This window comes from Suillus plorans, assembly GCF_016647745.1.
Source record: "Suillus plorans strain S12 chromosome Unknown HD556scaffold_103, whole genome shotgun sequence".
Lineage (NCBI taxonomy): Eukaryota > Fungi > Basidiomycota > Agaricomycetes > Boletales > Suillaceae > Suillus > Suillus plorans.
In genome coordinates this window covers 2,377-108,433 of record NW_024537487.1, presented here as the reverse complement: position 1 = coordinate 108,433, position 106,057 = coordinate 2,377, and the positions used below count along the sequence as shown (strand labels likewise).

The 106,057-nt window shown below is 47.9% G+C and overlaps 31 protein-coding genes and 1 non-coding gene across 32 annotated transcripts; 17 read left to right on the top strand and 15 right to left on the bottom strand.

Moving 5' to 3' along the window:
• Positions 1-2,719: 2,719 nt before the first annotated feature.
• On the bottom strand, positions 2,720-4,573 carry HD556DRAFT_1456356 (uncharacterized protein; the record flags this gene model as incomplete). The annotated part of the gene is made up of 7 exons (XM_041308139.1): positions 2,720-2,902; positions 2,954-3,151; positions 3,210-3,227; positions 3,475-3,706; positions 3,761-4,365; positions 4,418-4,538; positions 4,560-4,573. 7 exons carry the CDS (start codon positions 4,571-4,573, stop codon positions 2,720-2,722), a joined length of 1,371 nt encoding a protein of 456 aa, XP_041153288.1.
• Positions 4,574-6,130: 1,557 nt separating this feature from the next.
• HD556DRAFT_1450357 (uncharacterized protein) lies at positions 6,131-7,324 on the bottom strand (the record flags this gene model as incomplete). Its single annotated transcript, XM_041307749.1, has 3 exons — positions 6,131-6,348; positions 6,395-6,443; positions 6,662-7,324. 3 exons carry the CDS (start codon positions 7,322-7,324, stop codon positions 6,131-6,133), a joined length of 930 nt encoding a protein of 309 aa, XP_041153287.1.
• A 2,552-nt stretch (positions 7,325-9,876) lies between these two features.
• Positions 9,877-10,524, bottom strand: HD556DRAFT_1313976 (uncharacterized protein; the record flags this gene model as incomplete). Its single annotated transcript, XM_041300868.1, has 3 exons — positions 9,877-10,119; positions 10,166-10,243; positions 10,300-10,524. 3 exons carry the CDS (start codon positions 10,522-10,524, stop codon positions 9,877-9,879), a joined length of 546 nt encoding a protein of 181 aa, XP_041153286.1.
• A 430-nt stretch (positions 10,525-10,954) lies between these two features.
• HD556DRAFT_1450355 (uncharacterized protein) lies at positions 10,955-11,943 on the top strand (the record flags this gene model as incomplete). The annotated part of the gene is made up of 3 exons (XM_041307748.1): positions 10,955-11,135; positions 11,189-11,499; positions 11,554-11,943. 3 exons carry the CDS (start codon positions 10,955-10,957, stop codon positions 11,941-11,943), a joined length of 882 nt encoding a protein of 293 aa, XP_041153285.1.
• A 5,689-nt stretch (positions 11,944-17,632) lies between these two features.
• On the bottom strand, positions 17,633-19,359 carry HD556DRAFT_1313975 (uncharacterized protein; the record flags this gene model as incomplete). Its single annotated transcript, XM_041300867.1, has 6 exons — positions 17,633-18,034; positions 18,092-18,285; positions 18,337-18,546; positions 18,601-18,848; positions 19,032-19,145; positions 19,337-19,359. 6 exons carry the CDS (start codon positions 19,357-19,359, stop codon positions 17,633-17,635), a joined length of 1,191 nt encoding a protein of 396 aa, XP_041153284.1.
• A 1,844-nt stretch (positions 19,360-21,203) lies between these two features.
• On the top strand, positions 21,204-22,001 carry HD556DRAFT_1249262 (uncharacterized protein; the record flags this gene model as incomplete). Its single annotated transcript, XM_041298828.1, has 4 exons — positions 21,204-21,443; positions 21,474-21,581; positions 21,629-21,823; positions 21,879-22,001. Coding segments are annotated over 4 exons (666 nt in total), but the record flags the coding sequence as incomplete, so codon positions are not given.
• A 2,857-nt stretch (positions 22,002-24,858) lies between these two features.
• HD556DRAFT_1249249 (uncharacterized protein) lies at positions 24,859-25,418 on the top strand (the record flags this gene model as incomplete). The annotated part of the gene is made up of 3 exons (XM_041298827.1): positions 24,859-24,909; positions 24,961-25,164; positions 25,215-25,418. Coding segments are annotated over 3 exons (459 nt in total), but the record flags the coding sequence as incomplete, so codon positions are not given.
• A 2,753-nt stretch (positions 25,419-28,171) lies between these two features.
• On the bottom strand, positions 28,172-29,078 carry HD556DRAFT_1201250 (uncharacterized protein; the record flags this gene model as incomplete). The annotated part of the gene is made up of 4 exons (XM_041296390.1): positions 28,172-28,275; positions 28,328-28,453; positions 28,702-28,920; positions 28,967-29,078. Coding segments are annotated over 4 exons (561 nt in total), but the record flags the coding sequence as incomplete, so codon positions are not given.
• Positions 29,079-31,285: 2,207 nt separating this feature from the next.
• On the bottom strand, positions 31,286-35,935 carry HD556DRAFT_1456348 (uncharacterized protein; the record flags this gene model as incomplete). Its single annotated transcript, XM_041308138.1, has 16 exons — positions 31,286-31,914; positions 31,962-32,299; positions 32,353-32,997; positions 33,048-33,079; positions 33,266-33,421; positions 33,471-33,626; positions 33,683-33,888; positions 33,938-34,140; positions 34,189-34,438; positions 34,493-34,662; positions 34,712-34,761; positions 34,805-34,851; positions 34,984-35,143; positions 35,216-35,316; positions 35,629-35,706; positions 35,836-35,935. The coding sequence occupies 16 exons, from the start codon at positions 35,933-35,935 to the stop codon at positions 31,286-31,288; spliced, it is 3,321 nt and encodes a 1,106-aa protein (XP_041153280.1).
• Positions 35,936-39,607: 3,672 nt separating this feature from the next.
• On the top strand, positions 39,608-41,356 carry HD556DRAFT_1456344 (uncharacterized protein; the record flags this gene model as incomplete). The annotated part of the gene is made up of 7 exons (XM_041308137.1): positions 39,608-40,246; positions 40,298-40,330; positions 40,381-40,553; positions 40,600-40,682; positions 40,736-40,945; positions 41,003-41,138; positions 41,194-41,356. Exons 1-7 carry the CDS (start codon positions 40,094-40,096, stop codon positions 41,354-41,356), a joined length of 951 nt encoding a protein of 316 aa, XP_041153279.1. The 5' UTR covers positions 39,608-40,093.
• A 2,827-nt stretch (positions 41,357-44,183) lies between these two features.
• HD556DRAFT_1450345 (uncharacterized protein) lies at positions 44,184-44,974 on the bottom strand (the record flags this gene model as incomplete). Its single annotated transcript, XM_041307747.1, has 3 exons — positions 44,184-44,372; positions 44,425-44,754; positions 44,807-44,974. The coding sequence occupies 3 exons, from the start codon at positions 44,972-44,974 to the stop codon at positions 44,184-44,186; spliced, it is 687 nt and encodes a 228-aa protein (XP_041153278.1).
• Positions 44,975-45,607: 633 nt separating this feature from the next.
• On the top strand, positions 45,608-46,042 carry HD556DRAFT_1456337 (uncharacterized protein; the record flags this gene model as incomplete). The annotated part of the gene is made up of 1 exon (XM_041308136.1): positions 45,608-46,042. One exon carries the CDS (start codon positions 45,608-45,610, stop codon positions 46,040-46,042), a length of 435 nt encoding a protein of 144 aa, XP_041153277.1.
• A 224-nt stretch (positions 46,043-46,266) lies between these two features.
• HD556DRAFT_1450343 (uncharacterized protein) lies at positions 46,267-46,644 on the top strand (the record flags this gene model as incomplete). The annotated part of the gene is made up of 3 exons (XM_041307746.1): positions 46,267-46,309; positions 46,359-46,562; positions 46,619-46,644. The coding sequence occupies 3 exons, from the start codon at positions 46,267-46,269 to the stop codon at positions 46,642-46,644; spliced, it is 273 nt and encodes a 90-aa protein (XP_041153276.1).
• Positions 46,645-47,195: 551 nt separating this feature from the next.
• On the top strand, positions 47,196-48,600 carry HD556DRAFT_1419950 (uncharacterized protein). Its single transcript, XM_041304445.1, has one exon. It carries the CDS (start codon positions 47,677-47,679, stop codon positions 48,538-48,540), a length of 864 nt encoding a protein of 287 aa, XP_041153275.1. The 5' UTR covers positions 47,196-47,676; the 3' UTR covers positions 48,541-48,600.
• A 67-nt stretch (positions 48,601-48,667) lies between these two features.
• Positions 48,668-50,235, top strand: HD556DRAFT_91687 (uncharacterized protein). Its single transcript, XM_041312031.1, has 2 exons — positions 48,668-48,804; positions 48,856-50,235. The coding sequence occupies exons 1-2, from the start codon at positions 48,795-48,797 to the stop codon at positions 50,136-50,138; spliced, it is 1,293 nt and encodes a 430-aa protein (XP_041153274.1). The 5' UTR covers positions 48,668-48,794; the 3' UTR covers positions 50,139-50,235.
• On the bottom strand, positions 50,235-51,522 carry HD556DRAFT_91994 (UbiE family methyltransferase). Its single transcript, XM_041312038.1, has one exon. It carries the CDS (start codon positions 51,166-51,168, stop codon positions 50,332-50,334), a length of 837 nt encoding a protein of 278 aa, XP_041153273.1. The 5' UTR covers positions 51,169-51,522; the 3' UTR covers positions 50,235-50,331.
• On the top strand, positions 51,284-53,756 carry HD556DRAFT_91737 (kinase-like domain-containing protein). The gene is made up of 14 exons (XM_041312033.1): positions 51,284-51,419; positions 51,478-51,708; positions 51,761-51,823; positions 51,884-52,063; positions 52,114-52,144; positions 52,209-52,246; positions 52,295-52,501; positions 52,549-52,890; positions 52,937-53,002; positions 53,059-53,244; positions 53,293-53,323; positions 53,373-53,408; positions 53,457-53,672; positions 53,722-53,756. Exons 1-13 carry the CDS (start codon positions 51,399-51,401, stop codon positions 53,459-53,461), a joined length of 1,437 nt encoding a protein of 478 aa, XP_041153272.1. The 5' UTR covers positions 51,284-51,398; the 3' UTR covers positions 53,462-53,672; positions 53,722-53,756.
• A 538-nt stretch (positions 53,757-54,294) lies between these two features.
• HD556DRAFT_1249285 (kinase-like protein) lies at positions 54,295-55,225 on the top strand (the record flags this gene model as incomplete). The annotated part of the gene is made up of 5 exons (XM_041298830.1): positions 54,295-54,483; positions 54,535-54,565; positions 54,619-54,656; positions 54,705-54,923; positions 55,007-55,225. Coding segments are annotated over 5 exons (696 nt in total), but the record flags the coding sequence as incomplete, so codon positions are not given.
• A 482-nt stretch (positions 55,226-55,707) lies between these two features.
• Positions 55,708-57,367, top strand: HD556DRAFT_1434973 (nucleoside phosphorylase domain-containing protein; the record flags this gene model as incomplete). The annotated part of the gene is made up of 5 exons (XM_041305380.1): positions 55,708-55,729; positions 56,292-56,349; positions 56,403-56,424; positions 56,486-57,021; positions 57,070-57,367. 5 exons carry the CDS (start codon positions 55,708-55,710, stop codon positions 57,365-57,367), a joined length of 936 nt encoding a protein of 311 aa, XP_041153270.1.
• A 483-nt stretch (positions 57,368-57,850) lies between these two features.
• HD556DRAFT_1434972 (uncharacterized protein) lies at positions 57,851-58,577 on the bottom strand (the record flags this gene model as incomplete). Its single annotated transcript, XM_041305379.1, has 4 exons — positions 57,851-57,903; positions 57,954-58,074; positions 58,129-58,210; positions 58,258-58,577. 4 exons carry the CDS (start codon positions 58,575-58,577, stop codon positions 57,851-57,853), a joined length of 576 nt encoding a protein of 191 aa, XP_041153269.1.
• Positions 58,578-60,053: 1,476 nt separating this feature from the next.
• On the bottom strand, positions 60,054-61,874 carry HD556DRAFT_1249297 (TIP49 C-terminus-domain-containing protein; the record flags this gene model as incomplete). The annotated part of the gene is made up of 7 exons (XM_041298832.1): positions 60,054-60,222; positions 60,272-60,412; positions 60,463-60,623; positions 60,675-60,980; positions 61,034-61,275; positions 61,410-61,629; positions 61,680-61,874. 7 exons carry the CDS (start codon positions 61,872-61,874, stop codon positions 60,054-60,056), a joined length of 1,434 nt encoding a protein of 477 aa, XP_041153268.1.
• Positions 61,875-62,213: 339 nt separating this feature from the next.
• On the bottom strand, positions 62,214-63,479 carry HD556DRAFT_1249221 (uncharacterized protein; the record flags this gene model as incomplete). Its single annotated transcript, XM_041298824.1, has 4 exons — positions 62,214-62,524; positions 62,581-63,214; positions 63,262-63,298; positions 63,346-63,479. 4 exons carry the CDS (start codon positions 63,477-63,479, stop codon positions 62,214-62,216), a joined length of 1,116 nt encoding a protein of 371 aa, XP_041153267.1.
• A 226-nt stretch (positions 63,480-63,705) lies between these two features.
• On the top strand, positions 63,706-63,810 carry HD556DRAFT_t122. Its single transcript has one exon. It is a non-coding gene; the product is annotated as a tRNA-Met (tRNA).
• Positions 63,811-64,026: 216 nt separating this feature from the next.
• Positions 64,027-65,089, top strand: HD556DRAFT_91529 (uncharacterized protein). The gene is made up of 5 exons (XM_041312026.1): positions 64,027-64,483; positions 64,535-64,664; positions 64,714-64,854; positions 64,910-64,999; positions 65,059-65,089. The coding sequence occupies exons 1-4, from the start codon at positions 64,176-64,178 to the stop codon at positions 64,925-64,927; spliced, it is 597 nt and encodes a 198-aa protein (XP_041153266.1). The 5' UTR covers positions 64,027-64,175; the 3' UTR covers positions 64,928-64,999; positions 65,059-65,089.
• Positions 65,090-71,762: 6,673 nt separating this feature from the next.
• On the bottom strand, positions 71,763-74,236 carry HD556DRAFT_91240 (cytochrome P450). The gene is made up of 14 exons (XM_041312012.1): positions 73,922-74,236; positions 73,735-73,870; positions 73,631-73,686; positions 73,445-73,577; positions 73,239-73,390; positions 73,075-73,190; positions 72,894-73,023; positions 72,821-72,834; positions 72,574-72,769; positions 72,460-72,516; positions 72,384-72,408; positions 72,195-72,326; positions 72,005-72,142; positions 71,763-71,954 (listed from the first exon to the last, which is right to left on the bottom strand). The coding sequence occupies exons 1-14, from the start codon at positions 74,124-74,126 to the stop codon at positions 71,876-71,878; spliced, it is 1,569 nt and encodes a 522-aa protein (XP_041153265.1). The 5' UTR covers positions 74,127-74,236; the 3' UTR covers positions 71,763-71,875.
• Positions 74,237-76,588: 2,352 nt separating this feature from the next.
• On the bottom strand, positions 76,589-80,495 carry HD556DRAFT_1456313 (uncharacterized protein; the record flags this gene model as incomplete). The annotated part of the gene is made up of 9 exons (XM_041308135.1): positions 76,589-78,252; positions 78,306-78,450; positions 78,503-78,680; positions 78,733-78,920; positions 78,975-79,109; positions 79,173-79,280; positions 79,334-79,489; positions 79,541-79,897; positions 79,974-80,495. The coding sequence occupies 9 exons, from the start codon at positions 80,493-80,495 to the stop codon at positions 76,589-76,591; spliced, it is 3,453 nt and encodes a 1,150-aa protein (XP_041153264.1).
• A 301-nt stretch (positions 80,496-80,796) lies between these two features.
• On the top strand, positions 80,797-83,503 carry HD556DRAFT_1456311 (uncharacterized protein; the record flags this gene model as incomplete). Its single annotated transcript, XM_041308134.1, has 5 exons — positions 80,797-82,056; positions 82,105-82,491; positions 82,777-82,975; positions 83,183-83,442; positions 83,471-83,503. Exons 1-5 carry the CDS (start codon positions 80,959-80,961, stop codon positions 83,501-83,503), a joined length of 1,977 nt encoding a protein of 658 aa, XP_041153263.1. The 5' UTR covers positions 80,797-80,958.
• Positions 83,504-88,158: 4,655 nt separating this feature from the next.
• Positions 88,159-88,863, top strand: HD556DRAFT_1313957 (uncharacterized protein; the record flags this gene model as incomplete). The annotated part of the gene is made up of 1 exon (XM_041300866.1): positions 88,159-88,863. The coding sequence occupies one exon, from the start codon at positions 88,159-88,161 to the stop codon at positions 88,861-88,863; it is 705 nt and encodes a 234-aa protein (XP_041153262.1).
• A 6,984-nt stretch (positions 88,864-95,847) lies between these two features.
• Positions 95,848-96,212, top strand: HD556DRAFT_1419703 (uncharacterized protein; the record flags this gene model as incomplete). The annotated part of the gene is made up of 2 exons (XM_041304444.1): positions 95,848-95,859; positions 95,886-96,212. 2 exons carry the CDS (start codon positions 95,848-95,850, stop codon positions 96,147-96,149), a joined length of 276 nt encoding a protein of 91 aa, XP_041153261.1. The 3' UTR covers positions 96,150-96,212.
• A 203-nt stretch (positions 96,213-96,415) lies between these two features.
• Positions 96,416-97,341, bottom strand: HD556DRAFT_1419697 (uncharacterized protein; the record flags this gene model as incomplete). Its single annotated transcript, XM_041304443.1, has 4 exons — positions 96,416-96,858; positions 96,915-96,968; positions 97,021-97,230; positions 97,288-97,341. 4 exons carry the CDS (start codon positions 97,339-97,341, stop codon positions 96,595-96,597), a joined length of 582 nt encoding a protein of 193 aa, XP_041153260.1. The 3' UTR covers positions 96,416-96,594.
• Positions 97,342-101,203: 3,862 nt separating this feature from the next.
• HD556DRAFT_1313954 (uncharacterized protein) lies at positions 101,204-102,226 on the bottom strand (the record flags this gene model as incomplete). Its single annotated transcript, XM_041300865.1, has 5 exons — positions 101,204-101,294; positions 101,325-101,687; positions 101,736-101,757; positions 101,791-101,869; positions 101,921-102,226. The coding sequence occupies 5 exons, from the start codon at positions 102,224-102,226 to the stop codon at positions 101,204-101,206; spliced, it is 861 nt and encodes a 286-aa protein (XP_041153259.1).
• Positions 102,227-102,416: 190 nt separating this feature from the next.
• On the top strand, positions 102,417-104,428 carry HD556DRAFT_1313953 (uncharacterized protein; the record flags this gene model as incomplete). The annotated part of the gene is made up of 14 exons (XM_041300864.1): positions 102,417-102,467; positions 102,521-102,614; positions 102,649-102,752; positions 102,873-103,041; positions 103,112-103,121; positions 103,171-103,242; positions 103,332-103,368; positions 103,418-103,494; positions 103,584-103,620; positions 103,670-103,746; positions 103,926-103,969; positions 104,077-104,277; positions 104,309-104,331; positions 104,381-104,428. The coding sequence occupies 14 exons, from the start codon at positions 102,417-102,419 to the stop codon at positions 104,426-104,428; spliced, it is 1,044 nt and encodes a 347-aa protein (XP_041153258.1).
• Between the last annotated feature and the right edge of the window lie 1,629 nt (positions 104,429-106,057).

The following is a 106,057-nucleotide window of genomic DNA, read 5'->3' as shown; positions in this document are numbered from 1 at the left end:
TTGTAGCCTACATAGGGAAAAGCGTGTCCCCCTTGCTAAGTGTTCTCTAATTTTTTGGGCATCACACGGCTATGCAAGGCTTTCTTGTGGAAAGCGACATTAGTATTGCTCATCTAATCTCGTTGATCATGGGGGTTCATGACAATATTGCAGCATTGCAACATGGCAGCCTAAATCATAATGTAATAGGGTAAAGCGGTCCCCCTTGCTGAGTGTTCTCATGCATCATTCTTCAGGTGTAAAATATGATAGTATTGATGATTTTTTTTTAAATAGAATGCATGAGCATCTCGAATGCGCCTTGTCTCCTCTCAAGTGAGGGCAGGAGGAATAAAGAACACATGATATCAGGAGATGATCGTGCGTCACGGTACTAGCCGAAGCTTTAGGATTCAACATGAACAAACAACCGTCGGCGTATATACTAACACTTACTTTCGATAAATTTAAATAATATACATTTAAAATCAACGAAAACCACGACAGAAATATCAAAGAAATATATTCTAAAGCTTACTAGGTTACTAGCTAGTACATACGACTCGGATACATGCACTGACTCAGATGTGGCGCGCCCTGGAAAATGCCGGGAATGCATACCTTGTCCAAATCAGGACATTTCTCTCATACCCGATGTAGAGACTCATGCCTCTCATTGCATGATATGGCAGTATTCACTAGGGAGTACATAGCACGAACTTGTAGCATCACTCTGTGTGCTATCCACAGCTATTCCCTTATGAGGCGCAGCTTTCCCGCGCAAGGCGCAGCAAGCGCGCACGACTTCCCGCGCTTTACGATGTATATACGCGCGCGCTTTCCCGCGCTTGAGCGCCCTATAGTGCCAGCCATCCGGAAGCATCCATCCACTGTCCACCAAGTTCTCTAGTGGGTATGTTTCCATTTCTCTTATCTGTGTATCGTTCCACCTTTATTTTGGACCCTTACTTACATATAGCTTTACATACCTTACTCGGTAGCGCTTCAGCTCCGCGTGACAGCGCTTAGGCGCCGTATATAAGCGCCAGCATTACATACTATTAAAAACTTTCGAACTTTGCACTCTACCTCCCACTTACCACCCACATACTACCTAGGAGAACATAGTAGAAATCTATTCTTTGACACCTCGCGCTCATATCTCTTGTCTAGTATCTAATCACCACTTAAGCAAACTCACTCTTACTCTCACTCATTACCGCTCACGCGCGCACCTTCGCTTTCCCGCGCCTCGCGCGTACCTTCGCTTTCCCGCGCCTCGCGCGCACCTGCGCGCTTTCTCACGCTTCGCATCAGCCGACCAGTAGCGCCTTCGGCGTGCACTACTAGATCCTTGCTGCACTCGCTTCCCCTTTAGGGTCGAACGCACTTGTCGTCTCAAGTATAGCAGACTAGGCAACGCGCGACCTTACAACATTTACAGATACAGTCAGGAGCTTTGTTTGTTCCTCTCTGTATTGTTGTTTCTACACCGATAATCAAGGACGAACTTGTGAGTACTATCGATTCACTCTGTATTTGTTTTCATTTGTGCGATTCTAACGCTATGAATAACTACATAAATGCGAACGGAGGAGGCGACAACCGAGATGCAGGAGGAAATCAAAATAACCAAGTGCGCTAACTATTTTCTAACATTTGGACTGCTCACAGACTCATCTGCAGATTCCTCAGCACCTACTCCAACACACTCCAAGGCCGTGAGAGGTGGTGTTCACGCTGACTGTGGGGCAACTGGTGAGTGAGTCGACCGCGCGAGTTACGGCGTTGATCTTGTCGAAGGAAATGCTATATGTCAGATGGGCCACCACGCGAATGCGCGTGCGTCAAGAGCTCTATGAGCCTGCCTTACCAATTCCACCCTATCCCCTGCCTCCGGCCTGGCCAGATGAGGTGCGCGCGATGATGGTCTTATGGATAGCAAGGGAGCGCAGGGTGTTCGAGATGGAGATGAGGGAGTTGGAGTATTTGCTGGGACTAAGAGGTGCGTGTTAGCATTGAGGTAAGCCACATATATATCACAAAAATTCGAAACTTACGAATATGTTGAGAACGAACGGGTGGGGAGAACGAACGGGACCGAACCAAGACTGGATATATTTGATGTACTTTTACCATATACCATGCATATAAAGGTTGTCCGCACTGTGCAAACCATCACCGGGTGGAGGAGGACAGCTGTTGGGTTGGAGGGCAGACATAATTATCGAATTGGGAACATTGGCCAAGTTGATCAGGACCTACGGCTGCGCAGCCGTCCAGTACTACCTGGAGACCAACCAGATGCAAATATTGATGGTGGTGGATGCTAGCAACAGTGACAGAACACAATTTTCTATGTTATCAGAAGAACTGGCTCCCAGCGTTGGACGAGTAGCAAAGACGAGACTGCCAGATGTTCGCATGGAGGACAACTTGGGCAGACTCGGAGTATTGATGGTCAGACAGCACCTTGAAACGGGTAAAGAATGGAACATCAGAAAATGCACTTGATGCTCACCTCCTGCATCCTATAAGTTTTATTGAGGCCGATTGTAAGTGGTCTAGCAAGCGACGATTTTAATGCATGCTTTGACTAGCACTGCACAGCCAAGCAATGACGCTTGGGCGCTAGGTTAAATATGATTAATTAGGCTTTCAACATCCTACACTTCGTCGACAAAGGAGGCATCGGTATCTCCCAGATAGGAGCTGTGATTGCAGTCGTGACTTGCTACCTTCAGAAGCTTGATCTCGATTGTTGCGTAGAGGGAAGCCGGTGGTGGTGTTTGTTAACCCTGGGGGGCTGAAGCACGTGTTGAAGCCATATGAGGGGGTTGTTACTAGGAGCAAAAGGGGGTGGTATGCGCCCATCACCATGGGCACGAAATCGGCCAGAATGGCTTCTGGGAGGTGTGCGATGCTGAGATGAACGTATCAGCAAAGAAGGGTTATGAGTAAGGAATAGACGTACACCTCTGTTGCTACATTCTGCATTGACGAAAGCTGAGTTGTAGATCTCGAGTCCTCCGTGCCAGATGTCCACTTTGAAATGTTCCCAGCGGGTGTATGAGGTGTTTGTGGTGGCGGGGGAGGTGTCTTTGATTGCGGATGTGAGTGCGTGGGGTGAGATGTCGAGGCCTATGATGTGGGTTGGGTGGAGGTCGAAGTGCTGTTGAAGTTGTATCAATGGGAGATGGTGATATGCTAGGGTCGGGAGAGGAGCTGACCCTCCCTACACCCGATATCTACAATCTGGAAAAGCGATGAGACTGAGTGCTGATTGCAGGCTCCAATGCATGACAGTCTTGCCATCAGAATGACATGCAAAGCAGTAAAACGTGGTGCTCGTGTCATCCACCGAAGCGGTATGTGGGCAAGACTATTGCGGGTACTGTTTTTGACCGAACCTAACCGCCGAGGTCTGCTTTGGGATCAGAATTGCACTCTGCCAAACTTGAGGTTCTTACCGCGATGACAGCCAGCAAACTAAACTTCTTCGACGTTCATTTCAACGATGGGCTCCGAGTCGGTGGTTGAGAGCTCTCGTCCCATCTTGTGATGGTGACGGGACGTCTTGGTTGCGTCACTGTCTGGGCTGCCTAAAATTTCAAGTTTCGGCTGGCTCGGGAGATGCCCCCCGATGCTGCGAGGCATGTGATGGGATTTAACACCACAATTCTTGTGAGCCTCAGTCGGGCGTGTCCAAAGACCAGGCTTGAAGCGCCTGAGAATTGCACATCAGATGATGAGTTATTGAAAAGGAATCTGAGACACATACACACGATGTTCGTCAAGAGAGATTGCATGACGGAAATCGTCCATGTGTGCAAGTGTAGCGGTCCGAGGATCCTGACAGCAACTATGGATGACATGAATGGCTAGTGCTGTAGAGGACCTGAACTTCGGAGACCATGGAGAAGAACCGAGCGAAAAATACTCGATGCGGGTCACCTGTTCCTTAAAAGAATCATTCTTTTCTTTGCTTGGACCCCTTGGAAAGTCAAGGCTGCACTTGTGCACAACAGCATCGGTCCAGAAGAAGAGCTGTTCGCATGCATTGCAGACAAAGACACCGGTTGCAAGTTGGCGGATGTCTCCAGCTGGTACAAATTCCTTTGGATACCCATTCGTGATGATTGCAGCAAATTGTTGATAAACCTGTCTCCGCCAGTTCCTCACCAGATTAGGAAGAGCAACAATAGCCGGTAAAAAGGTATCATGCTCTACTATGACACGGGCAGGTGATTTGATGATGTCGTCGAATGGTTTGGATCCATGCCTGGAGGAGAATCCCCCGTCGAGAATTATAAAGTGTTTCTTCCATGCGGATGTTTCGCATTTCCAACATATGTTTCCTGAGAATTGGGCGGACATGGCTCCAAACTGCGAGATCAAATCATTCACACAGAATTTCGAGAAAAATCGTTACACTAACTTCGAGCAGTAAGAGACCGCGAATCTTTGATGGCACGATGTTTGGATATTTTCCACCAAGTATGATAATCGATCTCAGGTTTCCACCCTTCTGTTTCTCCGAGTCAGAGCCAAAGACAAAACTTGAATAAGCAGAAACTCACCTTGCATCAGCCATGCAGGCTAAACTCCTTGTCATAAAGTTTCAACTACTCTCTCTTATCTGTTCATGCCTGTAGAACAAATGCGACGCCATTGAGCGAGGCCGCCGCCGTGGCATCATGATGTTCAAATTCAGGAAATCGTGGGAAGTCAGCACAATCATGATGCGGCTGTCGCCAAATACACAAGTTAGTTGTTATACAATTAAATCGCCAACCTTTGGATACGTACCTGGTTCAACAACATCAGAGAAAGCATGAGTCCTTGATTTTGTAACCTGTCTGATGTGCGGAATGCCGCAGAGAAAATCAGTGAGCTACTGACTCATTTGTTTGCTTCTAAAGGTCTTGCCAAACAACGTCTATGATTATGTAAGAGATTGCAATTCACTGAGGGGTTACATGATATATGGTACAATGGAAAGCTGCGGGTCAAATTGTGTACTGATGCTAAATTGAACATAGGAAAATCAAACACGGTACTTAGATATTTCTACCAATCTGGCATGGACCTGGTCCTTGTACTCCTTCCACCGTGTCGATAATTCTGGGTCAGTTTCGATGTGGTCTCGAATGTATTCCATGAACAAGGTGTACCGGGGTTTGGAATTAGATACTCCAAAGTCGATGAAAAATTCTAACTGCGCGCTTGCTAGCTCCTGTAGAGCACACTCTACGGCCGCTGCAGCTGTACAAAACAAAACATCGAGGTCTGAGATGTAAGGTACAAAGCCGAGCGTCAACATGGTGTTTAGAACAACGATCAATATGACGCGATGTTCAAATGGGTATAACTTGTGAGTTTGGTGATTCGAGTCATTCCCGAATAGGAATTTGAAAGGGAATGTGTCATATCCCGCATTCCGGACCCGGACCTATCACACACATCATTTCCGGAAGTCCGGATCCGGCCGATGTCTATCTATGTCCGGATCCGACCCGTGTCTAACTTCCGTGCCTTATCCCTTTGTACGTTCCTACTCCAGTTAGACTATATCATTTTCCGTACCTCATTTCATTTCCGCCTTTATTTTTCATCTGTTCTAATCTCCGGGTTCATTTACTATTTTCCGATAGACTAGCGTTTGACTTTTCTATACGCTCCGTCCACAGCTTTGTATAGCTTCGGACTGCGCATCTCTGTTCTCCGATAAGTCCTCAGTAGTATATAAACCCTGTAGAATCTATGTACATCCTTAGTTTGAATATCATCTTAGACTCTGCTCATTCTCTCCTCCGTCCGACTTGAGTTTCTCTCTCGTCGACCTCCGCTCGTCTTAGGATCGATTCCTATAGACTTGTCACCTCCGCCTCTACCTCTGGTAGTCCTCCGCTGTTTTCTTTCTAGTTTGGACTTCGTCCGGATTAGTCTTATCTCTTGTTCCCGAACGTCCGCCGGAATTCCCGCGCATCGGACATCGGACTCCGGACATTGCCCGATGCCCTCCGGACATTGTCCGGTAACCTTCAGACATTGTTCGACAGCCTTCGGAAGTTAGGGGCACGTACTCGGGTAAGGGGTGCAGCGCACGAGCTGAAGCCAAGCCCTTCGGATCCGACCCTTGAGCACGTTCTTAACAGAATGAAGGGTTGCCAATAAGGTCTTTTACTGTTTCAATCTGGTATTCTGGTGCGTAATCCTCCAACCAGATTGAGGGCTGAAGACTGTATCCAAATGGAACGACGTTACGGGCATGTTTCTTGGTAGTGGACATGATGACGGCAGATGGCGGCACTGTGAACGATTTATAGAAGGCAGTAAGATTTTCTGCGCTCCATTGACTGCCGTACTCTTGTGGAAGTTTCAGATACTTTCAAGATCAAGTACTCCGGCGTACCTTCATCCTTTGCATTCGCTGACGAAAGCAGTGCTTCATGAGCTGCTGTCTTCCTTTCATGTTCAGTCAAGAACGGACAGTTATTGACCGCGGATGTAATCAGTATCACATGTGCATCTTCGAAGATTTCTCAATGGATTCTGATTTTATCGTCATATCTTAAGGGCGCTATATGAGATGGTCGCAAGGGTGCTGTTGGAGCAGCATCCGAAGCAGCCTAAGAAACATTAGGAGTGCGATTTAGAAACAATTATAACGAATATCCACCTGAGCGCTGGTGATACCCCTCAGCTTAGGTCGCGCACGAGGGTACGGCCAAACCTTGAACTCATATGCCTTTTCCTTTTCTGGGGGCTGGCGAGTGCGTGATCCAGAAGGACCAGCTTGAGGAGGGAGAGGAGGTGGCGGAGGCTCTCTGATGTGGAATGGATCTCCGAGAGGCAATGGCTCTGATCCAGAAGGACCAGCCTGAGGAGGGAGAGGAGGTGGCGGAGGCGGAGGCTCTCTGACGTGGAATGAATCTCCGAGAGGCAATGGCTCGTTGAAACATGGCAGCTCTCCAAGAGGCCGGAGATCCTCTGAACCTGGCGCCAAAGTGGTTGTGCCGTCAATAGACATGATTGGCAGAGGGAATACAGGGAAGTACTGAGGGAGTGGGTATGGTGGCCCCGAATCCTGGTGAGCAGACAGATTATATATCGGGTGATACCCATTGGACTGAAAAATGTCGTTGAAGAACGACATTGATGAATCTCCGTCAGCGCCCGGGCCAGGCATCATGGTGGGATCATAGCGATTTTGAAGAAAATAGAGGAAGCGGGAGTCTGCCGCAGACTGGGCAGGGAAATCTGAGGATAAAAAAGGTGCATATTGAAAGGCATTGTCGTCTGGGGCATCCGAGTCAGCGGGTTGTCTGCCATATGAATACATTGGAACTGTGTAATGATAGAGTACCAAGGGCAGTGACACCGTCCTATAGTTTTATTGAGGCCACCCAAAACGGTCAGGATTACGAGTGGTCTAGCAAGCGACAATTTTGACGCATGCTTTAACTAATTAGCACTGCACAGCCAAGCAATGAGGCTTGGGCGCTAAGTTAGATATGCCTAATTAGGCTTTCAACATCGGCAAAATTAAATCGTGTGTACAATTCACCTTGCAATGCAGGCTAGGCCTGGAAAGTTCAGGCGAGGCTTTCAAATTACTGTAGGGCATAGGGTTACCGCGTACCAGATCGAGGCAGAAGCTCTGGAATATTGGGGTGATGTTCACATATCTCAGCGCCAAGGGGATGTAATAAGGCCACCAACAAGTTCCATAGCGAATATCGGACCGAATAACGATCAGGAAAACCCTTGCGGGTTCATCGAATATGATATTATGCTCAAGGGTAGCTTCGAAAGCGTGTGGAAGGATCCGGTGAGGGTCTGCTGTGCATCGATTGAATATATATGCCGGACGCAAAACTAAAGTAGAATACTGATCTTCAGCGGGCGTCAAAGATTTGAAACACCTGGTGAAGGCATGAGGCCTCGAGGCTCTGATCTATGATATTACCGTGACAAATTCAAGCGGAATAGTACCCCAGTCAGGCTGATGATCTCACCCGCCAGCCCTGGTATGCACAACTTGCAAGTTGGAACCCAAACGCAACTTGAAGTTAAGGTTTGAATCCGAGTCTCCGAGTCCATTCAACCACACAGAATCATCATGGTGAGAGACGAACTGGCCTGGCCTGGCTTGGACTAACTTCAAGTTGATTCGAATTCGCTGCAAAAAGTCACGGTTAAAGTAAGGAAGCAACATGACAGAACGCAGGGTACAAACTTCTGGAAAGCTTTGAGCGAGACGACCACGATATCGATCACCTCCATCAAAATATACGTGCATGAGGCTGGGCACACTAACTTGAAATCGTGTGGTGTCAAAGGAGCGGAAAGAAAGTACTCGAGGGTCCCATAATCGGCAAACAAGTTGACGGTAAGACCCTCCGAGTCGGTCAACAGGCAACTGCTTGCCAAGTTGCCAGTGAGCACGTTTCGACATGCTCCCGGGCCTCAAGTGAGATAAAAGCATCGGTGAACCATTAAAAAAATGTGCGCAGCAGCTGCGTCAAAACTGAGTGTGCATTTTAAGAAGGCCTCAAGTGAGGATCAAGCGTAAGCGAACCATTGAATAAAAACATGCGCGGCAGCTGCATGAAGATTAAGTGTGCATTTTGACATGTAACATCAAGATACATACGTCGACCAATCATCCATATCACACAGCGATTCCTCCAAACTTGAAACTGGTAGTGACTCAGATGTCTGAGTCAAAGGCAGCGGAACAACACGGATGTTTGGACAATTTGAATTGTTACAGGCTCCTGTTATAGCAAAAGTGTGCCCGGGTATAAGGGAAACAACATCATGATGAGTTCGCAGAAAGAGTATTTGGGACAAGATATGAACCTGCGCACTGATTGAGTGTGGCTTGTAACAATAGGAAGATGACATACCTTTGAATCAGAACGGGGTAGAAATGAATAGATCTTGACATGATAAATGTCTGAGGCCTGAGCGACGCCAGGGGAGGACGTTCAACGGAGGTTTGATCGCTGTTGTATCCGTCATCAAAATTTCTCCTCCACTGGCGATCGCCTCGAGTCTCCTATCCGAAGTTGCCATTTTGCATTCAATGTCGAATCATCCTGATTGTCCAGAGACAAACCTTTTCGAGGCTTACAATCTCTACTTTAAATCAACACTTTGTTGGAAGAAATTGCGCCACAATGCCTAGGTTGTGTGTTGGAGTTTCGCGCTGTCCGAGTCAGGGAGTCAGATCTGTTGATGTATCTCTGACAGTATCTGAATGATGCAGTGGAGGGAGCAATCAACATACCACGATGATGAGCCAGCCAATTGTACCGCCTGGCCTCCGCATTCAATGAATTTCAACTTCAATATGCAACAATCAGGAGAACAGGAGCCATTCGTAGACGAAATGTACGTGACACAGTTCTTATTTCAAGTTCTTCCAACAGGTAAATACCTTCTACGAGGCCGTCGGTTACCGTTTTCCACGCAGCCCAACAAACCTCAGCAGGAGAAGCTCATTGCTAAGCTGATGTAACTACCGAACAACGCTGCCAGTGCCTGTGTGTGTACCTTTCTATCAGCGAGAGAAGTCCCTTGCTCATAATTCCATCGAGTGGGATTCACTTATGGCTCAAGCGACGCAAATATGGATGTCCTAAGCGATCTTGATAATATCAAGATTTTATCCAATGTCCTCAAAACGAACGTGTCTGCTTGTACATCTGTTGGCAGCTTCTACCTGCCCCAGGTGGGACGGGTCTTTTTGGACATCTGAGCAATGCAAATGATATTGTGCTCGCTCGGACTTGGGACCAAGGCAGCGCGAGAGCATACATAGTAAAAAATTTCTCCCCATTACTTTTCCTCCACAGTACTAATTGCCATGTCTTGATCCCGCCTCTGTCATTGTTCTTCATTGTAAGCATTCACATCAAGGACTGTCTGCCAGTCGGTGCCAGTTTTCTCCCTGCAAATACACTTAATAGCTGGGGCGCTGTTCGGAAATAGTATGTTTTCCTTGTTGACGTTGTCGATACTTCCAACCTTCCTCTTGCGAGTCTGAAAAGTAGTATTACTGCCAGCTATACAAGAGTCTTCTTGATCTAGTATGACTCCCAAATGAAAGTTGGGACCAGTCTCAGCTTTCTGGTTTTCATCAGTACAATGAAAATGCACGGCTGCAGACACCTACTGCTATCCCCATTGCGGCTGCGGCTCCCTGGCTTTTTGATTCAGACATTTTCAAATTGTCCAAGCGTGTGCCAACCTTCTGCAACCAAGACACTCGTGAGCATGTTTCAATGCATTCGAATGAGCACTTCGTACTTTTTGATACTTCAGAAGCGCAGCCTGATCTTCGTTCTGGGTGCGAGCCTGACTCGGAGTCTTCTCCTTGTTGGTTGGAACACCGTGACTGACAGCGGTTGATGGATATGGTGACTTGGATTTAATCAGATCTCCCAACCCCTTACTAGTCACAGGATCAAGTACTCTGAGTATGGAGGGTTTACCACTGTCTCGTGCATCATCAGCATGGGCATGGTCAAGCATAGCGTCACTTGGGGAGTTGATATTCAGACCTCAAGGTGAGCTTTTTATATTACTTATGTGAGTGGTGACATATCACGGTAGGGCAGAGACTCCGACGCTGTACACACATACTCAAGTATGCATAGTCAAGAGATCGGCGGCTGAGTGCATTGTGGCAATGATTCTGGCTACCCTATTCCTGGACCTGACAGGCCTGAATTAAGGTTCAAATGCAGTTCCCCACCTTGGTATGTGCTAAACTAATCCCCATATTGAATACGTCTTCTGTTCCCATTTCTGGTTTGTGCTGTCAAATCGATAAGAGTTAATACTAATAATACCTTATAGAGCTCTGGACGTTTAAACTCCGATGGGCCTATTTACCAAACCCTTACGCACACAAATTGTGCTAGTACCACCTCCAACCTGAGACCCCACGAGCTGAAAAATTATGAACTTCAACTTGGCTCCATTCTTCAGCAATGACCTTCAAGATGAAGGACCATGTGCATACCCCTCCACACCTCTTCAACGCCCTTATTATCTCTCCAATGCTGGGACTCCCAGTACACCTAGCCACCATTCAGATTCTCCTCCACGCTCTCCATCATTAGTTTCTACAACAGGGTCAGGTATGAATGATTCATTTGTCATTGACATAGAGACTCAAATACGAAAACAACAGCAGCCAATGCATCAGATGCAGATGATGACGTATTACCTTTAACGCCTGACTCCAAGAGTTCATTTCGCATCGCTCACAACGGAGCTTGGCTGCACAAACTAGAATATTCTCCTAAGAGCACACACCACATTTTTTTTTATGGCAGTTCATCCAGCGGAGCTGGACCGCAGACTCAAAGTTGTCCTCCTGAGAGTGAACACAACAGTCTTCCTAATCACAGGCCCACGGTTTTTGAGGACCAAAGTCTTTTTGATCGATTGTCGGGCAGATATGTCGATCCAAAGGATACATCAGAAGCTCTCAGCGAGAGGGTATGAATTATTTCAAACATATCTCTTTGTTCTAATCATATGCGTCACATTTAGGCTAAGAAGTCATACATGAGAATTTTGCAAGACCTTAACGTAACCACTTTCCAATGCGCTATTCAATACCTGGAAGCCGTTCACGAACGCCACCGCATGCTCTATCACGCCGCATGTTGGGAAGTTTCTGAACACGCAAGACGGGAAGCTCTCGCTCGCTCCATGTGTGAAACTTTGAAACATAACTTCGTGACAGCGGAGCAAGAAGTCCGGCTTCTGCTGGAAATCTTCAGTCAACGCCTAGCACTATCCCATCATCCTGTCGCGAGCTGTTCTGTCGAAGCCTCTGAAATAAGCAGAGCTTCTGTCCGTCGGACTGACGCCGTACTCAGCATCGTAAATGGTGCCAAAGAGCTGCGTTCTGGGGATAGCTGGTATGTGCTACTTTAGGTATTATTTATGTTCACTTACATTCTTCCAGAGCTTCCCCAGATGACCATGTATGAAGAATACTTAGATTGTTTTTCATATACTGCCTGTTGTACTGTTACAATTTCGAGATTGCCCTCGCAAGACCAGTAGTATCACTCAATCATGTAACACTGGACACCTGATTTTGAAATAATGACCTGTCTGTCACTGCGGCACTCCTACACCTTTGACTCTATTCTTCTCAAGTCATGTGTAAACTACCATAAACGTCAGTGATGGGGGTGCTTGGCACTGCTTGCTGTTTTTCTCAAAGTACATCCATGCCACTAGCTGCAAGTTGAAAGGATTCCTTGCAAGTGCTAGTCAGCTTCAAAGTACCATGCACTTTCCCCAGACGCTTTGGATCAGTGTATTCGTCTTTCTTCAAATTCTGATGGTGTCTTGCAATGCTCCTGGCTGCTCCTGGGAGAAAACCATGGACAGTCGGGGACTTAGTAGGCATCGTGCATCCTGTTGTTTTTTCAAGAGAGCCAGCAGCCTGGTGAGTCAGAAGCGACAAGATCGAGCAAAGCAGGCGATTATTAAATCTTCCAAAGCAAACACCCGGTCCCAGTCAGTCACCACGGTGAGTCGCTCCTTGCTAAACCTCCGAGTCTAGTACTCAAGTTCTCAACTTTAGCATCTAAATCTGAGACCGATTGCCCCTTGCAGACTCGGACTCCTTGGGTCAAATTCTATGGCTCGCGGTTTAGGCAATGCGTCTAGTCTCAGTGTAGACTCGCAGCACAACATACTAGGCTCAGGCTCAGAAATGCCACAAAATGACCAAGTTGATGTTGAGATGGGGGGCAGTTCTGTAACCAACCACGACTCAGGTTTGTGTCACATTGGGCGGTCACTCTGGGATGTTTTAATCCACTAATTATTCTTAACAATTCAGAGGAGCGCTGCGCACTCCCTATGGGACGAATTCCGAGGACTCTCAATAATATTGAGCCTTCACCGGATGACCTCAATCATTCCGATTGTGCTGCAGGCATCCCATCATTACCAACGGCCTCACTAGTACCTGCCCAATCCAGAATCAGACGTATTCTTCTAACCCTAAGAGACTCCCTCAAGACCACCTTCAACTCGTTTGGCCTCTGTCAGCTCTATCCACGCCGTCCTTCCTTCAAACCGGATCAGTTGATCTAATCATCGCTACTTGCAAGAACATCCCCGATAGCTACTAGCAACAATGCCCAAGCGACTGATTCTCCGCCAAAGGTCTATGCGCCCCCGTATCCTTTTCCGAACATGTCTATCTATCGGCTTATGTCTTGGATGCATTCTGGTGGCAATCTGTTATCGGAAACTAAAGTCTCGCACCTGGTTAAAGATGTCATTCTGGCGGATGACTTCGACCGCAAGGACCTTGAAAATTTCTCAGTGAGGCGGAATTTGCGAGAACTGGATATGGATGAGAGCGGCAAAAGAATTACGTTCCCAGATGACTGAGTTGAAACTGACGTCACCATCAATATTCCTACTAAGGGAAGGGAGGACGGCCCCCAGCCTTATACTATCCATGGATTCCATTATCGGCCTCTCATTGAAGTCATATGCGCAGCATTTGCAGATGTGCAAGCTGGGGCATATCATCTTTTGTCTTTTAAGCGGTTGTGGAAAGACCCTCTAGACGGCCATTAAGAGCAGATTTACAACGAGCTCTACACCTCGGATGCCTGGCTAGACGCTCAGGACGACATTCAGAGGTTGCCTAAGGAACCTGGATGTTCGCTGGAACGTGTTACGGACTAGGATAGTTCGAGCTCTCCCTAGGCGGATTGCCTAATCTGATAGCGGGCTCGCTATTGGAGAGACGGGGATCTTCTCTCGAATGAGAGGTTCGGGGGTTCCACTTAAGGTAGCGTCGGCTTTCCTTAAGGTGCGGCTTAGACTGAAGGACTGGGACTGTCTTTCAGAGGAAGTTCTGGATAAAACCTAGTAGAATCAAGTAGGGAATATACATGATTCTGTCTGCTCTATATACTGTCGTCCGTGTGCACAGACCAATACTACGTTCGGTAGGTAAGTATGAGTGTGTCTATACACGGGCATCTTATCTGATGCCATGCGGTCGATTATCTATCCATGAGGCTTACCATGCCTCTTCTATCTGTCCTCAAGGCATAGCATGCCTTTGAGTCTAACTGCGCATGCTGCGGCATGCGGCTTCTCTTCTGACCATGAGGCAGAGCTTCCTCATGATCCGGGTCGAGGACCATCTAGGTCCGTCCAGATGTTGCCTAGGCTGGTCTAGGTCATCTAACGGCATCCAGGCCGTTCTAGGCGTCTCTACGAGTCTCCGTTGAGTCGGTAAGTCTTCCAATGACGGTGTATAGGCGGGATAGGGGCTAAGGTCATGATGACCTCCATAGGAGGGGTTCTCGGTTACATGTTATTGTAACAGAACGTGTCATTGCTGGTCTGATGTTCTTTTCTGACGCCACTCACCTAGCAAACTTTGGGACTGCCAAAGCCTGGCCGCTGTATATGTATTTTGGAAATTTGACAAAATACGCACGGTCGTCTCCCAAGTCAGGAGCATGTCACCTGGTGGGGTTTTTACCTTTGGTAAGTTCTCCTTAATGCCCTATGCTTGTCTACTCCTAGCATTGACAATATCAGCTTCCTGATAGTGTTAAAGATATCTTGAGTAGCCTATCTCGTGTTTCGAAAACGGGCATAGTGTCCCTTCAAACCCACTGTCGCAGGGAGTTATTTCATTCCTGCTGGGACATTTTGTTAGATGAAGACTTTCTGTCTGCATACCGCCACGGCATCATTTTGAAATGTGCCGACGGAGTGGTGCGGAGGGTCTTTCCCCGTATTTTCACATATTCCGTGGATTATCCTGAAAAGTGAGTTGCTCCATTCACTTTTTCAAAAAGATCAAATAGCTTATAATTTTACAGGGTGCTAATCACAACTATTAAAGACATAGGCTTGTGTCCATGCCCTCGCTGTTTGACAATGAAAAGCCTGTTCAATTTCCTTGGGCTTCCGAGTGACATGAAAAGTCGTGTCGCCAACCTTCGTGAGTATGTGACGACGAGGGTGGTGAAGGCTCGTGATTTTATCTACAAGAACGGAAATACAGTAGACAGTTCCAAGGTAGATAATACCCTTGGTGAGGGCTCTTGGGTACCTACTCTGGTAAGTGAGACTCGGACTAACTACTTTTCTTCTTTACTATCAACTCACACACGCTGCTTGCAGAATCAATTTGCCCAGAAGCTTGGACCGCTCGGCTTCGACTCATTCCGCATGCTCATCGTCGACTTCATGCATGAGTGCAAGCTAGGCACTTGGAAATCGCTGTTCACGCACCTCCTTAGGCTCCTCCACGCCCTTCCTCATGGTAGTGAGCTTGTCGCGACCCTCGACAGCAGGCACGGGTATCTCATAAGGAACGCTGTTACTCGCTAGCAGACACTAACCTTCCTGTAGGTTTCGACAGATCCCGACCTTCGGCAATGGTGCTATTCGCAAGTTTTCAAACAACACATCCGAGATGAAAAGATTGGCCGCGCGTGATTTTGAAGACATCTTACAGGTTTTTCCTCCTTAGTTGTCTATATTTTACCCGCTGATAGATATTCATTGTCAGTGTGCCATTCCTGTCTTTGATGGGCTATTCCCCGCTGAACATGGTGCGCTTGTACAATCTCTACTCTATCGATTCGCAGAGTGGCATGCACTGGCCAAACTTAGGATGCACTCGAACTCTACGGTTACTTATCTCAAGGAATCTTTCAAGAAATTGTCTCGGACGTTGCGGGAATTTCGAGACAATACTTGTGCGGCTTTCAATACTTTGGAGTTGCCCAAAGAAAGATCAGCTCATCAGCGAAGGGCTACTGAACACTGTGAAATGAATGGTACCATCCCGGAGTCCAGTGGGCCGAGGACGAAGAGGTTCAACCTGGCCACGTACAAGTATCACACCATGGGGGATTATGTGAGAACCATCCAGTGGTTTGGGACGACGGACTCCTACACTACTCAAATTGTAAGTACTATCTATATTCATGCTATGCACCTAAAGTTAAGTCGCGTCAGGGAGAACTTGCTCACCGAGCACTGAAGGCCTTCTATCCGCTGACCAGCAAGTTGGATATCCTGGCACAGTTAGCTAAACACAAGCGTAGGCGCCGCATGCTACGACGGGTGGCAGAAGTTGGGGGACAGCCATCTAGCGACCAACCGCCAGCTGATGCCCCCCCATCGACATCCTACGAGAATCATCACCGTATCGCACCTACTCGGAACAACCCAATCGATATTTTCCGATTTCTCAGAGAGAATGACGCTGATCCCGCCCTTAAGGTAGAAGTAACATCTTGTTCTGCGGCATGGTACAATTTATTCATGGCGACACTTAGAATTTTGTACCTAAATTAAGGGACCACATCATATACAGGTTGCAGGGGCTAGATGTCAGCTGTTGCGACCATTCGTTTACGGATGAGGAACGAAACAATGTCATTATCTCCAATAACACAATCTACTCTGTCCAGACTATGCAGGTGCACTTTACGACCTACGATTTGAGGTGCGAGTATGACACAGTCAACCCGAGAACACATGGGAATGTTATGGTGCTTTCTGGCGAGACGAATCCTAGCGACCCCTACTGGTATGCCCAGGTATTGGGCATCTATCATATGGAGGTATGGCTCAGCACTGGAGCTCGACCAGTGAAGCAGCATCTCGAGGTACTTTGGGTGAGATGGCTGGCAGCCATACAGGGCTATACGTCTGGTGCCAAACATGCTCATCTTCCAAAGATTGGGTTTGTAGAGGAGTTCGACCGGGATGCTTTTGGCTTCCTCGACCCTGGACAGGTAATCCGGGGGGCACATCTGATCCCTGCATTTGCTGCAGGACGCAGTGTGAGCTCACTGCGCTATGGAAAGTCACTGGTGCGCCCTGGAGGGCAGCTGGATGACTGGGAGGAGTATTATGTTGGGATGTAAGTACAGATCTTCCCGCGACATATTAACACTCACATTTTAAGCCAGATTTGTCGATCGCGATATGTTCATGCAATATAATCACTTTGGTGTCGGACATTCCCCGATGCTGTGGAAGATCATAAAGGATTGCTTGGGCTCTGTAGCACTGGCTGAATCTATGGACAATGAAGCTGAAGGTTATGAGGACGACAACGCGGTTGGTGATGGCGAAGGTCACGAATATGACGAGGAGGATGAGGAGGACAATGATGACGACGACGAAGAATGTGAAGGGGCATTTAGCGATGATGATGATGGGGATGATGGGGATGATGAGTTCGATTATGATGATGTCTCTTTCTAAAACGCCCTATACTACTCCTGGCGAAAAAGTCTTTACAAGATAGATGCAAGCGAATGGCGTTATGAGCCCATGATGTTCATTAATTATTACTGTACTAGCTAGCTAATAAGTCGATGTCATCATCAATATCTGCGACGACTCATCATCACGTGTACAAGTGTTACTTGTTTGTGGCGTGGCGTGAGTCATCTACAATATATAAGTACGAAACGGTTGATCCCGCGGAACCAATTTGCGTGACTCTCCTGTCTGTGCTCCACCTGTGCTCATGCTGAGCTCCACCTGCAAAATATGCAGGACCATTCAAATTACAATTAGGTATCTAGAAATTCAAGACTTATCATAGTTCTTTATCGAAAACTGCGCAGAATATAGTAGTCATATGAGTCCTGTCGCCTGGAGCGGCCAGAGCCAGAACACTCTCCGCAATATTCTTCTCCATAGAAGAGTGCACTGCAATATCTGCGTAAATCCGGATGTGGTTACGATGAATGAGCAGCCGTAGAGTCGAATGATCCTGCCCAACAGCCTTCCAATATTCTGACAGGTCATTTGAATCCCGAAGTATCATCTCCGCTTCGGTCATCATCACGGTGCGGACAGCGAAATCATCTCCTTCGGTTGATGTGGCCTTCATCTCTTTCCACTCTCTCCAGTTCTTGTGCCCGCATATGACTGCCAGCTGATCACGACCCATGTCAAGGAGTACCCGCCGGCGGATCTTATTGATTGCGACTTTATCCTGTAACGCCCAAACATGAGTATGCAAAGAAACCACAAAAAAAAACACAAGACGAACACCCAAAACAGCTCTAATAGTTTCATCGATTCTATCACTCAGTTCGGCATTGTCCCGCTTTAGCTCAGCGTTGTCCCGCTTTAGCTCGGCATTATCCTGCTTCAGCTCGGCATTGTCCCATTTCAGCTCAGCTATGTCACACTCAAACCTTTTCTCCATTGCCTCAAATCTACGAAGAAGGGTGTCAATGCCAACTGAGAATACATTAGTCCAAAAGTTATGAACTTAGGCCACGAAAAACACACCTGGTTTGACATTACACTTAGGGCTCTCCTCTCTAATCAACGATGCAGCATTTTTCTGAGCCTTGAAGTTTCGTACATCATGGATAGCAGATTGAAGAGCATCGACGAAGGGCGAGGGTGTCAAGCACTGTCCTTTAGGAGGTTCTGGGTACACAACCATCGTCAGATTACCCTCTAGACTGCGCATGATGGTATTATCGTCCTTTGGAGCTGATCAAGTATTAGAATATGTATCCATCCTGTCATAAGTGTAGCGGTGTGTACCTGGGTAAAAATCGGTACAATCGGGGTCTAGGGAGACATGCGGCACACCGGGAAGGATATTCAAGTGATCCCTGATTGCCATCATCCCCTCCTCCTTGGCTCTGGCAACAGTTGAGCTACCTGGTAAGTCTATAGATTTCTGCAACTTCATCTCTGCATAGAGTACGACAACTTGCTTGCGATCGGAAGGCATCGTGTGGGGATGGGCAATGCTCAGCCATCTTCGAACTCCGCACATGATCTGTACCCTAGGAATAGTTGTGACGGTTCCGCGTCACAATCGTGTCATGACCGCACCTAAGACATTGGGGCTGTCGATATTTAGACAACCTTGGGACTTCACCGTTCAGTGAGTGACTGTCTCTTATGTACCATTATACCCTTGCGTTTTGAAAACCTCGCCATAAAATGTGACGCCTCTGAAACCTCACAGGAAGGCCTTCACAGCATCTGCTTCTGGGCACCAAAGCTTCTCAAAGGCCTCGATACTACCGATCTCAGGCTCATCAAAGCCCAGCTTGGTCTTGGTCCTTCCTACTCCCGCGCTAAATTGAAATTCAATGTCAACCGGTGGACGACATGATCATACAAGCCATCGCCCTCCTCAACCAGCTCGACAAGGACGCCAACTTGTTCGCCATGTGCATACGAGAGTGGTACGGGTATCTATACTTGTAGTAATACAGGCTCTCTTTAACACTGGCAGCGGCACCGTGAGGTCTACTATCCTACACACCTGTTTAACACCTGCCAATGCATTATCTTCGCTCTCCCAACATTGGTTCCATGAATAGGACAGAGCGCGTGAAAGCCGTCTGACTCATGGTCATGGCAACAAATGGAGCGGAATGCAATGCGAATGCGTAGTACATCCGGCGGGGTACGTGTTTGCAAGGACTTCACAATGGGATCGGAGCGGTCTGTATTGTTACATCCCTTGTATCTAGGGAGTGCTGACTATTCTTGTTCCAAATAGCACCGTCTTTTCTTTATACGACCTTCGAGCCAGATCCTCATGTAAAGCTATCAGGTATAGCCTCTCTCCTTTCCAAATTCGCCTCAGACTCGCTCCCATGAGGCCCTGCATATTGCTTAGGAGGTTAGTACCCGTTCGTATCCTCATATGCCTCCCAATTTACTGGGTCCACCGACTACTGCATCACCCGAGTTTATACAGAACATTAGTGGACAGGTATGATGCTCTGCTCCGTATGCCATCTTCTTGCGCTTAAATGTTTTCGGTGGTACCTACCCCCTTTGCCTCTCATGCTTTCCACCCTGTGGACGGCTACCTTCACATATCCCATATCATCTCTTCATATTTATTTTCCCTCTTCACTGATGGCTATATCTAGGTCTCTTCGTCTTCGTCAATTTCTGGAGTATTCTCGTGCGTGCTTTGCATTACTCACATGGACCATTCTGACATCAGCAACACCAGATTCACGACTCCAACATGGTTACGGGACACCGTGATGCCCTTGAAAAGATCATAAATGGACCCGCTCATCACACACTCCATCATCTCTACTTTATGGTCAACTATGGTTAGGTACACATTATCGTATATGCTTTTCTCGTAGTACTAATACCCTAATACCTCTTCCCCTCACGCTCAGTACCACACATGAGAACACAGTGAGTGCGCGAACTTACTCGCTACTGTCAACAGGATCACGTCATCCAATCTCGTAGGGCTATAATGGCTTAATATACTAGGCGAGTCGCAAGCATTTCTTTTGACTTTGTTCCTTATACCTAATGTTAGTGTTTTTCTAAACAGGCATTTGCTCAAGCGACTTTCTCGCCATATTTTCAACATTGTCCTCAATAGGAATATGTTTTTGGGCAGCCAGCGTCCTAACAGGTATATAAGGTGATTGATTTCATTTCTGATCCCTCAGTCGCACTTTCCTTTCTTCCCTTGGCTGTTTACCTTCTCTATACCAGCTCATTTTCTCATTCCCCCTTGCTATGATATCGCGTGTCGAGAGCACCACACCGGACACCAAGAACCAACAGGACAACAGCGGCAACATCGGAGACATGCAGAATAAGCATTGGGAACCTTTTGCAACAAACTTGTGCGACCAACCGTCCGCACAGGCAGCATCTGTGCAGGCTCACCAGAGACGTAGAATCGCCCAGTTGGAGGAGAAGCTAGAGGCCCTCGAGTTGGGGCGTGCGGTCAAAGAGAAGTACGACCTCGCGCTAATTCATCATTCCGAGTCGCTTTACTGACTACATGTTAGGCAAGCAAACTATTACACAGCTCAAGGAAGGGCAATCAGGTGTGTTGTTGTTCTATTTGATAACGTCGAGGACCTCATTGCTGAAAACGATCGAAGATATGAAGATGAAAATGAAGATCATACTATCGAGTAAATTTTCAGACTTTGAGTTATTTTGTGAGCGCTAACCATAGGCTTGATCATGTAGCCAAGATTGGCTACAGACAGGGTATGTCACCCTCTCAACTACCTTACCGTGGTTGTTCAGGAAGGGGGTGGAAATGGAGTACAACAAGTACACGCACATGTTGAAATTGGTGGGTTCTATATATTCAGCGATCAGTTTTGCGTTGCTGAGCATTCTTGTTATAGCTTTGGCAGGGGGCTGACAGTGCTCGAGGTGACAATACCTCGAAGCTCAAGGCTCTTGTTGCTGAATGGGTTAATCGGGATCTCAAGCCAGAATTCCCGCTCGATTCCGACGACAAACATACCCATGGATTCTCCAACAATGCATGCGGCAGGTTACTCTGCCCTGCTGAACTGGATTGGAACAACCCAGCGCAAGTAGTACTTTTGGAATTTCGAGAAAAATGCTCACTTTTCACCAGGGTGCGGACGGGCATTTGAGATCGCTCAGAGGGCTGTATCATGACGGATCTTTCCTTTCCGGCCTACCTGTATAATAACTATACTGCCAACCCAGATGATCTGGAGGAGGGTTTGTTCAAGAGCAAAATACTTCTTCAGGTCCGTCCCTCTGCCTGTAACCTGATTGTAAGCTTACTTTAAAGCAGGGGTACAAAGCCGTGTTCACGTCACCTTCCTCAGCAAAAGATGTTGAGGGTGATGGGGATGGCGCCGATGTCATCCAGAACAACAGACGCGCCAAGAAGTCATTCAACAGAGTTGGTAAGGTCAAAAAACACGTCGCTCAAATCATCAATATGAGAAAGGTCACTTCTCGCTCGATTGCATACATCGCGTGCCTAGTAAGTCATAGGGTTTCACGAGGCCAGTGATGATGTACCATGACCATTTTGACAGCTTCGATTCTCACTTTCTTCGGTGACATCATGGCGGTCCATTGATGGCGACTGTCATATCCCATATATTCATGCTTCTCTTCCGGACTTCGGACCCTTAGATCCGGTCTGGTCCGATGCATAGATCCGTGTCCGATCCGATATCCGATAAGCTTCTTAATTCATTTCCTGTTCATATAACGTTAAACACAGCCTATTCGGTATTTCCTCTTCCCGGTGTCTCGGTTATACTTATTACCGGTATGATTACTGATCCGTTATCCTATGCTTCATTTCCGACTCGCGTTTGATAAGCTTTGCATATGCTTCATACATAGCCTCGGACCTTTGCTTATTGATCCTTCCGTTATCCTCTTAGTATATAAACCCACGTATATTTCCTGTAGTACCTCAGTTTGAATATCATCTTAGTTTGTCCTCTTTCTGTCCTCCGGACTTGAGTCTAAACAACTCTTGTCAATCTCTGAGACTTCGGATCGATTCCGATAGTCTACGTCACCGCCTCTATCTTCGGATAGTCTATACTCTGTTTGTTTCTAGTCCGGATCCGTCCGGATTAGTCTTATACGCGTTTCTGATATCCGGAAGTCATCCGGATATAACTACGAGACTCGTCCAGACCTTCGGACGCGTTATCGTTAAGTCTTTGAAATAAGGGACAGTACTTGGGAAAGGGGCACAGCATACGAGCTGAGGCTGAAGTCCTTCGGATCCGATCCTACGAGAGTACGACCTTAACAGCGACTTTGACTATTCTCAATTCTGGTGTACTATCATTAATTTCTTTGAAAGGCCCCCTGGTCGAGGTGCGCGGCGCAGGGTTGATAAGCTGCTCGAGTGGTGGAATAGGTGCATTATGTATTTTTCCCAATAAGCATTACCTGACTCTACTGTTTAGGAAGATTTTTGGACGGAGCCAATGTAACGACATCAGCGACGCAGCAAAGGCCAGCATGTCCGTCAATGCTCTTGCAAAGCAGAGGGCACAGCGCAATGATGTGGCTTTTGACTCGGCCTAGATCCCTCGCGTAGTTTGCTATCATTACCATAATTATGTCCGGCTTGATCTTAATTGTCTTAATCGTTTACTGCAAATAAATGAATAATATTTGGCTACGCTACTGCCTTTGGTGAACATATGCGCTTGTGTTGTTTAGGCTGGATTCAGGGAGTGTAGCGCAGCCATGAACAGGTTCATATTCTTGAGCATTCGCGCCAACTGCAGAATTCAAGTTCCAGATGGTGAGTAGGCTTACTTGTGTTAGTTGGGTTGAATTTGGGAAGTGCAGTGCAACCATGCACACCTTCATCATCTCGAGCATTCGCACCAACAGCGTGATTCAAGCTTCAATTCCTGAATAGGTGTACTTGTGTTGTTCAGGCTGGATTCAGGGAGTGTAGCGCAGCCATGAACAGGTTCATATTCTTGAGCATTCACGCCAACTGCAGAATTCAAGTTCCAGATGGTGAGTAGGCTTACTTGTGTTAGTTGGGTTGAATTTGGGAAGTGCAGCGCAACCATGCACACCTTCGTCACCTTGAGCATTCGCCCCCGCAGCATGAATTCAAGCTTCAGTTCCTGAATAGGCGTACTTGTGTTGTTTAGGCTGGATCCGGGGAGTGCAGCGCAGATATGAACACCTCTTACAGGTCAAATATTCACGCTAATTGTGTGATTCAAGCACCAGTTCGTGAATTCGCGTGCTTAAGACGAATAAGCTGGATCTAGGGAGTGTATGGCAACTTGTGAACATATCTGAATGTTGTGCACAGCTACGACTGGACCACGATTAGTGATGTGCACGGCCCGGCTTCAGGCCGTGGGCCGGCCCAAGCCGAGCCTGATTAGGCCGAGCCAAGCCGGGCCCAAGTCAGGGCCTGACCACGGCCCAGGGCCCGGCTTGATGTGTTGAGAAGCCTGAGCCGGCAGCTCAGGCCGCGGCTTTAGTCCCTGTGCATCCATCATCGACATCAATGCATCCTTACTTTAGGGAGTTGAATCGTCTGTTACAGACTTCCATGGACATCCGGACACCAGGTACGAGTTTATTTACTATATCTAAATCTGTCTAACCATTACTACTCTAGTCTCTTCCGCAAATCCAACAAACACTTCATATGTCAGAAACCCAGGTGAGTTGCCCATCTTTGTGCTTCGCACTGTCGATGTTACTCTATCTCATGTTGCTTTGTGTTTGAAGTATACTTTTTCATCACAATCTTGATCTTTTGTAGTGGGATAAAAGGTATTCATGGCTATGGTACTGGTAAGTCGCTACCCTTGCTCTAACTTGAAAAAATCTAATGGTCGGAATGGTCCATACAGATAGTGACAATGAGCCACGTGTGGTGCGTCCAGTGCGCAAAGTCAAACCGACTGCTGCACTCCTGGAGCACTCCGAGAAGGCAGCTCTCCCTTCTCAAACAAGAGCCATCAACGCCTTTCGTGCTGCAGAGGCATTGAAGTGCACCACTGATGATACCCATCCTCCGGCCACCGAACCACCACAAGCACCCATCCCGTCTGCTCCTGCACCGAATGTCGACACCACCGCACCTGAAACCACCAGCAAAAGGGCACGTGTCAAAGAAATCAATGAAGATGAGATATCTGGTGATGACGAACACGAAGATGCACGGATGAATCCAAAGTGTAAGTCTATCTGCAAGATAATGTACCTTCCTGACCTAGTGTCGTCAGGCAAACGAGTCTGTCGCAAGAAAGCTGCTAAAGCTCAAGAAGATGTTGACGAAGACGGTATTCTTGCAGATATTGATGTCCAGCCCATCATCGATGAATCTCCCACACGCAAGGATAAAACTCGCGACATCGACCAATTCTTCAGTCAACCATTGGAGTGCACTCACACTAACGGCAAGGTCAAGAAACATCGAAAGTGCAAAGTTTGTCCGTACATTGTCACATCATTTGCATATGTCTTTACATCACTAACACTACATATTTTAGGGCTCAATGTACCATTGTAAACGAGATGTCAACCCTCCGCCGTCATGCAGAAGCCAAATTCGCTGTATGTTCTCATTTATTTATTTGTTGATGTACTAGATCTAAATGTCCATAGGGAAAATACTGTACATGGGCCAAGGCCAACACCTTCACATCTAAATTGCCAGGTGACATCGCAGCCAAAAAAAAGAAAGCCGCACAAGCACAGCAAATGATTGATGCACACTTGACTGAGCACAAATTGTCGGAGCGCACCATCCCTTACACCCACCAGAATTTTAGAAAAGCTGCAATTGAGTGGCTTGTCGCCACAGATCAGGTAAGACTCATTCATATTGATATTGTCAGCTGTAAACTAACAGAATTTAGCCCATACAGGCTCTTGAGCACCCTAAGTTCAAAGAAATGATAGATGTTGCCTCGCATGCTACACAGGGTGTCAAGATTCCAGGCCGAAAGGCCATGTGTGCTGAAATCATACGTGTTTTCAAGAACCATTTGACCAAACTCAAGAAGAAATTGAATGTATGTACCATTCTTCACAGTATCTGCTCTTATCTGACACGATTTTAGAGCCAATCCGTCAGCGGTGCAATCAATATCACATGTGACGTGTGGCAGGCCGATAACTCGGATGGTTATTTTGCTGTCACTGGACACTGGATCGAAGAAAACGATCTGATGCAATGGGTACCTGGGAATGCATTACTTGGCTTTACTCGGCTCAATAATGCCCATAATGGCCAGCGCCTAGGGGGTGCATTATTCAAGGTGCTTGATTGTGTCGGTGTTGCACACAAAGTTAGTAAAAATTCCACCTCCTCAATGACTGTGCTTATATCTCGACCTAGATCGGCCACGTCACATGCGACAATGCAGCAAACAATAGTACCATGCTGCAGGAATTCTCGAAGTTGTACGAGGCGAAGTACCACAAAGATTTCCCATGGCATCAACGCAAGATAAAGTAAGTCTTTTTGATTTGGTTGATGGAACTGCTAACAACCCTGACAGTTGTTTAGCGCATGTTATTAATCTCGGCATGCAACGACTCATCAGTACCTATAGCAAGGCACCCCACTACGACCCCCATAACCCGCATGCTCACAAACTGGATCTAGCTCAGAGGGTCAATCGTGACGAGATTGGTCTGGTCCGCAGTATCTGTGTCAAAGAATGTTCCTCGGCGAAACGGAAAGAGCTATATAGAACTGTTCAGACGAAAGCAGGTGTCTCTTTGCCAACACAACTACTAATTGATATGAAGGTCCGCTGGTCTTCGACTTACATTATGCTTAATCGTGCCGATTGCAACAAGCAGGTATGATACACCACCACACCTTTTTGTTCTTACTCTGACTTGCCATTACAGCATGTCGATACATTCGTGTATGAAATGGGACGCCAAGAGCAAAATTTATCAAAGCGTGCCAAAATCGACTGTCTGCAATTGACATCTGTGGAGTGGACACCTGGGTGACACCATTCATTTTACTAATTAGTAATAATACTGCGTACCTGTACTTGTTACTAATTCGTAAGGAATATCTATCTACCACGCTACCAGCAATAATACCAGCACTCAGCAGTCACTTGGGCGATTTCTACCCCATAGTCGTTTGCTATAACGGGAAGACTCTATCGGGTAAGTCCGAGCTTGTCGTCACTGCCTCGGCTGATCCCTAACCCGCCTAAAATAGGCTTTGGGCGCTGTCAATTCATTTCTCGTAAGCTTTTGCTCGTCGTCCACGACAATGAGCTCATTCCTTTGCCTCTCCTACCTTTAATTTTCATCCATTTTTCAGCAGGATCTGTGTAGCGCGTAGTCACTGGCCTACTTAGTGTATTCAACACCTATCCTACGCTGTTGGACCGGTCACCATCGTGCTACTCAACAACACCTACAGTGAGCTCATTCTTTCCCTTCTCCTACCCTTAATTTTTATCCGTTTTTCAGCGGGACTCGTGCAGTGCGTATCTACTGGCCTACCCAATGTATCCGGCACCTCTCCTACGCTGTTGAACCGGTCGTCATCGTGCTACTTCACAATACCCATGGTGAGCTCAATTTCCAGCGTCTCCTGCCCTCATTTTTGGTCTGATCTTAGGTGGTCCTTTTGCATCATGTAGGGAATACCCTATTGGGCGCATCCGCTTGTCCCATTGTCGAGCCCATTGTCGACGCGCCGTCTTATTGGTCGAAAGATGGACGACTTGGAATTAAAGCGTGACATGAAACACTTTCCCTTCAACATTGTTGACAAGGGTGGTCCCATTGTTGGACCTGTTGTCGACGCGCAATCTTATCGGTCGAAAGACGGACGACTTGGAATTAAAGCGTGACATGAAACCCTTTCCCTTCAACATTGTTGACAAGGGTGGTCCCATTGTTGGACCCATTGTCGACACGCCATCTTATCGGTCGAAAGATGGACGACTTGGAATTAAAGCGTGACATGAAACCCTTTCCCTTCAACATTGTTGACAAGGGCGGTCAACCCGCTATTTTGATAGGTTACAAGGGCGACACACGCCAATTTGTGAGTTATCAAGATCCCTATGAATGCGCCGCGCTCAGTCTTTGTAGCAAGTTCCTTTCCTAACCTCTGTTGCCCTCGTTACTCACCTGTTTCTCACCATTTCAGACGTTTCTTTCGTGGTTGAGGAGCTTCTCATTGCCATAGTCAACAAGGTATGTACAACGTTCTAGACTCTAGCACTACTATGTTGACCTAGACCGCCGCTAAGGTGGTGCCAGAAGTCCTCGGGGTTCCCCGGGACATTATGTTTGTTTATCGATATCATTGCTGATGCTATAGCTCCCACGCTCGAGCTTCAACGTTGTCAACACGTCGAGTCCCCACAGTAAGGTCGTTCTGTACCCTCTGCCTCCTTTCTCATCCGCTTTTGACATGTCTTTCGCATTTGAATAGCATATATGTAACACTTGAGCAAATCCTATCTACTCATCCCAGCACCTATTGTGTCGCTTGAAGCCCCTGCTCAGTACCTGTGTCATTCAGCGAACCTTCAAGACTCTCCACATCACTTCCTCCCTGCTCATTGTCGTTATCTTCCTCGCTGTCGCAAATGATTCGGGCGCTCTTAGTGCTGTCGGCTTTACGTTGTCGTGCAGCTTTACGGGATTTGTAAACTTGTTCGCCATTTGCTTGGCGCTTGTGGTTGTCGCCGATGTGTTCTGATAGCTCATCGTCACTCAGCACAACCCAGGAGCACTCGCCCTTGACCAATGCGTCTAACAATTTGATTAGGTGTTCGCAACGACCAATTTTCCCAGGATTGCAGACACTCTTCTCGTAAGTCCACCCGTTGATTGCAACTGCGTAGACTTCGACGATATTCTTCTCGTAGTTTTCATAATTCATTTTGATCTTCTTTGATGCCAACCTGTTCTTCTGCAAGATGTTGTCTGCACCACACATCAGGCCATGGCAAAGTACCATACTATGGTAAGATCATACCTAAGCCATCTTGGATATTTTTCCTGGACAGACTGACGAGTTTCGACAACGGAAGTCGCTGTGTTGCGGACCTTGATGACTCTTCGCCTATAATGCACACCCATGAGCATGTCGCCTCCGAAATGACTGAAATTATTCCCGCACCAAAATTCCCGACAACCCATGACTCGAACTTGAGTGCCAGGTGTTTCGGTTCGAAATGTAGCACATCCTTGATGAAGGACTTAGCCTTAGCGGTGAGGAATAGTTTAGCTTCATGAAAATGTTCTAAATCTCCCCGAACAGCAATATAAAAGCCTTCCATTGAAGTACGCGCATTGATGGCTGTCCACTGCATGATGATGAGCAAAGGGATTTTGTGGTAAGTGGTAAACAGACCTCTTTTTCCATTGTGTTAAAGGTTGAGTTGACATCTTTCAGAAGAGCTTTTGGATTCGATCGTACAATGTTCACCCGCATTGCGCGCAGGTCATCAATACCGAGCCGTAATTTTTTTTTCTCGCTTTCCGACAGGCGTGCGTAAGTCTGCTGAAGTTCAGCATAATGTGCTGAAATGTACGCCGGCAGCCGGTAACGTTCCCCAGGTCCACGAGCTAATAATTTTTCAATATTTAGTAATTTGTTCACTGTGGTATGTACTTTCGTTTGCTCTATTGAGCTTTGCCCTCACAAAAGCGTTCCAGGCGCTTGCCTTGCGACGTTGTCGAGTCAATCGGCCGCCGTTTAATTGAGCGCGGGTCCATTTCAAAGACCTGTCAATGGAGATGAGGTACGTCAGATCACCTTCGTCTTGCGAAATATATAGACTTACCTTCCGTGGTCTTGAGATATAGAATGTGCTTCCTCCTGGTATGAATCTCGCACAGTGTTGATGGCATCTGTAAGCTTCATAAAATTTTGACGACGTTCTGCTTTCTGCTGAGTGGTGAGCTTCGCACGCATACATTTCTTAGTAGAGACCATAGTGTAGAAAAAAATGTTGATGGGGGGACTGGGTATGTGAATATTTAGGCAATTAAATGTAGCTAATGTGTGCTTTTCTGTTGAGGACCACTTACCACGTGGTGATCACGGTGGTACAAGAACTTTAAAAAAAGTTTGATACATTAATTCATTGAAATATAATGATACATTCTACTAAGTCATTCTACTAAGTCCCAAATCGCACCGCATGCACCACACCACCAATAGTCACTGTGTACCTTCCTGGTCCTCCTGGAATTTCTTGCAACATTGGAGGTGGTAGAGGGTGAGATATCACAACATGGTGATGGGGTCGGCTACATCCCTGACAGTTCGGCACCACTGGAGTATTAGACAGGCCCCCATGAGACACTGATGACGCGATCGAGCACGTGTTGGCAACTCTGCCGTGGTGTCCATTTTTGGCCTCCTGTAACAGGGCACAAACACTGTAAGTTAATGTCTAATCGTTATAAGATCCACAAAAAAAATTCTTACCTTGAGCGACGAATCAGACTCAGTCTCCGACTCTACCAGAACTGTTCTCACTGATGGCAGTGGTGTTGGCTGAACACGTAAAGGAGGGGGCACATCTGGGACGCGGCCAGAGCTAGGTGTTGATCCTGATGTGGACATCTCAGACGCTATGTCAAAATGAACATGTCGGGATATGCGACGTGCCTGCAAATAATTAGTTTGGAGGAAAAGAGCCTGAGTTGAATGAGCACAACTTACAGTTTGGCGTTGGGATACATCACCAGCCATCTGTCGGGCTGGACGAAGCACTGGAAGTCCTTCAGGCAGATTGAGAGCATTGGGCCGTTGATTACCAGCTGTCCGTCGAGCCGAACCAAGCACTCTAGGCGGAGTACGAGGGTTGGGTGGTTGAGAGAGCTGTGAAGGTTGGCGATGGGGCGCATGATGAATCTGGACCTGGTTGTGAGGGGTGGGTGTAGAACGTGTCTGGTTGATGGTAAGCGCTGAGCGAGGGGGCTGCCGGCTTGTACTAGTGTGCAATGGATGCACCGCAGGTAGCTCAAACGCTACTGACGCTCGGCTACCCTGCTGAAACATATTGTTTTCCTCTAAAACATCACGTCTATGTTAGAGCTGTCAGGCTATATGACAAAAAGACTTACCGACGATCCAGCCACATCCTGTGTTAGAAGACGAGACATTAGGTGCATTCTTCCAATCCTTGTTGAATGCTTTCTTGCATGCAGGGACTACGATCTGCTCTGAAAAGATATCCTTGATGCGATCGAAAGCGCTGTCAGTTTGATCATCTGCAAGCTTGCGTGAATCACCGCCAGTTAGATTCTTCGACCTCTTCAAGTTCAGAGCAATAATGGGGGGTCGGCGAAAAGTTCCTGTGTCACGCTGCCAGCGAGCCAGCCAGATATGTGCTTCGATGTTGAGGGTGAATGTCAGCTAGATAGTGTCAAAGTTAAAACTGAACAAAGAGATCAAACAATTGTGTCCGTAAAACTTACAGTGTCGGTTCCATCATGTGCGAGATCCAGCCAACGAATACTTGACAGTGCAGATGCACTCATGAGAGAGAGGTTCTTCGAACAATTGAGAATGTCAAAGGCGTCTGCCATTGTTTGAAGAGGAAGTTGTATGAGTGAGATGCGAGTCTGAGTTAATTAAAAGTATCAAGAAAGGCATTAGTATGTGTTTGGTGCGTCACTGAGTAATGATCATGGTGATAAAGTGATAAATCACTTTATCACCATGATCATTACTCAGTGACGCACCAAACACATACTAATGCCTTTCTTGATACTTTTAATTAACTCAGACTCGCATCTCACTCATACAACTTCCTCTTCAAACAATGGCAGACGCCTTTGACATTCTCAATTGTTCGAAGAACCTCTCTCATACTAAGTGCAGCATCCGCGCAATTGAACCACTAACTATCACATTTTGAAGCAAGCTAATGTTTGCATGCATGCACGTATATAATAAAATAGTAGATGCAGTACTGTACTAAATCATACAGGCTTCTAAACGGTCAGCCTCGTCCCAAAGTGCATCATCCTCATCAGCTTCAATACTCCTAGTACCCCTTAAATCTTCCATCATCTCATCTGCATCCCCACCTCTGTGATCATCAATGCCTCTTGTCTCCGTGCCCCTCGATCCACAGTATCCAGAGAGATCATAAATAGCCTGAATTCTTCTGCGATGCACATCATTCGCTCGTTTGCGCTCCTTGTACATGCAAGAGATCTCGTGTGAGAGTGTCGGATCTGATTCAACCAATGATTCAAATGTTGATTTTAAGTGCGCGTCTTCATAATCCACCCAAGCAGAGAGTCGTGCAACTTCGACATTAAGACGTCGAACTTCCTCATGAGCACGTTGAATTTTGAAGAAATTGTTCGCAACCTCACGATTTCCCTTGGACGTCCACGGCTTCTCAAGTATGCGATGACGTGAATGCTTGAGGAGGTCGAACTCGCCGAGCCAAGCATATGACGCCACTTCGCTGTATTCTATGACATCTCGTGGAGGCGTTTGAACAATAGCAAGCTGATTATATTTTTCAAGGGCTCTTCGGATGGCTCCTGACCGGCGACTGATAGTGTTTGAGATATGTTGACGAAGTTTGTAACCTTCATGTTTTTGTTAGAATAGTGTTGAGTAAACAAAAAGTACGCACCTGTGCCAGCGATGTTTGCTTTGGCCAACTCAAAGAGCCTCTGAACAACGAGACCCTGCAACTGCTCAATGGCACGAATGAATTGCCGGTTGGTAAGATATACCAGACCCTCCTGATATTTTGTATCCTGGGGCTGCCATCTTTCGGCAATTCCCATACGACGCTCGATATCATCAACCACATTCATTTCAAGAATTAACTTGCGGTGAGCTGCGTGACGTTCGGCTTCTCGAGCACTCGCCAACACTTGTTTTTTTTTTTGGAGACCATGAGTAGCAGTGAAATCTGCGGGTGTATAAGTCAGAAATTGTACTGTTGTGACACTGCCATATGCAGCTCTGAAATAACGCAAGTGTCAGCACAATCTAAAATTTGACAGACGCTGACTTACTCGGCTTTGGCAAGTGATCGTAATGCTTCCACGTAAGTCATCGCCTCGATGTCCTCCTCCGTTTCCTCTGTCAGGGTCTCCAGAAATTCTAACTCTTCCATATTCCAGCGCTCGAAGTCTCCATCCGAAATATTTAGCGCTAACTTTAGTTCCTTGACGGCAGGGCTTAGGTCATCGATGATGCCAAGCGCTTGCTTATAGTTGTTGTACAAAAACTTGCCTAGAATTGGAGCGTCAAACACTAATTCAAGAACCTTAAATAATACCATACTTAGTTCCAGGTACCTATCAGAATCCCACTGCTGAAAGTGAAGGTCGATGAACTGAAGCCAGTGAAAATAAGATGCGTGGCGGATAATGGGAGCTACGGCATTTGATGCAGAGAATATGCGCTCGCACGTTTCGAGGTCCTCGAGGCCAAGGCCATGTTGATATAAAGGATGGAACCGAAGCTGACAACGGCGGTTGTGGGCATGTCCGTGAAATGAGTTGACAATGAAGCGATGATGATTGGAGTGCGCCTTGATGGAGATAGAACTGGCATCAACAGTTTTCTGATAGGAACATCCGATATCGTATCCAGTTACTCCATTCAGACCGTAAACATCGAGAACTTTATTGGTTGTTGCGAGAGCATATTTAGCACTATAAAATTGTTGACATCAGATTACAAATGAGGGCTGAAGAAGGCTCACAGTTCCCCACTTCGCCGCATCTCAACCAAGGTCTGGATTATGCCGTGTCGACAGGCACTGATGAAAATACCTGTTTGCTCGAAAACTTTGACAGTGTTGTCAGAAATCATGTTTGCAGTCTTCCAATTGTCAGTGCATGTAGACTCTGAAACATCAGCCGGACTGATGCCTCCTGCTGTGTTAGTAACAACCGCTCATGTTCCTGGCCGGAGTCGCACATCGTCCTTAAACACATCAACTTCATCGGGAGGTATCAAATATGATGATTCGAAGATGCGCTCATCAGCGTGTCCAGAGCCATCGACCCATTTCAACGAGTTATTGCCGTCCATACTGTCCATCCTCGCAGGGATCAATGTTGGCTCATTCTCTTGCTGTAGCATAGTTCGCATCATATAATAATGATAATGATAATAAATGTACCTTGTAATTACATGCAGGGCACGAGTGAAGCATGCGCCAGTGAGGAGTATCACGCTTCAATGCAGTGTTAGCTAATTCTCGAACCCGCCGTAAAATATTGAGATAGGCATCGAAAGCTATTGCAAATTGATCCCGCAGCGCTTGAAAATACGAGCGCTAGAATGTAATATTAGAAACACAATAAACTTAGGTACACGTTACAAAAAACATACATTATGAAGGGCACAGAGTACTTTGACCATCGCCTGTACACTAAAAGATGGTTTGCGTCGACGGATTTGATGATATAACTCGAGGCATTGAAGCGAAACAGCTATTTTAGGCTGAATGGGGGAACACCCAAGAAGTCCCATATTAATGAGTGACACGTTCGCCAATTCATCAGCAGCTTGCAGGACTGATATTGAAGACACGGACGCTGAAATTTATGAGTGGCACTGTGATGTTAGGCATGAAAAAAAATGTACCTAGAATATCAACTGTGCTGACGTGGAACATGAATGTTCCAACTTCAACATTGGGTGTCGGTGTCGGTGTGGCTGCATGGTGCTTCCAGCGCAAGTAGCCTGCAACGAGGGCTGGCATTTGAGACATCCATGCACTGTGACAATGACGGTTGCGCTGGAGTCGACTGCGCAGTGGCCGGCGGTGGCGATATCTACCTTGTAAACTACACAAACCGTTATTCATAAAAACCACGAAAAAAAAGAAAGCTCACGAATATACAATGCGAGCTCGTGCAACATCAACCGCTGAGCCTTCGTATCCACCCATGTTATTTCCTCCTGATACACTCTCATCTTCCTCCTCCTGTAGCCCATCCTCCTCGTCTACATAGTCTTCGTCTTCACCCATATCAAAGTCGATGTCAGGGTGGTCCGGATACTGAGCATCAGTGCTCGCATCATTTGCGGTGCCCACCTCGAGTGCAGCCTCAGCAAGGAGCTGCCTTGCAGTAATGTTGGCTTCTGTCTGATGGGTCAGCAAAATAATAAAATAGTTAGAGAATAGAAAAGACCAACCTAGCTGACTCTGGACCTGCTCCCTCTCAAACGCTATGCGATCAGCTCGCAATTTCGTAAGGTTGGAGCGCAGAGTTCTAAGATCGCCAGTGGATTGCACGATGGCCTCCTTGACTTTGCCTACAGTCGAGAGCTTAGAACGCTTGCGACCCATGTTGATAATGCTGAAGCTTGAGCATGGGAGCTATAGCCCATCAGCAATGGTGTCGATAAACAAACATAATGTCCCGGGGAACCCCGAGGACTTCTGGCACCACCTTAGCGGCGGTCTAGGTCAACATAGTGCTAGAGTCTAGAGAACATTGTACATACCTCGTTGACTATAGTGATGAGAAGTTCTTCAACCGCGAAAGAAATGTCTGAAACAGGTGAGTCACAAATGAGTAACGAGGGCAACAGAGGTTAGGAAAGGAACTTGCTACGAAGACTGAGTGCGGCGCACTCATAGGGATCTTGATAACTCACAAATTGGTGTGTGTCGCCCTTGTAACCTATCAAAATAGCGGGTTGACCGCCCTTGTCAACAATGTTGAAGGGAAAGTGTTTCATGTCACGCTTTAATTCCAAGTCGTCCATCTTTCGACCAATAAGACGGCGCGTCGACAATGGGCTCGACAATGGGACAAGCGGATGCGCCCAATAGGGTATTCCCTACATGATGCAAAAGGACCACCTAAGATCAGACCAAAAATGAGGGCAGGAGACGCTGGAAATTGAGCTCACCATGGGTATTGTGAAGTAGCACGATGACGACCGGTTCAACAGCGTAGGAGAGGTGCCGGATACATTGGGTAGGCCAGTAGATACGCACTGCACGAGTCCCGCTGAAAAACGGATAAAAATTAAGGGTAGGAGAAGGGAAAGAATGAGCTCACTGTAGGTGTTGTTGAGTAGCACGATGGTGACCGGTCCAACAGCGTAGGATAGGTGTTGAATACACTAAGTAGGCCAGTGACTACGCGCTACACAGATCCTGCTGAAAAATGGATGAAAATTAAAGGTAGGAGAGGCAAAGGAATGAGCTCATTGTCATGGACGACGAGCAAAAGCTTACGAGAAATGAATTGACAGCGCCCAAAGCCTATTTTAGGCGGGTTAGGGATCAGCCGAGGCAGTGACGACAAGCTCGGACTTACCCGATAGAGTCTTCCCGTTATAGCAAACGACTATGGGGTAGAAATCGCCCAAGTGACTGCTGAGTGCTGGTATTATTGCTGGTAGCGTGGTAGATAGATATTCCTTACGAATTAGTAACAAGTACAGGTACGCAGTATTATTACTAATTAGTAAAATGAATGGTGTCACCCAGGTGGGAGTGGACACGGGTTGGCCAGTTCACGGACCTTCTTTCATATGCCGACGTGGCACAGCAAGCTTTCTTGTCCGATCGAGGATCAACTCTCCATCTTGCAATTCCTGCACAGGAGATGCCTCACAAATCATGGTCTTCACGAGTGGAAAGGCCCAAGTATATTTGGTTTGCCGGCGCACTCAAGGCGGCAGCAGAGAAGCTAGACGAATATTATGAGAAAACTACAGACACTGCTGCCTATGTTATTGCCATGTGTTCGTCATTTTCTATTCCAATCATTCTGACTCTAACATACTCTACCATACTAGTACTTGATCCGACAGCCAAACTCGCATACTTCAAAAAGCACTGGCCATTGAATTTGCTCGATGATGTGATTGCTTGTGCCGAGAACGTCTTCGAACAACGCTACAACAAGCTCAATCAGTCACTTGCATTGTCGCAGCCTGCAACTACGAAAAGTAAGGTTGGCGGCCTCAAGAAACTCATTTGGGAAGTTCAGAGTGACTCCGAAGACGACTCCGAGGCAGAACCAGGTGCCGCGTCCATCGGAGATCCATCGAAACCATGGAGGGCTGAGTTCACAAGCTATATCGAAACCATTGAGGCCGCTCCCTCAGCAGGTATGACCACTATTCAGTGGTGGGGTGTAAATCACTTTCACTCGCTACTCACTCGATGCTGACTATTGTTTTAAGATCAATGCCCTAAGGTATCCAGTGTGGGCTTTGCTGGCAAGGGATTACTTATCCATTATGGCAGCATCTGTCTCGAGCAAGCGAGCTTTCTCACAAGGAGGCATTACGATCACCAAGCGGCGTAATCGGCTGAAAGGAGACATCGTCGAGGCTCTACAATGCGTAAAGTGTTCTCTTCGTAACAAACTTATATTCTGGGAGCCTGGTCCCTCATCCCTTACAGAAGAAAGTGAAGATTCCGAACATGGGACTGACAGGTTAGAAGTCGAGCCAGCAGATGATGAGGGGTGGGATACACTGATTTTGGAGGAGGAAGAGTCTGATGTTGATTCAGCGGACGACAATGAAGTACTGTAGGACTCGAGCGCTACTTATATTGAATTTTGAGTCATTTTGTTTTTGAAAGCCGTTGTTGAGCCCAAGCCGAGCCATGGCTTTGGCCTGGCTTTGGCCCACGGCTCGGCCTGAGGTTTTGCAAAGCCCAAGCCCCCAAAAGCCGAGCCCAAGCCGGGGCTTTCAGGCCGAGCCGGGCCCGCACATCACTAACCACGATGCATGGCACAACACATACCACGGCAATAGAACGGTAAGCTGGGTATCGAAGTTGATACATAACCTCCGCTACTGAATTTGAAGTTAAGGTACATTGCTACCATGATGCAGGGTTCGCGCATAACTCTGACTTCTTGGGATGCAGTCGTAAGTAGTATACCATTGCCAGCCATTAGTGATTCAGAGAACACCGCCTTGAGACTCAAGGATGACACAAATTGATTGTTGCCTGCCTGTTAAAACAAAACCCAGCTGCTGCGCAAAGGTATAGCTTCTTCACATGCTTTCCCAATTCATATATAGCTGACAATAATTAGATGTATCAAAAAGATATCCTCTGAGGTTGAAGCGCGGAATGATTTTCTAGTTGTGCGCGCGGCTGAATATATCATCGTTGCCTGCAAGATACTGGCCTTCAGTCTCACATGGAGAATTCTCATTGAAGTGAGGGAAATTTGGCTTTCCAGAGAGCTATGTTGGGATTTAACAGTGGGCGCCCTACTGCTGATGTGGCAAGCTTAATTCGTGGAGTCAGTTCTTGCTCATCTTGAACAGTGTTACTGTCATATCCTGTGTTCCGGGTCCGGACCTATCACACTCATTATTTCCGGATTTCCGGATCCGGCCGACTTCTATGTATCGTCCAGATCCGACCCGTGTCTAACTTCCGTGCCTTATCCCTTTGGTATTTCCCTTATCAGTTAGTACGCTTTATTTTCCGTCCCTTATTCATTTCCGTCTTCATTTTACTAAGTTCCGATAGACTAGTGATAGTCGTCCCATATGTTTTCTCCATAGCTTTACATAGCCTCGCACTGCACTTACTGTTCTCCATTATGTCCTCAGTAGTATATAAACCCTGTACAGTCTCTGTAGTTTCCTCAGTTCGAATATCATCTTAGACTCTGCTCATTACCTCCTCCGTCCGACTTGAGTTTCTCTCTCGTCGACCTCTGCTCGTCTTAGGATTGACTCCTATAGACTTGTCACCTCCGCCTCTACCTCTGGTAGTCCTCCGCTGTTTCCTTTCTAGTTCGGACTTCGTCCGGATTAGTCTTATCTCTTGTTCCCGAACGTCTGCCGGAATTCCCGCGCATCGGACATCAGACTCCGGACATCGCCCAATGCCCTCCGGACATTGTCCGGTAACCTTCGGACATTGTTCGACAGCCTCGGAAGTGAGGGGCACGTACTCGGGTAAGGGGCGCAGCGCACGAGCTGAAGCCAAGCCCTTTGGATCTGACCCTTGAGCACGTTCTTAACAGTTACTGTCCTCAGGAAGATCCTGACTTTCACGCCGTACTCGACATTGCGAAACTTAATTCTGACATGGCACTTGCAATCCGTCTAGTTGAACCATTAGCTTTGCTCTACTTTCCCATCGAATCTGACCTTGAGTGATGAGTGGGTGTCTTTTACCTATCACTAGCTCGGAGTACGAAATTCAGAACTGTTCTTTCCTAGACAAAGTCAAAAATGATGATGTGATGATCGATAGCGGATTTATGCAGATTTTAGTCAACATATATGTAACTATGATATATCTTGGAACGTTCTGGAGATGCATTTTTCTAGTACAGTGCATCAAAGGTGCCCATGTAATCTGGAACCTGGAGGGTTAAATTTGAACTTGCTGCCCTTAGCGATGTTGCTTATCTCAGCACGGACTCATTTCCCTTTACAAACGCTGCAGTGAAGTCACTGTCCAGTGTCTAGTAGTATCTACTGCCTGCAGGAGGCTATCACATCCTATGGATACAATAATTGCTTCGCCCGGTTGATCGACCACTATAACGATTTTGGTTTCGCCCATACCATGCACCCAGCATCCAACGCTATGTCCCTCAATCCTGTCGACGTTTTTCAAAATGGCTGGATCCAAGGGATACAGTCACGTATATCTTTTCAAACTAGTGAGTCTTGGCTCGCATCGCAAGTCCTCGTCATACTCACTGTATTCTTGCCAAAGCATGCTATTTTGTATGTTCCAGGCGCAGAGTCATGTAATATATTCCATCACCTACATCATGACGATTGGGGTTATGTGATCTCAATACCGTCGAAACACACCAGGGAGCTTCCTATGAACCGAAAAGGAGCCAGACTTAACGGTATCCCTCAACACAGTAGGCACCAGGGCGGGAAGAGTTGAACGAGAGCCCAGCCACACGATGGCGCACAGAATTGAATGCCACTGCAACTCTGAGGCTACGAGAAGTTTGTCCATTCTCCTCATGAGTCAGTATCCAAGGATTCTCGGGGTGGAATTTGTCGTAATCCAGCAAGATGCACGCCAGCCCTCCGAATTTACGTGTTTGTTAGCCGGTACGTCTTCTTTTATACTTGACAATATATGCGCCAATTCATATGGACAGTCGGACTCGTCCGCGGACGCGTACCAAACCTGCCCCAAGCTGTCTATGGATATATAAGTTCTGCAGCCAGCCTTTCCTTCGGTATTAACCAGTGTGGTCAACGTTCGAGTTCACCCGATACGCATGGCACATACTGCTCCGCCGCCCCTTAGGGGAACTCCAAACGCACAGACCTGTCGAGCACCACAGGATGTTACCCATTCCAGAGGATGTGTCACATCCCGACATGCTCTTCTTTGCTCTCAGATGTCTCAAGGATCAATCATCTGAAAGACCAAGTCTACAGATATTTTCGACATTACTGTCTTTCACCTAGAAAGGTAAGGAAGAGCGAAATTCTGTCATTTCCGTCGTATTCTGATGATTCATTATAGTTCATATTTCTATCAACGTTCACATCATTCGTCGTTTGTTGTATAAAACTTGTCCTGTGTCGTACGAACAATTGAACTGTTGCAACTTCTTGTCTGTGCGAGGGTATAATCAGTTGCTTGACGCAGGGAGATAGATAGGATAGACGCCGTGTGTAGCTGTTGTGTCGAAGCCACATACAGGAGGTATTCGTTCGCTATCATATCTTACCACGATATCTTTCTGTACCACAGTACAGCTTTCACGATAAACAAAATCGCCTCTACTTCAGGATGCACATCAAGATCTCCCAATGGCGACCATCGATGCCGAGGAGCTCAGAGAAAGAATTGGGCGATTTCGAGTCCTGATCATAGGAAGAGCAAACGCAGGCAAAACAACCATTCTTCAGAAGGTCTGCAACACCACAGATCAACCAGACATTTACGATGCCAAAGGAAACAAGGTGCGGGGATCTATACCATGCGCGCGTCTATCGCTGATCAATTGTGGGTAGATCGATGCTGACGTCGTGAAAGCCTCGATCAAGGTGCGTGCATCATCTGCCTTATGGGCATACATGCGCTGACGGATGCTCAGCGTGGAAATCACGACATCACGAATGAGATGGTCTTCAAGAGTAATCCCAGTTTCGTCTTCCACGACTCGTGTGGTTTCGAAGCGGGATCCGAAGAAGAATTCGAGAGCATGAAGAGATTTGTCTCAGAGCGTGTACACGCAACGAAACTGGAGGAGGGACTGCATGCTATCTGGCAAGTAACTCCCCTCTGACGTTCTGCGCTTGTTGATTGTCATCAGGTATTGTATTCCGATGGACGAATCCTGTCGGACATTCCAGCGGTCAGAGGAAAAGTTCTTCTTTGAGTGTGACACTGGGCACGGTGAGCTTGCAACTTCGTTGTCAGTTGTCGTGTTCGGACTAATGTTCAATCAGTTCCCGTGATTGCGGTGTTCACCAAGTTTGAAGCTCTACGTCCAGTCGCGTATGGAGAAATTAAGAACGAGATACAGGGTGTATCTAGAGAAGAACGGTCAAAAAGGATAGCCCAACGCGTCGAAGAACTATTCACTAAGACGGCTGTTTGTGATCGGTTGTGCGACCCTGGAAACCGTACACGTCCTAAGTTTCATGTACGCTTGGAGAGTAAGTGGTTTAGATTGAGTTGTTCCATATCGAAGTTGATATTAGTGACCGTCCTAGATATGAACAAGCCGGATACAAACTGTAACGTTCTACTGGAACGCACCACTTTCGCATTGGACAGCGAAGAATTACGGTTGTGCTTGGTGTCGACACAACAATCAAATCTGGACCTTTGTATCAAGTGTGCTGTCGCGTGAGTCTCAGATTTTCAAGTCACACATTGTTTTTTTCATTCCAACATCGTTTAGAACCCTCGTTGGTCGTGCACATAAGCAATCTGGGCTACGTCGGGTCGATTATGAAGTCAATCAGTATGCCATTGCTAAGTGGTTTGCACATCTCCAAGTAAGACGAAGATTCATTCAATCTGACAATACCCCGGTAATGGTGCTCATAAATGGTAAACACTGAAGTGCTGAAACTGCAGACATTCTAATATATATATTCTTGATTGTAGTTGCCCATTGATCACAGCTGGTATGTTTGTGGTTCACGAAAATCGAACAGTATAGACAATGCTAATGCCCTGTGGCTGCTTGCATGTGGACAGTCTGTAAGTGCCTTGATTTTTTCTAGTCCTCGACCCGTGCTCATTATCCGCGTCCCTCGCTGCTGCTCACCTGTTGACAGTTTGTAAGTGCCTTGATTGTTTCTAGTCATCGACCCAGGCTCATGATCCTCATCTCTGGCTGCTGCTCGCCTGTTGACAGTGGGTAAGTGCCTTGATTGTTTCTAGTCCTCGACCCGGGCTCATGATTCCCATCCATCGCTGCTGCTCGCCTGTTAACAGCAAGTAAGTACCTTGATTGTTTCTAGTCCCCGACCCGTGCTCATTATCCCCATCTCTCGCGTCTACTCTCCTGTTGACAGCGAGTAAGTGCCCTGATTGTTTCTAGTCCTCTACCCGTGCTCATGATCCACATCCATCGTTGCTGCTCGCCTTTTGACAGGGGGTAAGTGCCTTGATTGTTTTTAGTCCTTGACCCGTGCTCATTATCCCCATCTCTCGCTGCTGCTCGCCTGTTTACAGCGAGTAAGTGCCTTGATTGTTTCTAGTCCTCAACCCATGCTCATGATCCCCATCCTTCGCTGCTGCTTGCCTGTTGACAGGAAGTAAGTGCCTTTTTTGATTTTTAGTACTCCTCGACCCGTGCTCATGATCCGCATCCCTCGCTGCTGCTCGCCTGTCGACAGTATGTGAATGCTTCGATTGTTTATATTTCTGGACCCTTGCTCATGATCCGCATCCCTTGCTGCTGCTCGCCTGTTGACAGGCGGTAAGTGTCTTGATTGTCCCTAATACTCCCACCGTGCTCATGATTCCCATCCCTCGCTGCTGCTCGCCTGTTGACAGACTGTAAGTGCCTTGATTGTTTCTAGTCCTCGACCCGTGCTCATGATCCCCATCTCTCGCTACTGCTCGCATGTTGACAGAATGTCAGTACCTTGATTGTTCCTAATTCTCCCACTGTGCTCATGATCCCATCTCTCGCTGCTGCTCGCCGGTTGACAGGAAGTAAGTGCCTTGATTGTTCTTATCCTCCCACCGTACTCATGATCTTCGTTCCTTGCTTCTACTCGCCTGTTGACAGTATGTGAGTGCCTTGATTGTTTCTGATCCTCGACCCGTGTTCATCATCCCTATCCCTCGCTGCTGCTCGCCTGTTGATAGGTGGTAAGTGCCTTGATTGGTTCTGATCGTCGACCCGTGCTCATCATCCCCATCCCTCGCTACTGCTCCCCTGTTGATAGGGGGTCAGTGCCTTCATTTTCTCTAGTCCTCGACCTGTGCTCATGATCCTCATCTCCCGCTGCTGCTCACCTGCTGACAGTTTGTGAGTGCCTTGATTGTTTCTGATCCTTGCCCCATGCTCATGATCCCCATCTCTCGCTGCTACTCATCTGTTGACAGCGGGTAAGTCCCTTGATTGTTTCTTAACCTTATGATCCTAATGTCTTGTTGCCCCCCCACCTGTCGACAGAGAGTATGTATCTTTCATTGTTTGTCATCCTCAGCCCATGCTGACCATCATTGCTGCTCATCTGTCGATAGGAGGTAAGTGCCTTGATGATTTCCTGTCTGCAATCCATGCAGACAGTTCTCACATTTTGCTGATTTCTTTGGCAGGTGGTAGGTGTCTTGATTCTATCTTGTATTGAAATGATACTGAATAGTATACTCAATTTCATAGGCCGATGTAAGCATGTTCTATTTCATCACACGAGTCAGATCATCATTGCTCATATAATGTGTAGTTCGTTGAGTATCCCTCGATAACTTATTTTCCATGTTCGCTCATCTTCCATATTTTCTTGCCCTGTGCAGAATGTGAGTCATTTGACCCTGATCATGCGAAGCATTGGATGTGTCAATCATTTTGACTGGGTCTTCCGCTCTCTAGGATGTGAGTATGTTTCAATCGTTAAGGATTCCAGCAACGTAATTCCTTTTATTTATCATGTGTTCGCAGAATGTATGTTGATCGCGGCCTATCTGATGATAGTACTCCACTGACAAACAATCTTATTTAGCTTGTACGTCCATAGATGGCGAATCTTTACCATTGTATAGTGATACTCATCTGGTTCCAACCCCTGACAGTTTGTAAGTTACTCGAACACAGCAGTCATTGTCTACAATCTGGTGGTTAATTATTCACAATTATCACGTCAAACATATAGAAGGTGCGTCTCTGTTATTAATTAAATGTCAATTTGCCACCTTATTCTGACATTCCTTTCCTGCAGAAGGCAAGTACTTCGTTCTGTGCAGTTGATTTTGATGCTCACACTTCCAACCTGTGGCTAGGCCAAAATCAGGCGAAGTGACATTATCCGCGTCCTCCAGCCTTTGGTAGGTTGGTTTTCCCTCCCATTGATTCTCAGCACTAAGAGTATGCAACAGCATCAGTAAAACGCCCGGTTCCTTACCTTACTTATATTCAACTTTTCTCGTCCAAAAAGCACAAAAAAGCAAGAGTGAAAATAAGTAGATAGCCATTTGAAAAAGGCCACTCATTGTCTGGAATTCTACTTTCTTTTCACTTGTCTTCCTTTTCAGTATGCAAAGCAAATTTTCATTTAATGACAAGCGCGCTGAAAGTAGCGGAAAAGCAAAAGAAAGTGGACCATTTGGGTGAAAAATGTGGAAATTAAGGGGTCAACATGCGGAAATATAGTGTAGTAAAAAGCAGTTAGCGAGCGGGCGGAGGTACTGAAATAACGCAAAACGATGAGGCTAAAAAACGAGTGGCAAGACACAAATGATGACAGCAAAGAGCAAACTTGAAGCAGTGCACGAGAGTGACGAAGACGGCCTTGAAGACGCTCGAGGCGAAATCTGGACGGGGTTCAGAGCAGAGAAAAGGAGTATAGTAAAATGGTTACCAGCAGGAGTAGCAGCGCGTGGACGTGGTGCCGTCAAATTCTGCCAAAAGCAAGTAAAATTCAGTAAAAATACAAAGGAAAATAGTTAGCACATAGATACACAGCAAGGCACGTTCGTCATCAGACTCGTCATCTGTGACAGTTGAGTCCGCGGGCCAGACATTTTCCTTCCATGCTGAACGTGCGATCTCCGTCAAAGATGTTACGAAGGCCGCTCCCTTCTTCTTGATGGACCTGGCGTAGTTCTTCGTCTTCTTGGCACACCTATCGCGCGAGAACAGAAAGGGGATGCTGGTCTCCTTTCCAGTGGCCTTGTTGAGGACTTTCGGCAGCTTAACACTGATCTTGGTGGATGAAGTTGCAGCTAAAATATCCTCGGCCTTGATATCACCCACGGCGATCATTTCAACAGCGCGCTCGAGCTGCAGAGGCCGAAGTCAACAGTCATTCACGGCAGAAAAACTGAAGTCTTACAGCTGCGGCACAAAGTGAGAAGGCGCCTACCATTCCACTTGTTGCTAAGGTGTGAGTCTTTAGTGCGGGGATGTTGGCGTGGCCACCGATGGAGGCAAGGTGCGCCTTTCCGAAGAGTTGAAGCATGAAGGCGGAATGGTACACTCCAAGGGGATCACGTAGGTCCATGTCTGCGAAGAGGAAGGCGTAATCCTTCAAGAGGAGGCGTGAGAGAACCTGCGGGTCACAGTCTTGGTTGGTTAGCCTGACTTCACAACCCGCGGGATGCTCGACGGGACATGTCTTTCGGCAGCTATCAACGCATTAGGTGAGTTTAACAATACTACATTCGATGTGCTACAACTAACTCTACAACAGAACAGATCCGAATTGCAAACGATGAGCCTGGAAATCCTTTGCGAGAGGACACTGAGCCTGAGGTGAATGTGCGGGAAGACGAGGATGTTGGGGATGTTGAAATAGACACTGGCCCAACCGTTATCCAAGCACATGTGGAATTGGCGAAGACTCCTCGTAAGTCCTCTCGTTGTAATCCTTGTTTATCTTTGCTAACTAATGTCACACTGTGCACTAGAACGTAACCGCGCCCGCACGGTGTCTGCATTAGCGTTGGAGTTGTCAATTCCCCAGCTCCCGAACATGTTGTCCCGCTTCCTTTTTGCGCAACTCAATCCGAACGACCCTCGTGATCCATTGCAAATTCCTCCCGCGGATTGTCCACAATACGACGAACGAATCAGTGTCTTTAATTCGGCGTGTTCGAGGTTTTTTGCCCCCAGCGATCTCAGTGGCATTGGCGGCATGCGCCGCGAGCACATCCGTGCATGTCCAGCATGGAGAAAGGAGCACCCGCGCTATGACTGCATCTTCGTCAATACAAATCCAGACCTTGAGGGAATGAGGGGGATGGATGTTGCCCGAGTACTGACATTTTTCTCTTTCACTTACAGGGCTGAAACATATCCATGTGCAGTTGTGCGGTGGTTCGACACTCTCGGAGAGTTGCCTGACGACGACACCGGTATGTGGATGGTGCAGCCCGCTCACCATGCCAACAACGCTCCCCATATTGCCATCATCCATGTTGACTCGATATACCGCGCTGCTCACCTTATTCCCGTCTACGGCAGTCGATTCATTCCCCCCAACCTCCAGCATTATCAGACATATGATTTGTTCCGCAGATTCTACATCAACAAATACGCCGACCATCACTCTTTTGAAATTGCATCATAGCCTCTTAAAATATATCTACACTGTACTCCTTATTATTCTTAATTTCATTGTCACTCAATTTTCACTTGTTCGTCTTGTTTTGCTTTCAGTAGTAAGGAAACAAAGTACAAAAAGCAAGGAGTAAGCTGATTTAGACTCGTCGCGACGAAATTTGAAAGCACATTAAGGAACATAAGGCTAGAAAAGGAATCGGTGGTTTTACTGATGAGGCTGTGAAGGGATCAATGTTCACTTCTGCTGCGAACAGAATTGTTCAGACTGGCATCGGTTAGTTTCTCACTGCCTGACCAGTCGTAATCTTAGTCACTGGAAGCAGCTACTGTCATCGTCCTCGAGTATTCCGCCTTTCTCGCGGACGACTTGGATGACTTGAAGTGCATCGAGTCTGCCATGGAATACTACCTGAAATCTCCGACAGCTGTCGTAGTGGAGAAAGGAGCGGAAGAGATTTCTCGTCAAGGCTACGACGCAGAGGAACTAGAGAAGAAGATTCTTGAGTTCATCATTGAAAATCGCTTGTGTACGTCCCTCGCCTTGTTGTGAACCTGAAAGTCGGAGCTTACTGACAGCCTGCAGCGAAGGACTTGACAGCAAAGAAGTAGAAGATGCTCGAGCCAAGTTTCCTGTTTTTCGATGCGTGCTATGCGCTCGTGTTATGTACGACACCAAGTACGCCAGCTTCAACTCCTGAGCGCTAAGCAGTGCAGACTGTGATGTTTCCTTATTTCCGATGCTCTTCCCCATGATATGTACTAGACACGACACTCCAGTCTCAACTGCTGAACGCTGCAGACGGTATCGAGTTTCAACACTCGTTATTCGGATCTAACGTATCATATCGCGTTCGGTTTTGTGTTTTGTAGTTGCGCCCGCCAAATGATCGCTGTTCATTCTCATTTTCAATAATGATAATTCGAGAACTGGCTCTACGGTATGCTTCAATGCTGGAGCGGAGGGGCATGACGGGTCACAACATCATCAATGCTCGTCGGGACAGCATGCAGCCTGGGGGAGTAAGTTATGTCATGAAAATCTGGGAGAGATTTAGAACAGCATTATGTTATTATCGTAGTTGAACATAATTTTATTGTCTTGACGAAGGGGAAGATCTCGGACAGAAAGCCAAATGACAGAAAGTGACACAGACGTATCGGGGCATTGACAGCATCATGAAGCGTAGGTACGCTGTGGACACGACAAGGTAGCGCTTGAATAAGTTGAAGTCGGATGGGAAAAGTAGACGATAGAGGCGGGCACTGACGCGTCGACGCACGTGATGAAACAGGAAAAGCAATGATTCAATATTCAGCTGTAGAGTTTACTGTTAGTGTGTATGACGAGCACGTAACGCGCATCGGTTGTTGCATTTGCGATTTTGAACGAGTATAGCAACTATGGCATGTTGCTTGCAGACCGGTCGACCAGTGCGTCCGAATCAGACATTCTAATCTCGAGGGCCGTTCTTGCTCACGTGATCTAAACACCTCCTAGTCAGCCCCAAGAGTCTGGACCGCCGACCATGTCAGCCTTGTATCATTTGACTGGTCAGCCCACCCCGTCAGCCATGCACTCGTGGCAATACAAAAGACCTGGGCTTCTGATCTTGACACCACATCTTCTAGATCCTGCATCTTATGTTCTTTCCTCGATCTTCTATCGCCGCACTTAAAGCCTTTGTCACCGTTCTCCTTCTACCTCAGTTTCACTACCCATCGACCATGTACGCCCAGAACCGCCCCGGCTCTACATCGGGTTCCCTCTTGGCTCCACCAAATGCTCTTATCGAAGAAGATATCCTGTCAGCTGGAAAGGCTCGTAGGCCTGGGCCGAAAGCTACACCTCGCCTGCGCACATCCAACACACACATACCTTTGCTTCCTAAACCTTACTACGGACACATTCCCAAAGCGCCTAGACCCGACGTCCACGCCTTCCTCCCTCCACCCTATAGCGAGTCTGCATCATTCCTCGCCGTTCCAAATAACACACCTGCGACCACGCCACCCCCGCCTCCACTCAGTAGCAGTAGCAGCTCAGATGATTCTGTTACGCTCAGTACGCCCAACATCTTTTCTGGCGGTCGATCAGGACTAGTGGGCCTCGGTTTCGAAGGTCTAGAGAAAGGGGGAGGTGGGGCATTCGACGGGCTCGGAAGGCTCAGCGAAGGCTTCAGGTTATCCGAATCCTCGTCTGGGGAAGAGGGATCCAGCCAAGTTCGGCCGAAAGCGGTTGTGCGGCCCAAGAAGAGACATGACGTATTTTTCCCGTGCCCACACCACTCTAGGTCGCTATCGCCTGTGTCGTTCTTAGCACGTGCACTGCCCAACACTGCGGTGATGCAGTTCCGAGTTCATTGTCGGAATGATAGCGGATCACCTACGCCTTGTATGAAGCATGATCCTAGTAGGAGCACGGTGTCGACTGAGTTGAAGCGAGCTGCTGGAATTGAGCGTCGGGCATCGTTGCGTCGGTGTAGTAGTATGAGTGGATGGCGGTAGTAGTAAATATGGACAAATAAGTTACCTTTAGTTGTCAAGGAGATGAATGCACGTTGGGTGTGTCCTTGGAGAGTTACTCTTTCATAAAGTCATTTTGACTTTTCTTTCTTTTTTTTGTATTTTTTGCCTTTCTTTCGAGCAGACGTAACAGACAAAGCCGGTCTTTTGTCTAAAAGGAAAGGACAAGCGAAATTGACGAGGTACTTATATAAGTATACTGCCACGACTAAACCACGACCGTCCAAACGAATAGTATGCAAAAAGGTATGTGAACGATGACGACGACGACGACAAGGGGGCTAAATAATTGTTTAGATCAAGCTGCTCTACGTTCTTCCCCTCCATTTCCGTCACCAGGTTCTTCATTTCTACCACCTCCCACACCTGGACCACATGAATTCGCTCGTAGGAAGTCATCAAAGAAAGATTTTGAAGACGTTACTACCGCTGCCAATGGCCTTAACAGTGGCGAGGCCACACCAAACGGCGCGGTAAGTCCCCAACGAGCGTCTCTGGCTTTCTTCCGCTCCTTCCTTCCGCGCTTTATCATTTCCATGCTGAACGTTCCTCGTTCTCTCTTCCACCTACTACCCTTCCAGGAATCAACTCCAACAACAGAATCTCCAAGTACATCTTTTCTAGATCCTCCTCCTCGATTGTTCGACTCCCACGATACAGAAGACCACAGCCACCGTCTAAGCACCCATTCCGTCACTTCTCTTACCTCCTCCCGTCCCGCACCACCATCACCAGCAATCTCCCGTCGTGCATCAGGCCTATCCCGTACCTCCTCAAAATCTCGTTCTCGCCCAGTCTCAGATGCCAATTCTCGCATACAACGCCCCATATCCGCAGCACTCTCCCCCAATGCAGCACTCTCTCGCACACCCAGTGGACGTCGTACCAAAGATATCCTCGGCATGTCAGCAGTGACAGAGATCAAAGGCAAAGAACCAGATATAGCACCCACCGAGACTAGAATCCTCATTAAAATCCGCGACTTTGCATTTGCACCTTCAGATCCGCGATTTTCTGGTGAAGGATCGAATGTACCCCGTGCAAATCGTCCCAAAGTCCTTGCTCGCCGTTTGCGCGGGTCGTCCTCGTCGACGTCCTCTTTGATTTCCACGTCATCGACAGAAGAGGAAGACGAGCAGTGGGAAGATGAGAGTGATAACAATGGTTGGGGAGGTTTCAAGTGGGGGTTTCAGAAATTGCAATCTGGTTGGGGTCTTGGCTCGCATTCCTCCTCTTCCGAGGACTTTCCTTCGAGAACTGACTTTGCCCGTAACTTTGGAGATGGTAGTGGTGATGATGAGAGTGAGGTGTATGAGGAGCCAGATGAGTTTCCTGAGAATCAAGACGAAGATGAGGAGATGGAGGGAGAGCCCATGTTAAGCCCTGGCCTTTACCGTGCACTGTATTCCTTCGAGCCAGAAGGAACTGCGGAGATGAAGCTTGATGAAGACCAGATCGTCCGTGTGGTCGGACGAGGCGGTGGAGTTGGATGGGCTGTGGTTGTGAAAGGGGACACTGGTTCGCATGCCCTCGTACCGGAGAGTTATCTAGAGGTCGTCAAACTGGATGGGGACGATTAAGACTGAGAGTTCGTGCAGGCACGAGCTACGTGGTTATCTTCTATCATCTTCGTTCTTGCGATCACTTTCTTACGCTTGCTATTTCTTTTGTATGTGGAACCTTGTCATTTATCTGCTGCATCCTTTGTTTGCATTACATTTTCCGATATTTCTGATAATAATAATCAAATCCATGTATATCGACTACCTGCTATCAGTCGACGCGACAGATGATTTCACCGTGTAGGATCGCGAACCAACCATCCTCTGATTTACCCCATTCCGTCCATGTATCTGCAATTCTATTCAGCTTCTCCTCGTCTACAAGCCCATTCTTGAGCGCCGTCGTCTTGAAATTCGACGAAAGCGTCCGATCAGCCCACATCCGACTCCACCACTCTCGCTCATCAGGGGTACTGTAACACCACGTCCCAGCCGAAGTCGTGATCTTGTCTCTCGCAAACCCCGCCCCCAACGCCCAACTCACCAACCTCCTCCCCGCATCAGTTTCTCCCCCATTAGCACGCGCCACAAGCTGATACGTATCCATCCACTCCGTCATCCCAGCAGAAGCAGGAAACCAAGTCGTCGCCGCAAAATCCGTCTCTCTAACAGCAACGATCCCCCCAGGCTTCGTAACAGCCTTCATCTGCATCAAAGCCTCCGATACCCTCTCCCGATCGATATGCTGCAACACCTGATGCACATGCACGATATCAAATTTGCGATTTTTGAACAGCTCTTCTAGTTGAAAGATATCCCCGGTTTTGAACTCTACATTCGTGATCCCTCGCGATGTGGCTGTTTCGCGAGCTTGGGTGAGGATGTCGCCGGGGAAAGGCTCGATGCCTGTGATGTGTCCTGTGGGCCCGACGAGGGTGGCGAAATCGAGGGTGATGGTGCCCGGCCCGCAGCCTATGTCGAGGATGTGCATGTTTGGTTGTATGCATGGCAGGAGGTAGGATGCGGAGTTTTGTGCGGTGCGCCAGTTGTGGGAGCGTAGGACGGATTCATGGTGTCCGTGTATGTAGATTGCGGTGGTTTCTGGCATTTATGATGTGTGAGGGGAAGGTTAGACGCTCAAAGACAGGGGTTGTGTATGTCTGTTTGTGCGACCTGCTCAGTGATAGGCTGTCCGAGCCCTATCTTTGTTCTCACACAGATGGTCCGATAGATACCTTTCATTGGGCCTGATGGACATTCACCATTGTCCACATCGTACCTTACAAACCAGCTACAACTCATCAACGCTGCAACCAGTCCTGCGTTTTTCGTATCAGTATGCGGACTCTTCTTGAGCTTGTACTTCGAGTCTTATTCTATATATATGTTCGTTGAATTAACTCACCATTAATAATAGATTGGGCGCCGTGGCCAACCGTTTGCCGTTGGAAGTTCAGTTGATCCACCTTCCGCAAGCGAGCTTGAGGTTCAGAAGATGTCTCTTCAGCCACCAGTTGCAATTGACGCTTCTTTCGAAATTGACCCAAGCACTGTCATCAGGGATAGCCGTTACCCGATCGCTTCGAGTACTTTTGGAGAGATTTACAGATGTATCTTGGACAGGGGCGCAAGTCAGAAATTCGAAGAAGTACTTCATACAGACCCCTTTTCTGTGAATGTACTCAATCTATACTTTCCAGGTTGCAGTAAAATGTTCATCGTTTCCACATCTAAGCGACGCTGAAGTCGCCAGGATCAACCATGTATGTTTGGGTAGCTTCTGAAACTTCCAAGTATTTGAACTTCATGTCTTTCGAATGCAGAGGATTGGCCGGGAACTCAGCATCTGGGCCATGTTAGAGCACCGGTATATATTATGCCTGTATGGCACTGTACAAGGTTTCGGTCTATTCCGTGCTGTCGTCTCCCCCTGGATGCCAAACGGGACTTTGAACTCCTACTTAAATCGCGCTGATCTCACGGAAATGGACAAGCTTACCCTGGTGGGCTTGTTTGCAAGGCCTGTGACCATAATTTATCGCTTTCTTAACAGTTTAAACAAATCGTGGAAGGTCTCAAATATCGTGAGCAGGAATAAATTGACCAATGGAAGCAACCGATGTAACTGATTGTTGTACTGCTGGCCAGTTCACGACAACAACGTGATTCATGGTGATCTAGCTAATGTAAGTTTACTATTCTGTGTATCCCTGATCCTCTGATCATGATTGTAGCATAATATCCTGGTTGCTGCCGATGGATCCCCGCGCCTTGCGAACTTCCATTTCTCGAATACTATGGCAGAGTCTAACCCGGCATTCTCTTACCATAATGGCGCAGTTCGTTGGGTTGCTCCAGAGCTCTTGGACCCACCCGAAGACACCGTGCAATGCGCCACCAAATCCAGTGATATATATGCTCTCGGGTGTATCATGCTTGAGGTAAGTTTCTGATCTCGCTTGTCTGTGTTACTGATACGGTGATGCAGGTATTATACGGGAAAGTGCCCTACCGGTGGTTGAAATCTGCTGTACATGTTGTTTCGGCGAAGTTCAAACGCACAGAGCCAATTGATGACACCTCGCAAATTCAAGCACATCACCTCACTTATATGCGGCGGTGTTGGTCACCCGAATCTCGCCCATCCGCGGAGGAGACTCTAGCGTTCATTGATGGGTTGTTTCCAGATGTTCTCGACTGGCCTTTGTTCTACACCCTTCGAGAATTACCTAACCAGGTGATCACAGCATATGAGCATCGCGGTACTGTGGCAGGGGGTCTAGGCGATGTCTGGAAATGTAGTTGGCGCAAAAACTCGAAGGAAACTGAAGTCAGTGTATTCTTGTGTGTACAAAGCCATAATTCATTTGTTTCAGGTTGCGGTCAAATCAGTTAGGATTCCTCATACGGGCAATAAAGATGAAGTCAAACAAATAACTGAGGTTAGTATCGAGTTTTGGCATGTTGTGCTGGATGCAACGGGATTTACTATGCCTAGATGATTACTCAAGAGGCTGCTGCTTGGGCCGAGTCGTCACATCATAATATCCTGCCCCTGTATGGCACGATCCCTTACTTCGAACCTCTTCCCGCCTTTATGTTTCCATGGATAGCCAATGGCTCGCTGACGGACTATCTACAACAGGAGTTCTCCCGTTTGTCAGAAACCAGGAAAACTGACATTGTAAGCCCATTACTCGAGTAGCATGATTGTGTCTGAGCTCGATGACAGTTGAACCAAGTGGTGTCTGCGCTGAAGTACTGTTAGTGGCATTCTTGAATGTCAACCATGGACTTATGACTGGTTTCAAGTGCACGATAATGGCATCGCTCATGGTTCTTTGACAAGTGTAAATGGTGTCGACGCCAATTATCACGCGCTTACGATATTCCCAGGATGACGTGTTTCTCGACGGCTCTGGCAGGGTCTACCTGGCTCATTTTGGTCGTCTCTCCAATATTTTTGCCCGAGGACAAGCCCCTGTATCTGGTTTAGCAACTACCTTTGAACTGAGGTACATTGCGCCCGAACTCCTCACTATTGTAGATGCAGGAGCCTCAAGATCGAGTAAGGCTGGAGATATTTATTCGTTTGGCTGTCTCATGATCCAGGTGTGTTCTCGCACTATCCTAAGCCCCCATATAACCTGACATTCCCTAGGTGTTGTTAGGAAAGATACCTTATTGCTGGATTCGCAACGCTAGCGAAGTTCTTCCAGAAAGAGTCAAAGGTGCACGGCCCTTCCACATGGAACATCATGATAATTTGGAGATCAATGGAATGTATTTGACCTTTGGGCAACAATGTCTGTCAGTTGAAAGCGAGACCCGTCCGGCGATTGAGGATGTCTTTTGCTTTCTCTTAATCCAAAGCATTGGGTAGGTCATCTTGTGTGCACGCTTGTTTCCGTACTTACCGACTATAGTGCGGTTGACTTGACAAATTCTATCGGTCGGATCAATAAGTACCCCACGAACTCTGGAGGATATGCGGATGTCCACAGATGCCAGCTTACCTTGGACTCGACGACCGTCCTCGTACAACAAGCTGTTTCCAATTACCAGGTCCCTCGTAGATGCGTTGATGTGAGTGTCAAACACGCAGTTACTGTCACTTTTCCAACGGCGTTTAGGTCGCAGTCAAGGCGTTTAGACTGACGGGAGACGAGATACCCAGATCGATCAATGTCAGTGGAAATCACTTGTATCCTCATTCTATTGACCGGTTACTCACCAGCGATTTTTTCGGGAGATCAAAATATCATCGACACTTAATCATGAAAATATTGTACCTCTCTGGGGAGTTGCGCGTCAATTCGGGGTTCTCCCCGCCCTAGTTTCGCCGTGGCTGAAGAATGGTACCTTGACCCAATATCTACAGAATCGACACAAAGAACTTTCTCGTGGCCAACAGTTTGCACTGGTGCGCTGAAGTCGTTACCTCGTAACAACAACAGTACTAAAGACGCTTCAGCTTAGAGATGTAGCTCGCGGCCTTGAATATCGTTGGTCCAATATTTGCAATTTACATGAAGCATAGCTGACACGGATCTGGTAGTCCATTCGCAGCAGATTGTCCATGGAGACTTGAGTGGCGTGCGTACACCTCACCAAATTTGTAACTTCCCAACTTAAACCTTTTAGTACAACGTCCTTATCGACGACGATGGAAAAGCACGCCTCACCGATTTCGGTTTATCAGCTCTCATTCCGGCGAGAATGAGTCAAGCCTTATTACCCACCGTTGCTGGAGGCACCCTGCAATGGATGGCACCCGAATACGTGACGGCAGATACCAGCGACGTGTCATCCATGTTCTCTCAGGCAAGCGATGTATACTCTTTTGGAGGGATCATGCTTCAGGTGTGTGCGTGTTGGCATTCACACCCTCCAATACTCGATGTCATAAACATACTATTGTCCAATGTGCTCATCCACAGCTTCAGGTGTTGGAGGGAAAGATCCCATACCACTACATCGCCAATACGTTTGCTATAGTTCGTAAAATATCGCAAGGGATTACGCCTCGCAGGCCGGCTGCACCTGTGATCATCGACGACGACTGGAATTTCATCCAGAAATGTTGGTCACAACATGCGGTATCTCGTCCGTCTGCCACAGACATTATTGCGATTGTGGAGGAAAGGGCTATGATTGTTGTGTAAACGAGTACAGAAACACTGTTCAATATTCAATGTATCAGGGTAGACCTCAGGCGAAAGTGAATCAGCAACAAAAAGTGATATCTCTTACGCTGCATCTAGCATGAGATTCTACAATACAAAGTAAGTTTTTTCTTCTGTTCGTTCGTCGACTGCCAAGCGGAAAAAAACCATAGCTATTTGCTGATTGTAGGTATTGATTGGGTGATAGTACATTACAAAACGAACAACAGCAATAATTGGAGTCTAGGGTAGACAAATCGTAGTAAGAAGAGTCATATGAATCGAATCGATACACCCACTCGTTTGAGAGATCACGACGGGCGAGACTCGAAGCTCGATAGGCTATGATGACATCATGGTAGTGATGCAACTAAAGATCTTTATATTCGACTCCGTTGTCCCAATTCGCAGTTGGTTCTATGCGCTGAAGGCTAGAACAAATTCGTGATTATGCTTGATGGAGAAAAGAATCACGGCGAGCAATGGTGAGCGACGCCGATCGCTGTCAAATACATGATGAGTCTGATGAAATCTGCAGAGGTCTGGACCATGTCCTGGTATTGCGGGTCGAACAACATGACTACGTCTCGATTGTGCTTGGTGGAGTAGTAAGAATCAGATGGAACGAAGGTAGGCGCTTGTGCCAGGCTGGGCGACGTCGAAAAAAGTTGATGTTGCTAGATGAAGGTAGTTGATCATGATGATAGTCGACTTTCAAACCGTGAATGTGACTCGGCGCTTGATCGATCCCAGTCAAAGGCCACTCCAGGCCCATACATACAGATCAAAACAGTACCTGTAAGTATGGGCCTAGTCCGAGTCGTAGAATAAGATACAGAGAGCGTGACTGTCACGGGAGCTCCCGCGTGTAGCCAATTTGGTACTTGTCCTTATCTGCCCTCTATCAAATTTATTTGCTACTACTTATCGATTGATCGACTTGCAAAATAAAATGTTCCCAATATTGCAAATTGGAATCTCCTTTTTCTGATACCATGACTTCCAAGGATGGTTGGTCTTGTCTTCCTTCAACCGCATATTCAGCTCCTCATTGACAACTTCACAGTGCTCGTCGGTGTCATCGGTGGTAGTGGCCTATACCATCTTGATAACCTGACTTTCGTGTGAGTTGTGACATGAACAAGTTGTGTTTTGCAGCTCATAACAAGCACCTCAGGGAGAAAGTTAACCCAGAGACCGTTCGTTTTCATCCTTTGGGAGTCTTCATGATTTTGACGATCTGCATTGCTGTCTTTTCAGCCTTGGGGATACCCATCTTCGCCCATTACCATTTGTTCGCTACCTTCAGGATCAAAGATCGCCTTCCTGGCTCGTCACGGGCATCACCATTCAATTGCGCCTTCAGCAGTCCCTTCTCGCGCTAACATCGCAGCTTTGAAGTCCTTAGGAGTCCGGGTTATTCTTGCATTCAGTGCTGTTGGCTCGCTCCGCGAAGAGATCGCCCCGGGATCTTTTGCTATTCCTACTCAGATCATTGATCGCACCAAGGGCATACGTCCAGCCAGCTTCTTTGAGGGCCTGAAGATAGTCGCTCATGCTGCATTTGGTGATCCATATAGCGTGAAGTTGGTCCGCTGGCTGGAGGTAAGAGTAGAGAAGGCTCTTGCAGACGAAGGTAGAGGAGTGGCTCTCCACAAGGACAAATGCATCGTTTGCATGGAAGGTCCTCAGTTCTCCACTAGGGCGGAGAGTATCATGTATCGAGCGTGGGGTGGGGATCTTATCAACATGAGCGCTTTGCCTGAGGCCAAGTTAGCTCGTGAGGCGGAACTGAGGTGATTTGACCACTCGCTTTGCTTTGACTTGACTGAGATACCATCTAGCTATGCGTTAATCGCAACTGCCACAGACTATGATTCATGGCGTCCCCATTCGGAGGCAGTCACTGCTGCGGAAGTATTCAAGACTCTGCAGGATAATGCTAATACATCGAGGCATGTTGCAGCTGCTGTTCTTGAAGACCTTCACGCTGCCGCGTTAGATGGAGACATTCTGACTGAAGACAAGGGCAGTATGCGTTTCTCTATCATGCCAAGAGTTGGCGAACAGGACCAGGAGGATATCAAGAAGCTGGCCTTCATACTACCTGACTACTTCACACCAGGCAATGTTGCCAACTAGATGCTATCATCTTAGTGTTGGTTTAGAGTGAATTCACCCACGATCTGGGTTTTCGTCGATACCATATCTCTTCTCTGAAAAATCAATCATTTCACCGCTTCAATCCGACTCGTGGGAAAAGCTCTTGTCTGGTGACATAGCATATGATACAAGTTTGAATGTAGATGTGAAGTGGGGGAGACTACTATGTACATAGTTCGTTCTACCGGACATTTCCTTTGGTATTACATAAATGTAAGAATAGCAAATGAAAAGGAATAATTAGTTACGAAGAACACGGAAATCAGGGAATCCCGACGGGGACCATCAAATTCTGTTCATTGGAAGAAAGAAAATGGTACAATGAAGATCCTGCCTGATCCCTGAGCACTCGTTATCCATGACAATTGGATCTATGTTACAGTATGAGGTAGTGAGCATGACTGCGAAGTTTGCCTTGGATGGTGGGCAATTTTGAGGTATGAAATGCGACACAATTTGTGTCTACAGGTTGTGCTCTGCAATGTAGCGCATGATGAGGAGCGAAGCCATAATGTCTGATGGTAGAGTCAGCTACTATCCAAGGATATAGATAACAGCAACTTGCCTATAGAAAGGTGACAATATGACTCGTGAATGGTCAGAGTGTTTCCGGAGACGCCATAAGCTGGCATGTGTGGTTGACGAAGTTCGTAATGAGCGACAAGGTAATTTTCTTCCGAAATACACTGTAGAAAAGAGGGGTTCAGGTAAGGTCGGTGAACAAAGCATATTTAACGTACCGACCACTCGTGGCCGTCTGCGCTTTGGTGCTCCCATCTGTATTCCCGGCCATCACTCGCCCGAAATTTTCTGGAGAGAGATCTGTATGACATTAGGTTTGGCTGCAGCAACACAGGAGAACAGCATACCCTCCGAAAAAGGTCGCCTTTCGTAGGTATCTGTTCATCGGCATCGTCATGCTGGGCGCAGGAGGGTAGAAAAAACTGATATTTCCTAGTCCTCCTGCAGCACCCTCTGCAAACTCGAGTACCACTGAAGGCTGTCTCTCCAGATGCCGCGTGTCTCCGTGTCGGGTTGAACGGCGTCCCATGTTGTATATAGCCAAAACGTTGTCGCTTCTGGCAGGAGAACGTGGATGAGGTACGACACGTATGAACATGCGGTCGTAGATATCGTCATAATCAGAGCCAGTTATACGGCCTGTTCGATCCTCGAACATGTAGGGCATCTGAAGAGGTCTTGGCATGATACCTGTGGGGGTCCTAAACGATACAGTAGTCGGGGCGCAAATGCGACGCTAAAATACTGACCTGATAGAGGCCTCTTATATACTGTCCCGCGCGTTTCATGACCTGTGCGGTTGCTTCCTCGGGTTAATAAGGTCCAAAAAGGGAGCCAAGTTAGACTCCGGATAGGCTGCGTCGTAAGTTGGCGCACATGGGGTATTCTGGTCTTCGCGGGGTTGCAAATTGCCCTGACAAAGTAGCACTGGATCATCTGCAGAGCGGAAAAGGGCACCTGCCTTAGAGTGCTGGTCGCGTAATTGTCTCGGCAACAAAATCCCCAGTTTGCGAAGCACGAGTCCCGTTCTCAGCGGATAACAACTGGCCATTGAAGAAAAGAAGTTGAACGTGGGGGTACCGAGCCGAACAATGAATCAATGGGGTCTAAACCCTTACTGTGTACAAAGTTGAGTCTGACGCCAATCCTTACGTGATTGCCCTCGATGGTAACACAATAAATGGAAGACTGCGAAGTTAATTGTCGCATCCGACCAATGGGGTGCCTACCTGTACTCTTGCGCCATTACCAACGTGCGAAAATTTGCCCACTCCAACAACATGTGTTGATAGGACATGTCACGAGCTCAGGCTGACATGACTTGTACCTGATAAAAAAGCGCAGGAACCAGGACCGTGAAACCAGCGCAGTGGCATCTGTGGCTGCGCTTACTATGAGAGCACCGGATCCGGGCGCCAGACTGCCCAGGTCCTTGCATTTACAACAATGGTGGCCGAGGATCATCTTAGGCCCATGTTCATCGGAAGCACTGCGCTCAACGGACGCAGTTCCATGGGAAAGATGCCAACAAAAGTGAATAGCTTAAATGCTTCACGTACAGGAAGGTTGAGCACGAGGATAGAGGGTCAGTGAAGTCGTGAGAAGCACATAAGCACATACAAGGTTCGCCTCTAAAAATATGATAAGATGTTTCAGTCTGACAACCGTAAACATAGTTTAGTGACGGTATCTTTTTCCTAAAAAGAGGGAAGGTGTTTAACATGTGGAATGCAGGCCATTCTTGGCGCGTTATGGCATTGTGAGAAGTACGCCCTAGGGTATGAAGTGCAGAAGGGACCGGGGCCGGAAGAACTCCAGGTAAGAAGGCGATGCGCGAGTGTGGAAAATGGGTCTAGGGCATCAATGGTTCCTTTGGGGTTCCCCACTGATTTCCCCACTGAATCACTGAATGCCGCAACATGATTGATGAAATAGAATCACGTGATTATAGTTGGTCGAGACTCACAGTATTTTTTCAACGCAGGGAATCACTGACTTCATATTCTTGGTCAGTTGAGACAATGATAGCAGCCAGAAGAGGCATTCTCAGACGAGAGGCAGTTTAGGCAATCTGAGCACGCGAGACCATGAACAAGATGAACGGGATAATATAAAAGCGTAAGCTGTTGACAGGGGACGACATTCACCACATCTTTCCCCCGTCAAAGCCTCCATCCGCGCCAATATTGGTTGCAGAAGTCTTCGCATCTAAGAACAACTCATTCATCTCCCCAATATCCTCCACTTCTATCTGACTTCTCCCGGAAAGACCAGCGAGAATTGAAGCTGGAGTAAGAAGTTGGAGAGCATATCTGTAAAGGCAGTTATGAGAGGTGCACTGTCAATTAAGGTGTCTCATACCGCATTGATCCTCGTTCACCCTCCTCTGCTATTCGCTCCAAGACCCCAGAACCCAATTTAAGACCTTCTACGTTCGCACGCAACTGTACCACCTTGCCGATCTGCTCGCGATTATATCCGTCAGTCTTCACAATAAGGCACCTTGACAAGGCAAATCAGTCGAAAATCCGCTACGAGGTTTGCAGACTAACCGATCCAATAAATCTACAGGAACACCATGAGGTGAGACGATGTCGGTCGTCCCTCGTACTAGCGCATTTCCACGATTGGTAGCAAGTATTACAGTAGGTGCCATAGGGGATTCGAGGAGGGCATTGAGATAGGTGAAGCACTCGATATCCAGCATATGCACCTAGGGAGAATGTTTAGCCTCACTCCTACAGAACCGTGAGAAGACAGATACCTCATCAATGAAAACTACGCCCGGAACAACCTCGGCAACGCCCTGGTCTACGTAGCCTTTGACCACCTTGTTGACTTCTCTTCGAAGTTTGTCTGTCACCTCCGTCCTTCCGCTCTTCACAAGACTACCCATGACGCTCATGATGTCTTGACCGCCTTGCGGACGCGCATTAGCGGCATCGAGATCACCGAGAGTAACGTCTTGGACAAGCTCTTTGCGCTTATGAACGTCACCTTTCGGTAATGGCACGTATGTTTCAGATTCGAGGTCGTAGGAGGAGGCATATGCATCGGATCGTCCAACTCTCTGCATAAAAAGAAATCAACTTGTGCATGCTTGATTAAACAATTCTGTCACACCTTGACTGCACCGGTGTTGGCTTCTACATAGATAACATCACCAACAACAATTTTTTCCTTCAGGATTGCTTCATAGATGGTGGGATCCAGTCGTAGCTGCTTGGTACCTTTGACAGTTTTAAGACCAACGATAACATGCGAGACTGTCTTTCCGTATCCGCTCAATGGGTTTTCAGATTCTGCGGGCGTAAGTTCGGTAACCTCTCCTTCGTAAACCTCCTTGGTTTCTTTTATCCGCAGACCTGTCGGAAAAGAACGTATTGAGTCCGAATTCGTAGATCCGAGCCAATACATGGGCAATGTCATCTGCAGCACAACATAAAATACGTATTCACGAGAAACCCGACAAAGAACTCCAAACATCTAAGGTACTCACCGATTGCCCTCCTGAACGATTCTGCAAGTACCTCCGTCTTCTTCACCTCTGTGCTATACACCTCAGAACCAACCATCGGGCAAAATGGCACCTTGGTACCAAGTTCGTGCGATACTGCTAGAGCAAGGGCTGTTTTGCCTGTTCCCGGCGCGCCCACGAGAAGTAGCGCGCGCCCCGAAAATTTGCGGGATTTTACGAGATCCACCGCCACACCACATGCCTACGAGCTTGGTCAATCCCAGGAGAAAGAGATAACAGTGTTATAATGACCTCTCGAGCATTAGTCTGGCCTATGAATCCTGCACCATCGGGTGCTGCAAGGCCATCTGATGTGAGCCCTAATCCTTTTATGTGCGAGTGAGGAGCGATTCTAGAGGAACGAGCATTGGATGTTGCAGATGGTGGGGGTAAGGCGTTGTGAGCGACAGGTGCTGATGTAGATGGTGTTGCGCTTGTTGCTTTCATGATGGCTTTTCTTGGAACGCGTTGAAACGCGACAATCGTGACTTGTCACTATATTATGTCAGCAGGAGGTTGTTTATTTCTAAAGCTGCTACCAAACAAACTCCAAGAAATCTAAATATGTACATCAATCATCCCTCGAGAAATTAATTAGAATTAGTCCGATGTGACTGCATCTTCTGTATTGTTATTTCATCATTTTTGGAACGTCTTACTTAGACGGTCGACTAGTCAAAAATTAACTTCATAACACGGCAGTACGATTGACTGGGAGATACTTATTCTGCAAGCCATGTATCCAATGTCGCAACTGCTAAGTCGTCTGAAAATTATGTTCGAATATTACCAGTCCGCAAAGCCAACAAGCCTCCCGTCCCATGTCCACCAAATCATCTCGTCTTCTTCTGGAATTTCTTCGCTTGATATTATCTCTGAATCTTCGGTCAGTCTCTGTCGGCTGCGAATCCATACACCTTCCACGTTTCCGCCTTTCTTTCTCTTCTTAACATCATCTCTCTTTGGACGTTCCCCAGATTCCTCAAGAAACTGGTCTAGCAGTGCGTCAAAAGCACCGCTGAGTGTTTGCTTAGGCACCCACGCCGGGTGCATAAATTTTCGCGGAGCACGAAGCACTATGTGCGTCTGAGTTGGAGCTATTCCCGGAACAGCGTTAGGGTGTAGATAAAGTGTTAAAATTGTTACTACTGACCCATTTCGCTGGCCATGCCCTGCCCATCATTTTCTCCGCATGCGCTTGCAAGTGTGCGAGAGAGCAGGCGTTCTGCGGTGCGGAGGGCTTCGAGTTCTTGAGCATAAGTTGGAGGCAGTAAGTGTGGTGGAGGCGGAGGCGGAGAAGAAGAGGGAGAAGGTGTTCTAGATGGTGGTGGGGAGGGTGCTTGAGAAGATTCTTCAAATTCTGTCTCCGAAGCTACTTCTTCATCGCACAAACTATCACTGCTGTCGCTGTCACCACATTCGCTTGAGTCCGTGTCGCCATCACAGTCAGATTCAGAGTCAGACTCGTCTTCACTATGACTTTTCTCGTCATCATCCTCTGCTTCCTCTCCCTCACGTCCAGATGGGACATCCAAGCGATCATCTCGTTCTCCCCAGACCTTCGCTTCCAGAGCATCCACACCAACCATTACCCTGCATTTTGCAGATCCAGGTGTGGGACCAAGAACAACTGCGAGGTAGGCACGACCGGAACTTCGAGGATCTTTTGTCCCGCTGTGGTAGGCAAACGCCGTAGATAGTGCTGTAAATGTCGTATTGAGGTGTGACGCGAGGGTATCGAATGAATTAAGGAGCTCCTGACGCTTCTTCGCAGCTCTAGACGTGGTCTTCGTTGCGTCAGTGTTAAAGTCAGATAAAATGGCAGGGCACCTACATCGCCACCAGGCATCCGTGCCATCTGTACGACAGGACTATACAAAAATCAGCAGGCGATTTGATTGTCAGCGCTTGAGCTTACAAAGGAACCTGACTCTTCAAAAATAGAACATGGCCGACCAAGCTAATGCACAATCTGGCGGCCATAGAATCCGTCACAAGGTCGGCATCAAGTGTGATGGATGGAATCTTCGTAGGAGGTGTAGGTGTAGGCATTGGTGCAGGCTGTCTATCTGTATAGGTATCTTGTATTTCTTTGTGAGGCACGTCCCTTTCTAGCTTGCAGTCAGAGAGTGCGAGGATACGCATGATCGAAGATCTGGAGCTGGTGGACGAGGTGACACAGCACATGTGACCTCACGCGATCCACGCGTTTTTGTCACGTGCTGAAAAATATTTTCAGCCCCAACCTCAGTGGTATTATTACGCCCAAATGTTCGAAGCCCTGATGGCTCAGTTGGTTAGAGCGCAGGTCTCATACTACTTGTGTGACCGGTATCGTTACCGGGTAATCCTGAGGTCGCAAGTTCGAACCTTGCTCAGGGCATTACGTTTTCTCTTGGTGTATCTTTTTTGTTCTCATTGCTCTCTCGACCAAGCCACATCTTGTTAGTGCTCGTTTTCTCAATACACCGTTTGCAAACTTATACGATCTAAGTATGTTTTTTTTTTCACTCATGTGTACCGATCACTTGCAACTTGCAAAGAAAGTACTTACATATTTTGAATCATTCCCACTCCATCAAATACGACCAAAACCAAACACCAATAACTGATTCACCAACCTCCTCCCTCACCGGATGTTGGAGCTGGACGCTTGACGGACATTTTCTTGCGTGGACGGCCCATTAAGAAAGTCAGCACTAGTCTGTAATTACTCGTATGTGTCTTCTATCTTGTAGTCCAGTTTGAATGCATTCAGTGCGCAGGGGGCTCTTTCATCCCGACGATACCAAAGTCCTCGGAATCCTTTCCGGTTCTCCAGGTCTCACTATATCTGCAGCTCTTCCTAGTCTGTCGTGGAAAGCACCCCACCTGCATGGGTCCACTACCCATAAGTTCGATACGATTACGTTCCCATCTTCCTTTGTTGGATCTGGTTCAGGTGTTTTCGGCTATTTAGGTCGCGGAGAGGCGAAACGCGCGACTAGCCATGCTGAGCTTGGCAAGTATGCTAAGGACGATGATGATATAAGTATCTGGAAAGCCTGGAGGAACTAGTGAGTAGTCTTAGATCAGTGTATGAATGATTTCGAACTCTAGCTTCGCAGCTCTCGAATAGCCTATGCAAACTGCAACTTGGGAATGGCCTGTGCTTTGTTTCGGACATCTTGTGGCGATTTATTTCACTGCAGCTCGGAGACGATTCGGTCAAAGACCTTAGACAATCCTTTGGTAGAGGCAAGCTTTTATGTTGTCATCCATGATACTGGCTGACTAGGTTCCTCAGATCTACGAGGGTCTTGCTGAAGTGACCTTGAAACTAATCTCCAACAAGAATGCCCGGTTTTGCAGCATGGTGAACCAACTCATCGATGGGCTGACACCCTCGGCGCCTAACTTCCAGCTGCGTGATGCTTGGGATCAACAGGTCAGTTGAATTTAACTCGACGGTTTTATAGTCTGATGCATCGCCGCATTTCTAGATCAAAAAACAATTATGACGGGAAACCCACATATGCTCATGCAGTTGATGTCTTCACATAGTATGCTGACGATTTTGGAGGTACTGGAAGGTAAGTGCTCCAGGGATGCCATCATGAGGCTTCTTCACATCGTCAACTTGCTAAGTCAGCGGCTTGATTTACATCCATGAACTTGAGAGTGTTCGCTAGTTTATGAGCGATTTTGCGTTTGTAGAAAGCTTCTGCCTTATCAGTGGGGATTCCGGTCACGATGGGTATGCGTCGTAGCCCCAAAGAGGTTGATAACGAAGGATTTATCAAATACACTGCAGGTTATACTCCAAAGAGATACCCTTCTGAATGTCGCGTGGAGGCGTCCAACTTCATCAGGCTGCTCTGTTGCACATCTGTGTTGACGTTGCAGGTCTTCATCTCGTGCGTGCTTGCCTGACTTCTGCATCAACCAACTGGCGGGTGAACACACTGCCCATGACCGTCCCGGTCGATCCGTGTCAGCGGTGAGCTCTGCTGAACAGGGGGAAGTGTCTATCACCCCCTTCGCTCATAGACATCGATTCAGAGCCTCGTGTGCTTGCTGTCATGCAGCCGCAGCGCCTCCGAGTCTTTGATTGGTCCAAAAACCTGGGGGGTTCAGCTTTTCAGGATTTTGTCACCGCGGCAGTTCTCTGTAACCTTAGTCGCGTCCGAGTGTTTGATATAACACTGCGGCCGCGACAGATTCTGGTGAACTTCTCCTACTAGTCATGGTACCGAGTCCATACCGCATAGTCATAGATTCAGGGATGACTTTCGTTGTAAGCACTACTTAAGTTTGAACTCTATCCACGCCGCTGAATTTCGGTTGCCAAGTAATTTAGTACATAACTCGGATCACAACTTGGAACACTGAACGTTGAACATCACCATGATGTGCCCCCCGCTATCGAGTTATTGAACTATAATTCCAACCGGGGAATACTCGCTTCAGTATCGTCACACTAGCAACCAGACGCCAAAACAGCTCGGTCGGGAGCTACTCGTTTCGCGTCTAATATATCCACGTTGGTCCGGAAAACGTTCTACATCAAAAGTCACCGAGACTGGCTTGATGGATGATCTCATAAGTTTTCAAGATCTTACCGGTGGCCCCTCATGCTCTCCTCCATTTTTTCGTACTCAATACTCGGAAGCTCGATTTCTTCTATTTTTACAGTCTTGTTGGCGTAAATTTGCGTAACCTACTCTGTAATGAGCACATATCAATCGAGTATCACAGTTTTTCCCAAGCAAGTCTGTTAAATTTCAGCAAGAAAAAGAACTAGATCATCTGTGTAATAAAAAGACGACAATACTGGCAACTTTCAGTTCGAAGACAGTGACCATAGCGCGAAACCGCTCTTTTATGATGCTAATGTAGCTCTCTGTGTAACGGTAGTCTGCGAAATGGAGAAGGCAAAGCCCCGGAAAGTCGCATGTCGTCTGCGAAACGGCGGCAAGTCATCTGGAAAATGAAGGAGGACAATATTGAACAGGTGGCAGGGAGGGAAAACTTGAATGCGGAGAGTGATTGACACAGGCTGCAAGCTTGGCATCCTCATCAGCATGAGAAAGCATGAGTTAAGTTGGAATTGATAATGAGAACACAATGAAACCATACCTTCATTGGTCCACTGCCATCCCTGATAGCTGCAATAGCATAAATCTACCAAAAAAACTAAAAGGACAACTGAATCATATATGCTAACGAATAGTAGAAGAAACACGCACAAGGAGTAGCTGCAGCCTGCCAGATGTCTCGCCTCCTTTGTGATGTTACTGATCCTTGCCGCAGTGTATCTCGTCCTCGTTAGTCGGTGTGTACTATTCGGCAGCAGGCCGGTAATCCATGTATGTACTTCACCATGGCGTCACCAAAACGTGTGCCGGCGGGATGGCTTCGTGACGCACATTTGCCTTTTCGAGCTGTGTCACCCGTCACGGTGTCACCTCTGCACCGAAATTCAAACCGGATCATTTTCAGATACATCATCGTCGACTCCGCATTATTGCCTACGGGAAGCCAGCTGCTAGTTGCATCCATTGTTGTGATGCTCTACTAGTATATATTGCTCTGAATAACATTCTCATTTGTTCATCTGTTCTCTGATAACTTGTGTTCCATTCCCGCCTTCCACTCATCGAGACTAGTTGAGGGAATCTAACGAGATTCCACGTTCCTTCGTGCTAGCCTTAGAAGGCAGAGCTTCATTTATATCGTGAGTCCTCATCCTGCTACCGGTCCTGGAGTGCCACTGGTGGAGCGTTTTGAGGCTTCAAACTGAGTACTGAATGATGACAGAGGTTCGAGACATTTTTTGCACCAGTGGAATATTATACATATGATACAAAATTATGGTATATTAATCCGATCGAAAGCCCAATCCAACGAATGTCCTTCAGGTATCGTGCTTTAACACGCCTAACAACCCTACTGTTGACTTGTCGTTGTCTCGTTGCAGTAATAATAGTCCTGTTACAGAATGAGTTTGACAGAGCTGTTGGGTTGAGTGGTGACACTTACCACCTCGTATACGGTGTAGCAACAAGACGGTAAGTAGTTACTTGGACAGCAACTCCCTGAGTATTCTTGGCACTGCTCATCATCAACACTTCCCGGTTGGGATGGATCCTTTTGCAGCACAGGTAAGCATAGGTATATTTCTCCGTTTATGAATCTCTCTCACCTCCATGCAGCAAGCAAGCGAGCCGCTACCGCAGCTATATGAACTGGCTGAGGTCCTGACAACAGCAGAAATAACAGAGGCTATAACGTAGTCTTGGAGAAGGAGAAGGGCGATGACAGAAATCGTGAAGATTCGAACGAACATGTTGGTGTGTATCGAGGTCTAAGCGAGTGCTGTTCCACGAGCAGATACGACCTTTTAAATATGTCGGCGGCCTTCACTGCGGAATTTACACTGGACTCGGCAGTACTAGGGTTAGTAAAGTGACTTGAACGTTGAACGAACTTTGAATGACATCATAGCCGATGTCACTAGGCCTAAGGAGTCGATTCATCGAGGCAGCCGTTATTGGTGCTTCTGCCGTTTAGCACTGACTCAATCGAAGTCTAGATGCAAACTTTTGTTAATGGCGCCGCTGTTTGGTCCGAGGTTCGCTACATTATGCAGGAAGGTTTGCGGTTTTGTCGCATCGTTGCCTTGTTTATACAGACACTGGTTTGGACCTCTCGCAATAAGCCGAATATCCGAGCTTGGCACCCTGCCACAGGGAAGGGAGTGCCTCCTTATATTTCAACATCAACGTACAACGGACAACTGTTATCCAATGCGAAATGACCCTCAACAAATTTTTATTATCCGATCCTACCTCCTGTGTTTGTACATCTCGTTGGACAGCAATTAGTCAAAGATCCGGAGGGAGCCGCGCACGCCGAGTTGTAGGTGCCCTTACCTTCAAGATTTAGAAGATCAGATGCCGATAAAAATAAGGTGGGTGCATTACCTCACTCATAATAGAAGTCAAGACCTCCAACAGCGTTCGGAGAGGTATTTTCTGCTCCTAAATGTTTCACAAGAATGAGGTATGTGCGTTACCTCACTTACGACATGTCAAAACTTCCGACAGCGCTTCGAGTGGGTAAGGTATTTTCTGTTCGCCACGTGTACAAGGTTACAAGGTCAAGCAACTTGTCATCGCACGTCTTCTACTGCCCATCACACCCGACTCTCCACCTACCACACCTAACCTCCAGGTGCAACTGCCACTATGACCTCATGAAACCTGGCGCTACCCAGCCATCAGAAAAATATTAGAGTGCTTATTTAGTTTCATTCTACTTAGTAACTGGAAGATGATCGATGATCCGAGGAACACGAGTAAACTTGGTCGCTCTATCGGAAGACAACACAAGATAAGGAGACACAAGCATAAGACGAGAGGTGTGCAAAATGAGAAATTCTGAATGATTAGCCTAACACTACATAAGCTGGTTGAACCCTACTACCACTCGAAGGTACCCTTCTTGAAGTTCCTCGATAGTGGCGTCAGAAATTAATGAAATCATTCGCCGAGCCGTAGAGTACTAATCTAGACAATTCTAGACAATTGAATCAATGAAAGGCGCCTGTTGAAGGCACTGCTCACTACATAAATGGAATAGTTCGGATGTCACATGTGACCAAAGTGTCGTCTCAATGTCCCTCATACACAAATTGTATTCACCAACTCTATCACAGATTTTTCATGATGTAGAATTCCACAATCAAACACAGGGATCTTGAATTTTATGCCGCACAGTACAAATAACATGAAATTAGCTATAAGGATGTACAAACAAATAAAAGTATTATACACATGCTACCCAACCTCGAGCAAACTGCATGCCGAGAGCGAGGGAGGTGGTTACGTTCCACAATATACGACCGGATTGAGATATGGGTGCCGCGCACGGAAGTAGGCAGAGCAGACACATGAGTAAAGCACTGATAAAAAACATAGCGGCCGCGGCCGCATGCAATGGGCGCAGGTCAGATTTGGAAGCTGGCGAGGTGCTAAGAGGTTGTGGAGGATACAGTAAAACACATTAAGGTGCTTGAAGGGCGTAGAGGGCTACAGAAGGGCCAAAATGCTGTGGTATAATACAGGGAAGGCGTATGCAGCATGCCAGGTGAAGGAACGAGGCTGATGATGAAAAGGTGGTGAGGTGTGGTGATGAGGGCGGGGATTGCAGCAAAACTTCAGCCGCGGCTGTGCGCGAAGGACAGAAGATATCATTAGGACACTGGCTTCATTTCTCCATATATGTTTTGCTTGTGCTCGAAGTAACATGACTCATGAGTAGAGATGCAGTTAAGGCCGCTTTCCTTTTTTTGTTTCTAAAAAAAGGAAAAAAAGAACGCATCTATGTCAACAGAAACGTCGATGTTGAATCACACAGTGACAGCGTGTCGGCGGGCTAATGTAGAATGAGTTTGGCGAAGGAAGGCGGGCTTTGGCAAAGGGAAGACGGTGGTGGAGGGAGGGCGGGCTTTAGCAGAGAAGGATGACGGTGGTCTTATGAAGGCGTAGATGCCAAAAGCTCACATTCAATCACCAGAGGATGGGTAGCGAAAGTGACAGACAAGCGGAGCCCAGTGCGGTGGAGGGCATACACCGGTAAAACTTGACTTGGAAGTTACCGCGGATAGTAGGTGAGTCCGGACAATGTCAACTTTCGTGTAGATGAATCGTTGTTGTCGTTCACGTTGGTGTTGGCGAGCGCCAGAAAGTCAACTTGTCTTGTTCGTGGTCAAGAGGTTTTTACCGCCGCTGTTGCTACTATCGAATCAGGTAACTCATTGCTGACGAGGTTTTCGAGGTCTTGCTATTATAATTACGTTATAGGCTCGGACTGATGCGTGGGACACCGCCACAGCCGTTTATTGAAACGTCGAGGTACGATTCCTGTTTAGGCGGTGCAGCGTGCCCCGAGTCAGATCCCAAGTGAACTCTAACTTTTAGAATTGAGCAGCCCTGTTGAAACCTCGTTGATTGGACTGTAACATCCGATAGTAATAATCAGTGGCGTCATCGGATATCTGTCGATGTCATATGGACTACAGCTTTGAGTCTCAGACTAGCTCAAACTTGAATTTTCACTTCCTAGTAGCTTATCAGTGAGGTTGACGGATATGGACTGGTCGCAGCAGAAGACGATGAGAATATATGTGGCATAGCAGTGATTTAGTCATGCATTCTTGTCACATTTTTTTATTTTATTTCTACTAATACATCCTGATACCTAAGTACACTTGGCAACTGATCCCCTGTCACAGGCGTGTTACGGACTTACGATTGATGGAGAGGCGCAGTAGTAAGGATCAGGTTAGCGCTGATCATTCTGATCATTTCCAAGTTCCCACATAAAGGCTGGGCCCTGACGTTGGGGAAAAGTGGTATTTCTGTCTGGCACCTTGCGGGCTTCGTTGCAACATCACCGATACGTCCTTGGAATGATTATATTATGGGGCCCGAACCTTGCCTGTTCTCAAACGTCCTGTCAGAAAAAGCACACCTACGAGTCCGTCGTGACCATCGAAGAAAGAAAATAATAAAATCAATGGGTTTCAGCACTCTTTGCTATAGTGTGTTCAGGAAACGCTGATGATATCAAGGGTAGAGGCAACTCATAGAAGCACCAGCAGTTGCGGTTGCGGTTGCAGCGCAGGTAAATGCATATATGAGGCCTTGAGGTGTGAATGAGGAGGCTTAAAACAGGTTAGTCGTCTACGCCGCGAAGGGGACACACCCACAACGTTGACATTGATCTGAATCCAAAGATAGCAGTACCGATGATGGATGGATCTTGGCTTGGGCAGATAAGCCATACCAATCAACGCAGGTCAGATTGTGGAGCAAAGAGTGTGAAAACATTTATCTCACAATAGTCTCACTGGGACGAACGAGCCAAATATCAGTTTACCCTTGCAGCAAACCAGGTATAGAGAAGCGCTTCAATTGACGCGGTCACGTGGAAAGCAGCCTTGACGCACTGGAGTGGGGTACCCCTCCAACGTGGGTGCAGGCTGGTATTTGCGGAGCTTAGTAGGGGTAGACGTTGTCATAGCAGCGGGTTGAGACACACCAGCTGCCGCATCTGCCAGAGGCACATTCCCAGGTATGGACTGACGAATAGCAATAAGAGACTCATCGGATTAATGAATTTGACTCACCCACTCGTTGGAGCAATGACAGCGGGCGAGGGTCAAAGTTAGTAAAGCTTGATGCATGATGCATGCTGGCATCATGGTAGTTATTCTGAATTTCTGATGAACTTCAAATTTGACTCAGTTGTCGTAATCCACACGTGCTGAATGACAAAACAGGATCGTGAGCTGCACGATAAATCTGGAGCAAACTTGAATATGCTGACGAATAACGAAAGTCCACGATTCTAAAAAATAAGGTAATACATGATTTCACCCCAGAATCACATCCGCACAGCTCTTAGGATTGCATTTTTATCAACTGCGATACCCTTTCCTTCGTGTGGCGAGGGGTGAATATGCACGGGAACACAGGGTGCCTGCATCGGCTGCCTCAGATAGAATACAGGGATCCCCGAGGATGACTCACGTCGTTAAGCCTCCGGTCCATTCCACTCCTTCAGCATCAGGCCCGATATTCCATCCTGGCGCACGTTCCAACCGGAAAACAGTTAGAATATGTACAACTGCGGCGAATAAAGAAGCATCGACGACATGTCGTCCAACACTGCTGAAAGGTAAGGCAAACACGTCTATTCGCAAAACTCCAGACTTCGTACCAAACACGCCTTCCAAATCCAAAAACAAAGGAAATATCATCAGGGCCGGGTTTTGACGGCCCTTTTGACATGTGACGCTCGGGTATGAACCTCGTCGGGTTAGGAAATTTATCTGGATTGCGCGCCATAAACCTTGTATAAGAAGAAATGGTTATGTCTGATCTTTGTTCACTCGATATGATGAATCACCATGCGTTGGGTATTATAGTAGCTCCTTAAGAAACAGTTTTAGAAGAGGGATAGGTCTCTCCGTCCATAGACTGACCTTTTGGAATATAGTAGCCTTCGTAGATGTCGTCATTTACCGCGGCATGTGCAACGCCTAAATCCACAGTCAGTGAGCATGCTAACCGGAGTTCGACGAGTCAAGAGTGCTGACCCAGAGGGGCGACAGGGAACCACCTTAGCGTCTCCAGTATGATGGCATTGATGTAGGGCATAGAAGCGCGATCATCCCAGTCGGGCAATCTTTCGAGTGTTTCCCCAATGATGGAATCAATCTCTGCTTGCGCACGTGTTTGCACCTCGGGATATAAAATCATCGCGAGCAGGAAGACACACAAAGCGGACATCGTCTGTGCCTTTGGTCAGTATATAAATAAAATAGAAATCGCGTCAAAGCATACAGATCCTGAGGCGGCTAGGAGCACGGAGAAAATGAGTGAAAAATATAATGACCATTGCATACTTGTCACGAACCAGCATAAGCAGTTGCACTGGATTCCTTAATCCCTTTCTCAAGAACAGCAGCCTCCCCTTCATCTTTTGTTTTAACTGGTATACGTTTCAATGCATCCGACACCACGGATGGTGCAGCCGTCCCCGCCGCCTGAGAATCATCATGAGTTTCATCTCAAATCAAAAGGCACTTGGAACTTGCCATGTTGGTCTTCACATGTTCAAAGGGCATGTCCACAATCATAGGAACGAGGGTTCTCTGAAATATGGCATCCCTTACAAAGCTCGCTCCAGGGAGCCAAGGAGGAAGTTTTTCCACTGTGAGTGCATTAGAATAGAACTACAGCTGATCGAAGTTATACGCACATATGGGAAACTGTGTTACAACAGCTGCAACCTCGGGCCTGAATAATTTTATATCTATCTCAAGTGAGCGATCAACAAGCGCAAGGAAGGGATCATCAACGGGCGCTATAGCATAGTCATACATGATTGACATGATGATAGACGTGCTGAAGCTACGTAGAAAGTATGGTTCAGCCACGCAATACATGAAATGGGAGATTACTAACACGTTAAAATGGGTTCCATACACCTCCGGAGAGGTTAGCAGGTTTAGTATCAAACTGCGAGTATTGCGCATTTGAATCGGACGGAAGGATGACACTGCTTTTAAATGGAATGCTTCATGGAAGATTCGCCTGTCTGTAAAGACACGATAAGTGCGATAAGAGAGCTCGAAGGGATAATATACTAACGAAGTTTTAACTTGTCTGAGTAGGGTAGAAAGGTAGTGGAGTAGTCATGACTAAAACTAGGACTCGTTTAACAATGGGTACATCAAACGATAGAAGGGCCTCACAAGTCAAGAACATGCACAAGCCCTGGGGGTCTCGTGGAATAGTTATGTGAACGACGGTCGAGCAAGTCATGCGCAACTCTTTCGGAGTTGATGATCACGATATCCTGACTAAAGAGTCGGGTGTAAACGATTTCCCCTGTGTCGCAATTCAGCACATCCAGATTCACATGTGGGTGGCTCTACGCACCATACTCAGTTCCCCATCTTGAGTATGCGAACCATGGATGATCTAGATCGATTCCGATCACATTTCCAACAAAAGGGAGAGGTGGAGGACCAGGGGGTAAAGGATGCCCCTTAGTGTTTCTCTTCCTTTGCAAGGATTGCACTACCACGAAAGATACAAGCGATGCGAGGGCGAGGGCGAGTGCAAGTCCTACTGTTGGGGCCATCAGTTGAACCGAATAAGTAACTGAAGCTCCCCGTATGCGTCTGGATTTTGTACGGCCGCTGACTGGAACCTTGCCGGAGAGACGACAAGGAACACTAAACGAATCAAGCGGAGACAACTGGATGAAACTGTGGATTTCTTGAGTATTATATGGATGAGTACGTGAGGGTTGGTAGGAGACCCGAGTCTGGCGTAAAGTAATACGAAAGCAACATTTATATATGGGAAAATTTGTGCTTGTGTTTTCATCAGACCTCTTCTGTATTTCGGTACGTCCTTGCGGTGTGTCTATGTCTTCATCAGACCTCTTCTGTGCTGCGATGTGTTCTCGTAATACGTCTATGTCTTCGTCTGGCTTCTTCTGCGTTGTGAGGTGTCTGCTTTGCTGAGGTCTGTTTGCGTCTTGATCAGGTTCCTTCTGCGTTGTGGTGTACTTTTGTAGTACGCTTGTTCCTTCGAGCTCCGAGTCTTGTCCCGGGACCCATACGTCAGCTTCCGGGCCGTATTCGCGCCAGCGGATGAGGTGTTAGCAACCGCGTCCACGTCTTCTTTTCTTGATCGTTTTCTCTATCTCCCACTCTTCCGTTCCAGTCGTTGTTACCACCGGTCCTGGATGTTGAAGTTCCCGTGAAGGAAAGAGTTCCGCATTGTTCGACACCTGCCGTTTCAGCTCTAAAACATGGAAGGTGGGGTAGACATTAATATGTTCAGGTAGGTCTAGAGTGTAATTCAGGCTATAATGTGATTCTTGTGCATAAAAAGATGCTCACTAGCAGACTATTGTGATGCATTAACATTGCTAGGGCGCAGTCATGCATTAGCATTATCCCAGTGGGGAAGTAGACTCGTAACCAGTCTGACTATGCGTCAATCTGAGATTCTGAGATGGTGAGAATGGATTGACGTAGTCACCACTCGAGTATCCGTGGTAGTATACGCCAAGCTGGTCACGAGCCTAGTTGGGAAGGTGATACATCACTTGTGCATTGCTTCTCCGCTGGCATTGTACCACACGCGCGTTAAGAAGACAAGGCGTCTGGAGACGCGACGTGTTCATGAGCTAGGACGCACAACACGGCACCGTTTTTGGTATATGCGGAGTTTGAAAGTGCAAGTTCTTCCAGACGCCTTGTCACACATTTCCTTCGCGGCTGGTTCACGAGACTAGTCCGCTGGCATACGCACATCGTTCTCGCTGCTTCTTTGATATGTACCTTGCTTATTAACCTACCCTACACCTAGTCCCTACCCCTCGGTGCTTTGTGGTGTACCTTGCTTACCTACGCTGCATCCAGGTCTCTGCCTATTGGATTTCCCTCCACCCGCCATGTCTTTGTGTTCCAGAGCTCTACTGTGTTGTCCATCGAGCCACAGGCCAGAAATGTGCTGTCTGGAGAAAAGTCAAGCGAGAAAATCTTGTTGGAGTGGACATGGGTTGGGTGAGAGATTCGCCGTCCCTGTTCCAGGCTATGAGCTACCCACCAAAATCACCGCTTGCTATGAATTGCCCGTCTCTCGATACTGCAGCTGCTCGTATGCCCCAGTGATGCCCCTCCATTATCTTCAATGCGACATCGTTTTCCAAGTCCCATAGATGAAGGGTCTTGTGGCACAAGGCCGTCACCATACGGTGTCCATCGGGAAATTCTGCACCTGTAAATACACTATATCTGTGGCTTCTAAATATTTGACTAGTCGTGGTGATTCGGATGGCAGGATGTTCATCTTCCGTCATTCTGCTCGAGGTGGACGATGTGGAGCGCGATTTGCTGGAGAGCTTGTGAGTGTCTTGATCCAAGAGGTGCAGGGCCTTTTTGCTTCTTCACAGCCTCAATCTGCGTATTGGACGCCCAGTGCATCAGGCACTCGGACCGCCGCTGCGAAGTGCAGGTATCTCCTAGTAAGTATAATTCCCATGGTTGCTTGCTCATTGGATCGAAGTACGAAGCTGTGCAGTCAAGGAGACATGGCCGACGCCACTACTACACTCAAACGAATATCCGATCCAGTGTGATAGTGATGCCCGCTGCGTCGAAGTGCGCTCGATGTTCGCTATCCGGTGAGCGTCTTGCGATTGCAGCAGAGTCCAGACAGTAATATCTAATTGATAACCCAAGCCTGATCTATGCACCAGGGAATGCGCCGGGTTATTACACTAGATGGCAGCCTGCCACCGCATACGAATAATCGTGTATGCTCCATTGCAAACGAACTATGTACTTAGGTGATTTCAATAGCAACGAATCCAAACGACCGGATGCATTACTCAACACGGTCCAACTTGTGCACATGTTGACTCTAATGCAGACAATATCGTCCTCTGCAACCACCTCGAAAGCACATGGTGCCTCTGCATGTCAAATTTTGAAATCTTGTATTTGCGAGGGTCATTTGCAGGCTGTGTATGATATATGAGGCTACGATAATGTGATTGTCGACGTGTTGTAAAAAAAAAGCATTCAGCTACAATATGTCTAGGGTCCTGATGTTCGTAATGTCAATCGAAGCCGGGTGTTTCACCTGCGCAATGATATATTGGTCCGACGCGACCCTCTTGTATTCTCCAACGCGTTGCTGCGCTACCAAAAGTGCGCTGAAAGCCTGCCCAAGGTGAACCATCAAACGCAATGATCGTGAGTGAACATCCGAGTCAACTGACAACTCCTCTTCTCCAGGTGAGTTGCTGGACGACTCTTCAGTGTCGTCTAATCCAGACTGGGACTCGGACCAATCCCTTACGCTCTCCCCTTCGTCTGCAAAGGTGGGCTGCTCTGAAAAATCAGGCAGCTCAAAGAGACGACGATCCCATGGACGGACAAGAAAGAAAGTCTGCCGAGTGGGTCTTGCGCGCGAGAATTGAATTAGGGTCTCGTCCGTGGTGATCAGCAAGTCTCGAAGCCCATCTGCTTTCACTCCATACGTGAAATGAGCAGCGAGACCCCACCTTCGTCTGACTTCCGTGACACGGAATGCGATGCAAGGCAGATGGAGTCTGCAGTTTGCGAAGAGTGGAGCATTCATGTTCTCGAGCAGGTTGTACAACTTTAAAGCTGAATTCACAGGCACAATATTTCGCAACAAAGAGACTGCTGTCTGAATTTCATCTTCAGACAATGATGGTAGAGAGCATGGCGGGGCCGCATATGAGATGATGTCGGCTGGAAGGCAACTATTGAACTCGGACGATCGTCCGACCCAGTCCAGGCAACTGATGTCGCCCGATCTAGCCACAATCTCCTGCAGGAGCCGTCCGAGCGCATTTTGCTTCTTCTCGCCATAGATTACAGGCATGTGGACGTCGAAGATACCAAACAACGAGTATGCGATGTCTTCCTGCATCGTGGTGACACGTTTTGATGCCCATCGCAGCTTCTCTCGAGCGTCTCTCATCCCTGGACGGAAGGAGATCAGGGCCTGTGCATCTATTCCCGTCGCACCCTCCAACTCCTTCATGATTTCTGGGGACTCTTTGTGGTTGGGAGTGCGATCGTTTCGATATAATGACCAGTCGTTGTGATAAAATACAACGACTTGGGGAGCGACGAATTCTTGAAAGGTCCATCCTCGTTCGTTCCAAATACTGTTCGCCAGTGTGCTGGACGGGGATGAAGGAGGAACATCGGATAGGTAGACTATGGTGAGCGCTGAGTGACGGTACCAGACGAACATGGAATTGACCGATTCTTGAAGCTCGACGTTGTTGCTCTTATCGATGCAGCATGTATCCATCCACGCCCAGAAATACCCCGCATCACGAGCGATTTTGCAGAATGACTGCAGTTTCGCGGTGCCACCGAGTCCATCCAACTCGTACACCGCTTTGTCCTGGATGTGGTGCAGCAGCGCCTCCGTCTCTTCCCACCTGTGTGATAGCAAAACGCAACGGAAGTGCATTGCCACCACCTCCTTGATGCGTTCCATTTGGAGATCAGAACGCTTCGTTATGGATGACAAAAGCTCTTTGTATTCTGTACTTGTTTTGAGGAAGTTCAGCTGTGCTGTTCGGTCGCACAAAAGACCCGTAGAGGTGTTGAGCAGACGAAGGGGGGCGTTGCTAAGTTCGATCCAAACCGCTCCTCGAATAGCGTCTTCTGCTTCCGATGGACGGACGTACTGCTGACGCAGATCTGCAGAATAAGATAGGCATTTCGAGACGAGGTAGTAATGTTCCATGGCTTACCTCGTATCTGAGCTTCGGGAGCTTCGTCCAGCTTGGACAACATGATCGTGAAGGCCTCGATGGCTTCTTCGTAACGTTGCGCGCCACGCAGCGCTGAGTGTGACAACTGGTACCCAAGATGAGACGAAGGATTGAGGTCGGTGACCTATGCATCGCCGAAGTCAACATGGGCTACGAAAACGTGGATGCCATCGCACCTTTCGCGCATCGAGGAGCGCATCCTCCCAAAGCATTTTACTCAACTTTGCCTCGCTGCGACTTGCAAAGAGGATATCGGATGCATAATCCAGGTCGATCGCCATCGAGTATAGGTCAATAGCCTTGTCGTAATCGCTTGCAGCGAAGGCAGCCTCTCCATTGGCAGCGCAGAGTGCGCTGCATTCCTGTTTGAAATCTGAGAAGAATACAGGTGAGGATTGTCGCCTACGCGGCATTACTGGCTCTAGACTCGCCGTTGGACCAATCAAGGCAGTCGGCCTTGGTGATTTCGTCACTTGAAGTCATCATGCGTTGGTATGATTTCACGGCATCTTGGAGTTTACCCGTTCGGAGGAGTGCATCACAGCGTTTATGATGTGCCTTTCGCCACAATGAATTCAGGTCCCAGCCAAAGAGCTGGACAAGGAATTCAGTTATGAAAAGCGTCATATAGGCATCATCTTGACGTACCACCACCAAATCTTCACATATGTCATGAATGTCCGATTCCGATGATAAATCGCTGGAGTCGATGGCGGCAGTGAAATAGTCGCCGGCTTCGTCATAACGTGCATCATCCAAGGCGAGTTGAACGTGTAGATATACCTAATGTGCGAGTTGTAAAGATGAGTGTTGAAACGTTGATGACCAAGCATGGATGATACTTACTTGCACGATATCACGTGCGAGAGTATCGGTATTCGGACAACCGGCAGCGAGCTCTTTGAGGAGCAGGTTTGCCTCGTCATGTTGATCTGCATTGAAGAGCGCGATGGCCTGAAATGTGCGATGAGGGAAAGAGTATGCGAGGTAAATGTAACATACCATACCTTGATCAATAGCAGAAAATGAGTGATTTCTGAATCCTGGTCCGTGTACATGGATGCAACATCAAATGCTGCCCTCCCATCCAGGACCCGGCCTTTTCCACAGAGGGCAATACCCTTGGAGATATAGCCTGTCAATGAGGGCTGAATCCTGATGGACTATGTCACCGTCAAGTTAGTTCTGTATCATAAGGTGGCGATGATTCTCACCTTGATTGCGTCCAGAAGGGCGCGGTCCCAGTCGCATTTTCGCGCCATGACGAATGACCGATGGGCGTAGGAAGTATGGTTGTTCGGACTGGTGTTGATATCTTGAGTGAGTAGTTCTTCGGCGGTAGATAAGTCTCCATTTAGACATGCAATACGGGAGGTCGTGATGGCTAGGATCTGCACGAAACACGCTCTAATTGTGGTATATATGAGTCGAGAACGGACACATGCCTTTGAGCGATGGACGTAGGGAGTATGGTTGTTCGCGTCGGTATTGATATCTTGCATGAGTAGCTCTTCGTCAGTAGATACGTCTCTATCTATGCATGCATCGAGGACTGCTGTGGTGGCAATAGTCTGCAAGAAACATGCTCGATTTGTTGTATATGAGTCAGAGACAGAAACATGCCTTTGGATGTATACCCTGAGATACTGTCCACTCTGAGATCATCTTATCGTTACCTCCACTGAAGATGTGATTGCCGTCCATGGAGAAAGTGACGCATAAATTGGCGAATGAGTGCTTGAAGACGGCAATGGTTTGTCGATCTGAGAGCTGCCAGAGACGAACATGGTTGTCACTAGATGCGGATGCGACGAGTGTGCCAGCAGGATGAATGGCAATGGCTTGGATGTAGTCAGTGTGGCCTGTCCAAGGATCACTGACCTGCTTCCAGGTTTTTGTATCCCATTCGCGTAAGGTAGGATCAGAATTATTGCCGCCTGTGAGCAGGCGTGTGCCATCGGGCGTCCACGCGAGTGACGAGTTCCATGATTTGTGACCCGCGAAGGATGTGATGCGTTTCCTTGTGCCTGAATTGTAAATTTGAATATTTTTTGTTGTTGCGATGGCAAGAAGTTTTCCAGATGATGAATACCGTACACAGGTGACAAATTGACACTCGATCGTCTCTCCTTGCAGCTCCCAGGTTTTGGTATCCCACAGTTTTGTCATTTTTTCCCTAAATGAACCAGTCGCCAGCACTGTTCCATCAGGAGAAAAATCCAGCGAGGTGATATATTGTGGCGGTTACCTTGATCGAACCGGCCACAGTCTAGAACCGGACCCTGTTGGCCGCATGTCGGGCCAAGCCTCAGAACGTATTTGATTACTTCGACTCATGTTTCATTATTTTCTTTAATCACGGGCACTCTACTCACCAGTATATAAACCCTACTCTGGCTGTAAAGTTCCCTTAGTTCTTTTCCAATCTACCCGGACTGATATCTGGTTAACGTTGCGCGAAAGACTCTATTGTTTTTGCTATTGTGCCGTTACATCAAGTCTGTGACTTCGACTAGCGTCACATATTTTTTAACCTTCCCCAGTCTTATCTTAATTCGCTTGTAACAAAGCCCCTCCTACTTTTGTCACTACCGCTGACTGGTCTGGCCCACCACGTCCTCGAACCGTGACGATGACAAAAAACACATCCACGAAGACCTATAACCTTCGCTCGCGCACTCGCACTAGAGCCAGTTCAGTTTCTACCCCCGCAAGTGAGAAAAATGCACTGGTGAGAGATGTCTACGCAAATTTTATTGTTGATCTTCTGTCTTTAGCCGATAAAGCTGCGAAGGATCCTGTTCCAGTGGACGGGACTCCAGCGCCGGCTGAATCTCCTCTGACCTCGATAGAAGGGTCTCCGAGGACCGAGGCTAAAAGCCCAACTGCACTGGAAACCACTCGTTCGTATAGCGAGGTGGTCCGTGCGAGTAGCCCTGCATCGGACCATAGGGTCGGGCAGGAGAGTATAACAGATCTAGACGGCATCAATGCCCGTGCAAATGATAATGTTAGCACCCCAGCTGGAGGAACAAATGATCATGTTACCTTTCGAACAGCTAACGAGGGGAGTGAGAGCTCCGGAGAGAGCGACGACGGTGATGACCGTCCATGGACCACAGTAGGCCGAAGGAGCCGCCGTGGCTTAAAAGACTTAACAGAACAGGCGAAGAAACCTGGAGAGCTCACTGTTGAGCAAATTAAAACGGTAGACACGGCCAGGAAGAGCCTTACTGAAGCCGAGCGAGTGAGGCTGAGCCAACGCGAAGCCAATATCAAACAGCACATGTCCAACCGCCAAAAGACCAGAGGACCTGAGACCGCCGGCCCATCCAAGGGCAAGGGTGCGGACCCAGGAAACTGGGGTGCCCTGGACAGCGAGGAGGACATCGACCTCGAGGGGCAGCGAGCTGCCCTCGAATCATATAAGGCAGCTAAAGAATTAGCTGAGGCGTCAGATTCTGCTCATGAGTCGGAGGAAAACGGATCGCTTACTGGTCCAGATCCACCGTTAGCGAGCAGTGACGAGCAACCCGACGACATCTTCACCCGAGCTGTGAGAGAGCAGCAAGTGGTTAAGGAGGCGGTCAGAAGGGCCGAAAGACGCGTGAGACAGGAGTATGAGCAAAAGATGAAAGAGCTCACCTCTAAATTGAAGGGAGACAGGCGCGCTCATACACACGAGCCTGCCAGAGCCTGGATTGACCCTGTTGAGAAAATAGTCAACAGGGTAGTGGATCCAGAGACCTCCCGAAGGGAATGAAGACGTACCCCGCAGGCAATGGAGCCCGTGGGGCAGGTGGCAGCCAAGTCCTACATCAGGCAGGCACTGGGACGCCTCGGAAAGGGATATGATGATGGTGACGAGTCTGACTCGTCATCCAGCTCGAGCTCAAGCTCAAGCTCAGACACGTCGAGCTCTAGCAGCGACGATGTGAGGAGGAAACATAAGAAATCCTCTAAGAAACGTTCTAAAAACAAGAAAACAATGTTGAAGCCTATAGCACCTACCACGTACGACGGAGCTGTGGACTCACGAGCCTTCCATCGGTTTATCACCGAGGGGACAGCCTATGTGAAGGACGGACATGTGAAGTCCAAAAAGAGAGCCTTCGTTCTATCCCATTTCCTAAAAGGAAAAGCGCATGAGTTCTACATACGAGAGGTATCGGGAGACCCTTACCGCTGGAGACTGCGCGAGTTCTTCACGGAAATGTTTAATTACTGTTTTCCAATCAATTTTAGAACCAAACAACGTGAAAAATTGAAGAGATGTTTTCAAAACGACAAACCTGTGAGGGACTACGTCTATGAGCTCAACGAGCTATGGAATATGATCGGTGACGTGGACGAACAGGACCGGGTGACTCGACTCTGGACAGGGTTGTCAGCAGAAATCCAGAGGGAACTCTGGAAAAAAGAGCTCAACCCGGAAATCTCCACCTTTAAGGAAGTACAGGCAGCGGCTGAGATCATTGAGATCGCTCACTCTGTACCCATGGGACGAGAGAAGCGATCCGGGCAAAAGGAAAGGGCACCGGCGGCCATCACGGCCGGAGCAACAACGCCCGTATCGAATCCTAGGAGGAATAGGGACAGACGGTCCCAGCAGGATGACCGGACAAGGGCAACCAAACTGGGTCCAGGTGGTAACCAATCCAGGAACCCTGGAAAGGATAATGTCCGCCGGAGGAATGAATTAAGCCCAGACGAGCGAGATCGCCGCCGGGCTGAAGGAAGGTGCTATGTGTGCGGAGAGGCAGGGCATATATCACGTCAGTGCCCGAAAAACACGCATGTACAGTCAAACGTACCTAATAAGCCGCCGGGGGTACCCAGTTTTGGGGTACACATAGCCAGCGGGGACACCGAGCACCTAAGGGAGCTCGCTGAATCAACAACGACCCAGGATGAGGTATTCCTGGGATCGACGGCTTTATGGCTGGAGGACGTGGACTCCTCCTGTCCACCGTCCCCAAAGGTACGACCTCGGGGATTCAGAGACCCTACCGCGAGACGTGCAGCCGATCTCCTGCAGGGGATTAAGTACCCAGGAGACGAGCGTGGAGACCTGGATCAGGACTGGGACGACCATGACCGGTTCAACGTGTACTCAGTATCTGAAAATGAATATATAATTGAAGATTACCTTCATAAGGACCGGGAAGTGGACCTAAGGGTGCATCAAGCGTGTCTCGAAAATCCCCATTATCGAATCGATAGTGCCTATTGGATTCACCTAGGAGCAGCGTTAGGATATCGCAAACGCTGGCTGAGAGCCAAAGACCGAGAACGTACAGATAAGAAACCGGCCATGGGAGATGCCGTGGCTGAGCGAATCGTTTGGTGGTTAGAGGAGTACTCTCCCAGCTGCTCATCGTGTGGTCCAGCAGCGCGATTTGCGTGTCGACGTCTAAAAGATGAAGACTACGAGATACATGACAAGGGGCTGGACTTACAGTTGAGAGTCCCTAGATCCAAAACTCGTCAACGACGATGGGACCCGGAACGATGGTACTCCCGCCAAGTACGACGGATCACAGCTAAATTAAACTTTAAGCTGTTAACGGTGAACGATGATCAGTACGAAGGTATTACCCGAATGCTACAACTACCACTCAAAGTGGCTGAAGAATTGTGGGATGACGGGGACCTCATTGATCTCCCGTTCATGGACGAGGAACTAGAGGAGTCCTGGACAAATGTTAGCTTATGCGGAGTGCAAGTACCTAGAGACACGTACCCTGCACTACAGCGAAACTCGGCAACAACGAGGGATTTTAAGCGTGCCATTCCCAAACCCATCGTGGTGATAGTCCAAGTAAATGGACGGCCCGCTAGAGCGTTGATCGATACTGGATCCCTAGCAGATTTCATATCGTTAGCGACAGCCAAACAACTGAAGTGCAAGCTCACCGTGCTAGAAAAGCCACTAACGATCCAGTTGGCTGTACAAGGATCCCGGTCCAAGGTGAACTATGGGACCCAAGTAAGGTTTCAGTACCAGAACACCGATTACACTCGGTATTTTGACGTAATCAATCTACAAAACTACGATTTAATACTTGGGACACCATTTTTGTATCAGCACAGTGTGACGGTGGGATTCAACTCACCTAGGGTCATGCTAGGAAGTGTACCACCGCTACCTTTGAAGGGGAGCGGCGTGACGACGTTGGAATCAAGGGTGGTTGAGGTCTTCGAGGACCGGATTACGAAAGCCAGAGCCTATCTAACGGAGTTAGCACGACCACTATGCGCAAAGGCAGCTGATACTGCCTTACCTCCTCTGAGAGCCATAAATCATACTATCCCGCTGATAGATGACACCAAAATCTACTCCTGGCGACCTTCGCGATGCCCAGAACCTATGAGGCCACAATGGGCAGAGAAGAGAAAAGCATACCTTGCGTCTGGGAGATGGCAGATGACAAGCGCAGGGAACACTGTTCCCATGCTGTTCATAAAGAAGCCGGGCATGGACCGACTGAGAACGGTCGTGGACCTGCGGGAACGCAACAATAACACGCATAAGTTGACGTCACCACTACCAGACATGGAAGGGATCCTGCGCCACGTCGCGCGGAAGAAGTACAGGTCCCTAATGGACGGACAAGATGCCTATGAACAGATAAGGGTGATCCCGGAGCACGTGTCGTGCACAGCAATGACGACACCTGACGGAAACATGGTCAGCCACGTGCTGCAACAGGGAGACTGCAATGCCCCAGCGACTTACCAAGCCGTCATGAATTACCTGTTTGGGGAACATATAGGTATTTTCATGGACGTATACCTGGATGATATCATTATCTATTCGGATACGCTGGGAGAGCATATAGAGCACGTACGGATAGTCGTACAAATCCTGGAACGGGAGCAATTGTTCTTAAGTGAGAAAAAACTCAAGTTTTTGCAACCGGAGATGCGAATCCTGGGACGTTTGGTCAATGACGACGGAATCCGCATGGACCCCGACAAGGTGGATAAGGTGTTGAACTGGAAGGCACCTACCAATCGAGACCTGTGCAGGGGGTTCATAGGCGCGGTGGGGTACCTTGCGGACGACATACACAAAGTCCGCATCCCGCTAGGAGTGCTATCCGCAGTGTGTGGAGACACCATCCCCTTTCGTTGGGACGACACGGAGCAGCGCGCTTTTGAGGAAGTCAAACGTTATGTTGGGGCCTGCTCTGCACATCACAGAGTACCGCTCACCTATGGACCAGGCCAGCCTCAAATCTGGATGATGACAGATGCGTGTCCTACGGGGGTGGGAGGTGTTATCGCGCAGGGAGATGAATGGCAGAAGGCGACTATAGCTGCGTTCTACTCCGCGAAGCTGAATGCCGCACAACGCAATTACCCAGTGCATGAGCAAGAATTGTTAGCGGGCGTCGAAACAATGCTACGGCACAGGGACATACTGCAGGGCTGCCCATTCAAGTGGCTCACCGATCACAAAAGCTTGATCCACCTGTTGGGACAAAAGAACCTGTCAGGACGGCAGGCACGCTGGCTGGAAAAGCTGGGTGAATTTGACTTCACCATTGAGTACCTGCCAGGGGAGCACAACGTTCTACCGGATGCTCTATCCCGGATGTACGATTTTGATGCACCTGGTACAGTGCGCGCATTCAGTGAATATGTGGCGCATGACGAATGCGCACCGGGGGCCGACATATCTGAACTGGTCAGCATGCCAGTCCTTGTCGGCGCAGAAGCAGAAGCAGTCACCCCACGTCGCAGTGCGCGGGTGGCTGTACGAGGACAGACCGGTGGCAGTGAGGACCCACCCATGAGCCACCCATCCATGGCGCGAAAGCCTGCGAATCGAAAGGGTCAGAGGTCAACGACCAAACAATCAATCGCTTCGTCAGCAGAGCCTAGGTCAACGACCAAACAATCAATTGGTTTGACAACAACCAGTGAACCGACAACGACTGTGAGAAGGAGCGGGCGACCAACAACCCCCCCAGCGGAGACTGGGCGACCTGAAATGAGCAGGGAGTTTGCCCGTCGGGTCAGGGACAGATTCGTCCTGCATGGCCCAAGAGGCCGAATGGAGGGGAGGGCCCAGGATAGAACTCACCTGGATAACGAAATGGCCAACGAGCCAGAAGGGTCAGAGCCAGAACCCGCAGCAGTGATACCAGTGACATACCCAAATGAAACCGAGCTGCTAAAACAATTAAAGGGACAGTATGAAAAGGACACCCTTCTGAGCAAAGTACTGGAGGCACCCAAGCAATTCCGCAACTTTGAAGTAAAGGACGGACTAATTAGGCTCAAGCTTAAGGACAGAACGGTACTATGCTTACCGGACGTAAAAATCAACGGACAACGACTAATTGAAACTGTCGTCGACCAAGCCCACTCGATCCTGGCACACCTAGGCGCGGACAAAACACTATCCTACCTTTGTGAGCATGTGTGGTGGAAGACAATGGCACAGGACGTTCACACCCTCTGCGCGTCCTGCACCACCTGTCAACGAAGCAAACCATCAAACCAGCGGCCATATGGTATGCTGAACTCCCTACCTGCGCCCTCACACCCATGGGAGGTGATAGGAATAGATTTCCTAGGGCCGTTGCCCCCGTCTCGAGACCGAAACGGCGAGTATGATTCAATAACGGTCATAATCGATTTGTTGACCAGCATGGTGCACTTGGTGCCCAGTCGGACAACGTATACTGCAAAAGAAGTGGCAGAGTTAGTCTTTGCCGAAGTGTACAAACACCACGGCATACCTAAGTCGATAGTGAGCGATCGGGACGTACTATTCACGAGCACGTTTTGGTCAAGGCTAAACGAACTATTGGGCGTAACCTTGAGAATGTCGAGCGCTTACCATCCCCAAACGGACGGAGCCACAGAGCGCGCAAACCGAACGATAGTGCAAATGTTAAGGTCCATCATTGGGCCTGACCAGCACGACTGGGTAGCCAGGTTGGCTGCGATAGAGTTTGCTATCAACATGGCAAGATCCGAGTCAACCTCCTTGTCACCGTTTGTGGCCAACACAGGGAGGCTACCACGCGCCATGATATGGGAGGACCCAGCGCCAACAGAGTACCCTGGAGTACGGGTCTACCTCCAACGAATGAAAAATGCGACCCTAACGGCGCACGATGCCCTTATTGGGGCACGAGTCAAGCAAACCCGAGAGGCCAACAAACGAAGGCGGCCATGCCCTTTCGTGAAAAACGACCTGGTGTATGTATCAACCAAAAACATCTCACTGCCTAAGAGGACGCCGAGGAAACTCGTACCTAAGTTTATCGGGCCATATAAGGTCATTGAAGACTACGGAAACAACTCCTTCAAATTGAACCTTCCGGATCGGCTTAAGCAAAGAGGGGTGCACCCGGTGTTCCATTCCTCCTACCTGAGAGAACACATCCCAAACGACGACAGACTGTTCCCAGGTCGCACAGAAACCCAGATAGCCGATTTTGGGGAGCCCGAAGCCGAATGGGCGATCGACCGGATTTTGTCGCACAAGGGGCGATGAGCAGACACTGTTTTTGAAATTCAGTGGAAGACAGGAGACAAAACTTGGTTAGCGTACGATCGAGTTGAAAAACTGGATGCCCTGGCTGAATATTTCCAGCTGCTGGGGATCGAGAATGTCTCCGAACTAGGAGATGGGAGCGGGGAGCCATCAACGAACGACCCCCAAGTGTTCCTGGGACACTTATTTTCCGATCAGGTCATCAAAGGTATAACACCTGACGAGGACTCACCAATTCCCCCCTCCAATCCTGTTCCAAACCTCCATCCACTAAACACGCCCTTCCAAAACACGTCCTCCAAACTCTATATTCTCATGGCACCCCTGCTCAAACACGCTGGTCCTCGTCGATACACCATCCCCAGCCCCCTAGGTGCAGGTCTCGGGGAAGACGACCTGATAGTTCTCGTTGAGACGGTTCGGTTGTACCTAGAGTATGACGGACACCTCCGAGCGGGCACAGCCAGTCAGAACCCTACTCCCTTTGGCTATAACGACTTCGCGCTGGCATTTAACATGCAGCTGGCAGCGGAAGCAGACCCATCACGTTTCACCATCGAAGGTACGGAAGGGCCCACCATCAGCGGCCCATCCCCCTCCATCGTAGAGCTTGTCGGGTCTGATGACCCCGCTCCTACTCCACCCAGGACAACACCACGTCCACCTGAGGGAGGACGTTACCTCACCCCCCAGTGCGCAGAGCTCATGGAGGAGGCGCTCTGGATGAACCTCAAAAGCGCCAAGAAAAAATGCGAGTGGCGAGAGCGTTCCATAGCCGAGAGGAAGGTCAAGAGATCTAAATCAGAGGTTAGCGGACGAGCCATGGGAGAAAGGACTTACCCTCCCGACAACCAAGCTGGCACCTCGCGCCCAGCCTCCACTACCCCTAATCTCAGACCTTCCACCCCCCTCGCATCCAACAATGAGCAAGGGCATGCGATGGAGGTTGAGGAAGACACCCGCCGCACCGGCAAGGGAAAGAAAACTAGCGAGGAAAGGCCGAGGAAGACTCAGAAGTAAAGGGTGTGAGAACACCCTTGAAGGGGAGTATGTGGCGGTTACCTTGATCGAACCGGCCACAGTCTAGAACTGGACCCTGTTGGCCGCATGTCGGGCCAAGCCTCAGAACGTATTTGATTACTTCGACTCATGTTTCATTATTTTCTTTAATCACGGGCACTCTACTCACCAGTATATAAACCCTACTCTGGCTGTAAAGTTCCCTTAGTTCTTTTCCAATCTACCCGGTATCGGCGCTAGAACAAGTCTCAGCGAGAGTTAGAGAAACAACGCTGATATATTTACCTAGAACAAGTCTAGGATACGTGTTAGTTACAATAGGCGCAGACTATCAATGATGCATACCTCAGCGAGAGTTAGAGAAACAACGCTGAGGTCTGAAGCGGGGAACCGACGCGTATAAGTACTGTTCAAGAGGTCAAGAGAAGCTAACGGAAAGAACAACACCGGTAGCATTACATGTGGTGTCGTAGTGCAAGATAAGCGCAAGATATGATAAACGGTAGCAAGTGAGATAAGCGGAAGCAAGAATGGTAAAGAAGAGTCAAAACGTTAATCGTACCCTTGTGGGTACTATGCTTCCTCCGGATCGGTGCTTCCTTCGGTGCTTCTTCCAACACACCCCCTCACTTAGACACCAGTCCGAGACCAGTCGAGTGTTTCAAGAAAAGCGGACGAGCGAGTGCTTTGGTCAAGATGTCGGCAGTGTTGTTGTGGGATGGGATCCATTTAGGTACGAAAGTGCCGTTCGCGATATGCTCTCGAATGAAGTGGTAACGCACGTCAATGTGCTTAGAACGTGCATGGTGCTTGGCCTCTTTGGAAAGTGAGATCGCGCCTGTGTTATCCATGTAGATAGTGATAGGAAGGGTGACCGGGAGATGGAGCTCATTGAAAAGCGACTGGAGCCAGAGACCTTCTTGGATGACGTGAGTCATCGCCATATATTCAGCCTCCGTGGATGATAACGCCCAAGTGTTTTGCTTTTTGGAGACGAAGGTGATTAATCCTCCCACGAAGAACCATGCGTATCCCGAAATCGACAGACGGTCTGAAGGTTCATTTGCCCAGTCCGCGTCACAGTAGGCGCGCAATGTGTCATGGACGCGATCCCCACCGTATTGGAGTCGCAGAGACATGGTACCGCAGAGGTATCTAAGGAGTCGTTTCGCTGCAGCGTAATGAGCTAGGGAGGGGTTGGAATTCTTCTGTGCGAGAGAGTTGACGGCGAAAGAGATATCGGGACGTGTGCAGATGGCGAGGTATAGTAGTTCTCCTACGAGTTTGCGATACTGGGACTGGAGGTTAGGAACCACTGCGTGAGTGTCAGATGCGCGGCCGAAAGGAAAGTTTGGATCGAGAGGGAGCTGAACCGGGTTGCAATTCAACAGCCCGTGCTCCTCAAGAAGGTATGCGATGTATTCACTCTGATGAATCCAGAGTTGCCGAGTGCGACGATCCCGTTCAAACTGCATTCCGAGAAACCGGGAGACGGGTCCCAAGTCTTTAATGCCGAAACGTTGCGCAATTTTTCCTTTTACCCAGAGTAGGAATGGGCGTGAATTGGAGGTGCCCATGCCATCGTCAACGTGCCAACCGATAAGGCAAATAATGCGTGTAGAGGTGTTGTCGGTGTGAGTTTGGTCGTAGATGAATAGCGCGTGGTCAACTGCACAGCGAGTGAAGCCGAGTTCCCTCATCACAGCGCATACCTGTTCGTACCACTCCATAGCCGACTGCTTGAGTCCGTAAATCGTTCTCAACATCCTCCACACCAGCTCGTTCAACTCGCCCTCCTCGAATCCCCTCGGCTGCTTCATGTAAATTTCCTCCTTCAATATGCCCCATAGGAAAGCGCGTCTCGCATCGAAGGTGTCAAGTTCCCAATCGTTATGACACGCCAGCACGGCGATGAGTCTGATTGATGCCATCTTGGCTACTGGAGCGAATGTCGCGCCGTAATCCACCCCTGGGATCTGCGAGAAGCCTTGTGCCACTAACCTGGCCTTGTAGACAGGCCCTCCCTTATCATCATCTTTGAACTCGAGTACCCACTTGTTTCCGATGGCCTTACGGCCCTGTGGTAATGGCGCGAGCTCGTAAACTTTCATTTCCTTCATGGTACTTAACTCCGTGCGCATGGCCTTTAACCAGTGGTCACGATTGGTGCGAAGGATAGCCTCGTTGTACGTGGCAGGAGGGAGTTGCATGTCGTAAGTGGGATCGGAAGGGTTTCGTTTTCTGTCACTGCGAATGGTGATGTGGGCGTGTTCTTCGACGATAAGGCTTGCGAGGGTCTCAGGAAGGTCAGCGTTTCGCTCGATGTGCTCGAGGTCATCAGTTGGAGCTTGCTGCTCAGTCGTCTCCACCCCCTCACTGAGTGCGGGAAGAACCTTACTCGTGCGCTCAGTGCGTGCTTCGCGAAGTGATTGAAGGCGACTCCTAGTCGCAGCTAGCTCCTCAGCATAAGTGTCACCTGCTGATGTCCGTACACGTGTGCGAGCGGAATGACGTACGACGGATGAAGTCGGGGAAGGGGCAGGTGGAGGGTGAGAAGGCGAGGATGCTAAAGTGGGTGCGGGAGATGTAGGTACTGTAGTTTCCTGTTCAGAGTCTGAATCGTTAGGGATCGACGGGAGGTTTTCGTCGAAGATTACGTTGCGTGCATTAAAGAAAGCACCTGTATCTCTGTCACGTAGATGATAACCCTTAACACCGTCAGGGTACCCTAGGAAGATGGCAGGGCGTGAATGTGCGCCAAGCTTGGGCTGGAGTTCAGATGGTATGCGGGCAAAGCAGCGGGAGCCGAAGATGCGGAGATGCGACAAGTCTGGTTTCTTGCCATTGACAAGTTGGTAAGGTGTGACGCCGGCAGGGATTGCTCGTGATTCACTTCGGTTCCATAGATAGCATGCTGTCAATGCGGCTTCCCCCCAAAGAGCTGCTGGGAGACGTGCTGTCTCGAGCATGGCGAACATTCGGCCTTCAATAGTACGTATAGCTCTCTCAGCTTTCCCGTTTTGTTGGTGAGCATAGGGCGCGGAGAGCTGACGCTCAATCCCCGCATTCTGAAGTGCCTCGGTGAACGCAAGACTAAGAAACTCGCCTCCATTATCTGAACGAAAGACCTTAACCTTTCTCCCCGAATGATTCTCCCATCGCTTCCGTACGATCTCCCAAGCAGCAAGAGCTTGATCCTTCGTTGCAAGTAGTTGAAGGGAAAGCAAATTGGTGTGGTCGTCGAGGAACACGACGAAGTGAAGTTTGCCATGAGGAGTGATAGTAGGGAATGGGCCGCAGAGGTCTGAGTGCACTAAGTCCAGCATATGGGAGGAACGAGGCTCTTGAGACGGTGAGAAGGGCTTGTGGGGGTGTTTGGCCATGATGCACGGCTCACACTTTTGTAATGGTGCCACAGAGTCAACCTTCACTCCATCTGCAACTAAGGGTAGGCGTTTCACGGCATCACCGCCGATGTGTCCCGCCCTCGCATGCCAAAGGTCCCACGACAGTGGGACATGTGCAAACATTGACAACTCACGTGATGATCGCGTAGGGACAGCTTCGTTAGGGTGGATGAATTTGAGATTGAGGAATACCAAGTTCCCGGTTAAGGGGATGGCCCCAAGAGGCTCTCCGCGATACGTGAGTTGACAGCGAGATGGAAAAGGCTTGAAATGACATTCCCAACCCTTCTGAAGCATATGCCCGACTGACAAGAGATTGACGAGCGCACCCGGTGCATGAAGACAATTGCTCAGGCGGATGCGATAGACCTTTCCATTGATGGTTAAATCGGCGACGCACTCTCCTCTACCTGATGTAGGTAATCTCCCGTGATTGGCAGTCATTACGGTGATGCTCGAGTCCTCACAGAATGTCCAGAAGAGACTGCGATCTGTAACGAGAGTGGAAGTCGTACCGGAGTCGAGAATGCTAGATAGACTTTGTTGCGTGATGCACGCGAGATTCTCGGGAGTGGGAGACGATTCAGGAGAAAGTTCTTCGATCATTGCGAAGGATAAATCTCGACGGTGTGAGGTGCCGGACGAAGTGACAGGCTCATCAGGAGGTTTGGTGGTATTTTTCTCATTGGCGTTAGCAGTTACTTCCTTCTTAGGCTGTGGTTTCTTAGTACCACGAGACCAGGGAGCTCTCCCTTCCATACCACCCCCTGGTTGGAGGCAATGGTCGATATCATGTGTGAGGGCACGCGGGAGTCCGGCGCATACTGAGTTCTCGCAGGGCACCCCTTTGGGGTTGTTCCTGTGGATCCTTACGCCAGTCTTCGGATTCACCTTGGTTTCATATGGGGGAGTCGCGGCGTTCGCATACTCAGACCCCGGTCCAGCGGCCTTGCGTTCCCCACGGATGCGATTGGCTTCCTCTGAGAGTGAGGTAACAACCTCTTGGAAAGACATGACTGAGGAAGTCGACGAGGTCGTTGTGGATGTGGTGGATGTGGTAGAGCTCTTGTTGTACTGCCCGACGGTCATTCGTTTGAAGACGAGCCATTCGGGAGTTTGAGGGAGTCCTTGAAGAAGGAGGAAGATAGCTTCATCATCTGTGAAGATGACGTTTATTTCAGCAAAGCATCGACGTGCATTTTCGAAAACGCTGATATAATGCGACACATCGTCGACGTCCTTGAGTTTGATGCTGGATAGTTGCGCGCGAAGTTCGAACCGGGAAGTGATGTCGAGTCGACTAAAGTGTTGGGCAAGGGTGTCCCATTGTTCACGCGCAGTGAGATGCTCGCCAACGAGCCCTTGAACGACAGACGACAGTTTACGACATACGATTCCCTTAGCTTGTGCGTCTTCTTTGAGCCAGTCCCTAATGTCTTGTTTCTCAGTGGCTGTAGGCGCACCTGCTGTCGCAGGGGTTGGAATGTGAGAAGCGAGCTCTGCAAGGTTATTGACGTCGGTCCCTGAACTGCAGTGCGTCCAGAGTCCTTCACCTTGCAGTGCTAGCATGACAGCGCGACACCAACTGGGATATTTGTCCGATCCGGTGAGCTCGATGATGTGATCGAATTTCCCCATGGTGAGGACGTGAAGAAGGATGAGGGATGTGGGTGTTCGTGTACCAGGACGGTTCGGTGGCCTGGTGAGCGTGTGTAGTACGAGAGCCTGTGAGAGGCCGAGTCTGTTGCCTGCAGTGTGGTGTATGGTACGATACTCAGGCAGGGCTCATAACCTATCGGCGCTAGAACAAGTCTCAGCGAGAGTTAGAGAAACAACGCTGATATATTTACCTAGAACAAGTCTAGGATACGTGTTAGTTACAATAGGCGCAGACTATCAATGATGCATACCTCAGCGAGAGTTAGAGAAACAACGCTGAGGTCTGAAGCGGGGAACCGACGCGTATAAGTACTGTTCAAGAGGTCAAGAGAAGCTAACGGAAAGAACAATGCCGGTAGCATTACATGTGGTGTCGTAGTGCAAGATAAGCGCAAGATATGATAAACGGTAGCAAGTAAGATAAGCGGAAGCAAGAATGGTAAAGAAGAGTCAAAACGTTAATCGTACCCTTGTGGGTACTATGCTTCCTCCGGATCGGTGCTTCCTTCGGTGCTTCTTCCAACACCCGGACTGATATCTGGTTAACGTTGCGCGAAAGACTCTATTGTTTTTGCTATTGTGCCGTTACATCAAGTCTGTGACTTCGACTAGCGTCACATATATGAGTGTGCTTCAATTTTGGTGAGTAATTCGCCAGTTTCTCCGTGCCAGACGATGACCTCTCCCCCGTGATCACCGCTTGCTATCAATTGCCCATCTCGTGATACCGCCAAACTCCACACCCGATTGCAATGCCCTTCCATCTTCTTCAATGCAACGCCTGTATTCAAGTCCCACAGACGAAGCGTTGTGTCGTACGAGCCCGTAACCATCCGACGTTTACCAGGGAAAACTGCGACTGCAGTTATGCATTCTTTATGGCCTTTGAACCATCGCAGGGGAGTGGTGATCGTAATGAGCTCCGACATGTTACTGGATGCTGATGGTATGGAATACGAATGAGGCTAAGCTTTGGAGGGAGTATGTCTTTCTCTAAGCTGCAAAGGGTGTGTGGTGCGTTTTATGGTGCTTCCTAGCTCAATAGACGCCCAGAACATCTAAGGCCGCCTGTTTGTGCCCACACCTCCATCACAGTAATGCACCCACCCTTTTATCATACCCGCTGTCCTCGACGGTATGTACATCTGCAGTGCATACATGCGTCCGACTCTTGTCTTCGCAGCTTCCAGAATCTATCCCATCGCATCAAGTCGAGCAGTCCGTGCTTTCCAGCGCTCGAATCTGACTGTCTATCCTGCATGAATACCGTTGTTTTTCGTATCTAGCAGCTACTCGGGCTTATCACCACGTTACTCCTTCGAACGCATGTATATAGCTTACTGCAATATCACTTCTCCATCCAACAGACTCACAAGATGCAACCAAATTTCGTGGTACAGCCTTGGAATCTCCTCGCCATCGCCACACTGCTAATGGCTGCATCTCACTGCGATGCCCCTCCATATTTTTCAATACAATACCTGTCTTCAAGTCCCAGAACCGAAGCGTCTTGTCATCATACATTCTCTATCGGGAAAACCTGCGACTGCGGTTGCGCCGCTCTCATGATCTTCAACAACTCAACAGGGTGCGGTGCTTGAAACGGGCTTCGACATCTTGCTGGATGCTGATGATGTGGAGCACGGTCGAGGTAGACTTTGGAGGGATTGTGGGTGTCTTTCCTTAGGCTGCAGAGGTGCGTATATCATGCGTGTCTATATTGCTTCACCCCATTGACTTGCCTGGTGTTTCCTTAGACACCCTAGTAAGACATGGACCCCATTCATCTCCTGAGGTGAATATGACCCCACCATACAGGAACCACGGTGGAAGTCATTGACTTGGAAGCAGGTTGGTGATGTTATCCATGCCACCATATGTTTATGCTGCTGGCATCTGATCGCTTCCGCATCTCACGATGTCTCGTGAGGCAGCTGTCAGGTTGGCGAACAACAGCCCTACCAATCAATAGACATCACGCACCCGGTCACAGGCGAGCACAACAACACGCTTATCCTCGCGCACGTCAAGTACATCCACGGCCGCAAAGACGTGCTCACAGAGAAAGGTGTCATCGGTCTCACGAAGTTCAAGCCTGTCGCGCGTTTTGGCGACATCTCGTATGCCCGGGTTGGAGATGCGTACAGGATCGCTCGTCCATCATGGGCGCAGGATGATGCGAAGATACAGGAGGCATTGACGACTCACGCATCACTGTGAAATAGAACGAAGGAACAATTTTTTGGTAACATATACCATAGATTATATGTAAGACGGGTACTGAGATGGTGTCGTATTGGTTACAACATGCTACCTCTGCATCACAAGCAGCGAAGCCTTATACAAGCTGTTCATGATTCGTGCAATCCTTTCAGATGCAGTTGTTACGTGCCGAGATCGAATCTGAAGAGCAATTTAACCTGCATATGTCGTGAATGTAGCTGCACGCACGCCCACGATGATTGTCCATAGTTCTGAAGGACACCAGTTGAAAATTAGTCATGATCATTATGATGTAAAAAGTAGGGCTTGCTAGTCAATTATAAAGGTCAGATCTATCTTAAGGATAAGAAATAACGACGGAGTCGATCCCGCCTGGATGCTGATATCTATATGATCTATGGTATATGTTCCTCAGAAATGGTAAGCCACTCTCCGTTCGATTTCATGTTGATGCGAGAGTCTTCAATGCTTCCTGTATCTTCGCCTCCTCCTGCGCCCATAATGGAATAGGGATCCTGTATGTATCTCCGACCCGGGCATATGAGATATCGCCCACACGCCCGACAGGTTTGAACTTTATGAGATCGACGGCACCTCTGCCTGTGAGCATGTCTCTGCGCACGTGGAAGTACTTGACGTGCGCGAGGATGAGCGTGCTGTTGTGCTCGCCTGTGACCGGGTGGGTGATGTCTATCGATTGGTAGAGCTGTTGAGAGGCGATGTTGTCAACGAGCGAGCGGGCTAGGCGTGAAATGGAATTACTTCGCATTCCATGCTAAAGGCGCTTTCTTTGATGCGCGAGGCTCTTATTTTCACCTGAACACGTCGTTGTTAGCGCATATATCGTATCATGAAGGTGCACACATACGCATTTCTCCTTTGTCAGACCGCTGAGAGTCCACTCATCGACTTCTGGAGGAGCGTCTACGGCAGCTGCATTTGCGTTTTCGATAAACGCCTCGCTGATGATGTTCACAGCGAATCCTTGGCCATTCTTCAAGTTCCTGGTCGTGTCTTTCAGGCGGCCCGCAGAGTTGTGGTTGATTCCGAATGAGATGACAGGCGGATAGTCCGTGACCTATGGGAAGAGGTTATTGAACCATGAGAGGGACGTGTTGTTTGTGGTATTACTCACTGTGTTGAACCAACTGGTGGATGCAAGCCAGGTAAGCGTGCAGAACACACACATACTTCAGTCAATTTCCCATGTAGAACCAGTGCCCCGGATGTGCCAAAACCCTGTAGAATCATGGCCAGCCAGTCCCCGGCCGGTCTATGTAGAATACATGCTGGCCGGCCTTGTATAGTAGTAGTCCACATGTATAATACACTACCATACTATTGTAAAAGCATGACCAGCCAGTAGATGTAAGACAACTGCCGGCCGTAGGTATACCAATATCAAGGCTTGCTGGTGTATTAGGATGCTGACTGTTTCACATCTATATTTGTAACTGGCCAGCCTTTCTTCTACATAGGCAGACGTGGGGTGGCCCAATATGTGGGATTAAGATTATACTGGCCAACCATATCTCTACCTCAGTAGAAACCAGGCTGGCCAGTATGTAGGTCTTAATCTAGCAAACCGGCCGCCCTGCATCTACCTATGTATGGGTAAGGCTAGCCAGTTTGTATGTTTTGAACTAGCATACCAGCCATCATGCATCCACCTAGGTAGCCATCAGGCTGGCCAGTTTGTAAGTTTAAAACAACATTTCAGCCACCCTGCATATACCTACGTACAGGCAAGGCTGGCCAGTTTGTAAGCTTGAACTAGCATACCAGCTGCCCTACATATACTTGGGTAGCCATGAAGCTGGCCAGTTTGTAGGTATGAAACCAGCATACTGGCCATCCTGCATTTACTTTGTAGATATTCAACTAGCATACCGGCCGTCCTGCATTTACTTATGTAGGGGCCAGGCTGGCCTGTTTGCAGGTATTAAACTAGCATACTGGCCGTCCTGCATTTACCTATGTAGGAGCCAGGCTGGCCTGTTTGCAGGTATTAAACTAGCATACCGGCTGTCCTGCATTTACCTATGTAGGAGCCAGGCTGGCCTGTTTGCAGGTATTAAACTAGCATACCGGCCGTCCTGCATTTACCCATGTAGGAGTCAGGCTGGCCAATATATATGTACATAGAGCGAGGAAAGCCAGTTTATACTCAAGTCATAACTTATCACCAGGCAGTGCGAGAGTCTAGACAAGCATATGTAATTACTGTACAAGATTGACTAGCAATGAAGACAATGGAGGATACAAGATCATATCTTCTGGGATCTCTTAGAGGGTTGCCTCGCCCTACCTGATCTACGAACCACAGGCTCAGTCCTAGGCTTCTTGGACTTACTTGATGAAGCATGGTTAATTTTTCTCTTCCTCCCTTTCTGCACCACCTCTTCAACCTCCTGCTCCTGCTGTTCTTCTCCCCCAACTACATTCTCCTCTGACTCAACATCCTTCTCCTCAACCTCATGCCTTTCCTTCTCTACCACCATCCTCATCTCCTCATCCTCAACCTCGTCACTGAGTCCCTCTTTGTTCAGCCTCTCAATCTGACCAACAACTGAGAATAAGACTTCTCGGACAGCCTCATCCAGAGCGACCAAGAACTGTAGATCAATAGCAGAATGAGGTAGGTAGAAAGGGGTATTGGGATCAGCCTCGTCTTCCTCATACTCTATCACACGCTTAGACTCCCTATAGAGGAGCCCAATTCCTAGTATTACTGGCATTGCCGATGATGGCCCTGAGATTGGACAGGTCTGTAGCTTGTTTAAGCTGGCCATCAATGTCGCATATGAGGTGTGAATGTCCTCGGAAAGATAATTTTCGCTCCAAGACCAGTCAGCCCAGGTAGGCAAATCTTGGTGTCGCTCTGAAATTGGCTGTTGGACATATAAGCCATAAAATTGAAAATAGCACCAAGTGACACTAACATTCTGTTTGGCTAATATTGCCAGGTCCCTAGTGGCGTCCACAAGCTCCAAGTAGTTTTCATTCTTGCTAAGGGTTTCTAAAAATGTGTATCGGTCATTGATGGCAACATCATCTGGTGTTGTCTCATGAGCGGCCGGCTGTGTTGTACGTTCTGTGAAATGAGAGGCAAATGGAGCCAGCCGGCCTTGATCTTCTTCATCTAAGTCTAGGGTGCTCACTACTTTCGTCTTGGACTTCCCAGTGACCCGAATATCAGCATCCTTGGCCTTAATAAAGACAACTAGCTTCTGATTTGTAGCAGAACGTCGTTCCCAATGCATCCATAGACGATTTACCTCCTCTGTCTTCATATGAGAAGGGTCTTTGACCACAAATCCTGTGGGAACTGAACCAGGTTCCAAATAATTGGACGGGCTGGCAGTTATCACGCCCCAAGGTACAGGTCTAGAGCCACCTGTGCAGACTTCTACAAACCATTGAGTCAATCAAATGTCATGCACATATTGAAGATGTTAGATCTTACTGTATGAAGTATGAAAGATACTTCTAATCAATTCGTGTTGGCCCTTGAGGCCAATACCATCACGAAGAGGAAGTTTTGCATACCCCTCATCATCTACTATGATTTCAGGTAAGACAGGTCCATCCTCACAGTCTGAAGCCGCATGGTCTGAATCCTCTGAAGGGTCTATCAATTTAATAGTCAGTGAGCATGATATTTAAAATCAAATGAAACACGTACAAAATTCAGTCTTAGACCATTCTCCAAAGGATTCAAATCCATTTGCAGCCCACTGCTTGATACCACTCGAGCTCACAGAAAATTTTTTCTTGGCATTCTGAGGCGTAGTTTCGTGTCTATAGTAGTTTAGTTAGTCTTGAGATTTCCATGTTGATTTGATGACTTACAGACTGACGGACAATGTCTGACTAGCTTTTTTCTTATGACTAACAAGCATTACTATGCGACAACCCATGGTGCGCCGAATTTGCTCTGCAAAATCTTCCAGAGTTTTCTTGAGGTTATTCTTACGATATCTCAAGCCAAAGTGTTAGACTGGAATAACTGTAGATTTGAAGTAAAACTTACATTGCCTGAGTTTCTTCTGGCGCCCCCTCCTCATTCCATTTCTTCATGGCAAACTTGACCTCCTGCTGTTGTGAAGGTGTCATGTTGTTGAACCACTCCCTGGCATTCCCAGTGCGGTACTTGATTGAATACTCCAAGCCTTTACTCTGTTGTTGGGCCTTGTCATATGAGTCGATCTCCTGCTTAAATAATTTCTGTGCTACATCCCACTCAGACAGGGGTTTCTTATAGAAAGATGGTTCTCTTGGGCGACTCGCTGCCTCACGTTCGTCTGCCTCTTCCTTGTCTTTGAGACTTTTGGCATAGTATTCTTTTATTGCCTGTAGGTAACATTTATGTATATCATCAGACAACTAAATACATGTACAGTATAAGAATTTTGTGACCTTTTTCAAGGAAGTAGGCAAGGCAATGGGTTCCTCTTGCTCGTCTTGAGCAGCTAGTATGGCCCTCCGAATCTTCCTCACCACAGGCTTTCCAACAGATGAGGAACCTGCAGCAAAAATGGCCTTAGAGTGAAGGTCGAGAATTGGCTTAAAGGCAATAGACCAGTCGGTAGACATCGTAATTGATTCAAGATAAAAATTGCAGGTAGGCTGGTACAGGCGGTAGGAGGGTGGCTAGCCGAAATTAATTTGAACACCCATGTTTATCAACAATAATGTGTGACTTTTCATAAGTCACACGTTATTGTTGATAAACATGGGTGTTCAAATTAATTTCGGCTAGCCACCCTCCTACCGCCTGTACCAGCCTACCTGCAATTTTTATCTTGAATCAATTATCAAATTGGATATATTGAGACGGTCAAATTCACATCAAGTAACAAGATTAAAGGCACATTATACTTCCATTGAGTGGAGTTAGACAGTGTAGATAATAGACAAATTCACATCAGGTAAAAAGATCCAAAACACGTTATACTTCCATTGAGCGGTGAGGGTATCTAATCAAGTAAGATGAAGAAAAATGAAACATGAAGGGATGTACGAAAAAGCTAAGACAAAATAATTGTATCCTAATCCTCATCCTCATCAGGGACACTAGGCATGGGCCTCAAGACAACCGAAATCCAGCAGGAGCCAGGTCTTTTGCCTGGCAAAAGGATCCTGGAATGAGGTGGTTGTGAGAATACATACTTTTTCCTACATTGGCCATTCTTGCATTCAAAGATGTAATCTTTGTGCATGTTGACAGAACACCAGGCGTTACTCCACCCACACTGTGGGCACTGGACCGGCAGGTACTGACCCCAGGGGCGAAGTTGGGAATGCGTCCAGGCGAACTTGGTAACGGCCAACGAACCTGAGTTGTCAGGCATCAGCAAGAACACGTCAGTGTGGCGCCCAAGTTTGTAGGACTGGCCCAACATGTCAGGGAAGACGATGTGAATGGGCAAACACTCGATGATGACCAGCTCCACGAATGCGAGCAAAAGGTGGGTGGCGAAACTCGGCTGAAAACGAACAGCATTAAAGCCAATAGTGGCTGTGATGCGATGACTGTTAGGGTTAGTTAGTATTTGCAAAGATAAGATCAAATGGACTTACTCTATGACCGCCTGTTGCAAGCCTGAAAAGGAAGTGACGTTGTTGATGAGCGCACCACACGAAAACAGCCATAAGTATGATTCCGCGGCACCATGAATCAGGGGATGCCAAGGTGAAAGCAGAACATCGAGAACCTTTGGTGTCAAATGAGCAAATACAATGTTAGTCAAAAAAATGCCACTTACAGAGTGAACGCGTGCCGAAACGTATGACTTCTTGTTGCCCTCGTACCCAATAAATGGATCTCCATGCTCGTTGTCGGTGTGGTTAGTGATGGCGACGACGACACGAGCCCAGTTGGAGCTCATCAGCGACTGGATGATGGCAGTCGCCTGCAACCGGTACTCGTCGATCTTTGAGGCATTGCCGATGTCGAACACGATGGACCGAAATTCAAACCCTCCGCTGGGGAAGTATGGCCGAAGGAATTCGGAGGCCAGTTCGAAACAGCCGCCGGTGACGTCGTGGTCGACGAGGACGAGATGGAGCATGAGCGTGGGTGCCGAAGACAGTTGGGAATGGAGTGAAACCTCCAACGTAGCACAAATTTGGAGGAATGAAGGAAGGAGCGGTTGCCCCTTCCTGTAAAAACCCTATAAAATGAAGTGAATGTTAGTTAGCATGAAATAAACGAAAAAACTTACAAAATAGGGCGACTGAGATGCGCGCTCGTGTCGTTCCATGCCAACGTGGCAAGATATGCAGACGAACGTGACGTCATCGGCCTGCACCGTGTGTGCACTGGCAGGCGGGATGTTCATGCAGTTTGAACACATCACCCGCAGACAGGTGCTGCAGAGGAAGAGGCAATCTTCCCCTACAGAACCGTCTCTGCAGATGAGACAAAACTGCAAATAAAGACACGTGTTAGTGCAAATAGTAGGTAACTAATCACTTACCTCGTTGTGTTCAGACGGCTCTCTCACATTCAGCTCACCCGGCGCAGTGACCGCTCCAGTAGATGCCGGCAACGACAAGGCAATTCGTGGCGCGGTGCCACCGGTGGACTTCTTGCAGGTTTGTTTAGACTTCACCATGGTGAAGAGAGACTATTATAGATATATTCATTGTTGATAATCACGTGACTATTTACAAACAATAACAAACTGACACGTGAATATGAACAACAACAATCAGTTCTCACGGTTCAATCTCTTCTTTCGTCTTACCTTCATCATTCTCCTTCATCCTTTATTTCTGCCAGTGCCGTTACTTCAGGGCGACTTCCGGTGTACTCCTTTGGGTTCTTGCAGACTGCAGCTGCAAGAATTCAAAGGTACTACCCTACAGTCGCCCTTCAAACATAGTAAGTTCAACTTTGGTGGTGCGCCTACTTACTAACTGTTTTCATTTACATATACTCTCTTTCCCTTGAGGTTTCTCAAGGTAAGTACTTAATTGCTCACACCCGCTTGCTAATGTCTGTTGTACTTAGGATTTTGGAGACTTTGGATGGCGCAGTGACAGCCACTCCTCCCTTTGAGCGCCCTCCTGGCAGTTCCCTAACGTAAGTCCTTCTTTTCCCGCGTCTGCTTGCTAACGTTTGTTCTATTTAGGATTATACTTACGAATTTCGGGACTTTGGATGGCAGTTAGAGCCACTCCTCCCTTTGAGCGCCCTCCAGTTCCCAACGTAAGTCCTTCTTTTCCCGTGTCCGCTTGCTAACGTTTGTTCTATTTAGTATTATACTTACGAATTTCGGGACTTTGGATGGCAGTTAGAGCCACTCCTCCCTTTGAGCGCCCTCCAGTTCCCAACGTAAGTCCTTCTTTTCCCGCGTCCGCTTGCTAACGTTTGTTCTATTTAGTATTATACTTACAAATTTCGGGACTTTAAATGGCAGTTAGAGCCACTCCTCCCTTTGAGCGCCCTCCAGTTCCCAACGTAAGTCCTTCTTTTCCCGCGTCCGCTTGCTAACGTTTGTTCTATTTAGTATTATACTTACGAATTTCGGGACTTTGGATGGCAGTTAGAGCCACTCCTCCCTTTGAGCGCCCTCCAGTTCCCAACGTAAGTCCTTCCTCTCTCATGTCCGTTTGCTAACGTTTGTTCTATTTAGTATTATACTTACGAATTTCGGGACTTTGGATGGTGCAGTTAGAGCCACTCCTCCCTTTGAGCGCCTTCCAGTTCCTTAAACGTAAGTCCTTCTTCTCTCGCGTCCGTTTGCTAATGTCTGTTCTATTTAGTATTCTGCTTATTGGAACTGGGGGTTGCGCAGTGCATGCCACTTGTCAGTGGCTCCTGCTTATAGAAACTGGGGGTTGCGCAGTGCATGCCACTTGTCAGTGGCTCCTGCTTCTTGAAATTGGCGGTAGCGCAGTGCATGCCACTTGTTAGTGGCTCCTGCTTATTGGGACTGGGGCTCAGCGCAGTGCATACCACTTGTCAGTGGCTCCTGCTTCTTGGAATTGGCGGTAGTGCAGTGCATGCCACTTGTTAGTGGCTCCTGCTTATTGGGACTGGGGCTCAGCGCAGTGCATGCCACTTGTCAGTGGCTCCTGCTTCTTGGAATTGACGGTATCGCAGTGCATGCCACTTGTCAGTGGCTCCTGCTCCGACTTTTTAATAGCCTGCTCCAACTTTTTAATGGTGGTAAGCGCTCAATTCCTGATGACCTTAACTGATCTGTTTTGTTCTCTAGACTGCTGAACCTGCCGGTACTTTTGTGTGGCAAGTGCTCTCTAGTTAAGTGTTAATCTTGTCTTAAATTTCGGTCTAACGTTTCTACAGGACAAATTTGTATTGTATTATATATATATTTGCTACATACATTTTCACCTGGAGTGTTGAGGCTTTGGTGAGGAGGGCCCCCTCATTGAAGTCTCGCCTCCCCTTTTGTATTTGTTACTTTATTTGTTTGCTTACTTGTAGTAAAATTTATTGTCACTCGTACTTTGTATTTGAAAATGTATGTTGATGGATGCACTTTATTTGCTGCCGGCTGAAAAGGTCACGTGACCGTGTGTATATTAGCAAAGAGCCTTATTAAGAAAGCAAGCGCAAAAGCACAGTAGTGTATAATAATCAAACGCTGCACAGACCAAAGCAACTATTATCTACTACATGTCTTAGATAGATAATGTGTTATGTAGATCTCAATTCTGCCTTGATGCGGCTCACCATTGACATGCTGAAGGACACTATCATTGATTATTGTCTGCCAGTCAAAATATACTATTGGCATAGGCAGATGGTGGCAGAACACTAGGACAAGTAGCCATGACGCCATATGATACAAACTTCCCTTCCCGGTCAGAAGGTTGATTCTTCTTTGAAATTGCCTTCTGACCACAGAGGGGAGTCATCATATGGCGTCATTGTCACCATCTGCCTGGGCTGCTAGCATATTTTGGACTGACGGACATTCTCAATACCCTACAGGCCGCTTAGAGGCTAGCCCGCCCTCAAAACTGTTCGTGTTAAGAGTTCTGCCTCAGAGGTAATACTTAGTTAGCTACACCTATACTGTAGGGTATTGAGAATGTTTTCTTCGGTTAACAAAGAAAACATTTTCAATACCCTACAGTATAGGTGTAGCTAACTAAGTATTACCTCTGAGGCAAAACTCTTAACACGAACAGTTTTGAGGGCGGGCTAGCCAGTATATGCCTCAGAGGTAACCTCAGAGGTATCTCCAAACTGTTCGTGTTAAGAGTTCTGCCTCAGAGGTAATACTTCGTTAGCTACACCTATACTGTAGGGTATTGAAAATGTTTTCTTTGTTAACCGAAGAAAACATTCTCAATACCCTGCAGTATAGGTGTAGCCAACTTACCTCTGAGGCAGAACTCTTAACACGAACAGTTTTGAGGGCAGGCTAGCCTCTAAGTGGCCTGCAGGGTTTCTCAATACCCTGCAGTATAGGTGTAGCTAACTTACCTCTGAGGCATATACTGTAGGGTATTGAAGATGTTTTCTTTGTTAACCGAAGAAAACATTCTCAATACCCTACAGGCCACTTAGAGGCTAGCCCGCCCTCAAAACTGTTCGTGTTAAGAGTTCTGCCTCAGAGGTAAGTTGGCTACACCTATACTGCAGGGTATTGAGAATGTTTTCTTCGGTTAACAAAGAAAACATTTTCAATACCCTACAGTATAGGTGTAGCTAACGAAGTATTACCTCTGAGGCAGAACTCTTAACACGAACAGTTTTGAGGGTGTTACAATAACATTCACAAGTCCCCTTGACACCATGCCCTCTGCCACCTGCACGACTACAGACGATACCCAGGCCTCTCCTGCCCTTGGGATAGAACACAAGATAGAACATCGGACCAATATAGAAGAGAACTCCGGGAGATGCCGGATTAGATAAGCGG

What these genes read in the sequence shown, in the direction of transcription:
- HD556DRAFT_1419950 (XM_041304445.1), top strand. Translation starts at nt 47,677, where the DNA reads ATGTTCTTTCCTCGATCTTCTATCGCCGCACTTAAAGCCTTTGTCACC.
- HD556DRAFT_91994 (XM_041312038.1), bottom strand. Translation starts at nt 51,168, where the DNA reads ATGCCAGAAACCACCGCAATCTACATACACGGACACCATGAATCCGTC.
- HD556DRAFT_91737 (XM_041312033.1), top strand. Translation starts at nt 51,399, where the DNA reads ATGCGGACTCTTCTTGAGCTT. An exon ending in CAAGTCAGAAATTCGAAGAA is followed by an intron (nt 51,709 to 51,760) that starts GTACTTCATACA and finishes TATACTTTCCAG; the next exon opens with GTTGCAGTAAAATGTTCATC. An exon ending in AAATGGACAAGCTTACCCTG is followed by an intron (nt 52,064 to 52,113) that starts GTGGGCTTGTTT and finishes CTTTCTTAACAG; the next exon opens with TTTAAACAAATCGTGGAAGG.
- HD556DRAFT_91529 (XM_041312026.1), top strand. Translation starts at nt 64,176, where the DNA reads ATGCATTCAGTGCGCAGGGGGCTCTTTCATCCCGACGATACCAAAGTC. An exon ending in TGGAAAGCCTGGAGGAACTA is followed by an intron (nt 64,484 to 64,534) that starts GTGAGTAGTCTT and finishes CTAGCTTCGCAG; the next exon opens with CTCTCGAATAGCCTATGCAA. An exon ending in TAGACAATCCTTTGGTAGAG is followed by an intron (nt 64,665 to 64,713) that starts GCAAGCTTTTAT and finishes TAGGTTCCTCAG; the next exon opens with ATCTACGAGGGTCTTGCTGA.
- HD556DRAFT_91240 (XM_041312012.1), bottom strand. Translation starts at nt 74,126, where the DNA reads ATGGCCCCAACAGTAGGACTTGCACTCGCCCTCGCCCTCGCATCGCTT. An exon ending in AGGCTACTATATTCCAAAAG is followed by an intron (nt 72,409 to 72,459) that starts GTCAGTCTATGG and finishes CTGTTTCTTAAG; the next exon opens with GAGCTACTATAATACCCAAC. An exon ending in GGATTTGGAAGGCGTGTTTG is followed by an intron (nt 72,143 to 72,194) that starts GTACGAAGTCTG and finishes ACCTTTCAGCAG; the next exon opens with TGTTGGACGACATGTCGTCG.